This window comes from Ruditapes philippinarum, unplaced genomic scaffold, assembly GCF_026571515.1.
Source record: "Ruditapes philippinarum isolate M1 unplaced genomic scaffold, ASM2657151v2 ctg96_1_1_1_1, whole genome shotgun sequence".
Lineage (NCBI taxonomy): Eukaryota > Metazoa > Mollusca > Bivalvia > Venerida > Veneridae > Ruditapes > Ruditapes philippinarum.
Window position 1 is genome coordinate 2100 of NW_026861771.1, and position 144179 is coordinate 146278.

The 144179-nt window shown below is 32.8% G+C and overlaps 6 protein-coding genes and 1 pseudogene across 7 annotated transcripts; 3 read left to right on the top strand and 4 right to left on the bottom strand.

Moving 5' to 3' along the window:
• Positions 1-2430: 2430 nt before the first annotated feature.
• Positions 2431-7751, bottom strand: LOC132716769 (aldo-keto reductase family 1 member A1-like; annotated as a pseudogene).
• Positions 7752-8832: 1081 nt separating this feature from the next.
• Positions 8833-18656, top strand: LOC132716770 (elongation factor 1-alpha-like). The gene is made up of 12 exons (XM_060700105.1): positions 8833-8936; positions 9855-10105; positions 10604-10755; positions 11764-11913; positions 12107-12286; positions 13012-13179; positions 14105-14248; positions 15243-15378; positions 16546-16637; positions 17095-17163; positions 17608-17703; positions 18063-18656. The coding sequence occupies exons 2-12, from the start codon at positions 9871-9873 to the stop codon at positions 18558-18560; spliced, it is 1920 nt and encodes a 639-aa protein (XP_060556088.1). The 5' UTR covers positions 8833-8936; positions 9855-9870; the 3' UTR covers positions 18561-18656.
• A 5781-nt stretch (positions 18657-24437) lies between these two features.
• On the top strand, positions 24438-28960 carry LOC132716777 (leukocyte elastase inhibitor-like). 2 transcript variants are annotated; one of them, XM_060700111.1, is made up of 3 exons: positions 24438-24530; positions 26655-26768; positions 27424-28960. In XM_060700111.1, exons 2-3 carry the CDS (start codon positions 26681-26683, stop codon positions 28521-28523), a joined length of 1188 nt encoding a protein of 395 aa, XP_060556094.1. In that variant the 5' UTR covers positions 24438-24530; positions 26655-26680; the 3' UTR covers positions 28524-28960. The 2 variants fall into 2 exon arrangements, with proteins under 2 accessions (XP_060556094.1, XP_060556095.1); XM_060700112.1 differs by having other exon boundaries at positions 24439-24526.
• Positions 28961-34983: 6023 nt separating this feature from the next.
• Positions 34984-39674, bottom strand: LOC132716778 (uncharacterized). Its single transcript, XM_060700113.1, has 4 exons — positions 39197-39674; positions 36512-36566; positions 36273-36335; positions 34984-35726 (listed from the first exon to the last, which is right to left on the bottom strand). The coding sequence occupies exons 1-4, from the start codon at positions 39602-39604 to the stop codon at positions 35332-35334; spliced, it is 921 nt and encodes a 306-aa protein (XP_060556096.1). The 5' UTR covers positions 39605-39674; the 3' UTR covers positions 34984-35331.
• Positions 39675-43608: 3934 nt separating this feature from the next.
• LOC132716779 (uncharacterized) lies at positions 43609-48113 on the bottom strand. The gene is made up of 4 exons (XM_060700115.1): positions 47423-48113; positions 46278-46344; positions 45691-45738; positions 43609-45294 (listed from the first exon to the last, which is right to left on the bottom strand). Exons 1-4 carry the CDS (start codon positions 47981-47983, stop codon positions 44888-44890), a joined length of 1083 nt encoding a protein of 360 aa, XP_060556098.1. The 5' UTR covers positions 47984-48113; the 3' UTR covers positions 43609-44887.
• Positions 48114-59080: 10967 nt separating this feature from the next.
• Positions 59081-62366, bottom strand: LOC132716780 (uncharacterized). Its single transcript, XM_060700116.1, has 4 exons — positions 61978-62366; positions 61437-61488; positions 60953-61009; positions 59081-60310 (listed from the first exon to the last, which is right to left on the bottom strand). Exons 1-4 carry the CDS (start codon positions 62158-62160, stop codon positions 59919-59921), a joined length of 684 nt encoding a protein of 227 aa, XP_060556099.1. The 5' UTR covers positions 62161-62366; the 3' UTR covers positions 59081-59918.
• Positions 62367-62481: 115 nt separating this feature from the next.
• Positions 62482-109475, top strand: LOC132716771 (peroxisomal ATPase PEX1-like). Its single transcript, XM_060700106.1, has 21 exons — positions 62482-62692; positions 76367-76522; positions 81566-81649; positions 85630-85744; positions 86382-86600; positions 87082-88031; positions 89832-89955; positions 90590-90812; positions 91457-91689; positions 93064-93234; positions 93615-93769; positions 94580-94757; positions 96813-97033; positions 97513-97577; positions 98376-98435; positions 103440-103522; positions 104795-104898; positions 105300-105578; positions 106056-106163; positions 106700-106878; positions 108756-109475. Exons 1-21 carry the CDS (start codon positions 62600-62602, stop codon positions 108841-108843), a joined length of 3888 nt encoding a protein of 1295 aa, XP_060556089.1. The 5' UTR covers positions 62482-62599; the 3' UTR covers positions 108844-109475.
• The last annotated feature ends 34704 nt before the right edge of the window (positions 109476-144179 follow it).

The following is a 144179-nucleotide window of genomic DNA, read 5'->3' on the forward strand; positions in this document are numbered from 1 at the left end:
ATCCTACACTAAGTCAGAAATGAATTCCATTCCCATTACACTATATACTAATATATAGACAAGGGTAACAACTCCCGTAAGAAGGTGTCTATGCCCAATCAGGGTTTTTGCCTCCCAGTTAATTATACGATACACCATAAATAAAAAGGAATTATGCAATATGTAGTCGAATGATTTATCTATCGAACCAATGTAAAACTTTTCTTATCTCTCTTATACTTAATGAGTACTGGCGTAATAGATTCAGTAATGAACTTACACGAATTTAATATTCTATTTATCACTTACCAAAAATAAAGACCGTTTAAAGTGAAATAAGAGTCATTTTTCATTGACGCGCCTATATAGTATAACGCTAACATTTAGGGCGTCTTTACACTTTTGTATCATAGTTTGGGGACCTTTCTGTTGAAAATGTGTCAGAGTTAAATCGTATACATATACATGCACAGTGCGGTAACTGGAGTGCAGGTATCAGTTACCCGCACTCCAGATCATGCCCATTGATTGGTTCATTTTTGCTGGGGTTTACATATTGTGACGGCAGAGAAAAGGAAAGCGACAGAAATATCATATTCAGATGTTCGTTCATTGGTTCATTTTTGCCGGGGTTTGATATTGTGACAACAGGGAACGTGTTTTTATGTTTGACTATGATACAAAAGAGAAAGAACACCAAAACACTCGGCAATCTGATAAATACTCGGGGGCTACGCCCCCTCATACAAATCAGATAGCCTCGTGTTTCGGTGCTCTTTCTATTACTTGTATAACGCTAATGACATCACGTCAAAATATATGCACGACCGTGCAATACCATATTTACGGAGTCGCAAAATCGGTACGGATGTGGGATAAACATGTTTATTATATAATCTATAAATAGCTTTGAAATGCCTTTCCCTGATTGGCTAACAAGCAACTTTTTGTAAAAAATAACAGGTCAATATCAGAGTTTATTCACTGTTTCTTTTCCTAAAAATAGATTTTCAGAGTATACTGTATTCACCGGTTTTTCGGACTTTCTGGAAATCCCTAAAAGGCGCGAGACTTTGACGTGACGTCACACGTTGAGTTGGGTGTACATAAGAGTCAAATTAGTCTATTTTAGTTACCGTTTTTCATATTTAAGAAAAATAGGGATTACATGCCAATGGAAAGGGCCAAATTATGGAAACAGTAGACAAGCTGAAAAATAATGAGTTCCGTCGTATGCAATGGCAGATGTGATAAGCCATATAAAAGCTATTTATAAATTATATAATAAAACAGATATGTACTTTTTAGCTGTTGAATATGATGTGATATGTACTGAAAAATTAATATTGACCGAGGCGAAAGCCGAGGTCAATATTAATTTTTACAGTACATATCACATCATATTCAACAGCTAAAAAGTCCATATTTGTATAATATTATTGATACATTATGCAAAGAATAGTGCAAACATTTATTGAAAGCAAAATTGTTGTAGGTGTAACACCATCTAGAAATGTACACACGAAGCACAATTTTATAATAATAAAAAACAACAAATTTACTGTAACTACAATTGTTTGAGGATTGGACAATTGTCCTGTACAAATGCTGAATATTTCGTTTAAAAAGCGGTGCTTGGGCTTGTACGATAGCATGCACTTAACACTAGCGTTCATGAACAGGCTAAATCAAACTGACTCTGTGACATTTTTATTGTTTCTGGTTTTTGTAGGGTTTTTTGTGGCTTCTTAGGGAGTCGGTGTTCTCTATTTTATTTTATAACTTCACTTGACAAGACTTGATCTGGTATTTCCATTCATGTATGTCTTTCGTTTTTTAATCCGAGTGGAATTTCATTACCATTAATGATATAAACTTTGGTATGGAGTTATGTAAGGAAACAAACTATTGCTCTTGTTATTAAAACCTTTTTATTACATACACTGTTAAAATATAAATATCAAATATTTATTTTTCACAAAAAAAAATTTCCCAAAATGGTATTTTCATTCGTTGATCTAAAATTTTAAAAAGAAAAAAAGTAGGTCTTTTAAATACTTTCTTATTTTTAAAAAGATTTTTGAACTAGCAAGCCCAGGTAAAAAATTTTAAAATTACGACTAGAGCCTTATGAATTTTTGACTTCACCGACTAGTTCAATTAAAATAATTCAAATCTAAACATATCAATATGGTACATTATATACTATCTAAATACACAGCATTATTCAGGGTTTATTTCTTATAAAAACAAGAAGCTAAAAAGTACGAGGCCCGTCCCCGTAAAATAGTAACAATTAAAAAATGCAATGGCGGAAAATAGCTTACGCTTGTCAATTTTATAGTTGATATTATTCATTAGGGAACAAATAACAGATTGAAATCTACAAAGAAAAGACAATTAAATGACCCTACTCTAGGGAAAATTAACAGATTGAAATATAGGACTAGTTCAATTAAAATCATTAAAAAAATTAAAAAAAATTTGGGTACGTAACAAAATCTGTGCTGGCGTCCGTTCGTATTTGTCTGCAATATGTTTGCACTAACTCGTCTTCGAGAAGTTTTAAGTTATTATCTTCCTTAGACACATGCCAGTCCGGTTTACCAGGAGCTCCAAGAGGCGCATAAGCTGTACAGGATATTTCATTCTTGTCACAAAATGTTTTCAACCGATTCTGCTGGAAATATGCGTGACATTCAAACTGCATATTCTGCGGTTTGATTGTTGCAGACGATATTATCGTTTGTGCAAGTTTCTCGGTGAAGTTAGACAGGCCTATTGATTTAACTTTTCCCGTTTTAACGGCGTCCTCCATTGCTCCCCATGTTGCTTTTAAATCATAAGCAAAACAATCGAGGGTTCCATCTGCGGCAACAGGTTTCGTGTCTCCATCTCCGTGATTTTTCAAACCCCACGGTGAATGAATAAGTAAAAGATCAACGTATTTAGATTTTAAATCCTCAAGTGACTCCTCCAAGGAAAGTTTGACATCTATCGGGTATTGGTAAATTCTGTTGATTTTGGTAGTAATAAAAATCTGTTTCCTACTAATATTTCCTCGACCCTCTATAGACTGAATAGCCACGCCGACATCCTTTTCGTTTCCGTAGGAATGAGCGGTGTCTATATGACGATATCTAGAAAGAAAACCGACAAAATAGATAAAATTGATACTTTTAAAAAACGCCAAACTGTCAAGATTTAAAATATACAGGCTCCGTTTGATTGATAGATCCCTACTGTTAACTCTGACCTTTTATTTGAGTAACCATAGATTTATCCACAAACATTCACATATAATGTTTTTTTTAACAATTATATTGTGGTGATTGAACAAATATGTTGTGGTGAAATTCTTATTGTAATCCATTTATCTGATAACTAGAGACAGACAGGTTAGGGGTCTATTGGTTAAGCCTGTTCATGGGTCAATAACATATTTATTTTTGAAGAGAAAAAAAATCACAAACAATTTCAACAACTTGTTTGGGCAAATGTCTTGGTTGTACTATTCAGCTTCCATTCTACATTCTTATCACTGATAATAAAATACATTGTAACTTCTATTTTCAACTTTTTCGTGATCAGATCCGAGAAAAATGCTAAGAATTACATGTAAAGTCAGGTTACCCGATTTGAATAGCTCTCTCTACTATTTCTTTACAAGGTTCTCCTTTCAGCAAGAATGTTCCTATCCCAATACGAGGCATTTTCCTGCCATTGTTCAGTAACATTGGTTGTAAAAGTGACATGTATCGAGCCATTTTCTAAATCCCTGAATAAAAGAAACAAAGTTATTTTGTTTGTTTGTTTGTTTGTTTGTTTTGGGTTTTACGTCACACCGACACAGTATAGGTCATTTGGCGACGTTACAGCTTTACTGGTGGAGGAAGACCTTAAAATTATTTTGATTCAGCAACAGTGTAAACCTTAAGTAAATGCTGAAACTGTATGCGATGTTCATTCCTAAGAATAATGCTTACTGTCATAGTATAACCTTCAAAGCTATTGATGTAGTCTTAGTCAAACAGTTATGAATATTGTTATGCCTAAATTGTATACAGTAGGCACTGAAACGGGTAGCCTTAGAATATGGCACATCAATTTAACTTATTTCTATTCATATTTTCACAACTGTAAAGGAATACTGTATTAGTTTTATGGTCATGCAAATAAAAAATACATGTATATACATGTACAGTTTATACAGTCGGCATGTTTGTATGTTTTAGTTTACTGTTGACAAGTAAAGATTGTAGTAGGAATACCTGATAAAAGATCAATTTTGAGTACTGAAAATGTACATGTGTTAAATCTATTTGTGAAATGATTTGCATCTCGTTGAGATCAATGAACTTTTTAATATAATATATACAAAACAAAGTTAGAGCTCACTGCGGTATACCGTACCCCGGATATTGCTCGATATTATGAGGACTTTCATCCCATTTCGCGACTTTGAACGGGGAACGAAGGTAAGTTCAGCGACGATACTTTCCAAACTAATGGCTATTTCATTTATCTAAACGGGTTTTATATATCTAGAGGTATTTTTGTAGCTCTAAAAGACGTAAAGGTATTACAGGTATTTGTAAAATTGATTAAACTACCCCTAAACGATCCGCTGCTCACTAGAAAATACTGACCGCGATACTGTAGAATCGTTAGAAATTATTATATTACCAATATAAAAAAAAAATTGAATCGAGCAATTTTTTTATTCACAATCCTAGTATGCCTTGTCCAAATTTCAGGCAAAAAATGTGAAAGTACAAAAAGATACAGGCCAAAAAAGATACAAGACAGTGTACCGAGTATTGATTTTAAGTGTACTGAGTATTGCAAAATAGCCCAACTTTAGTGTACAGAGTATTGCAAAACAGAATAAGCACATTAGTATGGAAACTCGATATTTTTGTCTAATTTTCACGTCTGTTTATCGATTCAATTTCATTTTTCTGATAATGTACTGTTTATATGATATTTATTCAAATATTTCAGATTCAACAGTGCATTTTCAGTGTTATTACTGTTCTTTTCCTACGGGCAAATACAGAGATTTAATTTCCAATTTGGTTGAAAATCACACTATGGATGAAATTAAGTGTGTGCAGGGTCGGAAGCAGGGTAGAACCATCAAAATTGACGATAAAAAACTTTAAATACATGTCTCAAGACACTTTGATCAAGGAGACCCATCTCTGAAATGGACAAGAATAAAAAAAAATTATTTAGATGACATTGATAATAGGTTTTTACAGGGCAAGTTTGCCTTAAGAAAACATATCGACGCACTTAATAAAATATTGGCCTGAGGTCTTATGCCGTCCAAGCATGCCGGCATCGTCTTAACCTTTTACTGCATGAGCATAATGCGAAAAATGGCTGTTTTCATTGAATTATAATTAAGCCTCTTGTTACAAGTTCAAACTGCTATGAAACTATAAAAAATGCTTCAATACTGATCAAACAGGGCACACATGTTAGCTGGACCATAGCCTGTGGAATAGCATGCTCATTTTTAAAATTTCCAATTATCATGGCAACGGGGTGGGGGGGGGGGCGTCTCAAAATTGCCAAAAACCTCTATTTTGCGTTGTTTTTTCCCATCAAAACTGATTTCAAGGTGCACCAACTTCTCAATTGATTGAGATAAAGTCTTAGGTTTTATTACACGGTACCTTTAAATCGACCTGAGGCCATTTAGGCCCCCTAAAAGTACCAAGTCTTCTCGGCGATTAGAGGGGCTACTGCCCCACTTCAAACCCCCAAACAGAAGGGGGCACATCCCCCCCCCCTGCGTAACCCCCTTGATGTACCTTTTTAATGGGGGTGGCGCCGAAAAAAGTGATCACTTTTTTGAACAACATTTCTCAAACGAAAAAAACGGTTTGGGGCCTAAATAGCGCATGTTGTACACTTTGTACAAAGGGGTGGGGTGTAAAGCCTTCAAAACACGCCTTTATGAGGTAAAAGGTTATAATGAACATAACCTTTTTATTGCATCTGCAGCCCTTTATCATAATCTTATCAAAATCTATTATTCGGTTTTTTGAGCTGTACCCGCTCGGGCAGTCATACGGTAACTCATTGCTAATGGCGTAACAAATTTCACGTGCAGACGGTCTGCCGTTGCTAGAGTGCAGGTACAAAATGCCCGAAAGTTACCTTTATATGGATTTTTGGCATAGAAGGAAGTAGGTTGATATAAGATATTGGCACACTTGCTCAATACCGTCTAATATTGACAATATTGAGGCAGTATTAATGCACTTTGGATGCATTTTTTTTACTTTTTTAAGTAAGATATGCAATAATTATTAACAAATTCTGGAAAGGTTGATTCCTTCGATAGCAACGAGAACATTTTAAACACAGAAAATTGCTGAGTTCGTTTCGGCTGAGATTTTTCACGAGCAGGAATGTAAATCTGGGTTATTCGCAGATGTTTCCAGTAAAGTACCTCCGAATTCTGCATATTCTGCACATATAGTGTAAATAAGTATACACATTAAGAAATATTTAAAATTAAATGTGGTAAATACTTTGTGTTTACTACTTGCATTTACTCTTCATTGATAACCAATACTCGTTACACTAAAAGCAATACTCGTGACACCGGCGGGCAACTCCAACGCAATACTCGGTACACTGACATGTGTATTTATTCTCAAAATGCACTGTCATCTGAGGTCTATTGTTGATTGAACATTTACAACATAAACATTATCACCATTATCACATTTCACTCGATTCAAGTTTTTCTTTTAAGGAAGTATATGCACAAAAACATCAAATTTGACTGATCCGAGCTCATTTATCACGTGAGCAAAGAGACGAATTTTTTCTCCTAATTATATTTCAAAGCTATTTCTCAACATTTTTGGGGTTTCAGTAACTAGAGAAATTATCGTAGTATTTGTGTTTCTACAAAATTTATATCAAGCCAATTCAAAATGACTAAATATCGTCACTAAACATACCTTCTTTCCTCGTTCAAAGTCGCGAAATGGGATGAAAGTCCTCATAATATCGAGCAATATCCGGGGTACGGTATACCGCAGTGGAGCTAATATGTAAAAGATATAGGTCACTTACATATGTCAATCTATCTACTGCTGTGATCTACCAATATAAGACTAGGGCCGTGTCCTGTACTGTCCTGTCCTGTCTGTCCTGTGCTGTCCTGTTTGTCCTGTCCTATACTGTCTATAATGTACTGTAGGGCCTACCGTAGATATTATCACAGGAACTTGAAATTCTATCAATATTAATGATAATATCAAAAATATACCCCCTATACAGTATAAATTATACTCTATAGGCCTATAGGGGGTATATTTTGGATATTATCGTTAATATTGATAGAATTTCAAGTTCCTGTGGATATTATATATCAGAGAAATAAATACGTCCACTTAATTTAATTCAAATATATTTTAAGTTGTTTATTATATTTAAGATTTAACTTTATATTAAAACTGAAAATTTCTAGATCTACAAAAACGCATAACTAATTTGACAATAAACAAGGCCTAACGTTCCAACTCTCATTCCGTTTCAATGTCCTAATTTTCAATATAAAATATAAAATCCTTGCTAAATTTATATAAACCCTGACAAATCCATTGGTTACAGTTAATAATTCATGACATCGTAAAATATCAAAATTTACAAAATAAATGTTCAGTAAATCACAAAATCTATCATTTTTAATTACTGACCCAAACTCTACTCTTCAATACAAATGGAATTGTTGATAAAAGGGGAGTAACTCTTGATGAGTTATACGCGCTACAATCAGAGACAATTGGTACAGTTTATCAATGGAAACTTTTTGGCCCTTTCCGCCAGTCTTCGCAGCAACAGCAGGTGTCAAGTGCCGTGTGGCAGCTGTAAAAAGTTGCCCCCGTACCTTCATTGTAGTATATTTTTCTGGTACTTCGGGATCATTGATGCCAGCACTATTATGTGTTGAGAATTGAGTACCGCTCAAGCTGGTGCTATTGGGCATGAGGGATGTTGCACTTATTCAGTATCCCTCATGTACAGACTCAATCAAACCGAGTCTGCAATTTTCATGTAATTTTGTTGTGATTATTGCTTCCGAGGGGTCACTTTATTTCCAGATTTTTCGGATAAGGACCTCGAACACAATAGTATGAATACAAAGAACGGATGCGGTATATTCGGTTTAATTATAAGTTTTAACTCACATGGTATGAAGTTTAATTATGACTGCCTGACCTTGCTCTGTGCTGGGTAGTATGAAATACTAAAATTGTATGAAAAGCATAATAAAACACAGTAAGTTTTTGCATTACTAGCAATGATAACAAACTGCAAGCTTCGGCCACACATCGATGACTGTGGATTTAGGGTCTTGTCTAGAAATGCTACTTAGTATATAGTTTGTCTTCGGTTGAAATGCACAATTAACACTTTTCTAAACTAAAAGTAAGGTTAATCTGAAAAAAAAATTAAAACTGTGATGAAAGCATCTAACATTCTCTAAAACCATTATTTAAACATTTCACGTTTGCCCTTTCTGAAGAAGTAAAATATTATTTGTTTCTGAGCTAGTATGTGCCTTTTATGTTCTACAATTAATGTAATTATATATCATTTAATTAATTCAATTAATGTTAATACATTAAATGATTTATGACAACAAACACATTGAAATCGATACATTTGTGTGTTACTGAACTTACTTCAACTGTATGTGAACTGTTAGGTTACTGCACGGTTCCACTTTGTTAATCCCATGATTTAAAGCCTAGCGTTAATCCGTCTTTAATCCAAATAATTTGTACATGTTTGAAACTTTAATAAGAGACGGTTTGTATTTTAAATTTGTACCTTTACTAGTTATCATATTTATAAACGTGTGGCTATTATAAACGTTTTATTTAGATTTATTTAATACAAAACAGGACTTATCTTCTGACACCGTAAGTTCATAATTTTACAAAATCACCCGTTATTTATTTCAGTTTTCTTTTAAATACGCAGAATGATACGTATTATTTATATAGCTGTTAAATCTGAAACAAAGAATGTTTATGGACAGGGTATATCCAATCATCGCGGCCTATTTGACGTTGTCCCTGTTGAAAATCGCAGTGTCTATTCTTGGATTTGAAAAACAGGGGGGGGGGGGGGGGGGGGTAGAGAGAGAGAGATTTTTATCGAAAAGTGATAATTTATTACATTTACTGATTTTTTTCCATATTTTTCTATATAAAATTTGCACCCTGCCTCTGGAAAAAATAGGGGAAACTCTCAAAAATAGGAGTGAATCCCCCTATCCCCTTTCCTAGAACATACACTGAATCAGAAACATTGGAAGCTTAATAGAGCTTTTTGAGTTTAGCCCTTTAACATGCTTACGAAACTTAAACATTACTGTTATTTGGTAAAATATCGTAAGATTCAGTGTATTTTATTGCGGTTAAATAAACACTCAACTTCCAAAAAGAATGCATTGTGCAGCATATTTAGACAAAAAAAAAACATAACAAGATGAACCAATCAAGCTAGGTAGGTATTGATAAGTTTCTGAAATGATAGTATGGAAATGCTTATATGCATGCCCTGTATCTTATTTGTTCCAAAGTCATTGAATTCTTTCTGCATCGTATACATAATTTATTGACATTCCTTTCGTAGATTTACTCACTATAACTCACTACAACAATTGGTACATTTACCTTGTTTCTTCTATTTGCAACACCAAAAAACATAAAAATACAAAAACACCATAAATTACAATTTATAGTGCCTTATATATTTTAATTATGTTGTTAAGATATAAAATTTCAATTCCTGTGTCAAGCAACTATATAGATGCGCATTATGTCTTATTTCAGAAAATACACTTTTGTCATGGCTGAGTTCGCCTCTGCGCGGGCTTCTATAACTGGATCCGCAATCCCCATTGCTGGATATAGTTCAGGAGCCGAGCATACCTTTGATCCACAAGCAGGCGTAGCAGAGTCTGCGCCGGAAACGGAGGCTGGCCAAGAAGGGGGAGGTAACACAGTAACGTTTGGAGGTGTGGAGACATTCAGTAAGACTAACTCTTCAACTGCAGGATCAACCGTCGGTGCACTTACTGAGGGTGGGTTCTGTTTTCTATATGTCTAAAAGTTAAAGGGAGGAAAGGATAAAACTATTTATGTAATATAAGCGTCAAGATTTTACATAAATCCAAAAAAAAAGCACAATTATGATGCTTGAAATGTATGCATTTCTGAAGTCTGTGTTTTTCTTAATCCAGTTCAGTACTAAAAAGTTTTCGTTACGTTTACTATTGTCATGGTAGAAACACGTGCTTTGGGACATGTACATTTTCCGAATAAAGTGATATCCTAAATAGATGAGCTGATACAATTCCAGTTTTCATCATTATATCATTTTACTCACTTCAAAAAGTATTCTTTACTGATCTAGATAAACACAGTATATGTGTCAAGAGATTATTAAGACCAAACTAGAAATGTTTCGATTTATAAATTGTTTTAATTCGACGTTATGTATTTATTCATGTCTACTTTAAATTACCATGCGTGTAACCATAACGGCTGATGTCAATTGGTTTGGGTTGGTTTATTTATAGACACTGGTATGACTCCTATATCACAGAAGGTGACCAGCGAGCTAATTGCGGCCGGGGGTGCTGACAGTACTGTGCCACCCATGGAGACACCTGGACCAAATACTTTACAGGACAGCCAAACGAAAATGCATATTAATCCAGACGTTGTTGTGGTATATAAACGTGTTTCTTAAAAATCCTATTGGCCGAGTGGTTAAGGTCGCCGACTTGAGATCACAGTTCCCTCACCGCTGTAGGTTTGATCCACACTCGGGTCGAAATCTTTCATGTGAGTAAGCCATCCAGCTGGCTTACGGAAGGTCGGTGGTTCTACCCAGGTGCCCGCTCGTGCCTGAAATAATGCCCGGAGGGGCACCTGGGGTCTTTCTCCACCAATAAAAGCTGGGGAAAAAAACGACGAAAAAATCTCGGCGTGACGCTCTAGGATGGCCCAACTTGAGTTTACGGTCGCCCATATGGTCTTTCCGGCGGCGACCTTAAATAAACGCATTAAAAAAATCCTATTTAAATGTCTTATTGGACTCCACTTGGTTTTAATACGTGACTGGACTGGAAATATTTTTTCAAGATTAATGTTACATTTGATGTAGGTATAGACTAATAACTTATGTGCAACATTTCAGATCATTCACTCACTCCGTGTTTCCAAAATAATTATTTTAATTGTGAAAAATGACCAAAAATTGAAAAGCGTTGCAACGCTTTTCACTCAAATGGAGTTAAGAATAGCACAAAAATACGATTTTAAATTTATGTCTGAGTGTTTTTTCTCAATTATCTTTTGCATATCGTTCTGTTAAAACTACGATAGTTGATCTATATAAGAAATTTAAATTTTATGTAATGCGGCTTTTGGACCTCTGTGGAGTCCATGACGTTAGTATTACTATACATGCAGAGTTGTAAATATTTCAGTTTCAAAGTTTCCAATCCTACAAGGCTTGCTGAATGTGTTCATGGCGATTTCTTTTCATTGGCGCTGGATTTATATAACATACATATATATTAGTCGAAATAGATAAACATATATTATAATGATATAAACTTAGTTCTTACCGTAATAACATTTATACTTATCTCTTAAAATATGAATTCTTTAAAATGCAAATGTCATATCTGGATGTTTAATGTAAAATTATCAAATTTTATTTTAAATATAGGAAAGGAATTTAATCACAAAACCCTATTTAAATGCGGTAATCATCGGCCATCTTGCTTGCGGAAAATCAACTGTTTCCGGTAGACTGGTATACGAGTGTGACGGTATCGATGAAGAATTGATGACGAAATTTGAGCGGGAAGCAAATCTGGTAGGTAGTGTATGATAAATATTTTTATAAAAAAGATGAGAGATTTTAGAATATATCCATAAATTTATTGTAAAGATATTCAACAGCTTAAGACAAATGATATCTAATACTATACAAAAAATTGCTTTTTTTAGTGTTGTTGTTGTTGTTGTTTTCTTGTGTGTTTTTTTAAAACTTTTTGTTTCCATTTCAGGCTGGTAAGGCAGCCTCTAAGTATGCGTGGGTAATGGACAAATTACAGGCTGAAAGAGAAAAGGGTATCTCCATAGATACCAAACTTCGTCGCTTAGAAACTCGTAACTATTACGTCAATATCATTGACGCACCCGGTCACATTGATTACGTCCATAACATGATAACAGGCTCTTCCCAGGTAAATATGCTGATATATTTATAACACAATATTGTCAGAATGGTAGTAGTATACGTGTAGAATATTTAACTTATTGCTAACCATACGAGTAATTCGAAATTATCCTCCCAAAAGAAGAAGTCAACATTTGCAGCAGTTTGACCTTATATTTCGGTACTTTCACTATAAAATAACCACTTTTGAACAGCCACCTGTTTTGAGGTGTTACGATCCTGTTAAAGGCCCATTATGCCTTAGAAATGTTATCTTATATTTTATTTTTCAAAAGCTTTTTAATTTTGATGTACTTTTCAAGTGTCCAAAAATACTGATTTGCCAATTACCTGAACCATCTTTTTTATCTGTAGCCTTTTGGCAATAAGTATAGTTATAGTGAATTGGAATTTTGTATGTAAGTCAAAATACTAGTAATTTCTCATTTATCACTACTTTCTTCAGCTAGGTTACAATCAACATTCTCTAAAACCATTATTTTTATTGTCATAAAATTCACGTTTGCCTTTTCTACAGAAGTAAAAATTCATTTGTTTCTGAGGTATAATGTGCCTTTAATTTGCTCCGTATTACATAATATTTCTATACAAAGCTCTTGACACTGTTATTTAAATGTCCAAAGAACATTCGAGATATCTTTGTTGACATTCATCCATGTTCGTTTATGTTATACATGATGATATTATACCTTATATGGAATCTGAAATATTCTTTATATAAAATGAATGCAGGCCGATGTCGCAATTCTCGTTGTATCAGCTAAAGAAAAGGAATTTGAGGAAGGCGTGACACACGACGGACAGACACGCGAACACCTGCAGCTTGCCTACGCTATGGGAGTTAAACAGCTCATTGTCGTGGTTAATAAGATGGACGTGACGAAACCACCTTACAGTCAGGTACAATATAATGTTCTTTCTCAACTCTCTAAGATATGCATGTACCTTGTTCAATTGCGGAGGGAAAGACTGCTCCGGTAAATCATTTATAGACACATTCAGGCACCTGAATAAATCCTTAATATTCCACTAGGCACAGGCACTGTTCGTAAACTGACGGGAAAGCCAACTCGTAGCTCAAAGTTACCATTTTAAACCACCCGTACACATGACCGCCATAAGTAGACAATGTGCCGCGTGCTGTATAACGGAGTAGATTTCTCATATTTTCTTAATTACGTTTGGTTTATGTCCTATTAATAATTAACTTCTGCACGAATGATTGAGTTTGTAACAAACTGATTCACATAACCACAATAAGAAGACTTTGTACCATGTGCTAGACTCGGGTTACTAGGTCAAGGTCGGAACATGTGAGTTAACTTGTTTTTGTCATTATAAGTGGAGTTTGTGGTTCATAAGTTATGTTTGTATGAATGCATTCCACCAATTATATTTATTCGTCACTACTATGAAAAGACGACGCAAAACCATTGTATTATGTCAAAAGCAAAGTCACAGCTGGGGTTTGAATTTTTTTTATCAAATGTATTCTTGAATGTAATTTTTATTTTTCAGCATTTTTTCATTACTACATATAATTGTATTTTCAGTATTCAACAAGTTCATATTTGGTCAAAATTCAATAACTCTCGATAGCTTTGCTGTACATATATATATATACATACAATCATACTTATAAATACATGCATCATGAAAAAACCAGGAGGTTAGTATTTGACTTTTTTAAAATAATAATTTTGTAATATACATTTTTTCATTTTTTTAATTGGGGGTTTTCCCCGGATTTGTTGGGCCGTTATTTATCAAAAATACCCGTATTTGCTTTATATATGTACATTTATAGCTTCGTTTTTTTCTTCAGAAAAGGTACAACTTTATTGAGAAAAACGTGGACCTGCTTGTGAAAAAGGCCGGGTTCGACGCTGAGACTGTCATTTATATACCAATATCCGGTTGGATGGGGGACAACCTGGTCAAAAGAAGTGAAAGTCTGAACTGGTTTAAGGTATACAGTTTCCCTCTTTTTGACTTAAGTCAAATCTTTTTACCTAGGTTTAACGTTTACATGAGGGATTTTTATTACTCGTACTTTTCAATTAATATCATTTTCAGAGTGCTCAGATGAAATGCAAAAAGAAAATATTCAACCGGTGCTAGGGAGGCGTGATTGATGTTGCACATTTTCATTATCCCTCATGTACTGACTCGATCGAACCGAATCTGTAATTTTCATGTAATTTTGTTGTGATCAATGCTTCCGAGGGATAATCTTTTTCTAGATTTTTACATAACCTTTTTGCAAAACTGCATAATTGCCGAATCATCTGAGTATACGCAGATATTATATGCATGGTAAAATATGTGGCGAAAGAGTATTTATTTTAAATCCATACATTTCTATATACACCTCTCTCCTGATGATATTCGGACAGGGAATACATGTAGTTTTATTACAGACACGTGGTTTAACGTGGGATCTTTAATCTTAAGATAGACCATCCGCGTAGAAACGTAGAATTACGGCGGCACACTTCGGCAAACTTTTAACAAATCACTTATCTCCCTTTATATAATCGGAAAAGAAAATATCAACCTTAAGCCGTCCGGTTGCTCAATAGGTAGAGCGTTAGACTGTCAATCGGGCGACTCGGGTTCGATTCCCGGACGACGCAGGTCACTCTCGTTGTGATTGATCATGAAATCCTTTCTACGGTCATTCGCACTGTACCTCTGCTCTGGAATGTACAGAAGTTTCAGTTCCTTGCGAAAGTGAAGGCAACTAGAACTGGTAAACTGCTTGACAGCCTGCCCAGGAAGGATGCTGTGGTTGAACTGTGCTCTGGTGAATTTAAGTTGGCTTACTGTCGAGATCTACCAGCACCAAAAAGAAAATTTGACGTTAGACCATAATAATATGGTATAATTTAACTTACGAATTATAATATCTGTATACAAATTGTGATAAACAATAGATATTTATTTAGATATTGTCATTCTAGATGTGGAAAATTGAGAGAAAGTCCGGTGGTGCCAGTGGAAAGACTGTCGTAGATGCATTGGACGCTATGGAGCGACCGCCAAAGTTAGAAAGATACCCACTCCGCATGGCCGTCCACAGTGTTTATAAACTTGGCAGTAAGTTTAATATGAAACATATTAAAAAAGTTTCATTTACTTATAAAAAAATTATTAGTTTCAACTTCTGGCATCATATTACATATACCAAGTTTCCTAGACGAACAAAACTTAAAGCTTCGTGCCTCCAGATGAGCACAAATATTTCAAGGCAATGCTACTTAAGGAAAATGTGCTAATTTTTTAAAAAAAGTATTAAACAAAACAAGATTTAAGTTAAAATGTACATGCTTTGTACGATTTATGACTGATTTTATTGTATTAATCATCATATTTTTACTGCGTGACTAACGCAGTAACGACTATTTTTGCCTATTTTGGCCTCTTTTTTTGTTACTTAAGTGACTTGTAAGTGCTGTTTGCAATGTGTAAATTACCTTCTTTGTTTACTTCACAAATTTTAGTTTTAAATACATTTTCAAAATTCAATTCTATATTAACAAATACATACGATACGTTCGGAAGAATATCAATATTCGAGTTCGTGATCCCCTTTCAAAAATCTATTTTATTTAGTTCCGCCCGTTGTTTTCTTGTTTAGGGCACACGCATTTTTTTACTTAAGGGCCCTTAACCACTTCTATTTCTAACGTGTCACATTGAGGCATCCATGATGACCGCCGTATGAATACATTTGCGGATGTTTCTTAATTAAAAATTTCACCATTTTTAAGTGTAGAATCCTCCCAAGGCCGGTGGTACGGGTCGTGGACAGTAGCTTTCATTTATCACTTCTGTCCAAAACGGGCTTAATGCAAAAGTTTCAATTTTGCCATTTTGGGCATTTCTTTAAGGATTCCGTTTCTCTCAATTTTTAAAACATTTTCAGTGTATGCCTTAGTTCTAAAATATTCATAAAATCATAATTATTGTTTATATTACAACATGTATTATATTTTGTGCTCCTTTGCTGTGATTATTGTAAGACATTTGGAGACAACAGCCACTCATTAAGGCGGTGCTAGAGAGCATAAGAAATGTTCTTTGTTTATTATAATGAAACAGACTTAATCCAAAGACTGTGATTTTCATCTGAATATTTTCTCACTTTTTACATAATTTTCATTCCATTAATCTCTAGAATATTATTGAATATCATTTATAAATCTAGTTACATGTATTTATAAGTTTATTGTTAGAACCTCTTTCTTCTTTTCCGAATGACAGCGGTGGGCGTGGTTGCGGCTGGTAAGATACACTGCGGCTTCGTGAAGCCAGGAATGTCTGTCACATTTGGTCCACCAGACCTTAAAACAAAGGTAATTCTACAAGTGTCTTCATTTCCATCTAGAGTCACTGTGTTTCACACTTAAAGGAACACCAATCAGATCTAAAATCCAAGAAAATATGAAATTCTAACGAGCGCTGAAAACGGATAAATATGCAAATTATTAGAAAAAGTATATTAATTACTAAACTGAAAAATATTTTTATTTGATTTTTAGCTTGATTTGAAATAAGGCGTTTAAACGCTTTCCATGTGCGTGTCATTTATACAGTAGCAATCATTGTTCTAGGGGAAAAAACAGAGTAAGGTAATGAAATCTTGCACACAAGTGTTTGGTTCAAACCTTTATCAAACGGTTCAAATATTGAAAAAAAGTCAAGGCCCGTCCCGTTACATAGGAAATGTAGCTCACAAAAACCGAGAAATCTTACTTTTTTCACATTCCAGTTACAATCAGCAAACATAAAATAATGTGTTCGTTGTTACAGGTCCGGGCAGTTCAACTTCATCACGATGCTGTGACAGAGGGGTACCAGGGGGAAAACGTCGGTCTTCAGGTTGAAATAAAGTTATTATTATTGATTTAAAAGAAACCGTTGCCTTTGAATTTCCAATAACTTTGCCCACAATGCTTGTAATTAAGTTAAAGACACAGAGAAGGAAATGCTTCACCTTAATTTTATCTATTAGAATTGTTATAACTATGCACACGATTTTTATATTTACATTGTATACGATTAAATATTATCAAACTAAAGAATCTTTTTCAATTTTCAAAAGTGTATGAACGTTTATCTTTGAGTAAAGTTTATTCCGCATGGATACTACCAAAGGAATATTTTTACATGAAATTTCAAGGATTCTCAAAACTCTATAAGTATTAAATGAATATAGCATGCATTTTCAAATCCATAAGAAAAGCTCTATATAAAACTTTTATCAGGTGTACATTGTCAAAATCAGTTACAACGTTTGCTAAATTATTGCATTACTTTTATCAGATTGAGGGACTAGATGTGAAGGACATTAGGAAGGGATTTCTGTGCGGGGAGACAAGCAGAGATCCGCCAAAGAAAGTTCAGTTATTCACAGCACAGGCACGTATATATCTATGTGTATTCACCCCCTCTCCAATCTAACAGGTGTATCTCAGCGTCGTTATCCAATAAGTTTTTATTAAACAGTTTTTGAGGACGGTCGCTTGCATTTACCACTGTCATCCAAAAACCTATTTTTGTCATATTTGCGGCATTCAAAGTTTCTATTTTGACTGTTGTTGAAGTCTTGATAACAAAAACCCAAAGTTTTCTTTTTCGTGCATGTTTGTAATTAGTACTTGACTTTAACTACAAATTAACCCATGTTTGTATTCAAAATACATCTTCGTGGTTATAACAGATCGCATGTACGAACTTTTTGAACATACCTCGTACAGTTTTAACTTCGTATATTATAGATGGTGATCCTGCAGCATCCTGGGGTTATAAAGAAAGGTTACACACCCATGCTCCACTGTCACACCGCATGTGTACCAGTCAAGTTTTCCGAATTGAAAGAAAGGTGCGATCGAAAAACAGGTGGGCGAATGGAATACAGTCCGACGGTTTTAAAGGCGGGCGACGCTTGTGTTGTCGACATGGTACCATCTAAACCAATATGTGTTGAGTCATTTTTCGATTATCCGTCGCTAGGGAGATTCGTTGTTAGGGACATGAAGCAAACAATAGGTGTTGGTGTAATTGTGAACATTGCTGGACGCGATCCGCCACAAACGGACGACGATAAATGGGCCGTGGGCACCGTGCCTTTTGCCCGACGACCACAAACGACTGGCGGAAGAAGTGTAACATTTAGTATACCGCAGCCCGACGAGTTTGAAAAACCAAAGAATTTCTCTTTTCAGGATGAGGAAACTTTCAGAACCCAATCTGGTAAACTTGAAACCGAGTTGTAGACAAAAAGAAGATACAATTCCATGTTTTAGCGATAACATTCTATTTCTAATTTGGCTACCAGCTATTTTGATTTTCCTGTAAGGAAAAAAAACTTGTATTGTTTGTATTATATGTTTTTATATTATTTAGTTTGTGTTGTTCTTAATCAGCTCCAAGCAAAATGATACGTCATACCACATTACATATTACCGGATTACCTTAATCAAGTCAAGAATTATTTCACAGGTAAAGAAACAACAACAAAAAACGTTTAATCAAAGGAACTTGAAGTTTTAAACAAGCGAATTTGTTAATTTAGTCCATAATTTGATGTAAAAGTTAACTTTGCTGATAAGGTCTCATGACGACTTATCAGCTTTCCAGTTGGAAGAAACCCTACTGTGCCCATAAAGCACGAGCGGGCACCTGTTCAGAACCACCGGCCTTGTTATAATGATTATTGTTTCTGTTTATAAAACAATTTTCGTGATCAGCAACATGGAGACAAGAATAACTAAATATAGGCCAACCCATATCAGACTTCCTGCGTTCTTCCGTACACGTATCCAGCATGGCAGATCATTGTCCGTGCTGATTTTGTAAATCAATAAAAGGAAGCAAACACGTGTCAAATGTTACAAAATTATCATTCGTTTATCTGTAGCCAAAAGCACTTGGTTAAATTCAATGTTGTCAAAAATTATTTTTAGTGTTGAAGAGTGGACCAAATTGGAAATTTTAAATATAAAATGTTTGCAAACAGCAAAAATGAAATATTGCCGTAACTATGCAAAACAATTTTTTACGTATTATTGATTCCGAGAATAAGTGAGGTTTTTTTAAAAATCGTTTTTTTCCCAAAAAAAAATGTAACTTTTATCCTGCTGTGACGGTATTAAAAAGCCTTTACCACAAATATAGAGTCTAGTCCAACTACTCGTTGAGATATTGTACTATTTATAGTAGGGGTAATACCTCAGCTCTAATCTCTAGCGAGATTCTGAACCAGAACAAAGAAATATCTCAGAATCTACCTATGGCATATCAAACCATTTTAACTATGCATTAAAGCTCGACCAGATCTGACCAGGCTCAGTACAGTTGGCAGATATATACTTATTGTATATTGTCCTCCCCTTAAACTTTTAATGCACTGTCCATTATTCAAAGCTGGGCAAATTTCGTACATATATTTAGTAGGTTTAGAAATAATCACATGATAAAATAAATGTCAAATCACAAAAATGAGCGATATTCTTTTGTCAAAGGTCACGGTATATATCCATATCAGTACCCCCTCTGCGAAACGTTCTGAAGCGGTAACACATGCTCGGCAATGGACTTGCTTAGCGCGGAGGAAGGTAGTCTAGTACTGGTGTAACTCTCCAGGAACGATGGTTAGGAAACTACCCACCTATATGACTGAAATACTGTTGGGAAAAGGCGTAAAATGAAACAAACAAAACAAAACAAACAGCAAAGGAATTAATTAAAAGTAAACAGAATTAAATGAATCCCCTAAGAACGCCCGTAACGGTAGAATTGGAAATTTTTCCGGCTGGCTTTGATTGAGCCTTTTAAAGGGCAATAGTGTTATGTTCAAATGGTAATGGTCATTTTAATCTTAAATGGAATGTGGGTCGCTAACATAACTTTACATAGCAAGCCAAAAATGTCAGGGACGAAAACATGCTCGAATTTTCTCTGATACAATGGGAAAACATTAGATTTTTTTATTCGAACGAGTAAGTTTTACATATGCAGTAGATACATGAATTTGAATGATATTAAGAAAAAATAGCATATGTCTGAAGTAAAAATGTTCATTATCAAAGGCGATAGGGTTTAAATAACAATTTTAAACAAAATTCTGAGTTCAAAGGGGAGATAAATTCTTGTTAGAGTTAGAGTTAATAACCGGTCATAGAAGTAGTGGATAAATTTGAGATACAGTCATGTAAGTCAGGAGAAATCACGATGCAGACACAGAATAGACAGCCATCTGCGGCCATATACTTTTTATTAGTCGTGCAAAAAGTACTGCCGTTTTTCACAGTAAATGTATGTTTAAATATTAGTGAATTCATACATTTATCTAGTTGAATATGTGATAAATAGGATATTATATTCATTTGGATTCAATATTAATTAAATTTATTGAGCACACTCATTCAATAACTTGTATGTAGCAGTTCAATAATCATTTTCTTCTCTCTGAATAGCTTTACCGCCTTACGACCAAAAGTGCTAGTCGCATTGATTTGACCTAATATAATATAATATCAATATATAAAAAAATAGATTTTTTTGTTTTGTAATATTGTTATAGACCAATATAACAAAAATAAAAAGAAAAATTCTATTTATTTTTTTTACTTTTTTTAATATATTGATATTATATTACATGAATAACAGTTTCAGTTTTCAGTTTTTATTTGGCAAATCGGCATATTTAACATACCTTTGGCCAATTTAACAAATACAAATGACGAATATGACCAAGACATATAACATACATAGTTTACAAGATAAGCATATAAACATACAAACAAACGTGTACATTTTCAAAGTTTAAGAAGCAGCTTCCGTTTCTAGACATATCTTCCTTAACTGGAAAGCCTCATATATGTATTTTGCAGTTTTATACAGCTTACATTTACTACTACAAGACATAATATTAACAAATTTATGTACATTGGGCCATGGACAATTACCCAAATATTTAGCTCTCAAATCAACATATGCAGGACAAGTTAATAAAAAGTGATATTCTGATTCAATCATTTTTGTATTACACATTTTACAGATTCGCTCGTCTCTTTGTGAACCACTAAATCTTCCGAATTCAATTTCTAGCTTGTGAGAACACATTCTGAAACATGTTAAACATTTTCGTAATTTATCATTTCTTATAATGCTCAGATATCTTTCATAACCAAAACATATTTTATACTTTCTGTAGTAATCTTATTTAGACATATTCAATGTTGTCTCATTCCAAGATTGTATAAACTGATCTCTAATACGTTGTTTCATAGCAGGAAAATAATTTACATCTTGCATAAAATTCACTAGAAGATTACTGTAGCCTAAATTGTCAATCAGTTGTTTAATCTTATACGCCCAGCAATTCACATTATTTCCATTGCTATGATCTAAATATAATCTATACATAGGTGAATCCTGATTTTTCATTATTTTTAACCAATATTTAATAGCTCTTTCTTTACAAATAACAGAAAGTGGGTACCTACCCAGTTCACCAAGAACAGCTAAATTAGGAGTTTGTTGTTTAACACCCAAAACAAGTTTACAAAATTTTATATGTATTTTATCTACTTCAGGAAATTCATAATATAAATACCCCATACTTCAGAGCTATAGAGAATAATTGATACAACCAAAGAATCAAAAAGTGCAAGCTTCATTTTTATATCAAAATTTACTTTATCAAAAAGAGACAAAAGTGAATTATATGCTTTAAGAGCTTGATCTGACAATGCTTTAACAGACTTTTTCATGTTTCCTGTATAAGTAAAATTTACACCAAGATAAGTAAAATTATCTACTACCTCAATTTCTTCATCATTAATTTTCCACACAAAATTATTTACTTGTCTTCTTTTCTCAAAAATACATATCTTTGTTTTATTAACATTTATTTTAAGGCCCCATTTAATAGAATAGTTATTAACAACATCTAACTGAGCTTGCAAAGATTCAGGGTTAGTTGTGAATAAAGCAATATCATCAGCAAAAAGAAGCATATACATACTAGTATTTAACTGATTTAGCTCATTTTCAGTTAATAGGTTAAAATCAATATTTTCATTAATGTCATTAACGAAACGAATACATAATAATGGCGAGAGTGGTTCCCCTTGTTTTAAACCTATAGACACGTCAAAAAACTCTGAATAATTCATAGCAGACACTTGTACACAAGATTTAACATTTGCATACATGTATATAGACTTAACAATATTAACCATTTTACAGCTGACACCTTGTTTTAAAAGCTTTACCCATAAGGCATCTCTAACAACTGTATCGAACGCTTTTTCATAGTCAATGAATGCACAATACAATTTCGATTTATTAGTCAACACTTTTTGAATGATGGAATGAAGTAAAAATATACAGTCAGCGGTAGAATGACTATCTCTAAAACCAAATTGTGTTTCATTTAATACATGATTTTGCTCACACCATTTATTCAATTTATTTCTAAGCAATAAAGAAAATATTTTACCTATAACATTCACAAGGGTAATACCTCGGTAATTAGAAGGATTTGTTACATCGCCTTTTTTTTGTGAATTGGTACAATTATACCCTTACACCAAGCTTCTGGGTATAAACCAGAACCATAAATTTTATTAAAAATAGAAACAAGGTATGGGGAGATAAAACTATTAGAATCGATGAAAAATTCAGCTACATTCCTGTCATAGTCGCAACTTTTTCACCTATTCATAGATGCAATTGTTTTTGTAACCTCTTCAATATCAAAAGGACGATCAAGCTCATCAATGTTTACCTCCTCATACCTCACTTCATGTACATCGTCAAATGAAAAGTCATTTTGCATTGTATTAGAAATATTCTTAAAATGTTCTACGAAATCATTTGTACTCACATCTGATTATTTAGATTTTTTACTATTTTTAAACTTATTTATGTACTTCCAAAATTTCCTAGGACTTTTCTTACTTATATCATTTAATTTGGACCTCTCTTTAATTAATAATATGAACGTTTAACAGCCCGTTTAATAATTGAATATTCACTCCTACTTTTAAGAAAATTAACTTTGTTTATTTTAGTTTTATCAAAAGAAAAAATTATCTTATTGCGTTGAAAAATAGCCTTAGCACTTTTACACTGTTCATTAAACCATGGGGCTTTCTTCTTTTTAATATGTTTTCTTTTTTGACTTGTGTAGGTTCGACCATTCAACCTAAATGATATATCATATACTGTCTTTGAAAATTCATTTATACATACATTTAAATCAATTTCACCTGTGTTCAGTTTATGTGACAACTCATCAAAGGTATATCTATTTTCCTCTAATAAAGTTTGCAACTGTTCTGGGTCTGTATTTTCACATACAATTTTATCATACGTAAAAATATCAGTCATATAGAAAAAGTTATTTTCAATATTCATAGAAAAAGATACTGGGCAGTGATCGGAAAATTCAGTTAAACTATGCACATTCATACCCGATATACAAGGAAAATTAGTGTAACTCGTTATGAGATAATCTACAACACTAGCTGCATTTTTTTTGCTACTCAAATTATGACAGGTAAATTCACCTCTCTCAAGGCGACCATTTGCAATAATAATGTCATTTTCTTTACAAAGGGATAGCAGACGATTACCAAATCCATTTACATGATTATCTTGAGAAATGCGTGCATTGATATCAATTACGGACTGGTTATTCACGGGTAAATCGATATAACGGTCAAGATTAATATCTTGCACGAAGTCGGGTTTTTGAACTGTCCTTGAATTGAGGTCACCTGTCAAAAATACGTCACCAAGAAAACTATAGTGCCTTATGTCAGTATTTAACTGTTCGAAAAAAATCGAATTGATATAAGTTTGAACTAACATTTTTATACACATTAGATTCTTCAGGGGGTATATAGCATGTGCAAAAATAAAGGTCATTAAATGTCCCAAAATGTTCTTTCTTTAATTTAAACCAAACAATACCGTTTGAATTTAAGCTTATTAGATCAATTTTATTTCGATAGTCTTCCTTATAGTATATTATAACTCCTCCACTATATAACTAGATTAAACATAATTTAGGTCAAATCAATGCGACTAGCACCTTTGCTTAAATTACTGTTTCGGATGGAAAATATTTAGTGGCTTTTGGTCACAAACTATTTAGTGGCGTAAACCGGTGTGGACGTAAACAAAAGGCGTAAACAATTAAACTCCAGGAAGTGACAAATAATAAAGTGTTTGTATGTTTTATTGACATTATTTAACTGACAGCTAGTTTTTACCATTTATTCTTTCAGAATCGATAGTAAAATATGTCTAAGTATGTCTGAACATGGAACCTGATGTTTAAATTCTATCAATGTTCATTATATTCTGCTGTTTCGGACCAATGACAGTTCGACCCAAATATTCAATGCTTTTATACACTTTATTATATCAGGGTCTTTCAAATTTATTAAATGTGATATATAAGAGATTTATATTTCATAATTATATCAATCTAAATGTTACATCATTCTTGTAATAATATGAAGAATAATATCAATAGATATAAAATATATATACATATATAGATATGTATATAGATATATATGTAGACGGGCGCTAGTCCCATAATCAAATATTTTACATAACCGGTTATTATATGTGTATTAAGATATCTTATTATAGTATATAGCCCATATAAAACTTCAAAAAGTTTTTTTCAAGCACCTGTGTATATTTATATAATAAACCAGGATACATGTCTTCAGGGTAATTTTATACCCCTAAGCATATAATATAGTGAACATGTACGAGGATGCATCAATAAATTTGTAAGCTAATTCAATAGCGGGGAAATTATTTAATCAAGTACCTTAAATGATTACTCCTTCTCAAAGTAACGTCCCATGCACGATTTGCACTTGTCCCATCTCTCGACCCATGACTCGAACACGTGTTGTAGCCGTAACGTGACATCTCCTGCAGCTGTCTGTCCTTGGCACAGCTCAGTTCCTCTCTTGACTCAAATTTCGTACCACAAAGACTTTTTTTAAAGTTGGAAACAGCCGGAAGTCACAAATTGCTAGGTTCGGGCTATAGGGTGTGTGCGGTAACAGTAACATTTTAGGTCAAATCAATGCCACTAGCACCTTTGTTACTATTAACTTACTAACGTGTCACCCATAACTTAATATGCCATGCTCGGGTATGTTGAGTGATGCTCCATTGCACTTATATCTGAGAATAATATGTCATAGTTGTATTGTAATATATTTATATTTTAATATCTTGGATATTTGCGGATTTCATTTGTTGCGTCTGTGTCAGTCTATATTATATCTCAGCTACAAGTAAACTGCTGACTGGGTTACATTGACATTCACCCCAACAACACTATATGTAGAACCCATTCCACCATAGCAACGTCTAATTAAAAGTCAAACTTCAAATATCAGGCAATTATATGTCTGCTCTATAAATCCTTTACTCTGACATGTAATGTCAACCTCAACAAGGCATTGTGCAAAATTCATGCCACGGCTGTGCTGGTTCAAAGTCAAGGTCATCCTTCAAGGTCAAATACCAAACAATTGTGTGTTTGCTCTATATACTATACCATTTAATTATGACTGAAATGTTCACCTCAACAAGGCAATGTGCAGAACCCATGCAACCACTCTGTAGATTCAAGGCCACTTTTGAAGATCAAATATCAGACAATTTTATTTCTTCTCTTTGAATGCTATATCCTATTAGGTGTTTTCTTAAAACTTTGCTCAAATGTGCATCTCAAAAGGCATTATGCAAAACATATGCTTCTACTTTGCAGACACAAGGTTACTATCAAACGTCAAAATTTGAACATTCTGTGTCTGCACAATAAGCTCAAATGACTTTTTAAAAACTTATCTTAAATATTTTCTTTCAGAAATCATGATAAATTATAAAAATGTTAAAAAAATTCCTCATTTCATACATGTTTATTAAGTGTGTTTAAAATTTTTCTTGAATTCTTGATCATAAAATGAATGGTACAAAAAACAACAGATACCAAATAATTCCTTAACTGTCTTAAATAAATGTACGGTTATTAAAAAAAATCTCATTTAAAAGTAAACAAAGGTGATATTTTGCAGATATTGTATTTTGTCAGGGCCACATTTTAAATGTGGGCCTAAAAAACCTAGGCATTGTCGATATTCAAATGTCTCAGGTCAGTATTTCCTAATAATATTTTGCTGTATGGTATGGTTGGTGATACTAAGGGCACTATTTTAATATCCAACTGATTTCTATGAAAATAATTGATTTTTTGTATGGTAATATTGAATTAATATTGTTTTGCTGTTTTATCTGAAATTTTTCTTTTTAAATTACAGAGCAAATTGAGCAACATTGATTTGAAATGGCTACAAGTAGCAAGGATTTATCAGAGTGTGTGAATGGGTTCACCCTTGATTTGTATAAACATGTCACAAGTAAACAGCCCTCAGGTAATTTACTAGACATAATGTATAAAAGATTTCCTGAATCCTTACTCTGACATGCATTATGCTATTGGAAGTGATTCACCATGTAATTCACAGTATTTACAACTGTGCAACAATTATTTCTCTGAAATAAATTTTCAGCAGGCATGTTTGAAGAGAAATTCAATATCACTGTTGTTTAATGAAAATCAATGTTACAAACACTTAGTGCTATAAGTTCAAATAATTATGGTTCTACATAACACCTTAAACATATTTTTGAAAGAAATGTAAACATCACATGCATGTATATCTACAACATATATTGTATTCAATTCTAAATTTTTTATGTCAAGTACATGTACTGGTAAAATTAAAGTGAATAATTTGGTCAAGTGATTAATATCATCAAATCAAATCTCTTGTCTATGGATTAAATTTAGACTCTCAACAGGGACAACTTGCCTTAGTGCCTTATTCATATAGCTTGCAAAATATCAGTGGGTCTTGTTTGTAATAGGCTTTATAATACCTTAAATAATGCTTTTACTCCAATCAAGGGTGTTTCTTTATTAGTGAGAACTGGGAAATTGTCATGATGGATGATGTAACTTTGAATATTGTGACTGTCATTATTATTGCAAACACTTTAAAACCTTATGTTTTTTTTATAATCCAGAAAATGTGTTCATGTCTCCAAGCAGCATGATGGTTGTATTGACAATGCTACATACTGGTGCTCGTAACAATACACAAGACGAGATGGCAAAGGTTCTGAAGTTAGACAAACTGGAGAAAAAGTCTGTACTACAGCAAATGGAATCCTTTGTAAGCACTTTGAAGAAGGGAAGTAAATCTGTTACCTTGAATACTGCTAACCGATTATTTCCCCATACAGATAAGACAATACTTCAGGAATATATTTCCCTTGTCACGAAACATTTCAAAGCTGATGTTAAGTCGATGGATTACACGAAAAACCCTGAAGGGGCCAGATTGGAGATTAATAAATGGGTTGAAGGGGAGACAAATGAGAAAATCAAAGACTTACTTCCAGGGGGATCTTTGAACCCACTTACAGCTATGGTGGTAGTGAATGCCATATATTTCAAAGGAAACTGGGCAACACAGTTTGAGACTAAAGATACCAACAAGAAAGAATTCACAAAATTGAATGCAGATAAGGTTCAGATAGATATGATGTTTAGACGCATGAAGAAAGTAAAGTACGGTGAAGACTCAGCACTTAACTGTAAGACTTTGGAACTGCCATATGAAGGCCAGGAATTGGCTTTTGTAGTTGTCCTTCCAAACAAAAATGATGGGCTTCCTAATCTGGAGAAATCACTTACTCTTAAGGCATTGCAAAGTCTGGTGACAGAGTGTCACCCAGCCACAGTAGATGTAACTCTACCAAAATTCAAGCTTGAAACATCACTTGAATTGAAAACCGTTCTATCAAGTTTAGGAATGGTAGACATATTTAGCGATAATGCTGATTTGTCAGGAATGGGGAAAGAATTGTATGTATCAGAGGTATACCACAAAGCTTTTGTTGATGTAAATGAAGAAGGAACTGAAGCTGCAGCTGCCACTGCTGCTGTTGTGATGAGAAGATCTATTGTTAGAACATTTAACTTTGCAGCTGATCACCCGTTCCTCTTCATGATTTGGGATCACAGGCTTCATGTTCCATTGTTTATTGGAAGATTTGTGGAACCTCCAGTCAGTGGTAACAGAAATGAACAATTTGCTCAGCAAACAAAACAAGAATTATGAATAATGCACCTGTTTTTCTTTTTAGCTCACCTGTCAGAATGTGACAAGGTGAGCTTTTGTGATCGCTTTTCGTCCGTCGTCCGTTAACTTTTACTTTTAACGAAATCTCCTTAGAAACCGCTAAGTCAATTTCATCCAAACCTCACAGGAATGTTCCTTTGGTGGTCACCTTTGAAACTTATTCAAAGAATTTAATTCCATGCAGAACTCTGGTTGCCTGCCATGGCAACCAAAAGAAGAAAAAACACTTCTTTTTAAAAACCCAAAGAGTTAGTGCTTACATATTTGGCATGAAACATCTTTTAGTGAGTGTCTAAGTTTGTTCAAATAATCTAAGCCCTGCCTGGGGTCAAAATTGGCCCCGTCCCGAGGGGGATCATTAATTTTCCTTTTATGCATCTAGTAAAAAACTGAAAAAAACATCTCTTAAAAATCCAAAAGAGCTAGAGCTTAGATATTCATTAAATCATTATGAAACATCTTCTAGTGTCTACTAATTTTGTTCAAATAAAAGCCCTTAGGTCCAAATTTTCCCTGCCCCTGGGGGTCATTCAGTTTCTTATATGTATATAGTAAAAACTTAAAATCGTCTTTAAAAAAATGCGAGATCTAGAGCTTTGATATTTGCCATGAAACATCTTCTAGTGGGTGTCTACCAAGTTTGTTCAAATAAAAACCCTCGAGTCAAAATTGGCAAGCCCTGGGGGTCATTGATTTTTCTTATATGTCTATATTTAAAACTTAAAAAATCTTCTTTTAAAACACTCAAACAGCTAGAGCTTAGATATTTAGCATGAAACATCTTCTATTGGGTGTCTATCAAGTTTGTTCAAATAAAAGCCCTGGTGTCATAATTATTCTTGTTCATGGAGAGTTTTTTTATTCAGGTGAGCAATTTCAGGGCCATCATGGCTCTCTTTTCAAAATATCTGTGCATTCTGCTTGCTTTTGGTACAGTAACCATGTTAGTAATTTCCAATTTCCATAGCTACCATTGACTTTCCTTAGCAATCAGTGATTTTCATAAAAACCATTGACTTAACTTAGCAATTTGTGACGTTCGCAAGTGTTGCCTTTCCTAAGCAACCAGTGGATTCCATAGCGTGAAAAAAACAACAATTTTATAGAAACTTTCTATATCAAGAAGTTACTTCAATAGCAACCAGTGTATAGAAATTTGCTTTGATAACTTTGATTCTAGTTATGAATTTAATTAATAATTTGATGAGACGTGTTTATTGAGTCAATTAGGACCTTTAACTAAAAATGATCATGACTATTAAGGACATTTCTTGCCTGGATTGTGAGAAATTTCTTATGTATCTATGGATTTTATTCATTCTTGGACAAAACTGTATTGTTGAATTATTCACTGTTGACTTTAACCTCAAAGTGACATTGACTGTCATGATTAATCCTTTGATTTTTGCTTTCATTGCCCTAACTTTGTTATTATGGACTAACTTTGTACAGAAACAAAACAACACTTGTGACAACAGCTAGATGTCGAATAAGTTATGTATGACTTTATTTGTAAATGACCTTAGCTGGCAAGGTCAAATATGAAATTAAATCAAGTGGTGTGTAAAATATTAGATAAATCTTTTCTATAATGTTCTCCCTTTGTTGTGTTTAGAAGTAAGAAAAAAAAAAGAATTGCGGTCCGCTTGTATTAGCTCCTGCTTAATGTAAATATTTGTACCGAACACTTTTGCATTACACTTTAAAAAAGATAAACCATTATAAAATATTAATAAAACATAAAATTTGAAATCTTTATTTTTAACCCTGAAGGCCAAATCCTCCAAAAAACTCCAAAATATTCTTAATTCCGCAGAAAGTCTATTTCTAAGTAGTATTTTACAATAATTGCACAGATTATCCTAGATTTTAAAATGCTACTGTCCTTAATTACTTGCTATATTTACGAATGGAAAAAAAGAAACATTTTCAGGAACATTTTCATCTTTGGTGAGTACCAACAGGTCTCGAGTTTGTCTTCGTATTATATATAACAAATACCTTTTAAAAGTTTCATGAGCCACGTTGTTGTTTTTCTTAGTTCTGAAGTAACTGTATTGCTATTTAAACACCATACAAGATTTCAATAGATCTTAATTAAACAGGCAATCGTTGTATTACATATTTTATGACAATTGAACTCGTACAAAGAGTCTTCTCTGAACGCTGATTTTGAATTCGTGTGGGATTTTGGTCAAATTGATAATTTCTAGCTAGTTGTCCAGGAAAGTCGGTAACTGGACCGTCTGCCGAGATATGACAAGAAATGGCGTAAAAACTAAACAAGAGCAATCACTGAACACGTGTCGTCTGATGATACCCAGTTAAGCAGTTTGATGGTGACCAGTTTGTTCCCTATATGCCCGGCTACTTTATAGCATGTTACAGGTACAGTGTATACGTAGCAGCAGGAGATCCTAACATCATTAGCAGCCCAAAACGATATTTTTATCTAAGGGCCATAACTAAGCCAGAAATCATTTGAACCGAAAAACCTGTTAAATAAGCGCAAGTATTTAAAGTACCAATCAATCCTGTTAAGTTTCACTCAAATTGCAAAAGTAGTATAAACTCTGACAAAAAATCATTGAACTAAAATGCCGGCTATATCCTTATAGACTTATAATTTCTGTAAAGTTTGGATGATATTGCACGGTTGCACCAGTAGTTTTTGAGGAGAAGTTCGGACAAGTTTTGTCACGGGCAGACCGACAAATCACATTGATAAGATTTGTAACATGTACCAGCTTCAGTGAATCTGGCGACACAAAAATGTAGAAAAATGCCTTTTTTATTCAAGGGCCATAACTCAGCCAACAATCATTCAACTAGAAAGTCGTGTTATATGAGCAAGTTTTGGAGATACCGATAAATTCTGTGAAGTATCATTGAAATTACATTAGCAGTATAAGAATCTGGACAAACTTAAAAAATCATTAAAGGCCCATAACTCTGATAAAAATCTTTGAACCGGAAAATGCCAACGATATGCACAACTATGTTTAGTACTGATCATCCCTGAAAAGTTAAGATATTATTGCGTCAGTAGTTTTTGAGGTGTGATCATAAAAAACAAATAAGAAGGATGTCAAAATATTTCACAAAATGATAGTTGAGCGCCAATTTAGTAGGTATAGTTGCATGATCGAATAACCAACTACCTATACTAGCTGTTAGTGGGTTATTCGCAATACCCAACTGGTATAGTTGGTAATTCAGTCCACTATCACAAGCATGAAATGTTCGGACTCATCATACGTCTTTAAACCTAGAATAAAGAAGAGGACCTAGTTGGTTATTCACACTAATCCCTAACTACCTACCAGCAGGTAGTTGGTAATTCGAAATTTGCATGTTTTCGCCTCAAAACTGAAAGTACTTTTCCGGAACAAATGATACGGACATATAGCAAGATATTATTCAACATGGAAACACATTCTCTCCCTTTGTCCACCAGAGGATTCAGTTGGTTATTCTCGCAAAACCCCAACTACCTACTAAAAGGTCGTTGGTAATTCGGACATTGAATATATTCCTCTAAAAACAATAAGTATTTTTATGAAACAAATGTAACTGTTTGTATAAAGAGATATGCCTTTGCTTATAATATGGTTACATCCCCTTCACAATATATCGACCGGGGGACCCATTTGGTAATTATATAACTACCAACCAGAAGATAGTTGCTTATTGGAACATTTCTCTATAACATTCCACATACAAAGGTAAAAGAAAAATGCCATGAATTGAATTGTTTCTACTACTGTCACTCGGTCTAGAGACAAAAACATGTAGTCCAATTTTCTTGTGTGCGTGCGTGTTTGTTTGTTTTACAGAAGGATATATCTTGTTTTTTGGTGTTTTTTTTAGATATTCCCCTCTCTTGCATTAAATTGGTATTTCTGAGGAAAATTTCAATAGTGTGTCATGTTATAGAAGTGCTTTAAGTTTGACTATATATATAAACCCTATAACAAGTAGAGAAACTGATAGCGAACCGCATGGATCCTGATCAGACTGCGCGGATGCGCAGGCTGGTCTTGATCCATGCTGGTCGCAAGCCCATTTTGTTGGTTTTGTCATGTCGCGGCTCAAATAGTCCAATCAAACGGACTGTCAGATAGTGTCAGAATCTTAAAACATTGATATTGTTGACAGTCCAAACAAAATGCTTTTATCAAACAAGCAAACATTAATGAGCCAATCAGCAACCATTGTTTGGCTAATGAAAAACAATGTTATGTACAAACTTTAATCCTATAACGTATATAATATGATTAGTTTATATAAAGTTCTAAATATATAGTCCTAAACTTTGAACGCTGAACTGTGAACGTTTTCCGTTCGGTATATCTTTCCAGAATACATGTATAACAATGAACAAAGGAATTTGTGAAATACGTCATCAACTCATAAAATGATTGATCAAAAAGGATGTCCTATCATATTTGCGTGTCACAAGTCCTTCCAAATAAGGAAACTTAGTTATTTACATTATATAAAAATACTATCAAAGTGGAATTATTCATTTATATTACAAATGCGTATATATTTCATATATATCATTGTATATTTATAATCATAATTATATTATACATGTATATTGTCATCATTGTAAATACATACATGTACGCACTAAATATAGTATTTTTCAGTTCGATTATACTTTCTCTGTTCATCATCGATAAATTCCTATTTCGCAATAGTTGCTTGGTTTTTACCAAAATAGAAAAATATGTCATGCTATATTAACCATGTGAATCAAACGTGTATACAGGACTCCATATATATGTATATACATGTAAATGTATATATAAACTTAGCAAAACATTATCCGTTTTATGTACATGTATATACATATATATCTATAAGTGTTTGATGCCGTATCAATAAGTAAGGGTTTCCCAATATATCAATAGTGTCTTATGATCGAAATCATACTTTAATGATTAATAAAAATATTAGGTATTTTCCACTGACATGGATAAATAACCCAAATCTTATCAGTCAACAAGCCCAAATACACAAATGTGTAAGCAGTTGATTTTTTCTTTAAATATTAAAATAATTTTAGTTGATACATAGTTAATTTATTTTACCTTGAGTGCGATGCCTTAAATGGCTTGAACAAATGGCCCCTTCTTTGAGAGGCATATAATTTAATCATTTGAATAGAGACAAACGGAACCACAAAAGAATGCTCAAAAGGGCAAAAGTAAAAATGTTGCAGGCGCGGTTTGAATGAGCCTTTTCATGGACGGTTGTGGTAATTACAAGTTACCGTCCACGTCCCCTAGCACTTGCTTTTTGAAAACTGAGAAATATTGAAATTAAAAACACCTGAAGATGTGTTCACATGGCGGTTATCATAGAATCTTAAATGTGGCACGTACTTGGCGGTATGTTCCTAAAGTAATTGTTAGTTTTCTTGTTGTTTTTACGGCATTTTTAAGTTTTAAAGTGGAAGTCTAAAATTGTATTTTTTATCTACTCAAGAGATTGTGCTAGTAACGTTTTAGAATAAAAGCAATGCTAGTGTGTTTATGTATTATTCAAAATAAACTTAAATTAGTGCGTGAAGATGTCGCGTCTGTGATAGGTCAGTAGATGTATGACGTAAATGAGAGAGGTTATGGTACGGTCATTTACCAGCCTAAAATTAAATAGGCTAAATATTTTGTAAGTCCGGTTTAACTCTATTTCTAGCTTGGGAAATCCAAATGATGATATTATGTACATAACACATAAGTCTTTGTCATTAAACGAGGATTCCTTATAAACAAAATGTAGGAAATAAAGTGTTTTGGGTTTTTTGTGGGTGGGTGTTTTTTGTATGGATTTTTTAATGTTTATTTTGTGTGTGTGTGTCACACTAGAGTTAAAATGTAAACATATAACATAAACTTGCGTGCATATGATTTATAATACTGCTGAGGTATCCCAAGGATATGTTACGTTTTGAATATATTAATTTAAAGTTACACGTTGCTATTGAACTGTTCAGATCCACTTATGTAAATAAAACAAGTAAAATAACGTCGGAAAACGGTCAGTTATTAAATGTTTAAAGTCCGCTTAAATGCTGTTTTTTTTGTTTGTTTGTTTTTTTGTTGTTTTTTTTTTTTTTTTTTTTTTTTTTTTTTTTTTTTTTTTTTTTTTTGTTGTTTTTTTTTTTTTTTTTTTTTTTTTTTTTTTTTTTTGTTGTTTTTTTGTTTTTTTTTTTTTTTTTGGGGGGGGGGGGGGGTTACACTGTTGTTGTTATAACTGTACTCTATCAACTTCCTAACACATATGCAAAGATAAATAGGTCACCTAAAAAAATTTTACTTCACATATCTGTTTCAACGAAAAAAAAAACGCATGTTTTGTTTCCTTAACGAGGAAGCGTAAGCGTGATTTTTAATTGTTAAATAATAAGCATAAACGATTATTTATAAAACACATTTAATAATAAATAAAGCTGGATAGCTCATAAAAAGATACAAAATTAACATAATATCACAGATATCTTTTTAGCTGAACACAAAAATATGACAAAGATAAGTTAATGAAGTTGTGTGATGCTCTGTTGCATGAACAAATACTGCTCTGTTACATGAACACATACTGCTCTGTTACATGAACACATATACTATATAATGAGGTAGTCAGAGATTCTGCCATTATTGTAATAAATAAACATTTTTGATCCGAATTTCTAATCAACAAAGTCGCTAAATTTTTGTTTAGCAATTAAATCGAAAAAGCTTTAAATATACATTTGAGCTGGTAAGAATTTTTGGCACATTTAAACTTTAATAATTGTTACATCATTATCAATAGGAGATATATACAAAAGTTCTGGGCTCGAGACCCAGGTGCACACTTCATTGCCAGCTGATAATTCAAAAGACTGAATAAAAACACTAGGTTTTCTCATTTCTGAGTCATTTTTTATCTGATGTTCAACAATGCTGACATATTGTCTTTTCAAAACTTTTTTTACTTTTTCTCCCGCTTCATTCACAGATTTAATAGCGAGCTGGTGCGTTAAAATTGTTTCATTCTCGCCTGGTGGAATTCGGAACGTAAATCGGGAAAATACTAGATATTTCCCGTCCTCCGGTATCAATAGACACGGTTCATTTTCACTCGGAACAATTTTGCTGTTTGCATCTGCCATCCATCTGACGGACTTTTTTTCTGTAATAGATAAGAAAAACTTCATATTAACATCTTGAAACATGTCATAAATAAACATATGACATGAAAAACCCCTGACGTTCCACCGTTAAGGCACATAGTGATGATACTTCAATACTACAATTGCCGGGCTGGCCAACTAAAATTACTAATCAGTCTTTCGGATGAGACTTTAAATCGAGGTCCCGTGTATGGGTGCTTAAACACTTGGCACGCTAAAGAACCAGGAGAAGCTTCTGGAATTGGGGCATCTTTCTGTATCTGTAATTGCACTATCCTCCGAAAAATAAAATGACTAATACTCTTCTGGAGGGCTCGCCCATATGGGCAACCGGTGGCGAGTATAAATAAACGCAAATACAAACAAACACTACAATTGAATACGGTAATGAAATATTCTCGCTATGATAAAAGTCCGGAATGATATTTTCCCCGTACAAGTAAATAGAACCAAATACTAGTAGACATATATGATCTGACTGTTTAATTTAAAAGAAAACTCTACAATATATCTACGTAGGATAACATCATTAAAATATTTCTTACCGGAAAGAAAAAGTTGATCTAGTTTAAAGCTACCGGAAACATCGTCCGTTTCTTCTTCATATACTGAAAATAAAAACAAAATGGTTAAATTGCATAGATGTGTATAAAGTCGCTATATTTTCATAAAGAAAAATTTCAGCATTTGAACAACAGCGTTTTACCGGTAGACTCTACTTTATTGGGTAAAGGGCACCAAATTTAGTTTTACTGCCAAAATTATATTTATTAAGTGTAATTACCTTGTTTAGATTCCATTATGACTGTAGGAACATGGTGAACTTGACTTTGGTTCGTCTGAAATAAAATAAACAAACAACAATAAACACTCAATTTTAGTTTCGGTTTCGGTTTATAAATAGAATACATCTGAATATTTCGGTTTCAGTCTATAAATAGCATACATACAATGTAGGTCATCAATGAGCAGTTGTCTTTCTTGACTAGTTTCACTTTCGTATAAATGTACCCATGACCTAGCAAAATATGATTTTTGTTTATAAATAGTATACTAAATCAATATCCCCAGGATTTTCCGGTGCAATAACGTGGTGGCTGAATTCCGATTATTCGAGGTGGGGTTTTAAAAAAGGAATCATCATTACCACTGATTCACCAATATTGTTTTTAACACCATTAAAAATTGCTACGCCAGTACATTAAATGTTTTCATTTTTTACCAATTATTATAACAAAACTTGATATATATTTATGCATGTGACTAGTGATTTATACAATAAATAGAAGAAAAAACAACATAAAAACATGCAATGTAAAATTATTTGACTACTCTATTTATATATATTTATATAAATGAAATATTGAGAAATACTGATGAAATAAAATGCTTATTTTCACTACATATTTTCCGTATTGTCACTGGTGTCTTGCCGGACTACTTTCTTGTAAATTCAGCTTATACAGAAATTTTAAGAATTCTTCAAATTGCAATGTAAAAATAAGAGAAATATCATATGTATATTATATAATAAACAGAAAAGTCAATTTTTATTCTTTAAATACAGGATTTAATTTCATATGAACAACATCATATTTCACTCCTCATATATTACCGCTGCTCGTGAATTATTTATTTTCATGCCACTTAATAAGACATTAAGTGTAACAGATATCGTCACTTTTTTCAATATTATCCCTAGAAAACAATGTTGGTGATATAAATCCACTGACCCTAGCATCATTAGTAAAAAAAATATCATTTTCAACCTTTCTCTATGGGGCTGAACTATGGCATAACATTTCAAATACTAACATTGTAAAGATCCAACGATTTGAACGATTGGCAGCGAAACAAATACAACATCTCCCACAGTCAACTAGAACGGACATGGCTCTAAGCACACTGGGATGGTTTACTATTGAAGCAGACATAGACCAGAGAAAGCTAACTTTCCTACAAAAACTGTGTACTATACCAACACACTATCTGTCAAGAAAACTATTTAATTACAGACTTAACTTATTTGTTATGAAAGGTTATTGTAATCAACGCGGCTTTGTTCCCGAAATATGCAGACTATTGTACAAATACGGATTATTCCATTTCATTTCTGACTACATGAAACATGCACATTTTCCATGCAACTACTCGTGGAAAAATACTATTAAAAAGGCAATTACACATACACAAAACAACACGTGGCAACAAAGAATTAACAGTGACAGAGATTTTGACAGATTTATAGCAGTTCATCAATCAGTAACGCCTTTACATTTATGGCTGTTTTCAAATACAAACAGTGAGATTAAACATGCTATAAGTGCAACAAAAATAGTTCTATATCGACAGTTTTATACAAGTTATTCCTGTACAAAATGTCTACAAGAAACTAGTGATATAAACAGACATATCTTAGCTGATTGTGATACATATACACGTGAACGGACACGCTATACACATTCAATTGATCAGAAATTTAGCTCTGAAGTTTGCAGCTATTTTCTTAGAATTAACTCGGAAGCATTCTTGCGAGGACTCTTTGATTCCAATTTATTGGCTGTCTTTGGTATTAATCCAGAACTCCAAAAAGGCTTCACCAACCTATGTTGTAAATACGTTCACGACCTAACGATGGAATATAAAAAGTAATCTCTAGAACATTCTAATAACATTCTCCATGAGAGGATGTTTATCTTAGACTTCTAAGGTTAAATGCAATATAATAAATCCATACTAAATGTTCCTATACATGACACTTATATTTCGTGTTTTCGATAAGTTATATATGTAATCGGGAAAATATTTAGTAAAAGTGCATAAAAAATATTCAGTAAATACCATTATGTCGAACATTGACAATATAATTATCATGTGCTTATTAATAAGGTAACATTGTATATGCAGGTTGTTATATTTCTACATTATGTAACACTATATTTAATGTATGACATTGTGTATGACATGCTTTTCGTGTATATAATCAGTAATCGTATGTTATTATGTTATGTTCTCATGTAAATGTGTTAATTAATTGTTATATCAGTCACTGAAAAGTGGAATAAAAGCTTATATATATAAGTAAAAAAATGAAAATTTTAAAGCAGCAAGCCTCCAGATCCATGCTTATTTTCATGAAAATTTTGAAGTATATTGTGAAGCGAACAAGGAAAATAATTTTCGCATTGCAAAAAGCAGTTACATCCCATGTTAATTACCAAAAAGAGGTCGAAATATCCTAAAATAGCCCTTAATGCGTTAGTAAAATAGAAATATGTTGAAAAATACTGCAAAATTGGTCTTAAAATGCACAAACATAGAAATTTATACTTTAATCTTGAATCTTTAAACTTTTCTTAAAGTCTCAATATTTTTTTCTCAAGTTTGATTTTTTTTTTTAAATATTTTGGTTCGTCTGGAGGAATGCAGCTTTAAAGGCAAACAAAATAATAAACGTTATAAAGTTTACCTTATAAAACAGATATAAAACAAGTCCAAGTGTCAGAATCGTCACTAAGAAAGTGAATGCTTGCAATAAGTAACAACAAGTGTTTCCTTTATCTCGTCTTTTCTCATTCTTTAAATCGCTTTCTGTGGAACTGATCGTTGATGTCGACTTAAAATCGTCCCCATTCATTACAACTTTGACGGTGTCATTGATAAGTCGACATTCACTGGGTTGTCTCGAATAATCTGGCACTTTTAATTTTCCCGGTTGTGTTGACAAGTCATTTTCTTTTATTTCGTTTACACTGTTCTGTCTTCCATATACATCCATTTCAAGTTTCATTGAACTGTTTTTATTTGTATTTAAACCCACAGTATAAGCTGAACAATGTGGACTCACTTTGTTCGGATAACTTTCTGATTTAAGCATGTTTCTGTCCGATTGTCTGCAGTTACAATAAAAATTTAAACAATAATTCTCAGTATTTTATACACGAGTTCAAAACGGAAAGTACCTATTCTATTTTTAAAACAGAAACTTTATTGGCTATATATAGATACACGCGTAATAATTTTTTTCTAACTTTCGGATGTTACAGGCCGAATATTATGTAGTCTATTGTTTATCATTGGTTCACAGTGTTTTTGTTAATGTAAAATTTCTTTCTCAATTTTAATTATTTTGCATTCGCATAACATATAATATAAATCTGTCTGTATGTTAACTTTACCATTTTATCATAGGTTTTATCGTAAAGACCGGTTAATCATTTAACGGATATACTCTAGGTAATAGAAAGAGCACTGAAACACGAGGTTATCTGATTTGTACGAGGGGGCGTAGCCCCCGAGTATTAATCAGATTACCGAGTGTTTTGGTGTTCTTTCTCTTTTGTATCATAGTCAAACATAAAAACACGTTCCCTGTTGTCACAATATGAAACCCCGGCAAAAATGAACCAATGAACGAACATCTGAATATGATATTTCTGTCGCTTTCCCTTTCTCTGCCGTCACAATATGTAAACCCCAGCAAAAATGGGCCAATCAATGGGCATGCTCTGGAGTGCGGGTAACTAATACCCGCACTCCAGTTAACGCACTGTGCATGTATATGTATACGATTTAACCCTGACACATTTTCAACAGAAAGGTCTCCAAACTATGATACAATACTATATAGGAGTTGTCGAAAAGTATGGTGCAAATACGAAAATCGTGACTTTTTAAAAAAGAAATAGGTCTTTGCCTTTTTTTTTAATTTACAAAGTCGTGTCTTAATAGGTGTTTATAAAATGTGTAAGTTGAAAATTCTTGTTTGTTTAGTCACTGATCAGGAAATAAAATCAATCAACATAATCAATTCATGATAGATACAATATCTGCATATATAGTATCATCATGAGTTTATCATTAAACAATAACCCCCAAATCAAATTCAATATTGATTGGTTTAAAACCTCGTAATGTTTACCATATTTGTCTATCTTTATTTTCCGGCCATTTCTTCTAAAATGATATGATTCATGGAATAAGATATTGGATCTTATTTTCCCCGAAAGACACATTCTGTAACTTGATTTGTTGTTATTGTTGTTTTCTCGGGCCCAGCAGTTTTCTTATCATTGTGCAAATGGAACTGTGTAAGAGCTATCTAGTCCTTCGGATATTTTCGGTCGTATGACATTTATTTTTCTTTGACTTCCGATTTTTTCGTTGGTCTCTCCTCTTCTTGCTTGATGTGTTATGATGACCTTTGAACTTTACAGGTGATTGGTTTGGTTAAGTATGTTTCGCTTCCTAGATTAAAACACATACATTCCTGTTTAAAAAAAAAGAAAAGTGAGGGCGATATACTTTCTAAAAAGTTAATTCGCTAGACATGGGTCAATCATAGGGACTTATCATATGTATTAAACACGTACTTCAAATTTGATAGGATAAGTTATTTCAGAATACATGTAAACACAGTCAGATTATTATTAAATGAGCCGCGTCACGACAAAACCAACATAATGGGTTTGCGACCAGCATGGATCCAGACCAGCCTGCCATCCGTGCAGTCTGATCAGGATACATGCTGTTCGCTTACAAACCCTATTACAAGTAGAGAAACTAATAGCGAACAACATGGATCCTGATGTTGGTTTTGTCGTGACGCGGCTCATTTGTATACTAGTACTAGTATAGTTTTTATAACTAGCTTAATTACTGCTAAACCGGTTTAATCCGGCAAACCAGATGAAAGAGATTAAACACAGGTAGGAAAGCGGCCATTGGTCAGCAGATTTCATCAAAGTCCTGTTAAAGCTTCGAATCAATGTAGGTATAATTTTATGATTCTTTACGTCATAGCCTGACCAGCCAGGAAGTGCTACTGGATTACATAACTGTCACTTCCGCACGTTCGTTTTCTTTTTGTCACAATACATACATGTATAACTGTCGCTTCAAGAGTTTGCTAATAAAACAAACAAACAAAAACAACAATAAATACAAGCAAAAACAAAAAGAAACCCCCAAAACATAATATAATTGGACATATATTGTTAACACAAAAAAGTTAACTTACAGTTACTTACGATTGGTTCAGAAAACTCTTTTAGACCAATTATGAATCTTTACATTGACGGGTTCAGAAAATGTTTTTAGACCAATTATGAATCATTTCATACGCGCTTTCAACATATTGTGTTAAATAAAGCAACAAAACAATACAAGGGTCAACAAGATGAAAAGATTTAAGTCTGTAAACCATCTTTGTGATTAAAATAAATCAAACTCATCTCAGTTCTTAGAATTGGTGTGTCAGTAAATATCATAATGACATTTTTAAGAAGATTCCGGGAACTGAAGATAAAAGGAGTTTTTTTCTCATATGTACTTTTATGTGCATGTACTTTTTAACTGGTCAAAGTACTCGTATACACTGCGTGCAAAATTGTTAGTTTGCTTCATTTTGTACATTACATGTTAAAAAAAATAACAAAAAACTTCTTTACAGTTTTAGAGCTCCGTTGCCCGCCGTGACTTACAAAATTACAATTTCAGGCTTACTTCTAGTTTGAACTGTCAAATTGTCAATGTATGGTATGGTTGAGAAGACACAATTTGCTTATAAATAGTAAACACCATCGTTTATTACATCATAAAAATTCCATTGATTAAATGAGCCGCGTCACGACAAAACCAACATAGCGGGTTTGCGACCACCATGGATCCAGACCAGCCTGCGCCTGCTCGCTATCAGTTAAACTACTTGTAATAGGATTTGTAAGCGAACAGCATGGATACTGGATCCATGCTGGTCGCAAAACCATTATGTTGGTTTGGTCATGACGCGGCTCAAATGATATTTTATACGATTTGTGCGAATGAAATAATCAACGGAAGCTCAAATTTACCTAGGAATTTTTATTTTTCCCACTCCCCAAGTAACATCAAATATTCATTTTGTCACATTATGACTTGTTCTTATCCGAAGACTGACGGAATTGGCCGAAAAGTTGCGACCGAACAGGAAAAATATAGATATTTTTAAGGTTTATTTTTTTTTTTTTTTTTTTTTTTGTATGTACATGTATGTATATATTGGTCAACCAATGGAATTCCTTTAAAGTGGTCTTTAAATACACTATTAATAAAAAAAAGAATGGGTAATTAACTAATTGTTTGTCAATTTATATACATGTTACATAAACATGTATGAAGAAAACCAGGAAGATGGTGATCCCTCGGAACATTAACCACAACAAAATTACATGCAAATCGCAGACTCGGTTTTGTTAAGTCTGTGCATGAGATGATTATGACAAAATGCAACATCTCTCACGCCCCCTAGCTAGCACCTGTTAGAGCAGTACTCAATATTCAACACTTAAAAGGGCTGGAATCGATTATCCCGACGGACCAGAAAAATATGACACACTTTGGGACTGGTAGCACGTTAAAGATGATATATGTTTTATTGAATTTTCAGAATTTTCTCACAATAATATAATCCACGACCCGAGCATTGGTTATCTATGGATCTAAATCTAGATCACCATTTCAGACGAAATAAAAAGATATCCTGTAAAAGTACTCTATAGCTAGTGACGTTTCTGGATGGTTTTTAAAATATATGTCTAAAACTAGTACAACCGGTCAAATGACAGAAAACACTTTAAAACTAGAGGTCGCACTTTTAAAAGAATTGTCTACTTAATTTGTCATAGAACAAATTTAATGAGAAGTCATTTTGCCAGCGACTATCAGAAGAAAAACGAAAGTTCAAAGGACATTGTATCTTTAAGCAGTGACACGTCATATTTTGTTTTTTTAGAATAACGCACAGTATTCCGACTACGCTTAATATCCAACGATATAAATTTTTACTAACCCTTGATGTGCCCACATTAGTACGGAAATTTAAACAATAAAAGAGAAACTGTGTTCAGATTAAACAAACTTTATTATATATATATAAAGCACAATGAAACTACAGAAAAATGACCAACCTTATTTAAAGTAGGTAATTTTGGTTTTGAAAACTATCTATTTATAACTACATACGTAAAAATTAAATCTGTCATACCCTAGTACAATAAATTTGTATAATTATGTTTGGTGCCCTTCGCATTTAAATGGCGAAGTGGTCTAGCAGAAGCAGTGAAACTATATGGCTCTCGATATAATGATTTTCAAGTTATCTCGTATTTGACAACAGAAAATTATCTGCACAACACTGTTTGAAATAGATAAAAAATTTCTTCCATATTGAATTAAATCTTAAAGCACGCTTTTTTTCTTGTTTCTTTGATTTTAAGTCGCACTAACTCTGCAAAGTGCATATGACAACTTTCAAATATTACTTGTGGAGGAAGTCCGTGCATTATTTCAGGCACGAGCAGGCACGTGAGAAGAACCACCGACGTTCCGTTAGCCAGCCGGACAGATTCATCACATTGAAGAATCAAAAGTCCCTCAAGGGATTTGAACCCTAAGCGGCAATGGACATGTGATTTAAAGTGAAAGACTTTAATCCTTCGGTCATGGGTGCCTCCAAGAGTATGCTAGTATCGGTACCAGTGACAGTATTCTATGCAAATACACGCCGAGACAATTAATGTTCTACCACCATTTTCAAGTCGGTCTGTGATGAATGGTAACTTGCTTGTAGACAGAATAAATCGTTAACCTACTGATTTTGTGTACTGGACATGTCCAGCTTCCATTTTGGAACAGTTTGGGTCAGTTATATGTACATGTATTATAAAACGTTTGGGTGATCAGGATGAAAATTTTAGATTATTCAGCCAAAAGTATAGAGCCTGGTCAGACTACAAGGCCTGGATCTATAAGGGTGGTAATGGACAGCAGGTTTAAGCCTAAACACTATAAACGTTATAAAGCATTTATAAAGGCAATCTAATCTTAGACAAGGATTTACACACTCAAATTACACGTTACGTGAGGTAGTCATCGTTTTATTAATACAATTCTAGATTTCTGGAATGTTGTCAAAAATACATTTTTTTTTCAAATACGCAAATTTCATGCAAAACATACAATTTTAGATTTTCGAATGGTAATCAAAAATACATTTTTTCGAATACGCAAATTTCATGCAAAACATACAATTTTAGATAATCAAAAATGCATTTTTTAAATACGCAAAATCGTGAAAAAAAATCCCCAAAAACACACATACAGACACATACACAAAACTAGGCTATACTCGAATAATATTAATATCATTGTCCATAGTGGATTGATACAGAAGATTTGTGTTTGATACATTTGCGCACACCTGGTCATGAGCATCCAAGTTAAAGAACTCAATAAATACACTTGGCTTTCTTAATTCTCTGTTTGCCTTTACCTCGTCGTTTGTTCGTAATTTATTCTCTAAAACACTAACATATTTGCGTTTGAAGCCGCCATCTTTCAGTTTACCATCGCTTGTCTTTAACTGAAAAATGTGTGTTATGGAAAGTGTTTCAACACTCGGAAGAATGTTGAAAGTAAAGCGGGAAAAGACAAGGTATTTCCCGGCGTATGGAATTTGAAGACAGTCGTTTACGGTGCTTGGAACAATTTCGCTGTCTTCATCTTTGAGCCATAATACTCGATGGAAATCTGAAATAATATAAATAAACATTAAAAGAGATCCCGGTATTTCCTTTAAATAATAACTAAAGGGCATATTATCCCTTCACAGACGGATATTTTTTTTACTTCATCATACAGGCCAAGCCAGAGTTTTTAAATGTAGAAAGTAGAGGTAGCTAAATGTTAACAAAGTGGTTATTTCACTTCTATTTAAAATATATTTAAAAAAGCTATTGAGAAATATAAATAAGAGAATTATTCGGGCATAATGACCTTTAAATCATTCAAATACATTTTTTAACAGTTAGAAACTTATTTCGGGCCACGAATTACATTTTTGTTATATGTGCTTTCTTTTTTTGTTAGTAGAAATCTGATTTAATGTCGTAAGAAAATATAAAAAATGTAAGAATTTAAACTTACCACGTAGATGTGTTTGATTTATCTTGAAACTTCCAGCAACATTAACATCTGGGGGAAAAAAACACAAAGAATTTTCAGATTTGCTTTGATAATAATAGTGTTACTGTAAAACAGTTTCAAATATCTTCTAGATAGGTGGCGTCATAAATTACAATTTAAATAAATATTTGTTTGGTTTTTTAATGAAATTTGGAGGCGATAAATAACACACAAGAAATTAAATGGCCCAGTGCCTATAAGGGATGAGACATCATAATTGCAGCCATCGTTTAGACAGTGTGATCGTAAGAGGCGACTAAATGGGTTCGAATTTCTGGAGTCTATGCATCTCTTAGCTCCAGCAGCTGAGGTGGTTTTGGCCCCTGATGTTGCTTTAAGTTTGTAACACGCGAGGTTAGTCAAAATCATCTTTACTGTTTCGGTGACATATATGACCTTAATTGTGTTGGTGTGCCGTCAAACAAAACAAAACAAAAACAATTTCCGGTGACGATCATATGCTTGGTAACATGCTTGGTAACGCAGTTGGGACAGGGGTAACCTTTTCATACATAAATATCATATACTGTGTTGTTTAGGTAACTTACTGTGATGAGACATAATTGCCATGCTGCTCTCAAGTGCCTGTTCCTCCTCTATAATATCATTTGGCATCTGAAATAGACAAAAAGTACGCCCTTACACATGTACTATATTTACATGAACGTTGTTTGGTCCGACATTCAGAAATATAACGCCGTTTTCCTTCGCCTACCAAGATAAAATAGGCAACGATATTTAAAAAAACCATCAAGTTAGTGATATATTTTATCTTCTTTTTTTCCAAATATTTACTAGTATACGTAAAGTATGTCCGAATTCATCCGAGCTTTTGCCTGGTAGTGATTGGTCAATTATTGATCACTTTGTTTAATCAATAAGAAGTACATTTGTAGTACAATAGCACAAAAATATTAAGTGTTTCTTTTAAAACAGAAAGAAGATCATGTATATATCAAAATATCTAACTGTGACAGTCACGAGTTAGGTACACTGTTAACAAATCAATACTCGGCTAAAGAACAAATATAATATAATGTAAAAAAGTCGTAATTCTTATCGATAACAATCTTGCTGTTTAAGAATGAGAGAACTGTCTCAAATCAAGGTAGGGTCAACAATTGAAACACCGAAACTGAAACTGAAGTGTCTTTCCTAGAAGTCCATGAAAAAGGAAGTAAATTAGTAAACTGAATAAATAATATGTTGCAACCCGGTTTGATAGAGCCTTTTCATGGACGATTTTAACCGCAAGGCACCGTCAACCCAACTCCCCCTCCCCGAGTACCGTTAATTACTCAAGATATAAAGTCAACTCCCAGTTTTGAAATAAACTCCCGTAGACATGATATGAAATACAATGCATTGAGCTATACGCATCTAGTAAATTTAACTTAAGTAGACTGCATTCAAATGTTTTATCAGTCGCGACATTAAAATTTTTATCTGGAGACTTTCTGAAAACGGACAGTGTGTCAATGAGTGTTAGGAACGAAACTTTTAAGATACTTAACGAGGCGGCAATTAAATTATAATGCTGGGTCAATGACTAAAGTTCAGATCTACATTAGTTCCTTATGGGTAGCGTTAATTAGGAGCTGATTTTATTCAGATTGAATGCTGGGTCAGACTGACGGGAAAGATTTGCAGGTTTAGATTAATTAAATCAGCTAAGTAATAAAATAAAAAATACCTTCAAGAATACGAAAAGTAGCAGTCCAAGAGAACACAAAAACATCACTACACAGAGTATAGTCATTCTGTATAGGCATATTCTATGTCGGCTGTTCTGTCTTTCATATCCAGCTGGCTTCTCGGGGTACTCCTCATCCGTTACATCAGTCCCCTTACCAATAAAAACGGAATCTGTCATTTCGGTCTCCATTGTCAAATTTACTTCTTTGTTTAAAAGTTTTTGCGACGCTGAAGTCCCAAGATCTATTTCACTAACATGGTATGTTGATCCTACAAGACTGTCTTTAACTTTGTCTTCCGTTGCTTCTTCAGTAAATATGTCTACGATGTTTGATTTGAAATCCAGTTGATCTATGTTTTTTCTGTCTTTCAAAGTATTATAATCCTTTGAGTTATTTATACTGTTTTGTCTTTCGTAGGAATATTTTGTTTTATACAGATCGAATTTTGTGTTTGCATCAACCGAAATAGATCTCAGTGGACACTGCTTCACAGTTCCTTTGTTTTCATTCATCGTTTCACGATTTGTACTGTCCATTCCAACGTCACTTACATCCATGACTTTGGTTTCAAGCTGACTTATTAGCGAATTAAATGAATAGTTTATTACACTATTGTAACTGTTTCTATACCGGAATTTAAGAAATGAAATGTTTGCGGTTCACTGTGTTGCCTGCGAAATACGATTGGTCTCAAGCAGACGACACTCTATATGCAATGTGCGCTGGCGCTATTTTTAGATATGGGAAAATCCAGCTTTCCGATAATTCAATGATTTTTAGGCGAGACCTAGTTAATCTAGCGTTAAGTAAATTTACCTGTAAAAATTTAGGTTACAAATATTATATTACATTACACTTAATCTGATAATTTAAAAATACCGAGAAACAATCCATTTAATCATCTAACGATACATATGCTTGTCATCTCCATCTATCGTCTGCTCTTCGAATAATCTTTTAACATAACATATATTTTAACAGTACTAGTAAAGTTTTATTTCGTAAAGAAATATACGTAAAGACTGAATAAAAATATTGCATAAAGCTGTGCATGGAGGTAATCATACAAACGGAGGACAATGTACGTATTTAACGTATTGATCCTCGTGACTTGCCTCGTGTGCTTCTGCAGATATTAAAAGGTGCATAAATCCTCTACAATTATGTAATCTACTACAATGTACTTATAAACAAGTTCCAAAAAAATGTACATGTTTCATAACCAAAAGGGTCAAAACGTATCTTTAGCAAAATGTTTAAAGCTTCGTTATAGATTGTATAAGGAACGGTCAATCTATATAAAAGTGATGTTTTGTGTATGAAATGCCTAAAAATATTAGATATCGGATATCAAAGATTCATGTGATATTTGCCTTATATCAATGTTAAGGACAGGGTAACTAATACGGGAATTTTCCATTCCAGAAAGGGACCACTGATTCTTTTACGTTTAAGGGATAAAACTATTCCACAGGACCTCAGTGTTTAAAAGTCTTATCTGAAAGACTGTTAAAATCTAAAAGTTTTGATAGCGTGAGATCGAATTTTCTATCAAGCCAATCTTCTGGCGTAAACATGCCACGGAATATGATCATATCAATTACCTAATGCTTTAAAAGGGTAATTTTCAAAAACATATTGAATATAAGATAGTATACGAAATATGCTCCTAAATGATCTACAGTTTTAGAGTACGTAATGCGTTTCTCTATTTAAAGTCATTAATACTTTCATCGGGACATAATTTGTTGTACCAAGGTACAGCTTTTAAAGTTGACAATGATTTGTATATATCAATTTGTTTTCTTATATCGACCATGTTTCAACTCAACTGTGGCGAAATATGCAAGATAATTCAAATCACTCTCGAGTACCTTTGATGGTTTAACAATAAGGAAACACATTTACATGATGGCCATTATAAGGCTCGAGCAAAAAATCCCAGGGTTGCTATGTTAACAAAAAATGATGTAAAACTTTGGAATTACCCAAAATCTAGTTTTTTCATGTTAACATGTGGCCTTTCACCAAATTTTGGTGAAAAATTGTTGTTTTGTGTCATTTTTTATTTTTTAATTAACAAAAAATGATGAAAAACCTTAGAATTATCCAAAATCTAGTTTTTCAATGTTAACACGTGGTCTTTCACCAAATTTTGGTGAAAAATTGCTGTTTTGTGTATTTTTTATTTTTCAATTGAAGGATAGGCATGTAATCGATCACTAGGGTATACCGCTTCCCTTCAATATCTATGATAATCAAACTGAGTTGTCTTAAGATCATCACACCCGGAGCAGCAACAGATAAATAAATATACACATGCGACCAGTGCAGACCAAGATCAGCCGGCACTTCCGGGTTGGCCGACGATGGTCTCTGCTGATCGCTACCAGGCTACCGTCTACCGGTGTAACATCAGTACAATTCATATTGTTAGATTTTCTGAACTGCCCAGATTAAAAAAAAAGAACATGTCCATTTAAGACTTTTATTGTGGTAATGGTTAAGATTAGTGAATTGAGTGTTTATGTGTGTTTTAGTTGTTGTTGCTTTTTCTGTTGTTGTTGATTTTTTGTTGTTGATGGGTTTTTTTGTTGTTGTTGTTTTTTGTTTTTTTTTTGTTTTTGCTTTTATTGGGTATGGGTATTACAAAGTTTACCGATTATCCTAATTAAATGTATAATCATCTTTAAGAAATGGATCAAGCAATATAAAGTCATGTCATTATTATTCATTATTCATGTAAAGTACAATGTATACGACGATTTTAATATTTTACAGGTGGTACACATCACTAGATACAGGTAATTATACAATTCATAGCTTCACAAAAAGCTTAAAATAGATTTAGTTTTATTTTCGGTTTACGTTATTCGCGCTAGTATAATGATGCGTTTAACGTTCCGACTTGTCACAAGTATACACACATGACTGTACATGTATTCCTTAGTGATTTTGTATTTTACCGTGACAAAGTATGAGCGTAAAGAAATCAAATTTTATTACAGTATACATGTCATTGCACTGATGATATGTATCATATAGCTGTAAAAAACCAATTTATACTTTGTGGGATGATGGAATTATTGTTTATAAATAGATGTTTAAGTTAAGCTGTGGGTGACATTTTTAAGACCCATGACAATATGGTTGTGGGCAGAAAGTCTTATGAGATTTTAAAATTTCTTTGACTCGATTATATTTATACATACACAACTGTTCGCTGTCAAATAACATAAATACAAATTAACATTGCTTATCGGTGGAAAACATATTAAACTAAAATCACCGAGTATATCTAGAAATGCAGTGAAATGCAGTAATGTACAAATAACGCAAAAGGAACGCTGAATCTGCACAATGCTATGGCCAAAAAACGAGTAATGGTAATACGTACCAAAATATACGGCTGCTATGACACTGTTCTTTAACAGCATTAAATATTTTCCCTGGAATATGTAAAACTTACTTTTTCGTGAGTATCACGACCTGTCTATCATTTTGAAGGCGACTTGTGGTTCGTCGAAATTAATAACTAAGTACATTAACGCATTTAAAACTTTATTTTCTTCATACTCGGTATACCTTAGACATTTGCCAACTTATGGTCTGATTTTATTGACCTGTCAATTATGAATACATTATAGTACTCATTTAAATATTCGATCCCACTTCGGTTTTGTCCGTTTTTACGAGAATTAATATGGAGAATATCTCTAACGTTTGGAAAACTCCCACTAGCTTAATGTAGGTTTTCGTAACATCCGCAATAGCACAGTCCGTTAAGTGATTACCAAATGCATGAGAGGTCCAACTTTCGATCCTTTCTTTTGACATTCTTTTAGACTTATTCTTTATTTTTCTGCATATTTTAATGAAAATGGTCAAGCGCTTTCAAAATTGTCTACACGGATATGAAACAACTAAAACACTGAATTGTCACGTTTTGTATTGTATTTTACGGCACTGAAATGACATTTATTGGTTTTAATCCGAATTAAATTCAATTTTATTAATTATTAAACAATGCTATATACAAAAGTGTAGTATTTACAAAAAGTGCAAAACATATTAAAAACAGAAAAAACAACCATAACTTCAAAAATGTTGAAAATAGTTATGAATAAAAAAAATGGAAACACTCTGTCTAGATTTTACAACACGTAAGATATTTAGAAATTATACACCCGTACTTTACCGTATTGAGCTATAACAGTTCACATCTTACGGACTTGACCGAACATTTATCGAAATATTAATATATTCTGTGCATTGACCGTATAAGGAATTGACAGGTTATTAAAATCAAACAATTCTAGTGTCGTGTAACACGTAAAGTAAGATTCAGAGATAAGACTTTTAATTAGGTTAACACACATTTCCGAAAAGTCTCAGTCACATTTTATTTATTAATTTAAGTGTTATATGACATGAGTAGTTTGGCAAATGTCTCAGATACACCAAACATCTAAAGACAATAAAATAATGTATTCGCTACTGTATCTCAGATATCGACGAAACACGAAAGACGTCATTTTCACGAATAATCTTGAAAAATAAACAGTAATGAAAATATTTTGATGAGGTTTACAATATAATATCTCAGTAACTTATGCGCTTATTCGTTTCTTTCAATTTGATATACAATAAAAATACATTTACTTTCCATGGTACTCTTTTCGGCCTACCTATGCACAATTCCGACGTTATTTGCACACTCCTGCATGCGTTCCTGCATGCACACGGGGACAATTATTTCTCATTTAAGAGGGGAAAAAAAGATAACTACTTAATGCCTTTTTTAGCCTATATACTGAGTTAAAATAAAATCTATTCTCATTCATACGTAACACATGGAGCGGTGGTCGTGTGTTCGTAACCCACGTTCTAAATGCGTTTACGTCTTTGCGTTGCGAATATGAAGCCCTCGTAACATGGTAGCTCGGACACGGTCCTTGCTCAAAGGCTATGTATAGAAACCTAACTGTTTTCTGTAAAAAAAGAAAATAAAGAAAAGATAAGTTATTATTATTATTATTATTATTATTATTATTATTATTATTATTATTATTATTATTTTTATTATCATCTTCATCATCATCTCATCATCGTCATTATTATTACTATTATAATTATAACATGCACATTTGTCAGCTGTCACTATATAAAGGTATTTCGAGCAAAGTTCTTAGCGCCATTGACCTTAACCAAACCCCCCCCCCCCACCCCAAAAAGAAAGGAAAAACAGAGGTCAATCCAAGGCTGCACGAGTTAATGTTTTAAACGTATTTTTATCAATCTCCTAACCTTGACCGAAGTACCTTCTTCCACACACAACGACAAAAGGCCACCGAAGATATGTCATGACATGTCAGTGAATAATGTCAGTATAAGCAAAAGTATACTATAATCTATTTTTAATAACGGTTACCTTGACCTCCATCAAAGGTTAAAAGACCACTCCAGGTATCTACCAAAAATAAGAAACATCAGTCAATGAACATAACCTGTTCAATGAAAAGTGACCTTGATCGACCTTGACCCAAGTAACCCCTTACTATACCTAAAGTCAGAAGACCCTGAAGGGTGTGTCCGTACCAAAATTAAATGCCAAGACACAAGTCAATTTTAAGCAACATGAAAGGGAAATAATTACAAATATTCCAGGTAGAATTATGGCTTTTGTAATCATTACATATTATAACGGATGCTAATTATTTTTTAAATTTTATTCTTGATTTGTCTGTATAAATGTGTGAAGTTTAATTGAAATTATATCACTAACAGTTTAGAAGTTATACTCGGGGCAATCAATATTCTTATGTTTCATCAAGGGAGATTATTAAAAAAATATCCAGGTTTTCTCTCGTTGAGTTAAGTTTCAATCAAATTCCTACGGCCATAAAGGGAGATAATTCAAAAGTAATGTAGATTACTGCACTTCTTTTTTAGGGACAAGAGTGTGACGTACGGATGGAAGAACTGGTGAGATGGCGACTTAATGCCCTATATCACTATAAATGTATATCACCCTTCGGGCAGTACAAAAAGTTTTTCATCATTATTAATAATGACTTTGTTGAAGATTCTAGACGAATTTGTTTGTTTGTTTTGGTTTTAAGTCACACCGACACAGTATAGGTCATATGGCGACGTTCCAGCTTCACTGGTGGAGGAAGATCTCAGGTACCCTTCCGCGTATTATTTCAGGCACGAACGGGCACCTGAGTATAACCACTAACGTTCCGTAAGCTAGCTGGATAGCTTCTTCACATGAAAGAATCCAAAGTCCCTGTCACAGTTTTTATTCTAGGATTCGAAAAACAAGGGGGATTTTTATCGAAAATTTGTTGATCTTTTTCCTTCTTTGTCTATGTGAAATGTTACCCCTTCCTCTCAAAAAATAGGGGTGAATTCTCAAAAATATGGGTGAATTCCCCCATCGCCCCTCCTAGAATAAACACTGCTGTCGGGATTCGAACCCACAGCGGTTGGGGGCAAGTGGTTTGAAGTAAACGACCTTAACCACTCGGCCACGGACGAATTTGTATCTTTGTGTTAACAATTCGAGGCGTTCCTAAGACATACAACTCCACAACATTGAACGCCATATTATAGTCTGTGCCTTTAAACATACCCTTTGTGATCTTGTTCACAAAGCAAAGTTGTTTAATCAAACTAAGGTAACGTGATGTATTTTCTTTCGTGACAGGAACTCCACTATGTCAAAAAACTTAAGAATTTTAAGAAGTTACAAAGATCAATTAGAGCACACTTAAAATTGGGGAAAATATAATAAAGATAATAAAGTAAAGTTGTTGATATACTCAAGAATTAAATTGAAAATAGACTTTAATTCGATTCTCAGCCCTATTTGAATGACATTTCCATTTTAGTTCATTTCGCACAATAAAAATGGAAAAAACGATCTGAAATGAAGTTATTATAAAGCTCTTTATCAAAATAATGGTATAAATCTGTCAAACAAAAAACTATTTCCGAAACCATGATATAATTTCCTAAAAAAAACTATTCCCGAATCCATCATGTCAAAAAGCCGTAGGGGAGTCCCCTTGATATTATTTATTATTGTCTTCCTAACCTTATTTCTATTGATTTAACGTGTCCAATCCTTATTCTGTACATGTACATTGTATAATGTTGTACTTAATCGTAAACCTGTAAGTATTTCTCTCAAATAATTTATTTTAGGTCAATTTGTACATTGTACATACAATAATATAAGTTCTTAAAATCTATGTACAGATTAAAATCGTTCTTGAATACTATAATATTTACAGGATTTAGCGCATTTTCTGGCATGAACTCGCAAATCTTTTCATAAAGCATCCCGTATAGTAGTTTTATGGAGCCCATTATAATTTGAATAAATAAACATGCGTGGAAGTTTCAATGTTTGTACAAATCGTAAATATTTCACAATACTTTCATCTGAAATGATTTACCCCCGTCTCTTGGATTCGATTTAGTTTCGGTTTTGATTATACTTGTTTTAGAACCACCTCACATGACATAACAAGTTCTGTTTTTCAATTGTTACACAGAAATCTTAGAAATTTGATTTAGATGGGAATGTGTACGGCTGCTTTTCATAAATGATCAAACAAAAGCTTTGTTTGTTTTTGTTTGTTTGTTTCATTTTACGCCTTTTCCCAACAAAATTTCAGTCATATAGGCGGGTAGTTTCCTAACCATCGTTCCTGGAGAGTTACACCAGTACTAGACTACCTTCTTCCGCGCTAAACTACCAAAGCATCTCCCGGGGATCGAACCCACGCCAGAGAGGTAACTGGATTAAAAGTCATCGACTCTAACCCCTCGACCACGGAGGAGGTTCAAACAAAGCTAGATGGTAGTTGAATAGCTTGCTTTAAAGGGTATGAACAGTTTTACCCATAATGTAAGGTATACTTAGTGGTGGTGTAAGTGGTGGTGGCAGTTTTCACTCCGGACCACATTGAATTTACCAGAGCACAGTTCAGCCACCGCATCGTTCCTGGACAGGCTGTCAAGCAGTTTACTAGTACTAGTTGCTTTCACTTTCGCAAGGATATGATAACTTCTGTACATGCCTGAGCAGAGGTACATTGTGAATGACCATAGAGAGGATTCCATTATCACACCGTATAATTACCGGCGGCAGTGATGGCAGATCACTGCAGTGATGGCAGATATCTGAAAATTACCGATCGGTACAGGTAGGTTATAAATTTGGTTGGTTTAATTATATTACACAAAAACGGCCCATATCATTGCTATAAAACTATTGTCCATTGAATGGAGATACTGTAAGGTAATTTTGGACTCGTTTTTTCTTGTTTTAAGACTATTTTGAGCAGGTTAAAAGTGAAAGCCTTGGAAAAAATCCGTGAAAATGTCTGTTTTCTGTTCAAAATATCTCAAGTTTTAAGTAAATGGCAGGATTTCCTGTTATCAATATAGACGTTCATCCATTGGGGTCACGCAAGCCAAATATCTACCCCGTGAGTCTTTTCTTGAAAGTTTTACAGACGCTCAATCTTGTCCGGTCGAAGAAAAAATGCTGCCGTTGTAGGCAGATACATATTATAAATGCTGCCGTCGATGGCAGAAATACCACGAAAGTGGCTAACATTCTGACAGAAAATCAAGTTCAATCGATTATCAATTCCTCTTTTCTTTGCGTCCATTTAGTCGGAATTGAGACGTTAAACTATCATTTCTAATATTTTCTCAAGATAGAAAAGTTATTAATGCGGTGTGTGCATCGAAAACAGCTTTTTAGCAACATGCAGTTACAATACAAAAAGTGATGATTTAGTACCACAAAATTTCACTATAAATAGAGAAATGAACATGAAAAACTTCATTTTTCTATATTCATGCATGTGTGCTTGATCTGTTCATATGAATTGAAAGGTCAAAAATTGAAAAAGAATATAACAAATAAAAAAATTCTAGTTTTTTTCCTGTAAATACAGAATTTATTTTCATCTTGTGATATGAATCATCGAAAGGTTCATCTTTATAAGTTGTCATGGTTACAACTAAAATGAATGAAAAAATATATAGTTAAATGGGAGCACGTGATGTTAGAACTGTTGTTAATAGTTTAGCATAGTAAATGTAATTCAAAGGCAAACTACAACGCTATTACAAACATGAAAATTTAAAGAAATGAATCCACGTTGCCGTGTTTTTCAAGAACTTGATAATATAGGAAAATATTTGAACTGTCAATAATATTATCTTTCCATTTTACATTAACATACATGGTTTTATGATACACTGATGCCAGTTGCGAGGTTAATAGTCTGCCCTTTATTACATCAATTTAATAATTTATAATCTGCGCCGATTAAGTAAATTTCAGCCTTTATTTGTCATAAAGCGATGAACATTATTAACTCGAGAAAATAATGGCATATGCTAGCAAATGAATATCCACTTACAGAAGTTACTTGCTGTAATATGCAATCGGCGTTATGTCTTAAAAAGGGAGTGCGCTGCTAAACTTAAGATACATATAGTATTGTATGCATGTAACTGACAGACACAACAGATCAAGCACACATGCATGAATATAGAAAAATGAAGTTTTTCATGTTCATTTCTCTATTTATAGTGAAATTTTGTGGTACTAAATCATAACTTTTTGTATTGTAACTGCATGTTGCTAATAAGCTTTTTTTCGATGCACATACCGCATTAATGAAAAAAAATCAAAAAATCTACAAAACAGCAATTTTTCTTCAAAATTATATGTGAGGCCATGTTTTAACATGGAAAAACGCGTTTTTGGGTAATTTCGTTTTTTTTTCACCATTTTCTGTTAACCCATTACCAGATATATACGCCTTTCTACGCCTTTTTCACCCCCCCTCCTTTTTTGCTTTCTCAAATGGTGAAAAATGCCTTATTTAGGCCCCCAAACACTTGTTTTTGTTTGATAACTGTTGTTTAAAAAATTGACCACTTTTTCGGCGCGCCCCCCCACCCCATCCAAAAGATACATCAGGGGGTTGCCAGAAGGGGGATGTGCCCCCTTCTGTTTGGGGGGTTTGAAGGGGGGCTGAGTCCCCTCATCTCCAAGAAATCTTTGGACTTGCGAGAGGCTAAAAATAGCCCCAGGTCGACCTTAAGAGGTTACATGTAACAAACGCTGAAAAGCCTTTGACCTTATCTCAATCCATTGAGAAGTTGCAGCACTTTGGTGTCAGTTTTGATAAAAAAAAATCAACGCAAAATAGTGATTTTTGTCAATTTTGAGATGTCCACTCGTTGCCATGGTAACATGAAATTTAGGATTGAGTATGCGGTTACAAAGGCTATGGTCCAGTCAACATTTGTGCCAAGTTTGATTAGTATTGAAGCAGTTTTTATAGTTTTATAGCAACGGGAGACCTTTCAATGAAAACAGCCATTTTTCACAAGATGCTCATGGGGTAATGGGTTAATAACTTTTCTATCTTGAGAAAATATTAGAAATGATAGTTTAACGTCTCAATTCCGACTAAAAGGACGCAAAGAAAAGAGGAATTGATAAAAGATTGAACTTGATTTTCTGTCAGAATGTTAACCACTTTCATGGTATTTCTGCCATCGACGGCAGCATTTATAATATGTATCTGCCTACAACGGCAGCATTTTTGCTTCGACCGGACAAGATTGAGCGTCTGTAAAACTTTCAAGAAAAGACTCACGGGGTAGATATTTGGCTTGCGTGACCCCAATGGATGAACGTCTATATTGATAACAGGAAATCCTGTCATTTACTTAAAACTTGAGATATTTTGAACAGAAAACAGACATTTTCACGGATTTTTTCCAAGGCTTTCACTTTTAACCTGCTTAAAATAGTCTTAAAACAAGAAAAAACGAGTCCAAAATGACCTTACAGTATCTCCATTCAATGGACAATAGTTTTATAGCAATGAAATGGGCCGTATTTGTGTAATATAATTAAACCAACCAAATTTATAACCTACCTGTATCGATCGGTAATTTTCAGATATCTGCCATCACTGCAGTGATCTGCCATCACTGCCGCCGGTAATACGGTGTGATTATCAATCACAACGAAATTGTCCAAAATCGAACCCGGGTCGCCCGATTCAAGCTCCAACGCTCGACCTATTGAGCTAACCGGGCGGCTTATGTAATGTATATAACATCAGTTCTCTTTTAAATTAAAATATTAAGTATTTTCGACATACATACAGCGAGCACACACACGAGCGCACACGCACGCGCGCACACATGTACTCGTTTAAGTTAAGATGGAACAAATGTTTCACAGTTAACAAAAAATGTAAATAGTTAGTGTGTGCCCTATAGTTGTTTAACTTACATATCTTAATTTGCAGGTTACTTCACAATAACAACCATTCAAGCCTTTAAAACGCCACTAAAAATCAACCATGACAGAAACTCAACAAAAAACACCCTTTTTAATATAAATAACTACAAAATACATTCAAAATTTTGAGTCACTATAGATTTTATAAAGTACCAACAAATATCACCGTTACATTTTCCCTCCTCGTTTGTTTACGATTTGTCATATATACATATATCGCCATTGTTATTATCAATTGTTTTTGAAAAAACTTTATCATGGAAAATCAAGGAAGAAATTTTGTATTACGAAAGACAATGAAACTAATAAATCTGCTTTAAATTAATTTCCGGTCTTACTATGACGTCATAACTGTGTGAATTCCATGACCTAACACTGTGATCGCCTCGAATTTCGTAATACATTAGTAACCTAGTAACTGTTATTGTGATTAAATGTGTTTCCGGTATATACCCCTACTTCCTGTCTTATTTGATGTTTCAAATACTCGGCACAAAATATTTGAATGTATAAATAACAATAAGCACAAATCTTTACTTGCGTATTTTATTGTAAACAGCTATATATATAAAAACAAATTTTCACAAAGATAAAATTATAAATAAACACTTAGAAAAAAACACATAAATTTAGTGATATAGTTGATAACGAGGTAGACAAACATAAAAATGCAATGCTGATGCCATAAAACAAATTAAAACGTCGTGGTTCTCTATGTAAAGAGATATCAACATGTTATAATAAATAAGAAACTTCACATTATTATCACAGAAAAACAACACACATTTTGGCAAGTAATGTAACAATATATAACACAAAAATAAGCAATACTTTCAATGCATAATTATTGACTAGAATGAATTTGTTTGAACACAAAATTATGCACCCCTACCCCCCTGCCCCCCCCCTGCCCCCACCTTCATGACTGTCAGCGCGCTATGTAAAAAGTACAACTATATGAACAATACTTGTATATGTACGGCCATTCGTTTGCATAGATCTATATAATTCTTTTTTTTATAATATATTTTTTTATAAAACTTATAAACATTATAAAATTCTTTTTGAGATCATTGGAACACAAGGTAAAAAAATACTATTAAGCTAATTTCCGTTTCCCGTCATCATCGTCATTACACTTTGAATATATTGATGGTATTGTCCAGTGACGATATGAAAACATTTTCCTTATTCATCGTGTCCGGGCATATACTACCATTTGCTTTCAAAGAAGAAAATGATATTAACGTGCTCGGAATGATCTCGGGGTCGTTCCTGTTTTCCGAAACTGGCACGGCGAAAACTTTACGCTGGAAATGCTGTTCCCCTTCTTGATATTTATAAAGTCTGAGGAAGTGAGTAAGTCTCTTTACTGGATCGTTTCTTTCAACAGCAAATGTGAGAACGGAGAAGATCCCGTATGTTCCATTTTCCGGAACAATGACACACGGCTCGTTTGGGTCCGGGATAATTCCATTATTTGCGTGTGTAACTGGTATCCATCTTATGTTTTCTCTTTTTGTATCTAAAATTATAAGGTACAATGTACAAATCAATTGAAGAACATTTTCAATATGCTATGAAAATTAAATACATTTAAGAACTTATTTTTCAAACTTAAAATAACATGTAAAAAAAACAATGCAATATAAGCATAAACTGATTTGTTTTGGAAAGATCTCGCTCAAAACAAAAGTGAAAATTTTGAGACTGGGTCTTGGGAGTATACAAAGGGGATTTATGCATGATTTTCAAATAATTTTCCTTTGAAAGAGGAATTTTAAAGACTGTAACAAAAAAAAAAACCAATAACAATATCAAGCGCACTCGCGCATATCAGCCATCAAAACACACGATTTGATTTATATCTGGCACCATTACTGATGGATTCATTTTGTGAATTTTCAAGAGACACAAAATCCATGATTTTCATATTTTGATTCAACGGGGATTTTTTTCTTTTAAAAAGTAAGCGGGTCATACTTTTTTTCGCCAAATGAGAGTCCTGGGAGATGATAGGTCATTGTTCAAAAGAGAAACCTTAAGTGGATGGTATTGTTACATGTGGTCATAATTCAATTATTGTCTTTATCGATCAAAGGTTACCGATGATAAAACTGTTTTGTATATACATAGTTGTTTGAACTTGAAGTCTATATATGCTCACCATCAAAATATTTTTGGTTCAGCTTGAAACGCCCCCAAATCTTCCCACTTTGATGTCCTGGAAAAAAAATACCAATGAACATTTATGAGAATGCTAAGCAAGAAGTAATTGAAAGACAGATGATCATCTTTGATATACGTATATAGGATCATAGTTTTTTATACACCCATATATAGTTGTATGCAGAGACATATGTGATATACATATGTATTTTAACGTTTCTGTTGTACATGTATGTAAATGAAAATTAATACAGAATCTTAAAGTACCTGTATATTTCCCTTAAACTAAATACATAAAGAGACTTTGAAATAACCTAATATTAATTATATTAAGAAAAATGAATTGTAGTTTTCCAATCTATATTAAGATGTTATTGATTTGTAGGCGTGTCAGACACAATCACTTGCGTTAAGAATTGTCGGGTTTATTGATAATACAAAACTAACCCAATCTAAACAAAAAGTGCCAAAGAAAAGCTAACCTTTTAATTTTGACGGCTGTACTGGTACATTTTGTACATCCACCGGTTCAGGCTGAAACATAAAGAACACTAAAAATAGTTTCGCTCTTGATTTAATCAAAGTTTCGGTTTTGGTTTCCATACCTGTGTAAAATGAAACTTAGGTGGTATAAGCTGTCCCTAGGTAAGTTAAAATTAGGCCAATTTTGAATGGATCTAATATGTATTGCAGTTATAAAATTTATAAATAGATGCAAGTGTAGCGCACTTCAAGGTGTTTTTTTTTAAATATAATTTCAGTAGGCAATTGGGTCAAAATCACTTAATTCGTGCCAGGTTCCACGTGTTTGCGTGGTGATTCCCGATAATTTTCAAAAGTTTACCTATCTTTGCCATATATATCTTCACAAGCCAACATGTTTTAAATCTGCAAGAATTTTTGTAGTATGGTATATATATATATACAGTAAATTATATAGTATATATAAAGTTATAAATATACGATTTATATAATAAAAAATGTTCATTTAAAATACTTTAATTATTGATTACTTGAGCTCACCTGGTTTGTGTTTTCTCTCGAGAAGTAGATATAAGTTACGCCACCTATTGCTATCAAAGACAGTACAATCGCAACTTGTACATTACATAGTAAGCCACCCATTCTCGTTGGACACGCCTGATTTGATCCAGGTGTTGGTTTTTTAGATTCTGGAAACATTGTGACATCTTGTTGAGCGTCCATGGTATTTTCAGCTTGTTCGTTATATTGTTTATTCAAAATCTTGCTTTTATTTAGTAGTACCAGCTAGATTTGAATTAAAGTACGGTATAAATTTATCTAAGTAACTTCTCCAGTAAAGTATTTTATTGGTATTGAAGTATTTGTTGTTCTAAATTAAATATAAATGACTATAAATGTAAAATGTATAACTATATATACTATCAGGGAAATTGAATATTTAGTGGTTTCCATACAATAATCTAAAATTGGCTTTCCCCTCGCCCACTCATGCTGTTTCGTAAATGAATAATACTGGTAAATTTAGGTAACGCTGGCCTAATGCTGAAATCATGTCACATAGAATAAACGCTTCACTGAAATAACTTCCGGTCGAAACTACAACTAAATTTTTAGATTTTTGGGATGATCTGATCAAAATGCTTTAAAATACAGCATTGTCATGAGTTTCCACTTTGTTACCATTAAATTTGTCAATGACAGAAGTTGCTTCGTTGCATTATCTGCGAGTATTTGTCAAAATCATGGAAAAGAGGTAGAGCTACTTTCACTTTATAATTTATCAAACGAACTCCCTTACTGGTCGGGGACCATCAACCAGACACTTTTTGAACATTTTTCCATACAGATTTCATAATTCTAAAGCTGAAGATTTTAAAATTTGACACAGTACAACTAGGTTCTTCTCCTAACTAAAAAACTAGTTTGTTTATTTCTGACTATGTTGACACACAGGAACTTGAAATTCTATCAAATAACCAATAATATGAAATTAGGCAAAGCCTATGAACGGGGAAGTCGTTAAAAATTTCCTTTCATTCTTTCCGTTTTAAAGGTGTCATTCGGTATGCACCGCTTCCGTTTTCACTCGGAACACTCGACGATTAATTATTAATCCGAAAAGTTGAGATTTGTTCCGTTATCGGAATATCCCGCCTATTATCATTGAGTTACATTGTAAATGGCGGCGCCCGACTAGAATTGACACTGAAAATTTCATTGATAGGTATAGAATTCTATATATTTTTTAATTGTTTTTTATTTGATTTTCTTTTAAATATACACATGTAGTCTATAGCCGGGCAAGCCAAAGCCCGGACCCGCTTCGCGGGCCCGGGCTTTGACTTCCCCGTATTAATGATAATATCCAAATATACCCCCTATATACTATAAATAAATTTAAGGAATGAAACGCCTTTTCCCCACCCAAACATAATTTACGCCGAACAAATCAACAAAACAACGGATCAAAATAATCTATCTGGCCATTTCGATAAACAATACATAAAGGCATCAAATACCACGGAAACTTTTTTTAATTCAATTAAAAAAAGTTTCAGTGGTATTTGATGCAATTAAAAAAAGTTTCGGTGGTATTTGATGCCTTAATGTATTGTTTATCGAAATGGCCAGATAGATTATTTTGATCCGTTGTAATAATAATTGCGTAGCTATGTAGGAATAATTCAACATTTTCTGATTATTTCCCACGATCTGAGTTTGTCGCCGACTCCATTTTGTGACGTCACTGGATTTTGATCAAATTTTAGTTTTAATTATCATTAAAACTCTGATTAATTAAACATTAATTGAATGTTTGCAAACTTACCTGTCTTTGTAGTTTTACATCAAAGCTATGCACGTGCACTTAGATAAAGATCATTAAAATTTAACGTAAAAAAGACGTTATTTTATTAATATTTCGATATCAATCAAATGCATTATTAATTTTACATAAAAGAACTATTTAAAGACATTGATTTACAACATAATAGTGACGAATAGATCGAAAGTAGGGGACGAGTTGACCATATCAGGGACGAGTTGACTCTTTGAGGACGAGTTGACCAAAAGTAGGGGACGAGTTGACCAAAAAGGTGACGAGTTGACCAGGGGATGAGTTGACAAGGGGACGAGTTGACCGGATTGCAAATTTTCAACGTCAACGTTCCTGAAATAGACATTAAAATATAACTGTTTACGAAAGTTGAAATAAATTTAATTAGAAGAAACATGCATTTATTGTTGATGAAAAAGCAACTGATAGATCTACAACCTCTGAACAAAGAAAAAAAATAAATCAAGCATTTTCAGGGCCGTCCTGGTTTGGTGGTTGTCCGGTTTTTGTGGTACCCAACCAGTATGGCCTTAATTTTGGAAATTATAGTTGTCACTAATTAAGCCTCGTTACATAAGGTAAACTGCGGATAAGGACCAAACTAGGTTAGTCTTGCTTAGTAATTCATAGTTCTGACTTCCAAAACTTTAAAACCCGCTTTATTATATAACATTTTTTCTTTCGTCTGTAGTCCAATTGATAGATCCTTACTCTGACCTTTCATTTTAATAGCAATTACTTTACCCACATACATTGACATGTGCTCTTTTCTTAACAAATATGTTGTGGCAAAATTCTTATTGTGTCCACTAATCTGATAATTAGAATTTGGACAGGTCAGGGATCTATGCATATAATCAGTCTTTACGGGCTTGTTATAGTTTTGTCAGTCAAGACTGATTGCTTTGCCCAGAAGCAAAAATATTTCGAAGCTACGTCATATTTATAGGACTATTTCATCTGATGGGGTGTTAAAAGTTTCAGACCCTTTATGAAACCTAATTTCAATAAGACATGTTTGTGAAACCATGTTTTGATTTGCAAATGAGCCGCGTCACGACAGAACTAACATACATGTAGTGTGTTTGCAACCAGCATGGATCCAGATCAGCCTGCGCATTCACGCAGTCTGACCAGGATCCGTGCTGTTCGCTTACTAACTCTATTGCAAGTAGAGAAACTGATAGCGAACAGCATGGATCCTGATCAGACTGTGGGGATGCACAGGCTGGTCTGGAAATGTAATGATTCGCCACACTAATGATTCGCCACATAACATTTCAACACAGAGTAATAATGGTTCGCCACAGTTAAATAACGATTAGCCACGTGTTCAAATACGAACTTTTTCACACCTGTTTTCAAACAGTTGATGGAAAACTTTTTTCCATTTTATATTTCATTTGTTAATTACATAAATTAATTACAGTACAGATAACGAGGAATATGCAAAATCCTCCGAGGATCGAGGAATCCACTCGCAACTCCGCGAGAGTATTTGTCCATAAAAACGAGTGACTCCGAGTGAGAAACGTGAGATGAGAGCGACTCCGAGACAAAAATAACAGCGCGTGACTCCGAGCGAGAATTACCGCGTAACTCTGTGTCAGTGTCTAGCTGGTGTAAATAAATGCAAGTGCAATCTCATTTTATATTTTATTTAATTTTTTAGATTACCATTCAAAAATAAAGATGATTTTTACCGAAGTTGAAACAGTTGAAAGGTACATTTGATCAGAAAAAACACTACCGTAAGTGTCATCAGTTTATTTTTATCCCGATTAATTAGGTCAGTAGCAATAACCACAGGAACATGAAATTCTATCAAAAACAAAAAACGATTAAAAAAAATTCCATATAATAATGGCCCAACTTTTTTGTATACTTCTTTATGAAAAAAGAATAATTCAGATTATATAAACTTCATTAATCTTTAAATGTCTTTCTTGTCCTATTAAATCACTGCGAAGTTCCTCAAGAAAAAACCTACAACTTCCTTTTAAAATAATCTATGAATTTATGAATTAATAATTTATGAAATTTCTATATTTTTTGTATGTTTATTTATTATACACCATCATATTTTCTTAGATGTAAATGTTTCTAAATGTATCAAATACCGATACGTGCCAACGTTTATGTTGTAATTTATTTCAGTTTGAGTTTTTTTTTCAATTTCGAAAATGAGTTTCGATCTACATAATATTCTAATCATTGATAACAAGTGTAACATGCACGGTCTAGCTGTTATATATATAATTTTTCTTGTGGCTACTTTACCAGTTGATTAGTTACAAATGATTATGCAATAATTTGTTTAAACTTTGGAATCAAGTTTAATTAACTAATGTTATAACAGTAATGTGCTTGAAAGATAATAAGTGGTCCTTGAAATTGATATAAAATTGGGGTGACACTTTTAAGGCTACTTAATATATATAGAAAAACCACTTGGATATCGAGTTTTCAATACTTTAGTAATAACAAGTACACCTAACGCAATGTTAAATTGATGCAATTGAAATACTTCGTAAATAGTGCAAGAACCCAAGTAATTAAACTAAAATATTAATTAATTAATTCTGTGGTGTTGACACTTCGGCAGCTGGACAGAGACTGATTGTCCACAGCTTTGAGCTCTATTTATACCCAATAATTTAGTTATACTTAATGATCGTTTACTGAAATTGAAGAAATCAAGCATCCAAGAGATATTGATAATGGGTCGAATATTGGTACGAATGGCATTGAGTTCGAATGACTTTAAGGACGAATTGTTCTGATATTTTAGAAATCATAAAAATATGCCCGTTATATCAAATAATTGCTACGAATAAGTTGTTAAATCTAATCATTTAATTTTTATGTATTTTTTTTTACTTATTTATAAAAGATTAAACTATATATTTAAACACAAGATTACTGTTTAAATTTGACTTATAAGCAATTTAGGTATAAAACCACTAAATATCATTATAGAATCTAGGCAGAATAGAACAATCGTCACACAAGTGCATATCAAACAAATCTGTTTTGGCTAGTACATTGTTACAAGGGAACGTTATGTATATATCTCGTATTATCAACCAACAATTAAAAGGAGACGTACATGTACTTCACATGGAAAGCATTTTGGTATCATTTATGTAACTCGTATAAATTTATCTAAAAGCCTGACTTAAAAGTATAAAATTACCTTTTTCAGAAGTTTACTTTCCAAGGCAGATGTATTTCACTGAAGAAAACTTTGTAAACTGTCTTAAAGAAAATGTAATTTTGAATTCAATTCTGGTACAAAGTATAAATTCCCTTACGATAGTTATGTCAATGGAATGAATAGACCTAAGGCATGTGGTTGTTTTGCCATGTTTTTCAATTCTTTTTTTTTTTTGCTTACATAATGATTATTAATTTTTATAAACAATGCAAAAATGAAGCTCATCTATATTTTACTATTTTAGAATACTACATGTAAATTAAATAGGTTTTTGACACTGTGTGACACGGGAATTGCGGGAAATCATCGGTTACTATTCTTCCCTTTTGATATGAATGAATCAAGTGTGTCTACTTTCGTTTTCACTAGCTATACTTTACATCAACGAAGAATTTTCGACAACATTTTTACTTTGAATGAATAATACATGCGTTCAAGGATTTTAGTTTAGAGGTAGAGCATTATATAAATAAATAAATAAAGCATACCAGATCAGTCTTATTTACTCAGAGTCACTCTTTTTGACTCGGAGATTCACGGAGTCCCGGGGAGTTAATTGTCACTCGTTATCGACGCGGAGTCACTCTTTTGTGTACGAGAAATTTAAAATTCACTCGGAGTCACGCTTTTTGTAATTACTTGTTACTCGCAGCAATCTGCATATTCCTCGTTATCTGTACTGTATGCTAAATACAGCTTTTATTGAATAAAAAACACATGAAAAGCAAATATTTTATTACCAAAATTACATACATAACACATTTTAAATAAGTTAAACTTCGTTATTTATATAAACTAGAAAATTATACAAACAATTTGTTTTGAATGAAGACACATGAAAATAAATATATTTTATTGACTAATCATACCTGTGTTTCCACATTTTATATGTTTTACATGTTACAGCACGTGAATTACTCTAGATAAATCCGCGATGGGAGCCTTAATTTCATATTACTTGTATTAAATACATTATTAAATTATTGTCATTGTCAAATTATTAAAAAAGAAGAAAAAAGTTTATTGATTACTAAAAAATCATTGTTATAATCATACTGCGAATCGTTATTACTCTGTGGCGAATCGTTATGTGATGAATGGTTAGTGTGGCGAATCGTTACTTATTCGCTGGTCTGGATCCATGCTGGTCGCAAACGCACTATGTTGGTTTTGTCATGACGCGGCTCATTAATATCCTTTTCCTAATTAACTCTTGCACATTATCCGCTATCATTTCAATATCGTTCTGGACTATCTAATTTATTGAAATATTAATAGTGTTGGTAATATTGTGTAGATCTTTATCAATCTGAGAAACATCTATTAATTAAACCAGTCAATTAGACCATGACATTTGGGACTTATGCAAAAACTCATATGATGTTGATGCTGCCTATTTCAATATGTCAAATATGACAGACTTGTGAGCCAATTTTACAACGGGTCAAATCTACGGTGTCCTTATCGTGCCATTTAGAATGTCGTCCGTCGCGTCTAAGGGTAGACACACGACAATGCGAAGTGACATCGCGACAATGCGAAGCGACGCTCGACAACGCGAAGCGATATGCGACAATGCGAAGCGACGCTCGACAGTGTCAAACGATATGTCGCACTGTCGCCTAGAAATGTCGCGGTAAAAAAGGGCGACATTTAAGAAATGTCGCTTCGCGTTGTCGAGTGTCGCTTCGCATTGTCGAGCGTCGCTTCGCGTTGTCGCGATGTCACTTCGCGTTGTCGCGATGTCACTTCGCGTTGTCGCATTGTCACTTCGCATTGTCGAGTGTCGAGGTTGGTAGAAGTGCATACCACGACACTCGACAATGCGAAACGACAACGCGACAATGCGATACGACGCTCGACAATGCGAAGTGACACTCGACATCGCGAAGCGACATTTTTAAAATGTCGAGGAAATGTCGCGTTATTTTTATGATTTTTACACCGCGACGCTCAACATTGCGAAGCGACACTCGACAATGCGAAGCGACACTCGACAACGCGAAGCGATACTCGACAACGCGAAGCGACACTCGACAATGCGAAGCGACATTTGGAATAATATCGTATCGCATTGTCGTGCGTCTACCGGTGCTTGGTCAGAATTTACTAACTCACCGACAAACGGTGCGATCATGGAAGGGGTCGCACTAAACTGCTGACGAATTAGCTGACGATATAGAATATATAGGAAACTGCTGACCAGTTAAACAAAGAAGGATTATCGAAAACTGCTGACCAGTTACACAAAGAAGGGAAACATTGAAGGTGTCAAATTGCCGTTGGTGATATTACAGGCGAGGTCGAGAAATACTTGATAAAATGTTTTTTCAAGATGTCAATATTACAAATGATACATATTAATTATAAAAAATTCAATTGATATAATACTGTATATTTTCTCAATTTATTTTGATATAATATTTTATTTAAGTACCTTAATGAATTTTCTTCTATGTGTTATATATTGGTTAAATTTTAAAAATGTAGTCAAAAAATGATGTACGAAAAATCATAATTTGTTTCAAGTATGTATAAAACTATGCATCATAGGTTAAAATATATACATGTACATATACGTAATGTATATTTTAACAAAATATAATTATTATGTCGTATTTAGTGCAAATATGAAATAAAGTGATTTCTGTTTCCTTATTTGTTGTTCGTATAATTGTATAAGTAATATTGAACAAAATTAATAATGTGCTAATTGTTATAGTTAATAAGCTTTTATTACATTATAAACAACATGTTTCCACAGATATCCATTAAACTGATAATTTATCGAGATCGATATGCCCCAAGGTCATGTTAAAATCGATTTCACACGCGACGTGTCATTCTTGATTTAACTATGACAAAATACAATAAACAGTCAAAAATATGTTATAAAAATGCTGACCATATTGTAGAATCTGCTGAAAAGTTAGATATATAGAGAAAAATATATTTAAATGCTACGAAATTGTTACTCATTATGCAAATTTAATATATTTTATAAAATAATGTCGACATTTAATTAAGTAAAAACACTGCTGACCAATTTAATGTTAATTCAAATTGATTTAAGCCGTAAAACTCTCTTATTCTATATGGTCAGCAAATTTAACGCTCTTTACATTCAGGCGAGAAAATGCTGACCAGTTAAACATATAGTAGAATCTGCTGACCAGTTAGATATATAGGAAAACTGCTGACCAGTTAGATATATAGAGAAAAATATATTTTGCCGTGAAATTGTAATTCATTTTATAATGTATGCAAATTCAATATATTTTTTATAAAATTATGTCGACATTTAATTAAGTAAAAACACTGCTGACCAATTTAATATTATTTCAAATTGATTTAAGCCGTAAAAGTCTTCTTATTCTATATGGTCAGCAAATTTAACGCTCTTTACATTCAGGCGAGAAAATGCTGACCAGTTAAACATATAGTAGAATCTGCTGACCAGTAAGATATATAGGGAAAGTGCTGACCAGTTAGTTATATAGAAAAAAATATATTTTGCCGTGAAATTGTTACTCATTTTATAATGTATGCAAATTTTATATATTATATAAAATCATGTCGACATTTAATTAAGTAAAAACACTGCTGACCAATTTAATGTTAATTCAAATTGATTTAAGCCGTAAAACTCTTATTATTCTATATAGTCAGCAAATTTAACGCTCTTTACATTCAGGCGAGAAAATGCTGACCAGTTAAACATACAGTAGAATCTGCTGACCAGTTAGATATATAGGGAAACTGCTGAACAGTTAGTTATATAGAGAAAAATATATTTTGTCGTGAAATTTTAATTCATTTTATAATGTACGAAATTCAATATATTGTATAAAATTTTGTCGACATTTAATTAAGTAAAAACACTGCTGACCAATTTAATGTTAATTCAAATTGATTTAAGCCGTAAAACTCTCTTATTCTATATGGTCAGCAAATTTAACGCTCTTTACATTCAGGCGAGAAAATGCTGACCAGTTAAACATATATAGTAGAATCTGCTGACCAGTTAGATACGAGGGATGTCCGGAAAGTTCATATACATCTTCATTTTTTTATTGTAAAACAATACATACGCTGTACAAATTTTGTCAGCATAAAAATACATATCTAGCGAACACATTTATCAAAAATTACTGAACTGTGACTAACGTTTGTATTTTAAAAGTATTTACATACAACATATATACATAATCATGGAGCACTTTGACAACGTCAACGGCGTCAAATTAAATTCATGTTTACCAACTATTTAATTTCTTCCGATTTCAAAAGCCATCATGGTACATGTTATTGCTTCATACATTTCATATTTAAAATTATTATTTAAAAATAAAGATTTCACTGGTTCCCATACTGTGTGTAAGATGTCTGCCTTTTTCAAAAAATGTTGTAACGCAATCTACGATATTTCAGCCATGCTACTTTTGGTCACTTCTGGAGCGTTTCTTATACAATATCCTGTCATCACCGCTTCTTTATCTTGTTTGACATTTATTCATTTAAACACAAGTTGCCTTTAACATTTCATGGTTAATTTTGTTTTAAAGGTAAAGATTATAATCTCAGTTGGCGCCATATTAGCGTTGCTATGAAGTTAAATATCATTACGTTGCTCCGTCCGTTAATTTGACGTCATTTTTGCAACACAAAATGTACGTACCTTCATTGCCTATAATCGCCGTAAACAAGCTGTTTATTTACGTATGACATCATAATTTACACTGAATATCATGTTATACTATCCTATGATGTCACAAAATTAAAACGAGAGATTGCATTAAAATTACATCTTTTAGCAACTTTTTATTCGAGTAGCTATCATCATGAAATCAAAGTGCTCCGTGGTTCGTTGATCATGTTGCCATGGTGATCGGCGCTTTGCGAATATTACTTTTATCATGTTTTTTAATTTAGAAATATGTAGCAGATAAATACTTAAGTAAAGTATTAAATCATCATATTGATATGTCTGCTTAAAATAATTTTATAGCCTTGTCTACGAACTTTCCGGACAGCCCTCGTATATAGGGAAACTGCTGACCAGTTAGATATATAGAGAAAAATATATTTTGCCGTGAAATTGTAATTCATTTTTATTATGTATGCAAATTCAATTTATTTTATAAAATTATGTCGACATTTAATTAAGTAAAAACACTGCTGACCAATTTAATGTTATTTCAAATTGATTTAAGCCGTAAAACTCTTCTTATTCTATATGGTTAGCAAATTTAACGCTCTTTACATTCAGGCGAGAAAATGCTGACCAGTTAAACATATACACATGTAGTAGAATCTGCTGACCAGTTAGATATATAGGGAAACTGCTGACCAGTTAGAAATATAGAAAAAAATATATTTTGTCGTGAAATTTTAATTCATTTTATAATGTACGAAATTCAATATATTGTATAAAATTTTGTCGACATTTAATTAAGTTAAAACACTGCTGACTTATTTAATATTAATTCAAATTGCAATTATTGCTTTTGAAAATACATTTTTTTTCCGTTACAAGATTTTTCTATTGAAATATCACTAACAAGAGATTTTGATAAAACTCATAACATCATAATTCTTTATAAAACATTAATTCAAATTTTTGCATATCTTTAGAGGTATAAAAAGCTGTTTAATATATCCTTTTAAAATCACGGATTTATATTACATGTAGTAATGTAAATCCGTGTTAAAATATATGATATTATGGTACTTTAAATGTATATATTAATTTAGTTTATAAACATAGTCATATAAATGCAAAAATTAAAAATATAATTAAAAGAATAAAAGTAATTTCCCATCTTTTTATTACCCCCTACGGCGTGTTTATATAACTTCACACCTTCAATGTTTCCCTTCTTTGTGTAACTGGTCAGCATTTTCCGATAATCCTTCTTTATTTAACTGGTCAGCAGTTTCCTATATATCTATATCGTCAGCTAATTCGTCAGCAGTTTAGTGCGACCCCTTCCATGATCGCACCGTTTGTCGGTGAGTTAGTAAATTCTGACCAAGCACCGGTAGACGCACGACAATGCGATACGATATTATTCCAAATGTCGCTTCGCATTGTCGAGTGTCGCTTCGCGTTGTCGAGTATCGCTTCGCGTTGTCGAGTGTCGCTTCGCATTGTCGAGTGTCGCTTCGCAATGTTGAGCGTCGCGGTGTAAAAATCATAAAAATAACGCGACATTTACTCGACATTTTAAAAATGTCGCTTCGCGATGTCGAGTGTCACTTCGCATTGTCGAGCGTCGTATCGCATTGTCGCGTTGTCGTTTCGCATTGTCGAGTGTCGTGGTATGCACTTCTACCAACCTCGACACTCGACAATGCGAAGTGACAATGCGACAACGCGAAGTGACATCGCGACAACGCGAAGTGACATCGCGACAACGCGAAGCGACGCTCGACAATGCGAAGCGACACTCGACAACGCGAAGCGACATTTCTTAAATGTCGCCCTTTTTTACCGCGACATTTCTAGGCGACAGTGCGACATATCGTTTGACACTGTCGAGCGTCGCTTCGCATTGTCGCATATCGCTTCGCGTTGTCGAGCGTCGCTTCGCATTGTCGCGATGTCACTTCGCATTGTCGTGTGTCTACCCTTAGACGCGACGGACGACATTCTAAATGGCACGATAAGGACACCGTACAAATCAGTGTATTTGAGAATTTTCATGGGTCAAGACTTGAGATCTCCCGTCAAACAAGAACACCCTGATTACTATAATAAATCTATGTTACATATATATTTCTAAATTACATGCTCTTTGTCGAAGTATTTACTTATCAAGTTATCATGAAATCTGAGTGAACAAGTGTTAAAAGTCAGGGCTTTTTTTTCACAGGTTAGGGAAGCAGCCCTGCCCTTAATTTAGGGGGAAAATTACACGATAATTAAATTTGTAAATGGGGAAGAAAAAACTTGATTTAAATTCAATTTTTGGGGAAAACTGCATGATTTTAAAGAATTTTTCTTTGGGGAAGCACACGCTGCCCTATAACGGCCCCTGCTTATCAAGGAAAAAAAGCCCTGAAAGAACATAACTTGAATATAAAGGTGTTTTGGCCCTTAATGTTTTTGTGTTGCCTGCTTCACATTAACTGATGCATGCTACACAATATATTTTAAGCTTAACTTTTAAGATTTAAGTAAATGCACAGTAACTGTTGCCAATGATTACAAAATTTATAAAGTGAAACGTAAAACAAGTAAAAGGGACATCTTAAATGGAAGTTGTCTTACTTTGAAAAATCATCAATATGTATAATTTTATTTCAACGTTTACAAAATGGGTATTTTCTTTGCTACAAAAAATAATAAGTATGTCATTGTTATGCAAGCATTGCAACATTTGCATGTTAACCAGTATTACTTAGTCCAAGCCTTTACTATCTTCTTGAAGATATTTCTTGTTTCCAATTCAAGTGGAAAACATGATTTGAGCCGTGTCACGACAAAACCAACATAGTGGGTTTGCGACCAGCATGGATCCAGACCAGCCTGCGCATCCGCGCAGTCTGATCAGGATCCATGCTGTTCGCTATCAGTTTCTCCACTTGTAATATAATTGGTAAGCGAACAGCATGGATCCTGACCAGACTGCGCGGATGCGCAGGCTGGTCTGGATCCATGCTGGTCGCAAACCCACTATGTTGGTTTTGTCGTTACACGGCTCATTTCATTTTAAGGGAATATTTGGGATTTAAGGGGATAATAAAGCTATTTTAGGCAAGAGGAAACAAGCCTTAAATCATACGAAAAAAAATCACCGGCATCTTGACCTCAATTTATACTATTGAACAAATAATCTTAAAATTTTTAAGATAAAAGATAAATTTGAAAAAAAAAAAAATCTTAAATTGAATATTCCCAGGTTATTTTTTAAATGATAAAGAACAATATGAATTTACGTGGCAATATCTTCATTTAAATGCTATTTGAACACGACAGTTAATTGTATTGAACTTTAAGCTTTACAACACAGTTATATAATTACATGAAGTTTTAATAATTACCAATAGGCTAGCTTGGAGTAAATCCAATTTTTAACAAAATCTACAAAATAAAACAAAAAGCTTTTGCAAAACTCTAATTAAAAAAAATAGTTAGGAACTTCATAAATATCAAAGGGTACATAATTATATTTTTTATATGTTACATTAACTATAGTAAATTATCACCACTTTGTGCTTCAAAATTAAACCTTTAAGAGCATGGCCAGTGATATGTCTGGGGTCCATACTTAATAGTGAATTAGGTTAATATGCGGATGGACCCATAAGCATAGAATACATACATTACTGTACATAACATTATATTACCTACAATACCATATGATGTGATATCACATGATATGATACCATACAATACCACACAACCATACCACACCAACCTGTACCATACCATACCATACCATAAATTACTTGGTCATTTTATAACATACAAAAACTTTAATGAATTGAAAACAATGTTTTTTATACTGAGTTTTTGAATTACCATCAAAGCCAACAGATTTGAAAAGGCAGTGTAAAAAATACCATGCCATCTTTATTATCTGAGGAAATAATAGGGCAAATTTTAATAAAATTCTCTTGGCTTGCTTAGATTTTCCTTTATTGTCTTTGTAAGAAATTGCACTTCTCCCGAGAAATTTTTATAGCCAGATAGCAAAATGTACAATCAAGTTTTTATCTTCATTTATTGTGTCGCCTGGAAACAGGTAACATATAGGGGGTTACATTTGTTTGTTAGCGGGCGTTGGTTTCGGTCGCCCTGAAGGCTTGTTCGGAGCGTAACTCAGTTACTATAAGTCAGATTGGAAACTTGGTATGAGTGCTTCTTTCAATGACCCGAAGTGCAGTGCATAAGAATCGTTACTCTGCGCTTCTTAATTTTTGAGTTATTGCCCTTTGTTAATTTTCATACTTTATTTTTGTCCGTGCCATTTACCTAACTATAAATGCTATGGACTTGAAACTTCATAGGATGAAAGATCTAATTAAGAAGAAGTGCAGTGCACAATAACCAGCACTCTGCACTTCTTATGTGTTGAGTTATTGCCCTTTGTTAATGTGCATACTTTATTTTTGTCCTGGCCATTTCTCCTTAACAGTTAACTATAAAAGCTATGGACTTGAATCCTCATAGGATGATAGATCTCATTGATAAAAAGTGCAGTGCACAAAAACTGGTACTCTGTATTTCATGATTTTAGAGTTATTTTCCCTAAAATGCCTAAGTGACAGCTATACTGTTCACAATGTGACACATCCGACTTGCGGAGTTCTAGTTTCTTAATCAAGCTGAAATTGAATTTTTTAACTAATCAATATTCGTTTTTCAGGGAGATATTCAAGTATTTGAAGTTGAAGGTACAAGTGGTGACAAATTATTTGTGAGTTGGTCAGGAGAGACGGTCAGAGGGACAGCAGAAACAGATGGTGTGCTCCAAATCAATGGACTCTTTGGTGCAAAGGTCGGCCTCAAAGATGAAGACAAGGTAATATTCTCACTTTATGTAGTATAATATGAGCCGCGCCACGACAAAACCAACATAATAGGTTTGCGACAGTCCATCCGCGCAGTCTGATCAGGATCCATGCTGTTCGCTTACCAACCCTATTACAAGTAGAGAACTGATAACGAACAGCATTGATCCTGATCAGACTGCGCAGATGGCACGCTGGTCTGGATCCATGCTGGTCGCAAACGCACTATGTTGGTTTTGTTGTGACGCGGCTCATATGATGTTTTCGGTTCAGATCTACATGTTCAAGTTGCGTCTTCACTTCTTAGTGGGATTACATTAACTGACTGGGTTATGGTAACTTACATGGAATCATTTTCCCTCTCATGGAATCAATTCTCTTCATAAAGTAAAAACAAAAAAACAGCGTTTTATTACCATGAGGCCTTGTCACTGTAGTAAAGAATATCATCAATATAAATAAAATATCATTGAGGAATGCTAAAATCTCGGACATAATTATACAGTAATACTTAAATATCGAGGGCTAACCCATTAAGTTGTGAACAACAGTTTAAATACAAAATAATAAATAAACTTCTATATGAATTTCACTGATATTTGATATGCCATTGCTGAGTGTATGTGCAAATCATCAAATTTAATGTAGCAGAAAAAATTATAAGACTACCTGGTTACACAACGCGGACCAGACATTAGCGTCATAATAGCATTATGTCATGTTAAAGTCAATATTTCTCTTCTTCAAAATATTCACCTTCTATTGAAAATATACATGATTTATAAATAGATATTAGAAATTTATGATAGAAAAGTATGAAACAGTATTATGTTTTGGGTGCTACACTAAGAGCAATGTTCATTTCAAATTGTCCAGCACATACATATATAATTGAGATGCGTCATGACAAAACCAACATAGTGCGTTTGCGACCAGCATGTTGGTTTTGTCGTGCCACGGCTCCGTTATTTATTAGAAGCATCAAACATCAAGACCATAATAGTAGAAATCATGTGGGATTAATAATCTGTCACTTCCAGAGAAATTGGAAATTACTAGTTTGTTGTTCAGGAAAGCCAGCTAGGTGGACCAACCAATAATTATGACCGAAAATATGTTGAATTGACATAAACACCAAACATGATCAAAGTTCAAGATCTGTAACTCTTGGGTTAAAGTTACTGCATTGTTCCCCTTTGTTAACTTAGACTTTTCTTGTATGGCAGTTGTTGTTATATCAAGCAATGAGGATAGTCAAATGCACTGTCTAAACAGATCTTGTGTGCCATTGATTAATGATAGCATAAGTTTTTGTTTAAATCAGTAAAAAGGCATACATGACATTAAACATGTTCGCATTTTGGATTCATGGAAGATAAACAGTTATCAGTGTTTATTCTAGGAGGGTGGATGGGGGGATTCACTCCTATTTTTGAGAATTCCCCCCTATTTTTTCAGAGACAGGGGGAAAATTTTACATAGAGAAAGAAGGAAAAAAAATCAACAAATGTAATTAATTCTCACTTTTCAATAAAAATCCCCCCTTTTTTCAAATCCTAGAATAGACACTGCAGTTATGTGTGTTCAGTGAGTTTCTTGGAAACTAGAATCTTTATGCTGCATGTAGTGTACTGGGAAAGAAGAGGAAATTAAAAACAAAACACTAAAAAAACAGGGAATGGACTGGTGGTCACTTTGAATTGAAATAACTATTGGAATTGTAGTACTTAAAGGAGTGCAATTTTCCTGGAAAGCACTTACAAAAAGGAGAGTTTATTAACATGGGTACTTGTTTGGTTAATGTGTACTTAACCTAGAGACACAAATATGAACAGTAACTAATGCCTTGTATACATGTATATTAAGTTTCAGGTGTGTAATAATCTCCTATCAGTTTTCTTAGAAAACTTCGATTTTGATTCTCAGTATGTTTTATTTTTGTTATAAATAAATTATTAATGCATTTCATAACTCACACATTTTTTTCCCCTTATTATCTTTAAATAATGAATGGGTTTTAATCGTTTTTTTCTGCCAAAAATTCCCAAATTTTTAAAAAAAAATACTGAAATCAAAAAAGAAGTTTCTAGAAAAAGATGGGGAATTACCACCGAAACTTTAAACAAAATGTAACAACAGATCTGCACACAAAAAAGCCCATTTTGGTGTACATCGTTAGCGCCAGGACGACAAGATGAAAGTACAACAACACGCCATTTAGGGCCTTGTCCTGTTGTGGCTGGAGCCAACACGACACAAAAGCGCTCCAAATCAGCCACCATACCCACGCTGGAAAAAGCAAAAAGAGCCCATACAGTAGAAAGAAAATATTGGATAATACTGTAAAATCAATTTTAACAACATACAAGTGAGACATGTAAATTTTTACTTTTATCAATTTTAAAAGATAAAAATTTTCAAGTTTTTTTTAGCTCGACTATTTGGGAGAATACGAGCTAGCCGTACCCATTTGTGGGGGCGCGTCCCCGGGAAAGTGGATTCCCCTAACTACTGAAAAGGGGAAGGATTGAAACCCCCACGCTGTTCCCCGGATTACTAAGAATTTTGGAAAGCCCCTAACCTTATTGCTTTTTTGCACTGCACAAAGGCAGGTGAGCTTTTGGGGCCCGCCGCCCCCGCGCCGTCCCCTAAAACTTTTGCTTTAAATGAATCCCCAAAACCCCTGAGCCAATTTCATCCAAAACCCCAGGGAAGTTCCTTTGGGGGGTCACCTTTAAAAATTGTTCAAAGAATTTAATTCCATGCAGAACTCTGGTTGCCATGGCAACCGAAAGAAAAATCTTTAAATATCTTCTTTTAAACAACCCTAAGAGCTAGAGCTTAGATATTTGGCATGAAACATCTTCTAGTGAGTGTCTACCAAGTTTGTTCAAATAAATGCCCTGGGGTCAAAATTGGCCCTACCCCAGGGGGTCATTGATTTTCCCTATATGCATATAGTAAAAACTTAAAAAATCTTCTTTTAAAGAACCCAAAGAGCTAGAGCTAAGATACTAAGCATGAAACATCTTCTAGTGAGTGTCTACCAAGTTTGTTCAAATAAAAGCCCTGGGGTTAAAATTGGCTTCGCCCCGGGGGGTCATTGATTTTCCCTATATGCATATAGTAAAAACTTAAAAAATCTTCTTTTAAAGAACCGTAAGAGCTACGGCTTAGATATTAAGCATGAAACATCTTCTAGTGAATGTCTACTAAGTATGTTCAAATAAAAGCCCTGGGGTCAAAATTGGCCCCGCCCCAGGGGGTCATTGATTTTCCCTATATGCATATAGTAAAAACTTAAAAAATCTTCTTTTAAAGAACCCAAAGAGCTAGAGCTAAAAACTAAGCATGAAAAATTTCTAGTGAGTGTCTACCAAGTTTGTTCAAATTAAAGCCCTGTGGTCAAAATTGGCCCCAACCCGGTGGGTCATTGATTTTCCCTATACAGTGTATGCATATAGTAAAAACTTAAAAAATCTTCTTTTAAAGAACCATAAGAGCTAGAGCTTAGATATTTGGCATGAAACATCATCTAGTGAATGTCTACCAAGTTTGTTCAAATAAAAGCCCTGGGGTCAAAATTGACCCCGCCCCAGGGGGTCATAGATTTTCCCTATATGCATATAGTAAAAACTTAAAAAATCTTCTTTTAAAGAACCCAATGAGCTAGAGCTAAGATATTTAGCATGAAACATCTTCTAATGAGTGTCTACCAAGTTTGTTCAAATAAAAGCCCTGGGGTCAAAATTGGCCCCGCCCCAGGGGGTCATTGATTTTCCCTATATGCATATAGTAAAAACTTAAAAAATCTTCTTTTAAAGAACTCAAAGAGCTAGAGCTAAGATATTTAGCATGAAACATGTTCTAATGGGTGTCTACCAAGTATGTTCAAATAAAAGCCCTAGGGTCAAAACTGGCCCGGCCTGGGGGGGGGGTCATTGATTTTCCTTATATGTGTATAGCAAAAACTTAAAAATCGTCTTTGAAAAAACCCAAATAGCTAGAATTTAGATATTAAGCATGAAACATCTTTAAGTAAATATCTACAAAGTTTGTTCAAATAAAAGCCCGGGGTACAAAACTGGCCCTGCCCCAGGGGTGTCATTGTTTTTAACTATATGTGTATAGTTAAAACTTTAAAAATCTTCTTTAAAAAAACCCAATGAGCTAGAACTTAGATGTTGAGCATGAAACATCTTCTTATGGGTGTCTACCAAGTCTGTTCAAATAAACAAATAAAAGCCCTTGGGTAAAAATTGGCCCGGGGGTGGGGGGGGGCCTATATACAGGTGAGCGACCTTTATATAATTATGCCCCTTTTTCGACTTAGAAATTCTTTGTTAAAGTTTGCGTGTAAGCTGGTATCTCCATAACTACTGAAGGGAATAGATTGAAACTTCACACACTCATTCTTTGTGATTATCTAAGATGATTGGCACAAGTCCCATAACTCTGATTTGCTTTTTTACATAATTATGCCCCCTTTTTGACTTGGAAATTCTAGGTAAATTTTTGCTTGTTAGACGGTATCTCCACAACTACTGAAAGGTTTGTACGTTTTCGAACAATTTTATGCATTCATATAGGTAAGCATTATTATACTCAATGAAACAATTTGCAACTTTTCGAATAGTCGAGCGTTACTGTCCTCCGTCAGTTCTTGTTTAAAATATTTTTGCTCATCTATAAGCAAGCAACTTTAAAACTGTACTCAAAATAATAATAAGTAATTCAATAATTATTATTATTTTGTAACATTTTATGTTAAACATGAATTTTAAATAACAGAGACATTCATTTGTTATAACTTTTTGGAGAATCAACCAAAATATGATAGAAACAACCTCATTTTACTGTTTATAAATTTTACAAATATACTTCATTAGATATAGCTTTAAACACATTGATCTACAGCAAAAGAATATGTAATAGTTATGGCCCTTGTCTTTGGTGCCCAAAAAGTATTCATTTTAGTAATCTTATTACTATACATAAAGGTACAATGTATATTATGGAGGTATTTTTATTTATGTAATTATTCTTCATTTCAGGTTATTATTCGACCTGTGTCTAAAGTGCCTATATGTACAAGATGTTCTGTAGAGCCAGTTTCATTTGATGACTGGGAAATACTGGTAAATATATACATAATTATTTTACTCTTTTTAACATCTCCTCTCAGGGCACTGACATTTGGTCGGTTTTGGGGCCGAATTTGGGTACTGTTCCCCTCTCAAAATTACATGTATTTTTCCCCTATCTCGGAAAAAAATCCCCTCCAAATTCTAAAATAAATTAACTTAATGTAATTTGTTTGATTTGTTAGTCTAATACTAGCTATTGATTTCAATGGTAGGAAAATTACAAACTATTGAAACCAATGGTAGGAAATAGTGTAAAAAAAATTCACTAAATACATAATAACATTAAATTTCGAATTTTGCCTTAAATTGATGCAAAATTCCCCTTCCTTAGGTTATGGGCACCTGTCCCAAAAGGTGTCTAGTGCCCTGCCTCTCACATTTACAATAAAGTTGGCAAGCTCTTCAGTTTTTGTGGAAAAAACACATTATGACATATATAAAATTATGTATAATGGCCTACATTCTGTTATAAACAAGGTTCAGATATGGTTATGTGCATTAACATGAACTTGGTGAATTGAGCCCAATTTTGCACATGATACAAAATGTAAATATTTTTTATATTTCTTACTTTCAATTTGACTTTTTAGAGCATTTCACGGGTTGTTGATACATTTACAGCCATGCAGCATTATACATGAATGTTTTTTTGTGTGAGTGTTTTTTTTTGTTTTTTTTGATAAATTTTCATGAATAAGGATAGATATCATAGATACAATGTTTAAGCAAGTTTCATAACATTTTTGATTACCAATGAGTTGCCTCATATCTCAATGTTCAAGATATCAGTCATTTGAAAGTTACTTTCACTTTCTTACATGTACATAACGCTCTTCATTACCCAGAGTTCACTTGATTTTCTGATTCACTACCCAGAATTCAGTTTTGTTTTCTTCATTGTTTCTTTTTTTTAACTTTGTGTGTTTGATTTGTGGTCAACTGTCTTTTTAAACTCTCTCATCTGACCATTAAAAAAAGAGATAAACATTATCTCTGTGTAGTTTTATTTCCTGTATATTTATCATAATAAAAAAACTGTTTCAATATCAAGTCTATTTAATATAGAAACTGAAACTAATTTTACAATGTCGCTATTTCAAATATGGCAGCCATTGATAGAGTGTAAAGCATTAAAATAGTTTTAGAGTTTGCTGAAACTAAAAAAATAAAAAATATTGTTTTCACAATGTAATAGTAATAGCTAAAATTTTTTTTTTTTTTTTTTTTGTAATTTAAAAGGGGCTTTACTACTTCAGTTATTTAAATAAACCTGACAAAAATTGTTATTCTTATGCGGCAGTGTGTTTAGGTATTGTTTATAGTAACACAACTGAAACTTCTTGATTGTTAACTGATAGAACTGACAGGTTTAAATGGTAAAAGAATGAGAGATTATTATTTTTTGATAAAATCTCAAAACTTTTGACATACATGTGTATTAGGTTGCCAGATTTTCTTTACAAGGGGGGATTTGTTACTGAGTATGTCATGTAACTGAAACTAACATTTGAAGGGGAAAAAATGATAGCATTGTTATACATGTATTATTATTGCTTATAAATATGTTAACTTTGCAATCAGAAGAAAATTTCTTTTTCCTATTCCAGGTTATTCCTTGGTTCATTACAAATTATATGAGCCACGCCATGACAAAACCAACATAGTGCATTTGTGACCAGCATGGATCCAGACCAGCCTGCGCATCCTCGCAGTCTGATCTGAGGATCCATGCTGTTCGCTTACAAATCTTTGAACAAGTAGAGAAACTGATAGCGAACAGCATGGATATTGATCAGACTGCGAGGATCCATGCTGATCGCAAACTCATTATGTTGGTTTTGTCATGACACGGCTCAATAATGCATTTTGACCACCAACATAGGTAAATGACTCATTCAGTTTGTCATGACTGCTTTTCTTTATTGAAATACAAGTTGTCTTGTGAACCCCTTTGAAATATGTCCTTGCTTGTGCAGGTTTTTTTTGTGGCCATTTTGATGACCTATATTGGGTCATTCTTGTTCCAAATGCTGAAAAAAAGAGTGTTTTTATCCCCCAATTTCAAGAAGAATAATTCCAATTTAAAGAACAAAAAATAAAAAAAAATATTTTTTTTTTTCATTACTGCACTGTGCTTTAGAAAATTGTTATATTACTTGCAAAATTGTAATATTTGATTATGAGTCAGAGTGTTCAGGTTATGTTCCTTATGTGCTGCGAAAAAAAAAAAACACCCTGAACATTTGTTTTAATTAATGTGTATAAAATTCAACAATTCTGTTGATTTAATAGATATATGAAAGAATTTTTAGGGTTTTTTTAAGTAGAACATTTTGTCATTTTCCAGGAAAAATGTAACAGTGTCATACATTATGTTACCTTAGTGCAATAACTTGTTAACTCTTATTAAATTTAGAAGGACTTCGTGACTTCACTAAGTTACAATGTCATGACTTAAACCATTACTGCACTTAGTTGATAATTATTGCTCTGAAAGTGCTTCAAGGTAACAATTAAGTGAAATTACTAATTGCAGTAATGAATATTTAAGGAAAGAAAGTGTAAAAGAGGAAATAATTACCTATTACTGTTATGGTTTAATGTTAAAAAATATAGATTTCCAATTAATTAGCTTCCACATGAATTAAGCAAAAAGTTTAGGGACTTTCAGAATTTCTCGTGTAACATTGTAAAATGTCCTGCGGAATTCATATAATCATTGTGACCTGATGAATTTGAATTTTTTATTAAGAATTAATCTAGATCAGTTAAATTTGTATTATAAACTTGTTCTGCTGAATTCACAGTATTGAACTCGTGATGATGTAGAATTTATGTAATTGGCTTATTTGACTGAATTTATGTTAAAAGCTTGTCTGACTGATATTATGTATAAGGTTATCTAAACTGTTAATTTATCATTTTGTAATAGGCTTATCTGACTGAATTAACTAAATGAATTTATGTAAAATACCTATCTGACTGAATTTATGTAATAGGCTTAAGTAACTAAATTTATGTTATAGGTTTCATTCTGACTGAATTTATGTAATAGTCTTATCCAACTGAATTTATGTTATAGGCTTATCTGACTGAATATATATAATAGGCTTATCCAACTGAATTTATATAAAAGGCTTATCTAAACTGAATTTATGTGATAGGCTAATCTGACTGAATTTATGTAATAGGCTTTTCTAAACTGAATTTATGTGATAGGCTTATCCATCTGAATTTATGTGATAGGCTTATCCATCTGAATTTATGTAATAGGTTTATCTTTCTTAATTTATGTAATAGGCTTATCTGTCTGAATTTATATAATAGGCTTATCTGACTGACTTTATGTAATAGGCTTATCTGTATGAATTTATGTAATAGGCTTATTTGTCTGAATTTATATAATAGGCTTATCTGTCTGAATTTATGTTATAGGCTTATCCAACTGAAATTATGTAATAGGTTTTTCCAACTGAATTTTAATTTTATGTAATAGGCTTTTCTGACTGAATTTGTGTAATAGGCTTATCTGTCTGAATATATGTAATAGGTTTAAATGTCTGAATTCATGTTAATGACTTATCTGACTGAATTTATGTAATAGGCTAATTTCTGACTGAATTTATGTAAGAGGCTTATCTGTCTGAATTTATGTACTAGGCTTAATTGTCTGAAAAAGACTTACCCAACATAATCTATGTAATAGGCTTATCTAAACTGAATTAATATAATAGGCTTATCTGGCTGAATTTATGTAATAGTCTTATCCAATTGAATTTATGTAATTGGCTTATCTAACTTGAATTTATGTAATAGGCTTATCCAACTTAATGTATGTGTATGTAATAGGCTAATCAAAACAGAATTTATATAATAGGCTTATCTGTCTGAATTTATGTAATATGCTTATGTAAGTTAAGGGCTAATAATAGGAATAATAAAGCATTTCATTGATTTCATTCTGTTTTTAGGACAGACATACTGCATTTATAGAGTCTCATTTATTGGACATTGTAAGGGTTATACAGAAGGACAGGATTTATCCTATCTGGGTGGAGAAATCTGTCTGTGTATTTATTAAAATTGGTAAGTTAAATTGTTATCTTGGTAAGTTTAATCATTATCTTGATGAAATAGAAATATTGTAAAAATTTGTGACTTGCCATATCAGCCATTGACTTTCCATGGCAAACATTGACTTTCTATAGCAACCATTGCAACCATTTATCTCCATAGCAACTGCCAACTTTTCATGGCAACAAGTGACTTTCCATTCAAAAATTTTCAAATTTGATCTCGGTGAAGGTTTGTGGTTTTACTTGTATCTTGGTTTCTAAATTATTGCAGGGAGTTGTAACAGCAGCCTTTCTTCACCTGTATTAGTTAGAAAGTCACACCATGATAATATTACAGTCTCAGTTACTGTAACTTGTTATTTTCATGACTCTGCCCTTATAAGAAAGAACTACTTTTAACCTTATTATTTTGTTCTTTAAGCTTGTTACAATTTACATCTTTTATGTTACTTTTGTTTTTTATTACAAAGCAGTTTTGTCTCATAGTTTAATTTAATTTCATGGTTTATGCCATGAAGCTGTCAGATTTAAAAATTGAATCTTCATCAAACTTGCCTATCTAATTTTGTTTGCCTATCGTTTCATGAATATAAGAATTCAAACATTGGTGTACATATTTTGTATGGTAAATTATAATTTTTCAACAGGTGCTACTGATCCTGAAGCAGACTGTGTTTTATTGGTTAATGAAACTGAGGTTTTAGTGTCACCTAAAGTAAGGAATTCTGCGATTGGTCAACCTATAGAGCCACTAATCAAACGGTCCAGTTCAAAAACACAAGAAGTGCCATTTATGCCTAGCCAATATGAGGATGCCAATTTTGATACAAAATTTAAATCAACAGATTCTGATATAAGTGATAAAGGTAAGATTACCATCATGTAAAAGAGATATGAGCTGTGTCATGACAAAACCAACATAATGGGTTTGTGACCAGCATGGATCCAGACCAGCCTGCCCATCCGCGCAGTCTGATCAGGATCCATGCTGTTCGCTTTCAAAACCAATAACAAGTAGAGAAACTGATAGCGAACAGCATGGATCCTGATCAGACTGCACACATTAATTTTTATGTGAGCCTTTGGCCCTATGTGATTCAAGTCCAGATACATACCTTTCATTACTGTGGGTTTGAATCAGGACTGCAAGTGATTTCTGATTATGTTCCATGTAAGCTATAATATATACCTTGTTCTAACCTGGCTTTTTGTATGAAGTTTGATCAAATGATTTTGGAAAAATACCAACGTACCCCCTGCTGATTTTAGCATGTACATGTATTACTTTGGATATTATTTGAGTTTAGCCAAAAAAAAAAAAAGCAGCTTGTTTTTTCTTATTTTCAGATTATTTAGGTTTTAACAAAGGGGCAGATAGAAAAGTTAGAGAAAAGTCACCTTATGATAGTATTTCTAGTCAATGGAAAAATCTGTTCTCGTACCTCGGGTTTCGGTCACGTATCGAGAGTAGGGTCATCCCATCGGATGATGAAGATGATGACTACGAGGATGAAGCCGACTCGATCGAGCAAAAAGAAGTTCAGTTACAAATGGGGCTGAATTTAGTGCTACGTGTGCAATATTTGAAATACTCTATCAACAGTAGTGACGATAACTCTCCAGATTGGACCGGAGGTGGATTTCACCGACGCGGGAGTGGATCACCGCGTAAAAATGGTAGTTCATCACCTAGGAAACAAAGTCGCGAGTCACCGTCAAAGTCTAGCAGAAGTCAGTCACAGCCTAAATCCAATTTCAAGTTAAATTATTTTCCCCAACAGCCTAGCACTATTTACATGGACAAATCAGATGTTGAAAAGCAATTGAAATGTAATAGGTCAGAAATTCCGAATGTTTTTTATGCTAAATTGAGAAAGTTAGAATCACCAAAGGACATACAGCTTAATCAAGAGAAATTAGGTCAAAGTTCTGGCATAGGCAAACAGAGTATACGAAAACCAAACAAGAACGATAATGAGGTCAAGGACAAAGCGTCACCTCATTCAGAGACTCCGGAATCCCAACCTGTTGCCACAGAAACAAATAAGGAAAATGAATACCACTGTGTTGTTCGTGTTGTGGTGATTGATCGAAGACGTCAACTGTGTAACGATCACTTTTCTCCGATTGTAAAGAGAGTGTTATCGGAGCAACCTTTGGTAAAAGGTCACGTGATAGTACCAGATATGTTAAGACGATATTTGAAACTAGATTTCAGTAGTAGGGTATGGATACAGACACTACGAGTCAATCCGTCTCCTGCTGCAGCATTTTCCTTGTATCCACTCGGAAATGTGGTAAGAATTTGTATATGTATTTGACATAATAATTTCAAAAGGATAATATACATGTATTATACATATTGCATAATACCATAGACTTTTAACTTGTTATCAGTCATACTAAAAAAGGGGAGCGGTGACCTAGTGGTTAAGGTGTCTGCCTCTCAATCCAGGGATCATGGGTTCGAACCTGACTATGGTCACAACCATGTTTCTTCATAATTATGATGACACCAGTACTGGTTGGTTCCAGGAAGTGTACTCGAAAGTGATTAATATGAGTTGCAAGAGCTAGTTGCGCAATCGAGCTTTAATAAATATGTTAAAACTAATCTTATGGTAATTTTATGTACATATGGTATTTCAACATTACCATAAAGTTGAGCATTGTACTTATATAAAAGATTGATTGATACAGGATAGGCTAAAATCTAGCAAACTCCTCAATTTTCCATTATTATGTTTGATTCAAAAGTGCTTGACTTTTCATGAAGTTCATTTAGGAAATTAAATTATTGTTATAAGTTGAGCCCTGTTTCATCAGGAATAATGTTAATTCCAAAGAAAAAATTGTTAAGAGCCAAAACCAACTGACTTTAAAGATAACTTGTGTAAAAAAATGTTTGTTTGTTTTTCAACAAAACAAGGCAACAAGTGAAAGATAACTTGTGTAAAAAAAATGTTTGTTTGTTTTTCAACCAAACAAGGCAACAAGTGAAAGATAACTTGTTTTAAAAAAAAATTGTTTGTTTTACAACCAAACAAGGCAACAAGTGAAAGATAACTTGTGGAAAAAAAATGTGTTTGTTTTTCAACCAAACGAGGCAACAAGTGAAAGATGACTTGTGTAAAAAAATGTTTGATTGTTTTTCAACAAAACAAGGCAACAAGTGAAAGAGAACTTGTGTAAAAAAATGTTTGTTTGTTTTTCAACCAAGCAAGGCAACAAGTGAAAGATAACTTGTTTAAAAAAATGTTTGTTTGTTTTTCAACCAAACAAGGCAACAAGTGAAAGATAACTTGTTTAAAAAAAACATTGTTTGTTTTACAACCAAACAAGGCAACAAGTGAAAGATAACTTGTGGAAAAAAAATGTGTTTGTTTTTCAACCAAACGACAGGCAACAAGTGAAAGATGACTTGTGTAAAAAATGTTTGATTGTTTTTCAACAAAACAAGGCAACAAGTGAAAGAGAACTTGTGTGTAAAAAAATGTTTGTTTGTTTTTCAACCAAGCAAGGCAACAAGTGAAAGATAACTTGTTTAAAAAAATGTTTGTTTGTTTTTCAACCAAACAAGGCAACAAGTGAAAGATAACTTGTTTAAAAAAAACATTGTTTGTTTTACAACCAAACAAGGCAACAAGTGAAAGATAACTTGTGGAAAAAAAATGTGTTTGTTTTTCAACCAAACGAGGCAACAAGTGAAAGATGACTTGTGTAAAAAAATGTTTGATTGTTTTTCAACAAAACAAGGCAACAAGTGAAAGAGAACTTGTGTAAAAAAATGTTTGTTTGTTTTTCAACCAAGCAAGGCAACAAGTGAAAGATAACTTGTTTAAAAAAATGTTTGTTTGTTTTTCAACCAAACAAGGCAACAAGTGAAGATAACTTGTTTAAAAAAATGTTTGTTTGTTTTTCAACCAAACAAGGCAACAAGTGAAAAGATAACTTGTGTAAAAAATAAATAATGTTTTTCAACCAAACAAGGCAACAAGTGAAAGATAACTTGTGTAAAAATGTTTGTTTGTTTTTCAACCAAACTAGGCAACAAGTGAAAGATAACTTGTGTAAAAAAATGTTTGTTGTTTTTCCAGCCAAACAGGGCAACAAGTGACATGCTGAGCCTTGCGTTCAGGACTTGGTTAGGTCAGATAAGTGTAGAGGAATATCCTATGGTTGTGTTTCAGGGCATATTTCTCAGATTCAAGGTCTTCCAAGGTAAACATTTCATAGTTTGTACCATAACTTTTACAACTTGTACATATATTTTCTTTTTGGCCTGTGTGGTGCTGTCACTAATCAGAATTCTGCATTTGTTTATTTAGAGTATATGGCTAGATGTTAAAGCATGTGCCTGTTTAACTAGTTTTTGCGCCGTTAAAAAATCAGATTTTACCTTTCCTGTATTGAATTAATATGATGTATTTATCCTGCTTTAAAATTGGAGCTGAACGGCACATTATGCCCAGAAATATTTTTCTTTCTTTAAAAAATGACAGAAAAGGAGTGTTATGGTAAAACTGTTGTAATGGATGTTAAATGCTTATTACTTGAAGAAATTAGCACTGTATGTGAAATTATTTGTCATTAAAGTAGCAAAATGATATATGTCTATTGTTTTTATCAATATTTGAAATACTTTAAAAAAAAGTGTGATTATAATGTGGACCGATCCAATTTTAATTTTATACCATGTGGATAAGCAAATTGTATGAAATTTGTGTCTTACACCTGACTGTATTGAACTTCTGTCAATTATCAATTTATTGTTACAAATTGTCACAGTATTAAAAGTAAAAGTCGTATTTTATGAGATGTTTTGTGATATAGTATGTTTGATTTTATATTTTAGATATACATGTTGAATGTCAGCTTACATACAAAGATGCCGACCGTCTGAGTAAAGGTTGTTATACAATGCTGCATCCAGGAACGCTACGTAATTGTACGCTCACTGTCGTTAGTGGGTGTCGAGCCACTGACCTTACTCACCCAGTAGTTCAGCCAATGTTAGCATACAACAGTTTAGCCAGTTTTGACCCTCCAGTACCAAATACTGACCTCAGCTCTGTAGGGTAATGCTTTATTTTCATAATTATTTTATTATTGTTGTTTTGTGGATTTTTTAAAGGATATAAGAAATAAGATAAATTTAGAGAAAGAAATGTAACAGTCAATGAAATGCATTATAAAGGTATGATAATTTTAGGTAAGATACCTTGAACTCTCCTCATGGGGCTAATACCACCGGAATAGGTCCCGGCCAGACTACTTTTCAATACATGCTTAACTGTCTATATTGCTCAATTGTATTATTTGGATATTGCAATTTCTCTTTAATGTGAAGAATTTACCTAATTAGTTTTGCTTTAAGCTTGTAAGTCCATATATGATCAAAACAGACTTAATATGAAATTCCTACTATAAATGTATTACTAGAGCTAAAAAAAAGAGTAATGTTTATGATCTCCCTACTTTTTATCTAACTGCTGATCAAAGACTTGATAATGTTTTTTAGTCTTTTACAATCTTTTCTTAACAATACGATATTCAGTATATATATATATGTGTCATTATATATACAAAAATATATGAAAAAAAATGTCTTCCTACCTTGTTACTTATTTTTATTTTGGAGGGCCAAGACCAGAAACAGAACTTTTCTTGGCCTTACGTGGTTCCTTGAATGTTTTTTCTCATCAGTCCCATTTATTGGCAGGGGTATGTCAGAGCTTATAGAAACAGCCATCTCAAATATAGAAATATGCCTGTGTTCTCGGAGACTGTATAAAGACATCTTCCTGACCACCCCTGGTTTACTCAATGGCATGCTCTTACTTACTGGACCAAAGGGAAGTGGGAAGACAACTCTTGCAAAGGCTTTGTGCAAGAAAATGACAGAGTTACCCAACTTAGCGTACACCAATGCAATAGACTGCAAACCACTGAGAGGTAAATTATATACTTTTTGAAGCTTTTTGATAGTAAAGTCCTCAAAAAGTAACAATAAACCATAAAAATTTAAAATTTTCACAAATTGACTGTGATAAAGGTTAAGTTAAGGTCAGTACTTCCTTTTAAACCTTTAATTAAAAACTGTGATAAAGGTTAAGTTAAGGTCAGTACTTCCTTTTAAACCTTTAATTAAAAACTGTGATAAAGGTTAAGTTAAGGTCAGTACTTCCTTTTAAACCTTTAAATAAAAATTCTCTAAACTGTTTTATTTCAGTTTCAGTATTAATTGAAGTATAAAATTAGATTGCTTACATTTTTTTAAAGTCAAAAATATGTCTTAATTGGATATACCGTAAAATTCCTAATAAACGCCCCTCCCTAATAAAAGCCCCCCCCCCCCCCCCCCAGGGTTTTGATATGGAAAAAAATCTGCTCATGAGTGTGAACTCTTTTAATAAATCCGTAATTTTATTCAAATCCTTCAGAATCTACTTTATGTCATAGTAAACACAAAAATGTATCACATGAACTTTAAAATCTTAACACATTTTAATGTTATTACCAACCCATGTTACACTAAATGTATTTTCAATGATTTTTGGATTTAGGAAAAAAGTGTTGTAATAATAGCCCCACTTTTGGAAAATGTTTAGCCCCCGAGGGCGTTTAATAGGAATTTTACAGTAGAATGTTTGTATGTTAAATAGTTCTAAATGTACTATGTACTAATGATATTAAATGATTGATATAAAAATACAACACAATTATAATTGCTGTACATATTTATGAATTATAAGCTTATTTATTATTATAAAATACTTAATTAAATAAAGAACCACACAATGTTTTATAAGAGGAGACTTCCTATTATGCTTGTGATAAGTGCTCCGTTCAGTTATGTTGCCCATTGATTCCTTGAAATTATAATGTACTGACTGACATGTCTGGTAACCCTTAATAAGTTAAGCTGTCAGTGAATTATTTATCACATATCAAAAATTCAGAATGCATCTTTATCACATAACTGTGCCGCTTTTGCATCTCCGTAAAAATAGGTATTGCACCGCCGTACATATATTTTGATGTGATATCATTTGCGTTATAATAAAGTTATAGTGGAAAGACGGCGCTAAATGTTAGCATTACACTATAAGCGTGTCAATGAAAAATTATTCTTTTTTCATTTTAAACAGTCTTTATTTTGGGTATATGATAAGTATAATATTACATGTGCGTAGGTTCATAAATAAATACCTTAAAAAGTTGATTTCATATAAAAGAAATTAAACTTAATAATTCACACATAATTTTTATGTCAACTCCCTTACTTTTTTTCCCGGCATGGTTACATTTGTTTTCTACATGTGACAGGGAAGAAGGTAGAGACTATACAGAAGGTGTTTGAGTTGATATTTGACGAGGCTGCCTGGCGACAACCATCTCTTATATTCCTTGATGACCTTGACCACTTGTGTGGGGCTCCGTCAGGACCGGAGTTTGAAATGACAGGAGAGGCCTTGTACTCGGCCAGGGTTGCAGAGGGTAAGTTGCTTATCACTTGTATTTTAATGGACAGATTATTTGATTTAACTTGCTGAAAACAAGTCGAAGCATTTTTGTAACCGATGTCATGTCTATCTTAATTTATGTGTATGCTGTAGGTGGATATATTCTGTATAAATGCATGAATTTGTGAACAATTTCTATTTAGTATATTGTTAGTTTTCTTTTGAACATAAAGAAATAAAATTATTCATAAGAATTCACAATAATATACTGCTGGAGTTCCTTTCTTTGCATATTTGGCAATTGTTATGTGTTTGGTTCACTATCTTCAAGTATAAGGTTGTAGTTGGCACAATGGGAATATATTTAAAGTTGGTTTCTTTAACATACTTCATGTGTTTCATTATACTTTTTAGTGTTGAAGGATCTTTTAAGAAAAGACATCAGGAACATGAGTAATATAGCAGTGTTAGCAACCAGCCAATCACGTTCAACGTTACATCCTATCTTAGTGTCGTCAAGGGGAACGCATCTTGTACAGGAAGTTATGACAATCAAGCCTCCAAATAAGGTTTGTAGGAGAGTCCATTTTCCATTTTTTGTAGAATTTGTGTTGAGCTCAACATAGTTGTCAATATGGCTGTTTAGTTTGTGTGTGCTAAGTGCATCTAAACTTGTCCATGCCATAACTTCTTCCTGTCATGGACATGAACCAGGTCAGAGGTCAAGGTCACCTAAGATGATGCACTGTCAAGATTTTGCCATGGTTATAAAAAGGATGTGTTGGCCACATCTCACCTATGTATACATCTTCCTCCTTGATCTGAAGCTTATAGGTTCAAGTTTGAATTAAGACAAGCAGGCTCGACATTCTGCTCGTGGGCATGTTTTATTTTTATAAAACAGAGATCATCCTTTACCACTCTTGGAAATATTCTTTACAAAATCTGAAGAGAAATCCTTGAGTATTAAGCTTTTACAATTTATTTTAGATAAAAGATAAAAAAAACTTTTAAGCATGGTTTCTTTTGTATGGACTGGCAGTCTATGCATATGCTCTTAAATTTGTTGCGTGTTGCTTGATTATGTATGATATCACATATAAAATGTAATCTAGAAAAATAGATATTGAAAACATATCAGACAGTACATTTAATTTAAGTATAGTTTAAGTATAATTGTGGTCAACAGGGATTATTGGATTTTTTTAATTGTCTGTGAAGAGCCTATTCAAATAATGAGTTTGATATAATATATATTTTCAAATATTAAAATTAAGCATAATATATCTTTAATGAGATATAAAACAAGCAGCTATTGAATGAAAAAAAAAATAATTTTTTTTGCTTCTTTCTCACTTTAAAATTATTTGCCCTTACAGAATGAGAGAAAAGAAATCCTTCACACAATAATGAAAAGTAAATCCATGGTAACAGGGGAAGCTTTAGATAAACTAGACCTGGATAATCTTGGGCAGCGCACCGAGGGGTATGTGGCGCGAGACTTGGAACACATTATCAGCCGAGCTGTGCATGCGCACATACTCAAACAGGGAAGAGGTGAGAGTTTGACTTTATAATTAGAAACTGATACATTGAAGGCTATATACTTCATTTATATGAATAATACTAATATACTGACTATTATAATGTACAATATAGATTCAGTCTTTTTAGTCCCCTACCGGTTTACCGGAGGGGACTTTAGGTTTACCCTCCGTCCGTCTGTCCGTCCGTCTGTCCGAGCCAACATTTGATTATTATGAGCTTCATTCCGTAGTTAAATAAAGAACATAAACTCATAAAATTTAAAATTAAGAGTTTTTTTTTGTTTTTATGAGCTTATTTTGCTTATGGACGTTGGTCCAGGTGGTGTTTATGAGCTCATTTGCCTCATAAACATCAAATTTTGGTACGTCCGTCTGTCAGTCCGTCAGTCCGTCCGTCCACAAAACTGGATCCCGCGATAACTTGAAAAGTACTGAAAATATTTTTATGAAACTTGGTGTATGGATAGATGGCAGTATGGAGATTATGCACGTCTTTTTCTTTTCTTCCTATGTTGAAAATTCTGGTTGCTATGGCAACCAAATAGGCTGAAAAATATGGCAAATTTTACACATAAACTGGATCCCAGTGATAACGCAAAAAGTAATGGAAATATTTTTTATGAAACTTAACATATGGGTAGATGGCAGTCTTGAGATTATGCACGTCTTTTTCTTTTCTTCCTATGTTGAAAATTTCTGTTGCTTATGGCAACAAATAGGCTGAAAATATGGCAAATTTTTTACACATAAACTGGATCCAGTGATAACGCAAAAAGTACTGAAATATTTTTATGAAACTTAACATATGGGTAGATGGCAGTCTTGAGATTATGCACGTCTTTTCTTTTCTTCCTATTTTGAAAATTCTATTTTTCTATGGCAACACATAGACTGAAAATATGGCAAATTTTTACACATAAACTGAATCCCAGTGATAACTCAAAAGTACTGGAAATATTTTTTTATGAAACTTGACATATGGGTAGATGGCAGTCTCTGAGATTTATGCATTCTTATCTGTTCTTCCTATTTTGAAAAAATATCAGTTGCCTTTGGCAACAAATAGGCTTTAAAAACATGGCAAATATAACAATATTTGATTAGTCAAAAAGAGCTGAAAATTTTTATGAAATTGCATCTTTAATTCAAGAGTTATCTCCTGTTTAAGAATTTTGCTTTTAAAATGTTATTTTTTGGTAACAGGGATGTTTCAAATATTAAACTTTAGAGTGTCCCTTCAGTCCGTCTGTCTGTCTGTTCATAAAAAACTGTTTCCTGTGATCACTTTTAAGAACTTTCCAACAAATTTTACTTTAAAATAGAGAAAAATTGAAACATTAGTGAATGGTCCTTCAGAATGTTGATGGGGTTCTAACCGGTAGGGGACTTATGGATTGCTTGCAATACTATGATAATTGCTTGTTAATATTTAATCATATACTGAAGCTTTGATACTTTTACTGTCTAAGACAAAGATAAGTACATTTTCATTGGTGAACTTAAAGGGATACTAAGGCAAATAATGACAAAAATATTAAAATGAGATATGTCCTTAAATCACCCTAAAATGACATTTTTTAAAGTCCCAGCATGGATTTCTGTTCAAATTCTATACATATTGGGTTTTAAGCGTAAGTATATCTATGTTGAACAAAATTTAGACGCCGACAGAATCACCAAGTAGTTTAAAAACAAGTCATGTGACTTGGAAAAGAACCTGGAAGTTACAATAACAGAAATTGTGAATATTGTATGATTGAATCAAGTCTCAGACATTCATTTGACATGATCTTTAACGTTTCCAGAGTTCACTGTGACAACTTTTGTGAAATCTTAACGCTCTAACCTGACCCACGTGGGTCAAGTTAGGAAACCACCACTTTATTCTTTATAAGGAGAACAGTTTTCTCTGACTGTCTAGTGTTCATTTTTAGGACATCTACAAAAAATGAAAGAAAAATTCAAAACAAAGAAATAAAAATTTTGCCTGGGTCTCCCTTTAAATAAATGATAAACTTATGTTTTTTATGACTTACACTCACCTAAGAAAGATTTCTTCTCATAGCTGTCCAAGACGATTTAGAGCTTGACCTCACACAGCACGATTTTGAGGAGGCTTTGAGTGGGTTCACCCCAGCGTCAATCAGAAATGTTCCATTACATGAAGCGGGGGAGTTAGGATGGTCTGACATAGGAGGTCTGACTGATGTCAAAGAGACATTGATTGAGACACTTCAATGGCCAACAAAGGTAAGTCTTATTCTGATTTGGTTGGTCAGGAATGGAGTTAGTGGGGCATAAAATTTTCTTGCATATTAGACAAGATTTACATTTTATACTGGGTTAAAAAAATTCACTTAATCCATGTAGCACAATTTTTTGTTTGAGATCATTTTTTTTCATTTTTTAAAAATGAATTGTGTTTTTTAAAAATCATTTTGTTGATTTATAAAAAAAATTTTAAAAAAACAGGTTTTTTTTAGTATTGGGTATGTTAAGAAACATGTTGAATTTTTTTGTGTTTTTCAGTACCCACATTTTTTTAAACTGTCCTTTACGACGAGATCCGGGTTGTTATTCGGAGCCCCGGGGCCCGGGGTAAAACTTTCGGGGCAGGCGTTTTTTCAAGGATGGTCTAATTTTATTAGCTTTAAGGGGCCAAAAGTACTGAAAAATATGGGTTAGTAAAACGTTGAGGGAACTTTTTTGGGTAAGTTATATATATTTTAAAATATATTATGTATTTTGTTGTTTAATTATTACAGAAATTTTTTGACATTTTACATGTTGTAAATAGTGTTCATATGTTCCTTGTAACATATGAGTCTTTGTTACTTGTGACATATGAATAAGACTCAAGACCTTTCCATTTTGTTACAAAAGGGTTGTTGAGAGACTATTTTGCTTTTGGACATGTATTATGCTGGATTTAGGTAGGTTAGGATTACACTTGTAGCTGTGTGGGATCAGGCCTGTCAGTATCTACAAGGTTCTGAATTCTGAATCAAAATTTTTCTTACAATAACAGGTTTGTTAAATAATTCACATGAGCCATATGACTTCCGCTGAGTAGGCTGTTTATAAAAAACCCTACCAAAAAACAACAACAACAAAACCAACAAACTTTTACCATATACATATACATTTATATTTTCAACCATGAAGTATCAAAATTAGTTTAAGCAATATTCTATAGGAATATCAGTTTTATGTTAATGGGAATTTCTTTTTGTCTTGACATACTTGTTGCTGTATAATCAAATATCAATATTATCATTTTTCACTTGATGTCAAGAATTTCATTAAAAAAACATAAATTGTTCCAACATTTAATATTTATTTATTTATTAAATATTAAAAACGTGTTATCAGAAAAAATAACAGCATATAACGTATGTGAGATCATAAGTATCATAACATTACAATCTATCTTTGGCAGCAAAATAAAACATACAATTTATGCTGATTTGAGTTTTAGGCAGTGTAGGTGTAAAGACTGTTCCACACTGTTATAAAGATAATTGATCAGTAGATGTGGAACCAGTTATGAAAATAAAAATTCTGTAGGAGCGTATTGTATATAATTATCTTCTCTCTAAATATTAATGAGTTTTTTTTTATTTTTCAGAGCTCAGAGTGCTAAGCCATGTATCTTGTTTTTTGATGAGTTTGATTCTATAGCTCCAAGGTAAAATATGAATTTAATTATTACATTAACCCTGCTTTAATGATATAGCTTCCTTTATGCTGTGTAGGCTGTCAGGCCTACAGTTTTTTTACCAGGAAAGTAAAAAAACATTTAAATCATATATGAGCCTCATCATGACAAAACCAACATAATGGGTTTGCGACCAGCATGGATCCACACAGGCCTGCGCATCCACGCAGTCTAATCAGGATCCATGCTGTTCGCTATCAGTTTCTCTACTTGTTATAGTGTTTGTAAGCAAACAGCATGGATCTTGATCAGACTGCGCGGATGTGCAGGCTGGTCTGGATCCATGCTGGTTGCAAACCCATTATGTTGGTTTTGTCATGACGCGGCTCATATATTTTTTTGCCTTCAGTTTCTAAAAAGCCTCTGAATATATTTTAAGAAAACTGAATAAAACATTCCCTTATTAAATATTCAGCTGCAATTTGTAGTAGGTTTAGTAAATTTATTTATGAATGCCCTACCCAGTTTATCATAAATGATTTATTTATGATTACCTCATTCTTTCAATTTAGGGGATTTTGTATGATTTCTATCAAAATTCAAATTTTATCAGTGGTAGATAATATTTCAGTATAATGTATGGTTTATAAAGTAATAATTTAACTACATGTAGTATAGAATTTACTACAATACTATGATAAATATGTTTATGTGTGCTTGAGTGTAACTTCAATAGTGGGCAACTTGCCAACTAAAGGACACAATAAAAAAGGTATCACACCCAACTGTTTCATGTTAGATGGGGCACTATTGAATTTAGAAGAAAGAAAAAGATTTTTGATTTTTTCATATATTTCTATGCATAAGTTTATGATACCAGAACAGTTTACAATATTTTATAAGTACAAAGTTGTTTATTCATCTAGAATTTACACACATATTTATGGATTTATATTACTTGTCATGGTGGAGATTGGAATATTGGTAGAAAAATTAAAAAAAAAAATAAATAAATAAATAAAAAAATACAGAATATACTGGTTGGGGACCACCAAAACCGGACAACCACCAAACCCGGACGGCCCCGAAAATGCTTGATTTAGAATTTTCTTTGTTCATTGGTTGTCAGTCACTTTTTTATCAACAATAAATGCATGTTTCTTCTATAATTAATTAAATAAATTTATTTCAACCTTCGTAAATGGTAATATTTTAATGTCTATTTCAAGAATGTTGACGTTGAAATTTGGGGGTCAAGAAAGCAATGCCTGACCTCATATAACAGCAATAATTATTTGCAAAGTAACAATAGAATATTCAAAACTTCAGCATTTGCTGCTGAAATATTGTGTGTCATGTTAAAAATAAAAAAAAGAACACCAAAGCTTTTATCTGAATTAAATCAACGTTATTACATATCTGTCCGGACACATGGTACTGTAGTATGTACAATTTAGGTAATTTTGATACCCTCCTTGACGGGCCTCGGATATAAGTGTCAACAAAATCAGAACTAAACAAACTAGTTTGTTAGTTAGGAGAAGAACCTAGCTGTACTGTGTCAAATTTTCGTACCTCTAGCTTTAAAATTATGAAATTTGTATAGAAAAATGTTCAAAAAGTGTCCGGTTGATGGTCCCTGACCAGTATATTGTGTGGAAATCCAAAGTATTAAAAAAATCAATTTTCATAGGTCAGTTTAAATTCCCTAAAACATCCCATTAGCTTTGAATTAAAAATTCCTATGTACTTTCCAGGGCTTGAAATTACAGATATGGCCTAAGTGTTGACCTAAATCCTATAAATTAATGTATATTTATAGAAAATGATGAATAAAGTTCAGATAAAAATGATTTTAATTCAACTTCACACTGAAAATGTGACAACATAATACCATACAACATCAGGAAATCAAATAAAACATTTCATATTCCAGTACTGGGTATATCAGTAGCCTTACTGTAATGCTTTCCTGTCCAAAAATTGTTACATCGGCCAGTATCGTACAAAATCGGTTATTTCCAGAATGTCATTTTTTCAATCACTCCATCTTTATTGCTATGTACTAACTTCCGGTTATAAACAGCGAATAAGTATTGAATACTTTAGATTGTGAAGAAAATGACCAATTTATTACGATATGAAAGTTTTTGGAAAGCAATGTAGTAAGACTACCTTAAATAGACAGCCAGGTGACCTGTGAGTGGGACAGGTATATCCGTCCTGTAGGAAGTGAAATGGTTTATGCCAGTAGATGAATTTTATTATGAATGGATAATTAGTTTTTTTGCCTGCTTTGTAAAGCCTATCAAATTTTATTTTTATATTTTTAGCATACTGGGCAGGAACCAGTTTCCGGACAAGTATTATAACGGCTTAATTTTGGCTTTATCGATGACGATCGGTATTATATGTCATGAAGATGCTTGGTTTGATTGTTTGAGAAAATAAACTTCCTTCCAAGTTGATACATCATTAAAATTCCGTGAGGATATCTTACCTGTGTTTTAAAAACAGCCTTATATCCCTTTGGGGCATGTAAATTGTTCTGCGCATGCGCAATATTTTGTTTATTTCGGGATATAATTTGGGGTAGCAATTAATGCACAATGTACTTCATTCGAAAGTTCATTGGGTGTAATCCCCAGAGCTAAATCTGTAACATATCGGAAAACGGTGTTTAGCTAGGTTTACTCCACTTTCGCACTTCGTTGCTGCCGTAATCACAAAAATATCCGTTTCACTTTTCAGTCATTCCGAGACCCATCACGTGATTGTTATTTATCCTATCATAAACATTTTTCAGTAAATCAGCTTAATTATATAAGAAAGCTAATATGTGAGAAGAATTTTTTTGTTTTATTAGAATAATTATCAGTTAAAAACAGATATGAATAGCAGCTTAATATATGTCCGGAAACTGGTTCTGCAAGAGTGAACAATTTACACTTTTGATGACCTAATTTAACCCTTCAGTTTGTACATTGCTTACATCACCAGGCAGTATTAATTGTGTTATCGGAAGTAGTTAGAACTCAGGTTTTTGATATGATAGTTTTATTAATGCATGTTTATTATGAAAAAATAAGACAATTAAAAAAACTCGAATTCTGTCCGGAAACTGGTTCCTGCCCAGTATATTATACAATTTGAAAAAGTGTTTGTTGAGAACCTAATATTATTATTTTTTTAGGATCTGAGATAAATTTAGTTTTGTTACTATGCGTATTTTGAAATAGGACCACAAGTTTACAATAATGGTGTTAACTTCCTGATTTAACTATATGTAAATTTCACAGGTAAAAAGTAACACTCCTGTGTACAGGTCACATATTTTAAGGTATTTTTAAAGGTATTCCTGGTGTGAATTTGCAAAATATTTTTGGTAGACATGTCATAAAAATGTTTCTAAATCTATTTTAAAACTTGTCTATTTATAATAATCAGATGGGGAAAAAAAATTGATATCATAGCATCTTGTGGTTAGGATGTTTTTTCTATGGCCATGCTCTATATTCTATTTTTAGATGAAACAATTCTATTTAAAGACTTATTACAAAAAAAAAATACCATGATGTAATAATTTAAAATAAGAAAAAGTTCACAGGTGTGTAGGAATACAGCCTGGAACAAAATAATGAAGACATTAAAATTTTTATGTTGTTTCAAGTGATTATTCTATTTATAGACTTAAAAAAAATGCCATGATGTAATGATTTAAGAATATATACATTTTGACTTCATGTGATCACTTGAACTTTGGTTTGTAAACAACATAAAAAATTCCTTTTAAGTTTCCGTTACAGTTTTAATAGTTTTGACTGAATGTCCATATAGTAATACAAGTGATAAGAATCTGAATGATTTGAACAACTTGAACTTTACATAAATATTTAAGTTTAATGTATTTGAATATCCAAATGAGATCATAAAGGTTTGAAAGCTGTTCTTATCAAATTGATATTATCATGTTGATAATAAATCACGGTATTAAACAAATAGGATTAAATCCATGGATGATTTTAGTAAATATTCAAACCTGAAAAATATCTGAACTTTTATGTTATTTTGCGTTATATTTTATCAGGTGGTAGAAATCATGAGAAAGCAAAAATAATTAAAAAACGTTGCAGTTGCATGAATAACTGATAATTTGCTGTTTTAGTCTTTTATAAAAATAAATGTATATGATCCCCGGGAGATGCTTTGGTAGTTTAGCATGGAGGAAGGTAGTCTAGTACTGGTGTAACTCTTCAGGAACAATGGTTAGGAAACTACCTGCCTACGTGACTGAAATACTGTTGGGAAAAGGTGTATAATGAAACAAACAAACAAATCATACATGGTTGAAATTAGAATTACACACTTAAATGGTTGGAATTTGAGTTGCCACAAATTTGGGCCTAAAAGAAAATATTGTTTGTTTCCCCTCCCACTACCTACATACACCTACAAAAGTCACTGCTTTGACAATTTTATCGCCAAACATACTTTCTTTCCCACTAAATATTGAAGCTGAGTCACATATTTATATATCTATGTCTGTCTCATGTAAATATATTAAAACTTTAAAACTTTGGTTCTATATAAACTCTAAACTCATCAAAAGGTACATGTTACACAATTTTTGATATCCATATAAATAAAAAATAAATGTTCAACAAACAAAGATATTATGGAAAACGAAAAAAATTATTTCCCTACCTACCCTAACCCTACCCTAAGCTCCCCCCCCCCCAACACCCTACCCTACCCACCTACCTACCTACTCTACCCAAACTGGCATGGGTCGTGGGAGGGGAAACAAAAAATATTTCAAAGTTGGCCTTAGAAGCATTATGTGTCCACTGACCAGTCTTTATTATATTACCTGACCAACCTTCTGTCATCTATATATTCATAAGATTTATAATTCACTGTCTGAAAATTGAAGATCAGATTTTGTTGGGTATATATTTTTTATTTATTTATTGTTTTAAATTAACCACCACATACATGTAGATATAAAAATAACAGTGTTTATTATAACTACAGGAGAGGTCATGATAACACAGGTGTAACAGACAGGGTGGTTAACCAGTTACTCACACAGTTAGATGGTGTAGAAGGTCTGGATGGTAGGTCCAATATTCCTTATACTACACTATAATTATATCTTAAATGGACTTGTCCATTTTTTGCTCAAGGGGAAACAACTCATTTTTTATCCTTATACTACACTATATATCTTAAATGGACTTGTCCATTTTTTGCTCAAGGGGAAACAACTCATTTTTTATCCTTATACTACACTATATATCTTAAATGGACTTGTCCATTTTTTGCTCAAGGGGAAACAACTCATTTTTTATCCTTATACTACACTATATATCTTAAATGGACTTGTCCAGTTTTTGCTCAAGGGGAAACAACTCATTTTTTATCCTTATACTACACTATATATATCTTAAATGAACTTGTTCATTTTTTGCTCAAGGGGAAGCAACTCATTTTTTATCCTTATACTACACTATATATATCTTAAGTGGTCTTGTCCGTTTTTTTGCTCAAGGGGAAACAACTCATTTTTTATCCTTATACTACACTATATATCTTAAATGGACTTGTCCATTTTTCGCTCAAGGGGAAACAACTCATTTTTTATCCTTATACTACACTATATATCTTAAGTGGACTTGTCCGTTTTTTGCTCAAGGGGAAACAACTCATTTTTTATCCTTATACTACACTATATATCTTAAATGGACTTGTCCATTTTTTGCTCAAGGGGAAACAACTCATTTTTTATCCTTATACTACACTATATATCTTAAATGGACTTGTCCGTTTTTTGCTCAAGGGGAAACAACTCATTTTTTATCCTTATACTACACTATATATCTTAAGTGATCTTGTCCGTTTTTTGCTCAAGGGGAAACAACTCATTATTTTTAGCTTATACTTTTATTGCCAAATGTTAACTGGTAAAATAGTAAACAGTGCAGACCATGATCAGCTGATGTAGATGTAGATTCAGTTCCTACTTGAGGCTTAGAATTATAAATTTAAAGTTGTGTAACATTATAGAACCATACAAATCTGAAATCTGTGCAGTCTGACCAGGCTCTATACTTTTGGTAGTTTAATTCATGTATTTTGATATTGAAATCCCTTTTACATCGAATAGACTGTTCCAAATTCAAAACAAGACAAATCCATTTTAGGAATTTAGCAGGTCTAGGGTTAAGAGAGATTGTTTTTCTCAGATTAATGTAACAAACACCTCTTTAACATAAAATACAAAAAAAAAAAAAAAATGTTTATAGTATTGATATTTTAGTTTTAGTTTGATTTTAGAGAAAGTGAAGAATTATTTTGTTAGTGTAACTAATATTTGTTTATCATATCAGGTGTGTACGTGCTGGCAGCTACCAGTAGACCAGACCTGATTGATCCAGCTCTTCTTAGACCTGGTAGACTCGACAAATGTCTACATTGTCCACTTCCAAATCAGGTCAGACATTTAATATACATGTATATATCTGTATGTCTTTATCAAGGTTTATGTGTCTGCTTGCTTAGCTCAATAAAGGTTGATGTGTCAATAAGGAGAGTAGGGATAAGTAAACCATGGGTGGCTGGTGTGATCCTCGTACGAGGCGTAATTTTTCTGTGACATGTGATCTGACTCTGACATTGAGTCTTATTGTCACTTGTCTCAAAAATCATATGGGACAAGTAGTCTGTATTAGAAATTGGTCATAACTGGTTAGTTATCCAGGAAAGGTATAGAGTAAAATGTATATTAAATCGTATATATTTTCTAAACCAATAGAATGAGAGATTATTTATACTTAAATGTGTCGACCAATAGTAAAAGAGATTACATCACATTCTTTTTTTTTTAACCTATAGATTGAGAGGTTACATATCTTAAAGGCCCTATCCAACAAAATGAATCTAACTGACAACATAGACTTTGAATATTTTGCCGAGAAATGTGAGGATTTTACTGGTGCTGATTTCAAGGCGTTATTGTATAATGGTCAGCTTGAAGCGATACACGAGTTTACGTCTGCTGTGGCCGATGGTTCCGACACTGACACTGGAAAATTTGGAATGATGCCAAAAAGAGGTCTGGCCTCGAAACTAAAGAGTGGATCAAAAACCACGCAATTGAAACTAGAGACAAAGGTTGGTTTTGAAATATTGAATGTGTAGTTTTAAATTCATTTTTATTAATGCTTAATGAATTTCAAGTGAAGATTAAAATAACATATAGAGTTACTTTTATTTCTTAAATGGTAAGTTTAAACCATAAAATGAGTTACTATTCTAAAATGATATTTAGTTATCATGGTGCACTAATGGGCAAATTAGCCTGTATTTTCACAGATTCCAAAGAAACTCTTAACTGTTCATAGCATAATTTTAGAATTTTAGATCAATTTCCCTGAAACTAATTACGTTTATGGAGAAGGTGATCAAGGTCAAATAATTAAATTAAGTAGAATTTTTCTTAATACATGTACATGTATATGCTCTACACAAAGCGGCAGAATTTTTTCCATTTAACAAAATGTTATTGGGTTAATCACATAGATAAATCTTTTTTTTCTGAGATTGAACAAAGTTAATGAAAAAAAGTTAATGATAAATGCATACTTTCAGAGAGAAAGAAGGAAGTCATTTTCATCAGGGACGTTAGCCTACATACCTAGTTTAGAGGAAGGTGTGAGCCAGGTGACCCAGGAGGTAGAGGAAAGGTTAAGTAATCAGGTGAGATAAAAAATAATTTGCAACATGTTTGGGCTAATGGTTTCAACGAGAACTTGAATATTGCTAATAAATTCATTTAGTTCATGTTTTCTGACAGAAAATGTTTTTATTAGCGTCAGGAATAAATAAGGATTTTGATGTTTGAATACATGTATTTCTTTTTCAAATTCACTGGGCTCTACAAAGAAGGTAGGGAAAACGAGAATGGTATGCAAGTATGCTTGAGCCCCTAACATATTGAGTGACACCTTGAAAGGCAGGCCCTTTATTGACATAACAGCTCTTTTCCTATTGTCTCAGGTTACTCATTGGCCACTGTACAGTGACCTACCATTTGGCTCAAATTAATTTCTGGCCAATTTTCCATTGAAATTGCATGGAGGTAAATTATCACCACTTCAAAATTAATCCTTTTAGGGCATGACTGGTGACATATCCTACAGGAAAAGCTGCACTTAGTGCCTGAATGGGCAAATGGACCCCGATGATGCATAGACTTCATCATCATCAATAATCATAAATCTTCTTTGTTCTAGGTGTCACATATTAGGTTAAGAGAAAGGAGGGCTTCAGATCATTTTGTGGTAGATAACCAACCTGAGTCACCATTCCAAATGAAGAATGTTGTCAAGGTAACACAAGAACATATGATGGCAGCTGTTGAGAAAATGAGGCCGTCAGTGACTGGGGAAGAACGCGCAAAGTATCAGAGAATGTACGTATAATGAATTGTACAACTTGGGTGTATACACTTGATTGTTCTTGTTCATTAAGCCCTTTAAATAATAAGTGTCTTGTGTGTTTTTATCATTCTAAAATTTTTCCAGTTCAATATAATTGCCATTTTGTTTTTCTTCCTTACAGTCCTTCATTTTGTCACACTTGGTGACAGTTTCTTTTATTCTCACTAACCAGATAGAAAAATCCTTAAATGTTACTAAAAATAGCGGTGTTGGAAAATCTTATCTCACATGGGCTTATCTCACACTCAACGTGCAGCACTTCTAAATAATACGCGATTCACTCCTATTTTAACAAAAATTAAACGTCAAAAGGTCAAAATGTATTAAAAATTTGTAAGCTAATCTATTAAATTGTCTACGGAATCAAAATAGATTGATATTAACTTTCACACTGCATTGAGTCCTACTCTACCTAGGTCCGCCCTTTCCAATAACGATCTGTTACTAAAAATAGCACACTTTAAAATATCGAAACGTTCTTCGTAAAATCGGATATTATGACACTTTGCCTGAAAAACATTCATGTTTTTTGTTAAGATAACGATGTTTTTTGATGACGAATCTCATTTTGATATATTTTAATTGAATATTCGGCCAAAATAACCGAAAAATTAGAAAAATCTTTGCAAACGGTAAACGCTTTTTTGTCAACCATAATTTTTTGAAGTATGGACTGAATTCCTTATTTAACACTTATATTATGGCACTTTCCGTTTTTAATATCGATGTGCTTCATCATGATAACCTTGCTTTTTCATGAGGGGTCTCATATGAATTTATTTTCATTAAATTTTTCACACATAAACTTGGTCAGAAGAATTTTTTGCGGACGTACATAATGCTTTTTAATCATAGAAAGTCAGGCGCCTAAGCCCCGCCCCCTTTTCAAAACTAGGTACGTTGTAATGGGCGTAGCAAGTAGATTCACTGATATTTGTGTGTTCAGGTGAGTGAGAAAAATAATCAACCATTGGGTTTAGAAAGAGGATAGGAAATCCCAACCCTCGGGCAATCGGTTCCATCGGGAACTCGCCAAGGCTCGTTCCCGATGGAACCGATCACCCTCGGGTTGGGATTTCCCTATCCTCTATCTAACCCAATGATAGATTCTATTAGTACCTTCACCAAGTGACTGATATCTATAATGGGATTTGTTTTTAAATTTCATAAGCATCCTTTGTTCTGGATTCGAATCAAACAGTCTTGGTTTAAGTCACTAAGGAATCAAAAATATATTCTCATACCATTCTTTTAGAAAGATCAGGATTTTGTATTGAATTCTGCTTGCTTAGCTCATAAAGGAGAGCATCAGTTAACTAATCCAAGGTTGCTAGTTTGATTATTGGGAGAGGCGTAATTTCTTGATTCTTGGGTGAGGCATAATTTCTTGATTCTTGGCAAGGCGATATTTCTTGATTCTTGGTCGAAGCTTAATTTTTGTAACAATTGATTTAGAACATTGAGTGACAGTCTAATGGTAATTTGCCCTAGTGATCAGAAATCATGTTGGATAAATTGTTTTGTCATTTGTGGAATACAGCTGAGATATTACCATTGCTTGGCATTAATGCACCATTAATTGGCCTTTAAGGCATAAGCCTGTCACTGTGATGGCTGAAATGATTATTAAACTTTGATTTCATTATCATAAATGATGTTAAATACTTGTATAACAAAGGTTCAGGAGAGAGTTTTATATAAGCTTTCAAGCTTTCTACTCAATTCTGGTTGTAATAAATGCATTGTTTAGAAAATATTGAAAAGGAAATAAATATTGTTGAGGTTAAAAAGCTTTTCCATTTACAATGTATCATTAAATCTTGTATTCAAGTTTCCCTCTTATTTTCAGATATGACAATTTTGTGTCTGCAAGAGGCGGCCATTTTAACACTGGTTATATGGAAGCTATGGACAAGATGAAAGCCACTTTAGCCTGATAGTAGTACAATAATCCTAAAATATACACAAATGTTGTATGTGCAGTACCGTTATGTAAATGATTAATGCTTTTTTGCATTGAAAATTATATAGATGTGTTTTTAGATCCATACAAACTGTAAAATGTAGTCAAAATGATTAAAATCTTGTAGGTAAATAACAACACTAGATTTTAACTAGTGATCTGTAATTGAAATCACACATGGCATGTTGTATTATTTTTCATCACTGTATTAAAGCAGCCTTCAGTTTATTATATCTAAAGGTTACATAATGTTATTTTAAGATAAATCATTTCATATAATTGTAAAATCAAAAGAAATACATGTAAGGTGGAAAATGAAATTTGCTGAGGAAAAAATAAAATAACAATAGGGAAACCAGTCAATACCTCTAATCTATCAGTCCGCGTTCTATATTTGAAATGAGTAAATTAAACATTTCGTTTTCAGATCTTCTATTTTTAGAAATGAACGTCACTGATGTGTTATAAATAGATCTCAGGCGCAGTTTTGTAGAAGGATTAACAGTGATATCATGCACTTTTTCAATATAAAATTACTGAAATACTTAGTTTGAAACAACAGAATTGTTATTTCAACAGAAAATAAAAGCTGAAGGCCGCTTTAAATGAAAAGAATTTTAGTTCAAAGAAGATTTTCAGATTAGAATAAGATTTTAGCAGGAATTGTTAATTTGCTAAGTTTACATGTACCTCATTAGAGATTAAGAGTCATCATAATACTCTTTGTTGAAAATTTGAAGTTGTATAATTCACTGTCGTCATCACTAGAACTTCTGGAGGTAGGGGGGAATTAGGAAATCTCTATGTGAATTTAAAAATATTGATGTCATTTCAAAGCCAACACAACGTCATTTGCTTGTTTAAAATGCTCATAAAGTTTGTGGCTTGAATATTTGTGATAGTAAATTTAATTTTTAGTAACATCAGCAAATTATGATTTGTTTACAATTGCACTACCCACTTCTTTTTCAGTGGGTTGGTAGATAGGAAGTTTTTTGTAACAACAAAGGATATATGTGTAGATTTCTTCATTTGCTTTACACTGTCTGTGACCAACCATTTGGTTATTTACACTTCAATATTTCAAATGTAACATTGTGACTTTGTAGAGTCCATATAAGGTATAAAAAGGACATTGTGTTACAAGTTTAATACATGTACTGGTATAGGAAATTTGTGAAAAAAAAATGTAAAATACTTCAATAGCAATAAAAAGGATTTTAATTAAAACAGAAAGGTGAAATTGTAAGATTGAGTAACATATAGTGGAAGTACAGACTTGGGTACTCTTTATATGAAATAGAGGATATTTAATGGAAATAAAAAATCATGCGGAAGCTCTGGACATCTTTCATAAAAGATTGATGATTTTCTGCATAAAAGTTTTTAAAAACCATTATGGTTCTGTTGTTGAATAATGCAGCTTTGAATATATAGGAAATGGCCATATATTGTTAGTTTATATATTGTATTTATATATATTTGTAGAATTTGTATGAATTTTGTTATAATCAGTGTATATTTAGGTGTATGCATATTTGCCATTGTTTTTAGTAAATTATAGTTTTTGTATCCTATCCATGGTATCCTGTTAAAAATATCAATCCAAAATTTGTTATCTTTAATTTTTGTATCATTTTACCGTTATATTTGTATAATAATAATCAGATATTTTAAATTATTGTAAAAAAATGTGCCAGAACCACTGTGATAAATAAACACTGCTTCATAATGAATAGTCTGCTTCTTTTTCCTTCCTTTTCATTATTTAAGGTAGTGCACCTCGAATGGACATCATTTTAAAGATCCTATAACTCAATTTTTAATGATTTTATATCACAAATATAATGTTCAAATGAAGATTTATCAGTATTGTAAGTTCCAAAAAGAATTATTTGTAAAGATATTACCTAATTTACATTTCATGTTAATAAAGGGAGGTAATTAGAAATTTATTTTGTATAAAGTTTAAGTCAAAATTTTCAATAAGAAATGAAAGCTTATATTTTAATGATTACATATAATTGGGACAAATATTTGCAGTACATATTTTAAATATTCTTCTATGTTTGAAAATGGTTTTAGAAGCATAATTATATACATATATAAAATTTCACTTAAGTATGGTAACAACCGTAATTACAACATACAGCATCTTTAAACCTTTATTTCACAATCTGTGTAATATCATGAAACTTTTATTTAAATTTTAAGTGCAGCTTTCCATATAAATAAAAAAATCATGACTTCCCCCATTTTCTTTACCCGTATGGTAAGCTAATGTTCCTAACTTACTTCTATATGCTATTAAAAGAATAAAACAAACAGAGGAGTGGTTTCTGAAACTTCTGTCTCCCCACATCATTGATCTGCATGCACATTTATCTAGATACAAGAACAATGTACATTCCAAATCTGAACATACATACAAAGCTTGGAAAAAACAACAAAAAAAAACAATACAGTCCTGATGTAGTGGTTTATATTTGTTTACAAGGGAGACAAAATGTGTTGATATTGTGACTCTCATTATATGAGTTGTCTCCCTTTTAACATTGGTTAGCACCGCAGTTCTAGTTACATCATATGACCAATACATTTAACTTAGTTGGATTTTGTTAACAAGAGCATTAGACAGCAATGTTTAAGGCACATTATGCCTTAGAAACAAATTAGTGTCTCTTCTTTTAGAAAGGGCAGACTTGAGTTTTATGTTTAGAGATTCATTCTGGATGAAAGAAGTGCTGAATATAAATCTTAGTTGCCATAAAAGTAACAAAACGTAAAAAAGTACATTTAATATATTGACTTCCATACAAAATACTTAATCAAGAAAAGTTTAGTAATTGCTAAGGGCAAAAACACAGAAGATGGTTAAGATAATTGGCTTGTACATATTTTTATTAGTCCCCTACCGGTTTACCAGAGGGGACTTTAGGTTTACCCTCCGACCGTCCGTCATTCCGTCTGTCCGTCTGTCAATTCGTCAGTCCGTCTGTCCCCAAAACTGGATAACGCAAAAAGAACTGAAAATATTTTTATGAAACTTGATATATGGATAGATGGCAGTATGGAGATTATGCACATCTTTTTCTTTTCTTCCTATGTTGAAAATTCTGGTTGCTATGGCAACAAATAGACTGAAAATATCGCAAATTTTACACATAACCTGGATCCAGTGATAACGCAAAAAGTACTGAAAATATTTTTATGAAACTTAAAATATGGGTAGATGGCAGTCTGGAGATTATGCACATCCTTTTCCTTTCTTCCTATGTTGAAAATTCTGGTTACTATGGCAACAAATAGACTGAATTTCAAGATTTCTGATTCTAGTTTTTACGTTTTTTTCACTATAAGTTCTTTATTTCTTAAGGTATTTTCATCAAACTTTAAATATAAGTTTCTAGTCATCAACCACATCATGTGACAAGGTTTACAACTCTAGCACAAAATTTATCAGAATTTCATCCCTTGAACTTAAAATTTGCATGAAAAAAAATATTGTTTTTATTTTTTAATAACTTCTTTTTTCTGAATGTATCTACTTCAGACTTCATATATATGTTTCTTATTATCACTCAACATTTGTGGAAAGTTCAATACTTTAGCAAGACTATTTCCAGAATTATGCCCCTTTTGAACTTAGACCTTTTTCGAGAAATTGGTAATTTTTACTCCAACTGCTTCAATCATTATAGGATTTTCCTCAAACTCTCATATCATAATAATATGACAAGGTTTATAAATCTATCATCCATATTTCCAGAATTATCTCCTCCTTAAACTTTTAATTTTTCTTATTCGTTCTTTTAACTTTCTTTTACTTCAAATTCAAAATAAACATTCATTATCAATACCTTCATTACTAATTGTTCTTTGTTACACTCACATCATGTATGACGTCTTGCATCTTTATTTCAAGAGTTATCTCCTTTTTAAGAATTTTGCTTTTAAAAATGTTATATTTTGATAACAGGGATGTTTAAAAATATAACTTTAGAGTGTCCTTCAGTCCGTCTGTCTGTCTGTACATAAAAACTGTTTCCTGTGATCACTTTTAAAGAATTTTTTCAACAAATTTTCTTAAAATAGAAACAAAAGTGAATGGCCAATGGCCCTTCAGAATGTTGCTGGGGTTCTAACCGGTAAGGGACTTATGGATTGCTTGCAATACTATGATAATTGCTTGTTGGAAACTATAACGGGCCACTAACTAAGATTTTGAGAAATGTTAAATGATGATCAAATTTATAAGATAGATAGATAGATTTATTTCATTATTCAGCAATAACATGGTAAAACATATCCAATACATGATAAAACAAAAAAAAAAAAAACAAGTATCAATAAGAAATGAAACATCAAAAACATCATACTAAGGATAACACAAAAAAGAGAACTTAATCTCTTATTTCCATTTTGGTCCTTAGATACCGATGGTTTTGACAAAGAGAGGCATGAAAATTAATGTCACAGTTTTAATTGACGAAAGACAATAGTATCCATAAAACATTCAAATTAAAAAAGATAAATCAAAATAATATATGTTATTGTGATTGAAGTACATGTAATGAAATGATCTGTTTGGATTAAAACCTTCCATAGTTCCATGATTGGTTCTGTGATAGATTACTGTATAGAACTCATCTCAATATTAAAAAAGAGATAAATTGTTCCATCACAATTTACTGATATATCTGTATTTCTACCATTTCTACTTAAAATGAAAGTGGCGACATGGCCGAGTGATTAACGCGTCGGGCTAGTAATTTTTATGATCGCTAGCCGCATGGGTTCAAACCCCGTCAAGGGCAAGTCGTTGTTTCCTTGGGCAAGAAACTTCACACTCATTGCTCAGTATTGGTTGGTTCCAGGAAAGGATTCGAAAGTGTGTCTATAAGCTTATAGCTTCCTACACAATCGTACTAAAATAATTTCTGTATAAACCGCAAATGATAGATAAAATTAAATAAACAGTGAGGATTTACATGGACTGTTTTATTACTCTGTGTAAAAATACATTTTCAAAGTGATCAATCAATCAATCAATCAATCAATCAATCAATCAAATAAAAAATAAAATAAAAAAATCCGAAAAAGATGTTTGGCAGAGAGGAGTGGCCCAGTCAGGCGTCTGCATCTCAACCAAGGGATCATGGGTTTGAGTCTCACTTCAGCCATGTCATATTTCCCTCATACTGTTTAGTCTCAGAAATGTTTACATAAGTTGCAATACGTAAAAGAACCTGTTTCAAAATCCAGCTTAAATTTATTTATTAATATATGTTAAAAAGGAGTAATGAATCAATTAAAATATAAATAATTATATCATAATTAATAAGAATATTTCAAATTTAAAGTATGATTATTATCAGCCAAGAATTAGAAGGAAAAAAAACAGCACAGAAATTATACAAAAGTGACATTGAGTTGTACAAATTTATTACCGGAACGAACAACAAGGGCAACACTTTGTGACAACAAAAGTGATATTCCATGTTAAAGGAAAGTCAAATTGTCAATTTCGAACTACTTCAAATGACATCAGTATAATCTACCAAACGATACGGCTACAAGGTTATTAAATGCACAAAAGTGCATCTCTTTTTGTATTAATAAGCAAGTTTCATTTACATTTGGGTTATATACATGTACATGGATTTTTCTATTAAGAAGTCTAGATTGAAAAAAAATAACCCCATCCATCTCACCAGAGTCCAATAACAAATCAATTTATGGGTTTAAATATGTCACTGATGAAAATATAAATCTCGGCTATTGCCTCGCCCCTTTTTATCGAACAGCTCGCCCTTGGTAACAAACCCAATTATAATGTACATTCTCAAATTCAGCAAATTCTTCTACTGCATTACAAATATTTGACTTAAATTCTGCTGATATTAGGATTTAAGTTTAAGTTACATCAGAAGTTTTGACAGATTTATACTGAGTGCAAATACGTTATACATTTTTATTACATATTATATACTTATAGATGAAATATTGAGAAACATTGATAAAATATAATGCACATTTTCATGTTTCGAACATTGACGAATCAAACATTTTTTGCTGTAACTGCTCTTGACAATGTACATATTTTTCAATTAAAGAAAAAAAAAAACACCGGAAAAATAGAAATGGTCTTATAAAACTCACACATCAAAAATGAATCATTTTGGAAACTTTTTTCCCCCGTCGTAAATATATATGAAGTAATTCATATCGTGTTGTTAACCCACATCAAACAGCAGGACTAATTTGCCATCGGCTCGATTTGGCTTATTCGTATTTTCACTGTAAAAATTATTTTTCACTGCAGTGAAACATTTTTCTTCTCCGTCATTTTACTGGTGACTTGCCAGACTACTTTCTACTTAATTCAGTCAATACACAAGATTAAAGAGGAAGTCTTTATAATTGTAAGGCCAAAAAAAGTATATAATAAACAGATAATTCAAGTTTTTTTTCTATTAATACGTGATTTATTTTCATTTCTCGGTATGAAAATTAGCATATTTATTTTCATACCACTCGATGAAAATAGATCATGCATTTATAGAAAAAAAAACTTGAATATCTTCCATATTTGTATTATTTCAGGTTAAAGTGACATTATATCATGTATGGTTAAACAGGTGAAAGTCAAAATAAATTTACATTTTGCCATAATATTATCAGTTTTATAATTTACTTCGCATGAACGACAAAATACCCATCGGAATTTACATGTAACGTTCAATTTATAAAAAAAAGAGCGGGGCAGTCTTTTTATATCTTATTCCAAACATATTCCAATATAAACTTTTGGTCAATCGCCTTTATTACAGTCATTTAAAATATATTGTCAATTCAGCTCAACTTGACACTGTAAAAATAAGCATTATCAGAGATAAGAAAAGTAATGAAAAAATACAAATTAAAAGTCTGATGCTCTTTGAAAAATTAAAAAAGATAGAAATCACCCCTAGTTTAATCATGTACCACCGCAGTAACTTTTACATCTATTTTATTAGTCGCCGGTAGAAACCGGCGACTATATTTGTAATAGTTTAATATTATACATATGGTAGGAGAAGCCCTTAAAATCTGAAAATAAAAGCATATCAATCATTGAACAATTAAAGACAACAATTATTTTTCAGTAATCACAAAAAAATCAAACATATGATAACTTTGCTCAGTGGAATGAAATATGCACATATTGACGTCGTAAAAAGCAACATTACAATTTTCATAAAATGAATCAATAACGTATCCCCAAGGATCAGTCATTGAATATTAGAGATACTATTACTTTTTTCTATGTGTCAAACATTGCTATTTTATAATAAATAAATCATGAATGATATTTGAAATGACTCTTTAGAATTATTTGGTTGTTTATTTTTATGAGACCTTTTATATTACATTATTTTATCTAATTATAAACAAATGCTCCCTGGTCTTTCGTACGAATCACGTGACCACATGTTTATATATGTTGTATATCGTTATAAAATCTATTAATAGTAACAGATTGCTGATAAGACAGGTAATTTGTTAATGGTGGTAACTGATAAGATGTAAATCATTGTAATTTTGTACAGATAATTACATAAGTTATTTTTCATTAATCGGGTTCATACTTTATATCATAAGAGAAACCTGCTTACTTTAAAAATACATTTTCAAAACCTTTTCCTTTCTTCTTGGTAAAGGGTTTAACTTGGCCCTTTCTGTCAAACATTCGACAAGAAATTTCAATTGTTTAGTTTAGGTTGAACATCCCAAAATAATGTTATGCTTCAGAGGCACATTATTGAAATATATAATGGTAATCGTTGATTTCGGTATATTCCGTCGGTTTCCGTCACGCAGGTTTCCAAAACGGTATGACGTCAGGGGTCCGGAATCGTATAAGATACATAAAAAAAACTATCTTTGTGTTTATCGCACTGAAAGGCAATTAAACGTTAATTTTATATATCGTATGTAACGATTGGAATACGTGTATTGATTTCAACTAAATTATATATTTTTTCTATAGCACATAATAATGATGTACAACACTTTTACAGTAAAATTGTATTGTTTCATGTAATAATTTAACATATATATTTTCATAGTCACTTTGCAAATATTCGATGATCGGTAATTATTTGTCGGTAATTATCTGAATCTGAACAAGTAACCTTTACGGATTTCAATGTATGGTAAAACAGTATATGTATAAAGTATAATTACAAGAAGAATTATCAGCATAGCACTTGCCTTACAAGCCTTAGTGGCAAACATTAGTCAACTCATTGTTCCTCTTATTTTTATACTTGAACCATTAAACTTACATTTTCTTATATTTATGATAATACAATCATTTTTCTATCCGGCGACTTGATGCTTTAGCATCAAAATCTCTACTTGTTGAATGTTTTGCTGCGTTATGTTTCAACAAATACAAATTTAAGTTTTGCCATGCCACTAACTGCGTATGTTGGATTTACTGCCTCGTTAACTTAATATATGAATGGCAGCTTTCGTGAATAAAATCTTCATCGAGAAAATTTCCATTGTGACGTAAACGCTTTGTTAAGAAAACGTCTGTCTGTCTGTCTGTATAATAAGTTTACCAGGATAAATATACGAATTTACTTTAGTTCGATTGTTTTGGAAGCTATAGACTTATTGAAACATTACATTACTCAAGGAAACAACGGCTTGTCCCTTACGGGGTTTGAACACACGCGGCCAGCAATCCTTAGATTACTAGTCCGACGCGTTTACCACAATTCTGACTTTCTGACAGATTATAAATATAGGATAAATAAACGGAATATATACGTGTCTTTAGTGTATCGACTACATTTAAATTGGCTCATTATAAGCCTTTTTATTTTGATATTTGTTACCACAAATTTTGACAGGACTGGAAATAAGTCAACAGATATTAGCATTGGGTTCAACAAGTCATACTTCTAGCCATCCCTTGTAGTAATTGTTCGCATAAAAAACTCTAATAAGTTATATTAACAATTGATTCATTGATCTTTGATAGAATGATTAATTACAATCAACATGCAAACGTAGCTTACAAAACGTTGAAATTATTCATGAAATGCCTAAGTAAATATTACGGAACAAGCCTCATTGATACGTTATTCACCGCTTTTCCATTTGTCATATAATTCAAACACACAAGTATTCTAAATAAACACAATCTGCGAGCTTGTAGCAAGCGTTTTGATGAATTGTGTTTCTTATGTCATAAATTATGCTAGAGAATTTAAAGAATATAATTACTTCTCCCCTCATTTCGGACCCGCTGTCAATAGAAGTCAAAAGATCTTGAATATAAAACACTCCCCGCATATCATAAGAGAAGCTATATTTGCTTAAAGCTAGCAGAATACAGTGTAAAATTCAATCGCGCAAGAATATGTTTTGTCATTCCAAACAAACGAGGACTTTTTTATTTAACAAAGCCGCTTTACAAACGCGGAAGATTAAAAATTTGTTCAATTATCCCCGATTTGTGTATGATGAAACACGATTTAAAAGGAATGCTGATTAGAAAACTTGTTCTTTTCTTAGATGACAGTTCCTTCCCGAGAAATTGACATTTTATGACATCGGTGATATTCTGTCTTGTCTTCCCGTGTTTGCATCGCATTGTTTACACGCCCAAAACAAACAAATCACCGCGTAGTAATCAGTAATCTGTTGCCGGAAATAAAGGCCTATTCAGCGTCCAAAGAAATAATCCATAGAAACAGTTGTCAGCAGAAGTATAACAAATGTCTAAGAATCTCTTTGAGGTCTCGCATCAAAAAGGAAAGAAAATGAGAGCTGTTTGTTCACTTCTGTGCAACTTGTTTGACTGCTTTTCAAAATCAGTCTGCTGAGAATAACAATTTATTTCGGCTGCGTTTTAAGAAAAGATATCTAAAACAAAATGAAGATCGTAGATTCTGAATTCAAAAGTTGAGTTTGCATGGTAACAACATCATTTTGTAGGAAGTTTAAGGATATAAAAATAGATCAGTACAAAGAAAATTATCCAAATCCAATCAAATTAAGAAGACTGTGAAAATAAAGACTGGTTTGCAAATAATAGTTTTGCGCCATTGATATAATTGAAGGAATTATTTCACCAGTCTGTCTTAATGAAAGACTGTTGTACATTTTAAGATGAAAAATATTTGAAATTAACATCCGTTGATTTATTTGAAATGATCCGTTAAAGTTGTGACTTCCGAAAGTTTAATACTACTTGTAACACCATTAAATTTGCATCATTCGTGCAATTAACTTGCTTGAAATAAAATGTCATCATCTATTAAGGTCTTTTTGTCAACTCATTTAACTGTTTTTTGTCAACCGTTCAATTAACCTTTTCGCGGCCCATTATTTCTGAGAGAATATCAATCCGCGCAGCGTTCCCAAGGGCGGCAACTCGCCGGAAATGAGAATGTCGTTTGGTCAAATGTAATTGAAGATGAATAACAGGGCATTTTTTCTTTCAATTAAAGATATTTCTAAGAGCACATCTAGCCACAAGGAACATCATTGTACAAATTGTTTAGGATTAATGAACATAGTAAAAGGAACTCTTATTTCCTCGAAAGCCCGGCTAGTAATTGATATTGCCGCACAAAAAGACGTTCAGCGTCTGGTTTTTAAGATAATTGTAACAAATGTAGACGGTGTTTTAATTAGCGAGCATCTTTCCGTCGGCAATTCTGATGTGACAGATGATTTAGAGAACCAATGCAATGATTATTATACGGGTATTTTTCAGATGTTTATTTTCCTATATTTTGTCTTATTTTACAATAAAATTAACATTTGTATAACTTTTCTTTGGGATTTGTATTAAGGAGCAGTCAGACAATTTTATTTTATTTTTCAAAAGTTTTTAATTTTTGGTGTTTGCAATTGTTTCCAAAAATTTATTCATCGGCCATTTTACCTGTAAGCACGCGTAGGCACAAATAAAATGTTTTCAAGGCTTGTAAGAGTAATGTATACAGTTTCACTCATCTTACCGTTTTTACATAAACAATGTATGTACTTAACTTACTTAAGTAAATTGACACATAATTTGTTGACTAATGCCAATTTTAATTCATATGTTTATACTTGTATACCAAAAATGTGACTATGAGCTATATAATAGCTTTGCCATTTAGCTATTTGTGAAAGAATAAAGCTTTTACTTTTTTCTTCCTGGGCAATCTTTTGCATCTTTTGGGTTTTTTTGTAATTGGTACACTTATAGTGAGTTTAGTATTTTGTATTGAAGTCAAGATACTTCTTTGTTTACGTTTTGCTAGGTTTATATCAGAAACATTCACAATCACCCATTTCTTTCGGGTGATAATCATCACAATTGTCATAAATTCATTATAACAGAATTGTAAATTACGTGAGGTAAACATATTTATTTCTAAGGCTCGATTTGTCTTAAAGACAATTTTGAGATCATATGTTTTGTTGATTTACATGATTGATTGGTGTCTCGATTTAAATCTACTGTAGGGGTATTATTTACCTCATGCTGTCGTTTATATATTGTGCATTGTAACACCGCAAAACGTCCGTACCGCAAAACGTACTCGTGCGGACGTTTTACGTCGCATATCGTACACATGTGGACGTTTTGCGGTGCATATCGTACTTGGTACGTTTTGCGGCGAGAGTGTGTATTTGCGATGCATATCGTCCATATTTTCTGTATCAAAATATATTCATTATAAAAGTTACTTTTATTGGTTCTGTCACTTTCATATTGTATCAGGTAAAGATATGACGAAATAAACATTAAAGTGCAATCATTTTGTGATCCTATATAAATCTGACTTTTTTTTATTAAAAAAAAAGAAATATGCTTAAGCCGAGGATGTTTTTGGAATATATTTTTTTAAAGAATGGAGCAGCAGCAGAGATATAAAAACGATGATATTGAAATAAATGTAATCTTATAGAAATACAGAAAAGGACGGCTATACGGACGGACGAACCGGGGATTGGACTTAGTGAATGACAAAAAATATCAAAATTAAGCTTTGCTTTTGACAAAAGCTTTTCATATAATTGCATCAAGAAGTGGGAATGATTTTTTGTGTTCTTGTTGACTATGGAGGTTTGGTTCTACCGTTCATTTTTACGGGGGATGGATGGGGGCTTTTGACAGCGTAGTCATATTTGAGCGAGAGAGCTATATTGTCATGGAGATGGGGCCTTTAAGTCGCCTAGTCATAATTGAGCAATAAAGCTTTTCTCGCAGGGGCGGGGGGATGGTGGTGCTTTTAGCCGCCTAGTTATATTTGAGAGAGAGAGAGAGAGAGAGAGAGAGAGAGAGAGAGCTTTTGTCGAGGGAGGGAGATTGTCATATCTGAGTGAGAGAGCTATTGTGTTGATGGGGGGGGGGGGCTTTAGCCGCCTAAACATATTCATGCAAGAGATCTTTTGTCGGGTTGTGGGCTTTTAGCCGCGTAGTCATATTTGAGCGAGAGAGCTATTGTTGTGATGAAGGGTGTCTTTAGCCGCCTAATCGTTTTTGAGCAAGAGTGCTTTTATCGGGGATGGGGGCGGGGGTGTGTGGGGGCTGTTTGACATATTCAGTCGTTTTAGCTCATAAATGAACTTGATCGAGACCTTATTGTTATACATATTCTGTATAAAAAATTTAAGAATGGAGAAGAAACGAAAGCACTAACCAGGTGAAATAAAGTGCGTTCTTTGTTGTTGTTTTTTGTTAGATTTAGCCTATAATCTAACTTTGTTGAGATTTTATGGTCATAGATATTCTGTTGAAAATTGTCAAGATTGAAGAAGAAATGAAAGCGTAGGAGTGGTAACAATGTGAAACATAACAGATATTATAATTCAAGGGCAGATAACTCTGGAATATTGCTTAGGGTATGTGGATACTAGAGTGGTAACAAGCTAAATTTGGACGGACAGACAGACAGGTGCATACTCAGGTGAGCTAAAATTAACACACAATAACACCTGATAATAACTGGTCAAAATTAACGAAAATTATATAAACTTTAAAATATGGACGTTATGCGGCAGGACCATGCCTTTTTGCCGCAAAATGTACGTCAGAAAAATGTGGACGATATGCGCCGCAAAACGTCCATATACGTACGTTTTGCGGTACGGACGTTTTGCGGTGTTACAGTGCATGTCTCGAGAGAAATATGTAATTGTTATCATCGAAGCAGCAAGAAGAACCTCATTACATCATTTATGGCAGTGATAATTACAAGTTTGTGAAAAAAAATCCTTATTTGCCGTCACAATAACGTCTGAAAAACACACATTTTCGTGCATTTCGACCATTTAAATAATAATATATGCATTTTCAAGTTCAAGACAGTGAATCAAAGTCATATCGGCGTAAAACAACAGTATATACTTATACTCAAATACTTATATTTTCCAAAAAAAGTACAGAAAATAACGTTACAAAATTTACAATTTTTTTGCGATAATTTAAGAAATTAAAGCATGGTTACGATCATGTATTTTTGTAAATATTGGTTATATACATCTTTCAGGTGTTTCATGCTTAATAAATGCTGTTGTTGTTTCAAACATTTTAGTTCAATAATATTTTTTTTGTATTAACAATTTGCTACCAGAAAAAAACTCACCTAACTTTGATATGTAGCAGTTATTATAACATTTTGTTATATAATGCCCGATTTGTACGATATCAGATATTCATTGGTTAATTTCATGTCGGGAGGAAAAACAATTGGGGGAGGTGAAACACATGAGGGGAGTGGGAATAAGGTTATCTTCAGTACCATGTACAGTTTTCAGCAAAACGGCAACAGATGACAGAATTTTCACCTTTTCTTTGAATCACTTGATTATAAAAAGAACCTAATAAATTAAAATGGCGCAAAAAGTCCACCGTAGTTTTAAGATACGACGCACAAGTTAATGAAATCACAGTGCACACAAGTTGGGATATTTCATGTCTGATGTTATTGAAAATCATCTATGTTGTAACCGTGTGCAAACTGATATCTCCACTCTGAATATAGATTAAATAATTTTTGTATCGATATTTCAATTAGATATATATTGATTTTGGTCTGCCAGTGAATAAATGCTTTTCTCTGCTATATAATATAATCCCTTTACATATGAAATACATTAAAAGTGCATCATTAATAATCTTATGAATGTAAGCAATTCGCGTGACATGTTCGCATTTTGTTGTGACGCGTTTCTATGATGTTCATATAGTTGTTTATGTACGATTATTAAAATATCTATGTATTTTAATCTTAATTGTCAAATGCAATTATATATGTAACTTGATCAAGTGGAATTATGTAACATGATTTGAACAGTGGATTAGAATCAGACAATCAGGATTGGAAGAAAAAAAATGTTGTTTGTGTTCCTGCGTTTGAATCACAGAAGCGGCTATGTTGCTTTCTATGGTGTTTTTTCTTTCTTCAAACGTGAAATGAAATTGATTTTTTTCGAAGGATTGTTGTAATTAATTATATAACAAGAAGGAATCATACTTTAACATAGACATTCTGATATAGTTATCTCAATAAAAAAGATTCTCCTTGGTGTAAAATAACTTGACATTTTTAGTTGAAAAAAAGAGAAGTAAACACAAAATGACATCTTCATGCAATAATGTAAACATAGAATTTGTTTACAACATTAAATTAACGGGAAAATCTTTAAAATTATGAACACATTGAATACATTTTCTGCGAATTTCTACGGATTTAGATAATAAAATATTAAATAACAACTTTTGTTGGTTGTGAGCTCTTTCTGAAGATGGGCTGTCTATATAAAATATTTAAAGCTGTGATAATCATTCTAATCCTTGTTAACATTGGGACTGGATACACCAAATTTTACCAACTACTTAAAGATATATTAGATAGAATCGGCGGAGTAAAAGATATCAGATCTGTTGAAGACTTGATATGGATACCATTCCTCATTGTTCAGGTTTCATCGACGATATTTCAGTTTATTCAACTCTACTGTCTTTTCCGGGAATTGTGTGACAATAATTTCATGTACAGACACTGCTTTAAATGTTGTTTTACCCTCACTTTATTAATATATATCATATCTGTGCTTCCTAAATCCATACTGACAATTATCTATTATAACTACAGTTGTTCCTCTGTTACAAAATGGCGGAAATACGTCGCAGATTTCTTTGATAGTTTACTGTCAGGACTTACTGCCCTTGGATTTCAAATTATTCTGTTTATTCCTGTAATATTGAGAACGTGCCGCTCAGCAGGGATGTGTAAGAGAAAAATACGACCAATGCAAAACAAATTTGACAATATTGACAATGATTTAGACATTGAAAAGGAGAATGCGGATGAATCTAGTTGTTGCCTTCTTGCTTGTTGTATGTCCACAAAGAAGAACCCGAAAGAAAATGATAATTCTGAAGCTACTGTAAAAGAAAAGAATACCTCTCATTCAAGGGTGAGAAACATGAAAAGTAAAGTGAAACAGACGGTGACCAAAGGAATAAAAATGAAATCGACAATGGAAAACAAAAGGAAACAAATGGAAGCAAAAGTTATGCACATAAAAGTGAAACAAATGGAGAAATTTGAACAGAAAGTTGATAGCGGTAAAAGGCGCATTAAGTCTAAAGTCGTGAAACAACCAAATAAACTTGAAGAGGATGTAAATGACGACGTTCTTGGTGATGAATACAAGGCTATACAATTGGAGGAAAATGACGAGAAAAAAACATGGTGCCGTCATGATATGTTTGTCATCGTGTAAAAGTAAAGTTTGTTTGTGTCTTGAAAACAGAACTCGGTGCTTTATTATATCAATGGCGTTAGCAAATTTTCATCTGTTAGTTTATGTTGTTGAAGTTGTTTTTATTCTTTGTTTTATTTGTTGAATAGATTCAATCAATATTTCACAATGCCAGTACACACAGGCTTGTCTATGAGGCAACATACGGTGTCTGTATTCTTCTTATGCAATGATATACCGTAAATTATACGGCTATTGACTAGTTTATCTGTTTGATATAAACGTGAATGAGTGAGACTAAAAAAAGAATTGGAGCACCACACTAAATACCGTTTTCCGGTATATACCGGACAAGGCGCTTGAATTTAAAAGGCTAAAATCTTGCTTTTTTACCCAACGGAATGAACTTTAAAAGGTCTAATTCATCTTTTCACACCGATTTTTGTATGTAAATGCATGTAAAATGTAATAATTGGCGGGGAAAAAAAACGATATTTGTCTATTTTGTGATCATCAATTTTGCAAGCGTCTAGAGGCACTGTAATGTGTTAAAACCAACGTAAATTAACATGGTGCAGGTTATTAAGATTAAGATATGTTTTCGTGCATTTGCATAATATTTCCCTCAAAGACATTTTCTATTAACATGTATAGGCACAGAAGGAAACTTAAATCCAGTAAACATTATTTTCTTAAACTTTTCACGATTAAAGTAATTTCATAATTGAATTTTTTTATTAAATAAATGAATATCACGGTTTTTATTTTTTGAGTTATCTGCCCCTGACAATGAGTTTTTGCTTGTTTTGTGCCATATGTTTTAAAGCAGAAACATAAAACTTTTGCAAGCAACAAAGCAACACCTAATGTGATTTCAAATTCGTGTTTATTCTATGACATAAGTTTTCGATATTTCGCCTTCATGCCCTTCCAACAAAAATGTTGAAGAAATTTTAGATATCTTAGTAGGTAGTATGAAAAAACCAAGTAAACAAACAAACGCAACTAATTTTTGTTGTTGTTTTTGTCTGTATGTACATGTAAATTATATTCGAGTTAGGTTATATATGGTGGCTGATTTGTGCCATTCGTGTTTTCGCTCTGCGACCCCGCCAAGCGAAAAATCGAGAATTAACAAGTAAAAATGGCAAGAGCGCAGAGCGAAAACACACTAATTAGAGGGGCGCGGGGAGAAGTTAAATAAATAACTTTCGCCCCGCGTGGGCACTTGGCGTGATTTAAGAAATAAAACGGCACTGCGACCCCGCCAAGCGAAAAGTTTTATATTTTAAATTGAAACCTCATTGTACAGGTAAGTGGTGTGGCGGCATTGCCGAGTGGTTAACGTGTCGGACTAGTCATCTAATGATCGCCGTCAGGGGCAAGTCGTAGTTTCCTCGATCAAGAAACTTTACATTCATTACTTAGTACCGGATGGTTCGCGAAAGGATTCGAACGTGTGTCTCTACTAGTTTATAGCTTCCTAGGCTAAATAAACTTAAATAAATTCTGTATAAACCAATGTATAGGTAAGTTGGTGGATTATACAACAGCTTTAATAATAATAATAATAATAATAATAATAATAATAATAATAATAATAATAATAATAATAATTGATAATAATTAATAATAATAATAATAATAATAATGATAATAATAATAAAGGTTTTATTTAAAGAGAAAATTCATTTAAACAAACATATCAATCTTCATTGAGGCCCTCAACAAGGAACAATATAAATTTAACATATTAAAATACATACATGTAAATACAAAATTAATATGTATACATCGATGTGTGATTATACTTCAAGTATAAGGTTTTGGTTTTAAAATGGTTCACAGATGTAGCAGACTTGATATAATCAGGAATGCCGTTCCAAATACAAGATCCAGAATAAATAAAAGACTTACGGAATTGTTCAGTATTTGGTCTAGGGTGTAAAGTTGAAAATCAGATGATGAACACAAAATGCGAGTATGAACATCTGACGATAAAATGAAATTATTCAATAAACAGGAATTAGGCGCTTGGTTTTTCATTATTTTAAACATCATAATGGCTTTTTTGAAAAACAACCCACTGTGAAGGAATATCTTGAAATGTATTTAAAAGAAATTATTAACACGTCACACAGTAATAGAGACCATAGCTAGAGAGAGGCGCTACTTTGCTTGTTTTTTTTTTGTAATTATCTCCCTTTATAGTACTTGATTATGCTTGCTACAATTGAGTTTATAATAAAAGCCTATGACTTTTATATTTGGTACAAACATACCTCGGATGGTCTTCTAATTTTGGTCATTTGGTACTGATGATAGATTTTTACACTTTTGCTCTTACAGTTTTTGTCTATTTACTAAGCCTTTCATAATTATTAAGTATGTGGAAACTTTAGGTGGTCGTCAGTTTTTTTATTGTGAAGTAATCGGACAGTCTGATACTAAGGTCAAGGTCACTGGTGCTAAAATGGAATATTATACATTTGCCTATACAGCTTTTATTTATTGACTAGTGTCTTTCTTGTTCAGTAGGTGAATATATTGGTTAGTACTATAACTTTGGATGAAGGAGAAGTGGTTACTTGGTTCAAGGTCAAGGGTACCAAACAAAGATTTTTACAATTATGCACATGCAGCCTTTATTTATTGACTGATGTCTGTCATATTTGGTTGGTAGATACCTTAGATTTTGTCCTCAAACTTTGGGTGAAGTAAGGTAGTACTGGGGTCAAGGTCACTGATGCAATATTATATATAATTGAACATTTTTGCTCTTAAAGTATTTATTGACTTAATACATGTGCATTGAATACATTAACAAATGTGCGTGTTCGGGGAGCAATATTCGTGTCCTACTCAGGAAACAAAGCTTAAATTACGTGTTTTGAGAACCTCTTTTAGACGTTTAATAACAAGAAAAAATGTAAAATATTACCTTGATAATATTTCTTTTAAGAAAAGAAACACTGTTAAAATGTTTTAGTTGCAAACGAGCAATATCAAATTTTAAATTCAGTAACACTTCTTAGCAGCAGTAAGAAAGTAGATTTTAAGTATGTTTGAAACAAATTAGTGCTTCATATATAATCTTTTTTTAAAGTGGTCACCTTTATTTAACAGCTGCTTACATAAAAAGCATCATTTATGGTCGACTTAGCGTTCGTTCTTTTAAACAGACAAACATTAGTGTGGCTCACAGAATATGTATAAAGTTTCCGTCACAAATACAGTAATATATGCGAGTGCAAGGAAGACACTGATAAAGAAGCATGGCATAACACCTTCGCAACATTTCTGACCAGCCTCGTCCTCTTCCGGGATATAACTACAACACCAAAACATCACGGCGATCAGTTTTCCAAATCGACGCAGCCTCGAGTAAAGTTCTGTTAAATGAAGCAAAATTTGCAACAAAATAACGCTTGCTCCTCCCAGTAAACCCTTTGCGACATCCCTTGCGTTACGCCTCCAAAGAGCCAATGAGAACGTCCCATTGCAAACGCACGAATCTCGATATAGGATTTCCAATATGGCGGAGGGAAATGCCGACAGCATGTAAATTAACACTATAAGTATAAATGTTCTTCCAAAACACTCTTGACGAAGATGGTTGTCTTGTTTTATCTCTTGACCGATGAATACGATTTCAACCACTGCCAGAATGGTGCCAATACTTTCAAACGTTACATACAAGTACCAGTAAATGTTCGGATTTTCGCAAGATGAAAATTGTGGTGATTTTAATTGTGTTGAATTGTGATCATAGTATTCCGAAATCTCTTTATACATCTGAGAAAATTTAAACCACCCGACGGCGACGTCAACCAATGTCAAAATTATGGTCACCACCTTACAACATTCCTTCCAACAAGACGCCATAGTGTCCCCTATCTCCCTTTTTTTATAGATCTAGTCCATGTCATTCATTTACAGACAACAACGTTAGTTCAAAAAAGAATCATTCCTAATATTCTAATATCCGTCAAAATCTCGCCATGATTACATCAACAATGCAATATATACACATTCAAAGAACAAACATCAATATTGTGTCACATCAACACGACCAAATGTTTCTTTTAAATGTCGTAAGTTAAGTATTCGAAAACCTGTTGCAAATCTCAGTCAGATTAATATAATGTTATTTATATATCACCAGGGTGAAGGTATAGTTAACATCAAATATCCATATCTAATGAAGGTGTGATTCAATAATTTACATTAGCTCGGGAAGACGATGGCGGTTACGTAATTTAAGGTGATTTACATCTGACTATATGCGTAGTTTTACTGTACGTATCGATGCGTAAATAATTTTGAAACGCATATTTTTTATTATAATCCGACCTTTACACACTTAGGGCGGGCGACCTTAACACACTTAGGGCGGGGGCAGATATGGATAAGTTGGAGGGGAGGGTGATCATGACATTGTTTTTAAGTACGTTTTTGGGAGAACTCATATAGACATTTAGACAGAATTAAACTTGTTCAATAGAATATTTTTAAACTTTGTCTGTTGATAGAAAATATTAACAGAAATATCTAAATCGAAAAATGTTGGGTGTCAACGATCTCATTTTTGAGTTATCTGCCCTTGAAACAGAATGAGATATCTGTTTGGGGTCATTTCAAGGGCAGATAAATTATATATACATCTCTTTAATCTTGTTTTTACGTCTGGATTATGTTTTTATTTTTATTGTTGATCACAATACATAATAACATGCAATTAAATATACTATTTCAGTTACATTTTTCAGTGAATAAAGGGACTTAAATTCTTTAAAAAAAAGAGCATTTTTAAGAGCAAAAGGCACAAATTTAGAGCAGAAGTGAAAGGGCGAATTTTCTCTTTATTCATCCTTGCAAATTGTTCACATTGACTCAAACGAAAGTAAGCTGCATTAAAATATAAAAAGGTATTGTTTAACGTCATTGGGAATAATCTGCCCTTGAATTAAGTAAAAAAGTTCAATTCAGGGGCAGATAATACAAGAACGAGGACGGTGACCACAAAATTTGTTCCGCTTAAAATGTTTCTGTTATCATATTCAAACAAATGCCAAGTTTAAAGAAATTCTGTTGAACAGTTTTAATTTTGCCCGTGTGTCTATATTAAAACCCCCGAAAACGTCCTTAAAGACTAATGAAGACTTTCTTACTTTTATCAAGGAGTTATAAAGGTCTATAGGGACTTTAGGGTGGGTGATATGGTTTTTATCTTTTATGCTTTTTTTTATGGACAACTATGATATTGGATTTCTAAATACAGTTTATATCTGTCAGACTTGAACACAAAACCTCTTGAATAAGAGCTTCATTTTAAAGTGTCAAACTATTACCATGGCCAAGTAATGAATCCGACCGTCAAATTAATACTTGTAATGATGTGGACACACATTTTTAAAGTCAGAAGTTGTTTTGGTTGCTTTTTTTGGTTATAAAGGAGGGTTATTTGTATGGAAACGCAACACTTAAATGCTTATCAGGTAAGTTTTGAAGAAGAAAAAAAATATCGCTGTATAATTCAGTGACAACTGATATATTCCTTAAATCAATTATATAATTGTCTATACATGTATCGATTGATCTTGTTGCACACGTGTTACAATCGTAACAATAAATGCTACATATATAGTTACATAAATATTATATCATTTCGGTCTCAGGCTTACGTTAAAGAAATTCAGAAGAGCGATTTACATCTGTGGATGAGATCCAAAAATCTACGATGGTTAGAACAACTTTATGAATTTATTATTCCAATCGTTCAAAATAAATCCCAGGAACAGAACGAATGGATATATCATTTTAAAAACGGGTAAAACAGGTACTGTGGTAAGGAAATCGTTCCGCATTTCATTGACAAGGCATACTCAGATGAACATATTGCCCATGCTAATCTCATTTGATTGTTGCTATAGGAAAGTCCCAAAACATGGTGAAGTCAATGTTTAAATGCGTGAACAAAGTATTTAGCAATTGTTTCGTCCGAACCGTCCGTATAAAACATGCCAATAGCCCCCACCTCCATTTTTGGATTAATTTAGGGAGGTATTTCCCATTTCAGTATATTTTCAATATAAACAAATAGGTCGAACGAACTTTTCATAAATTTTCATCTGAACGGCATTTTTATAACATCAGTTGTTTCTTGTATAATTCATATAAAATCGTTATTCTGAATATTCTCCTAATATCATAGATATTATTTAGAGCCCCTCCCCTACCACCCCACCGTATTGCGTGTGATATTAGGCAATTTTACTACGGCTGTATGTTTTCTGATGATATAGGCATCAAAGAAATGTGGGGCAATATTTCTACAACATCACATACTTGCATTAATGCTTACAAAATGACATGTGTTCTGCTCTTATTTGACTCTGTGAAATACCATTTTGCAATGTGCAGTTTTTCGAATGCATGGACGAAAAGGGGTTGAAAACATGAAAAGTATTAAATGTTTTCCGCACAGCCACTGTTCATAGCATAAATCGATGCATGTATACAATGTACATTGTGTATTTCTTTCTTTTTCCAGGTTTGGAGTAATTGGTTCAGCATGTCACATTCTTCCCTCCTGCTCAACCCCTGCATACTGAATTCCTTAACTTTGTCATGCTATTTTTTATACCTTCTCCTTAAACATTTCTCTTCCTTCTTTCAAAATAAATTCAAAATAAAATCAAAATATGCAATATACATTTTAAATATGTATTTTCTTCCGTGTCATTAAGACTCACTGGTATGCATAATTCGGTGATAAATTTACTGGTGTAGGATAAATTTATGCGAGTTTTCTGCTCAACTGTTTTATTGAAAGTGATAAGATAGCGCAGTCGTCTTAAGAGGGAAACCGTTACCGTAGTTTTAGAATGAAGTGGTTATTTTAAGTATAAGTTAAATTTGTCTTCGTATTAAACCGAAGGTCTTAGATTTAAACTCTATTATGTACATGATTATAAAACATTTGAGCCGCGTCACGACAAAATCAACATAATGGGTTTGCGACCAGCATGGATCCAGACCAGCCTGCGCATCCGTACAAACCCTGTTACAAGTAGAGAAACTGATAGCGAACAGCATGGATCCTGATCAGACTGCGTGGATACCTACTTAAATACCTCCTTTCAAGTTGGCTGTGAAACAGCATTTCATTCTATTTTTCTTTCTTTCCCATTCTTTCTTTCTTTTTTTTCTTTCCCATTCTTTCTTTCTTTCTTACTTTTCTAAACAGAACTTTATAAAATTTTCTTTTTCTTTGCAAACAGTACTAAGAAATATTCTGCAAAGTTTTTGTGCAATTGTTGTCCTAATTGTTATGTATATTTTTTCAAAAAGTCGGTTCTCTGTTATTGATAGAATTGTTTAAAGAGAAAGTTTACAAAGGTTAAGAATCTAGGCAATATAAGTAAATCTGGCGCCTACTTTTCTGTGCTGTGTTTTTATTTTATAATCTTTGTACTTTATATATCAGTCTTTATACTTACATTTATTTGAACTTATTTCTATAAATCAATCTATGTGATATTTATAATCAAAGTAAATACGTACTTAATTCCATGATATATACATTTTGGCATTTTCGTTTTTAATATCTCTGATTTTAATAAATGCTTAACCAAATACACCTTAAAGAAGCGCAGATAAGTTCGTGTAAGCTGACTTTAATTTCCGAGATTACAAAAAAATCAGTAATAGTCTTAAAGATCCGCAGAAATTAATTACAGCCTGCCTTTATACGGATCTTTTGTACGACTTCCGTAAGGCGGCTTTACGACAATCGAAGTGGATTTACGACAATTGGATCTCGGAAACACAAAATATTCCATTGTATTTCAAACAAACTTACATTGAAACGGAAAACATTGATAATATTAGGATGTCGAAAAAGACTTATAAAAACGAAATAATAGGAGATAACGTATTTTATTCTAATTACATTCACATTGCCAATGCGCTTTATTTTGTACTTGGGTTGTATTAATGAAAGATTTCTAAAAGCCAGGGCATAACATAAAGACACAAAGAGCATTCGTGGCTCCCTGAAACGAATTTGTCCTATGATATTTTAGTGACTTTATTTCTTCATTATTACATGCTGGCATACCGTGCATTTTCATATTGCAGTTTCTGTAAAAAAATATTTTTTGTTTACATATTTTATGTAACAACACGTAAGTAAAGTGCCAATATTACATATGTATTTTTTCTACTCAAAGTTAAGTTAGATCTAGTAACTTAAAGAAAATGTCAAACAATCTAAATATCTGAAAAGTTTATTACAAATGTCGACTTTGGCACTGACGAATATAATGGACAATTTAAAAAGAAAAAGAAACAAGTAAAAAAAAGAAAATATTTGTTTATAAGTTTTAAGACAATGTAGTAAAAACCGTAAATTTTGAACTTCACTTGTTTTTTTTTCTAGAATTTTTTGTTTTGTCAAATTTTAAAGCAAACGAGCAAAGTCATGTTATTCATTTCAGAAACACAAATCAATTAGAATATCTTAATGAAAATTCTGACATTGCTCGATACATTAATATTGAAATGTTAAGTCTGTTATTGTCAAAACAGAATTAGATGGAGAAGATTGTGGGATAAGTCCATAACCTACGGAATTTTAATTACTTAAACATAAAGTTTCATTTTTAAATGTAATGCCAAATTTCAGAAACTGTTTAAACAGGATTAAAACATGTAGAAATTGGAACCTGTGCCTTCCGTCGGTGTCGGTGTAGTTGTGGGAGCAAGAAGGTTTGATAATGTACACTAAATCTTGTATTATCATGAAAAATCATGGAGGACAAATCTAATTTTAAATGTCTATTATTTTTCAACAAGCATTGCTTCCCTTTAAATAACTCGTCACATTGCAATGCGTTCATTAAGTACATATTTGACGAAGACATGCTTAGATAATATATAGCTGAGAGAAATGGAGGCATCACATTAAAGTTATTCCTCCTTTAATCACATATCAGAAATTTCATATTGGTAAGCTGAGTTATTGCAATTTTTGATGATATCGGCATTATTTCATCTTCTGCTTATAGGGACTCCACTGAGTTTTTTAAATAATGGGACTGAAAATATTTTTCGAAATTTATGTTCCATTTGATGTAGGTCTAGATCAATAACTTGTGCGCTAAATTTAAGAATATACACTCACTCCATTTTTTCCAGAATGATTTAACTAATTTTGAAAAATGATCCAAAGTTGAAAAGCGTTTAATCAAAAATAGCACAAAACTACGGTTTTCAATTTATTCCGAGTATATTTCTTGAATGTTTTGCATATGCTTCTATTTTGAGTGCCCCAGTTGATTTTTATAAGAAATTTGAATTTTAGGTTTTTAGGCATTTGAACCTCGCTGTGTGGAGATCCTTTAACAAAAAAACTAAAATTCTTGAGTATCCTTAATATTGTTCCAGTTGATATAATGCTGGACACTCGTTGATTGGACACACTCACACACAATAATCAGCTGTAAAATTAATAGTTTTGTGAGTCGTCACTCTTCTCGTTATTGCATGTTCACATTCCAAATATATCGGATTTCTTAGTTATATCTTCCTCGGTAACTTCCATGTGACAATTAGTTGGTGGTTATAAAAAAGATTTTCTTCCCAGTAGAAATCTGTCGTATGAATTTAAGAACTAAAATATTCGACACTTTTGTGGGAAGGTTTATGAACATTGTAAATAATGATGACAATTTGGAAAATCTTTTACCCTTTAAATGAGCTGCGTCTCGACAAAACCAACATAATTGGTTTGCGACCAGCATTGATCCAGACCAGCCTGCGCATCCGTGCAGTCTGGTCAGGATCCATGCTGTTCGCCATCAGTTTCTCTACTTGTAATAGAGTTAGTAAGCGAACAGCATGGATCCTGATCAGACTGCGCGGATGCACAGGCTGGTCTGGATCCATGCTGGTCGCAAATGCACTATGTTGGTTTTGTCGTGACACAGCTCAAATGAGATATGATATCCCGTGCTAATAATGTGCCTTTGTCGAGCAACTTTATGCAGCCTAACAGATAACGCTCTACCCTGTTTGCTTCTTGAATCCTGCTCTTGGTATAAAACGCCAGGCTGAACCAGAATTAAAGCAGCATGCCTCCAGATTCATGCTTACTTTCGTGAAAAGTTTGGAAATGTATTTTAAAGTAAAATATTGAAAAGTGAACAAAACAATTACACATTGCAATCCTCACTTACAATTCACAAAAATATCAAAAAGAGGTCAAAGTATGTAAAAAAAGTGCTTACTGCGTAAGTCACACAGTAGAAATATAGTGATATATATAAATGCTATAAAATCAGTCAAAAATCACGCATGTAAATTATGCTTGAATATTGAATCTTTTTACTTTTCTCACGTATTAGTATGTTTTTTTTTTCTCAAGTTTGATTTTCTTGAAATAACTTAGCCCACCTGGAGGCATCCAGATTTAAGGCAAGGAAAAGTCAATTGTACAGATCAAACATGAACTTCAAGGCTCTAACGGTCAAAGAGAATATTAAATAAATGCAAGGAAGAAAAACGTATTCAAAGTTCACAAGTGGCAGACATGTTAGCATGTCGATATTTAACACTTTTCACTCTCAGGTGTTTATCAACGTTATGTAACTAAATGATTTGATAAATCACATTTTTTTTTATATTTTAAAATTGGTTAATGAATTAATCATATATTTTAATCAAGTTGTGTACCGGGACGGTGTTACCTTAGGTGCAATTATCTTAATATTTTATGTAACGCTAATTTTCACATTTTACGCTTGATTTGGCAAGCTTAAAGCCTTTTTATACAGCTCTTTTAGTTAAGTCATTTTGAAATAGGGAATACCCGTTTGAACAATATCCTCCATGATAAAATTACGCATAAAACATATTAAAAAATGTTCAATTAAACACCGGCTACATAAAATAGACAGGTGTGAACATTTTCCGACGTTCGAACTTTTATCTCATACAAGTTTTCCCATAAAATATTCATGATTTTATTGTCTCAATAAAGCGTATTTGAAAAAGAGATATAACCATCTTTTGTCGCTATTTCCCGGTCCAGTGACGCGTTAAATTGAAAGAAAAAGTTTTGTACTATTCTAGATACAAACCACATAGCCATTTCTTTTATAGCCTTTAAAAGCGTAGCTTTTGTTGACAAGTAATGGTATTCTTTCATTTGAATAACCTTAACAGCTTCGTCTTTTGATAGTTAACAAAACATTTATTATTATAATATTTTTCTGTATCGTATTTTGGCAGAAAGATGGTGAAGACGATTGGCTGTTTATTGAGACTTTTATGACCCTAGTCGGTAATTTACGTTTCAAACGAATAATTGTTGCCTTTTGATGATTCGTGTTTATTAGTTATTTTATAAAACATGATAATAAATCCAGCCAAGAATGAAATTTAAGATACTTCGGTAAATGAAAATTATGTGGTAAATTTTCATTCTTGTTGTAAAGACATCTTCTTTATCCTTCATCGTACATAATAATTGCTCGTATCATGTACATTGTCGTAATACCTATATATATATACAAATGTGCACTTAAATAAAGATGTTTTCATCAAGTGTATCCCTAGTATCAATTATCAAAATTGAACATATTAGTGACATCACATGCATTTATTTTCTTGTATTAAAATGACAAATGCATTTTGTCAAATTACAACTGCATTTTTTCACGCATATAATTGAACGTAATTGTAATATCTAAACATATCTTAGGTACCCAATTATCAAATTATCCTTATGTATTCCTTCTTTTATAGCTTGGTATGTTTCTCAATTATGTATTTATATAATGCTAAAATATAACCTACAACGTCAGCACGAGATCGTCATATCGGAAATGACGTCAAATATGACATGACGTTAAATATGACATGACGTCAAACATGACATACTGTACCGGCAATTCAATTAAAATGCTCTATATAACGGATTACCAACATACATATTCCTATAAAACATTACACCAATTGCTGTTTATGTCTGAACTATTTTCTGATCTAAAAATTTAAAAAATGACAGCATATCAAGATATGTAGAACTATTGCAAGTTATGTCAAAGAAAAAAACACACTATTTTTTTATTAAAATACAAAATTTTAATTAAACTTAACTTGAAGTCGTCTAGATTTCTCAGAGCTATATATCTGCCATAGTATATGCCCTTATATATGCCCTAGTATCAAATGGTTTCATGACAAAATAATTTTGATGTTTAAATCATAATGCAAATCCATGTGTGACATCACAGTTGGTCCAAATTAACTTTGAGCCTATAAATAATATTTATAACATAAAACATCTAAATGATTTATCTCAAATTCTAAAATTAGTCTTTAGTAAAATGCAGATAGTCTCTTCAGTGACGTTTCAGGTGTATATTTTGTGTCTGCAGTGAATTATGGCGTTCGCAGTGAGAAGTCGTTGCAATGTTGATTGTGTAATGACACTGCAATTCTCCAATTCTATCCATAAGAATCCTTATCTATTCAGGAGTATCTATGAAACAAAAGACAGGAGTTTGTTAATAGTTAATGCATGGTAAGACATTGTTTAACAATTATAACAGTTGACAAACCTTCTATTTCAAAAATAGCTTAAATACATAATTCCTTTTTACCATGATAATTTGTATGACGAATGGCAATCTGATTTGGTGTGCTGCTAGAAAGTGACGGCAGTTTTAAGAGCAAAATGCGGCGTTCTAAACTTTTCACTATATTTGACTCCCGAGTTCATTATCCCCATTCAAAGACGTGCATGTTTTCCACGTGGTCAGACAAAAAATAGTTCTAGCGTAATGATCTAGTGTTATACGGTCTATTCTTTAGGCACTAAGGAATCAATGTTTTCAATTACTGTGAATGGTCGGGACAATTTGTGAAAATATTTCATTGCATTGCCTCATTTCTTTCTTGGTTCACGCCTTTGACAGCCTGAATGGTGTCACACGCTTCATCAATACCTCTAACTTGGAATTTCCAGTATTATTTTATTGGAATTACTTTGGTTTGGTGAGTTTTGCAAATCCTCGTCGATCTTTCAATGATTAAAGATTATGAACACTCCGTGCTTTAAGATCTCTTTCTTGTAGAATTGAATATTATAAACCCTTAACCTGCAGGGACCGAAGGCGATTAGTATAGTGCCGGCCAAGCCTGCACATCCGGGTAGTCTGACCAGGCTCTACACTGTTGGAGGCTCAATTTTGAAATTGAAATGTCTTAAACTTTGGCTTTCGCTAAAGGCAAATATATAAATTGTATAACTCTCCATTTGTATTTCTTAAAATATGTATTGTATATTATGATGTTATCGATGGTATATATTTCTATTTATACTTCTCATCTGTTATTGTCCAACAATATTGACCTGACACTCTTGCATTTGACCCTGTAGTCGGTATATTCCGTAAACGTTACGATTTACTTGTAAATCGATATGAATGTAAATATCCAATTGTTAAAATCGTGTAAATGAAAATTCCCTCTTAGTGCAGTTGGTAAAGAGTTTTCACTTGCAAACGTAGACTGGGAGGTTCTAATCCTATTTCAGCTATTTATTTTTTATTTTAATTTTGAAATTGCCATTCTCTTTAAACTATTGAAAACCTTTTTATTGTATTTTATTATATCTATGCACATTTTTTAATAACTACATTTAAAGCATGTATGCGCTTAAGCATATACGATTGCATAATGTAACAAAAAGAACCGTTAAAAGATACTATAATGAAATGAAAGACAAAAATAAAAGACAATTGTGCAGAAAAACACCACTTAAAAGATATTCTAAAACCAGGTGTAATAAAACGATTTCAAATTAATTCTTGCAATTTAATTTAAAAAAAATTATAACGTGGTGTTGGTTAAGTATCGATCCAGAGACCTTCAGATCGGTAGTTCGACATCTATTCCAATACACCAAACCTCAATGACGAGTGAAGTTAGCAAAAATATTGATATATTCGATAGGTAATAGTCATTGTTTATTCATATGACCTTTCCGAAAATAAATGAAGTGCCAGGTCAATATTGTTGGACAATATATATACATAACTTACTTTGTAAATATGTTTTGCTCTTCAGTATCAGGGGATAATAAATAAATAATACTGATTTCTCCGTGTCATATGGACGCTTATAAGATCTTTTAAAATGAAGTATTACGAACATATTTACGAGTTGAGATGACAATATCCTTGTCATAACAAGGCTACGATCATCCCTGTTCCTTATTTTATTTCTATTTGCTTGCTTGCTTGATTGATTGATTGATTGATTTATTTATTTATTTATTTATTTATTTATTTATTTATTTATTTATTTGATTATTTATTTATTTATTTATTTAATTTGATAATTAAATTTATTCAATTAATGGATTAAATTTGTTAATTAAATTTATCTGTTTATATATTTTTATTGATAATTAAATTTATTCATTTCATTAATTGATTGATTGGTTGGTTGGTTGATTCCTTCCTTCATTTTTTTCTTTATTTCTTTCTCTTTTCTTTCTTTCTTTCTTTCTTTCTTTCTTTCTTTCTTTCTTTCTTTCTTCCTTCTTTCCTTCCGTCCTTCCTTTCTTCCTTCATTCATTCATTACCTTCCTTTCGTCCTTCTTTTTTCTTTCTTTCTTCCTTCCTTCCTTTCTTTCTTCTTCCATTCATTCATTCATTCATTCATTCATTCATACATTAATTCATTTATTATTTATTCAATTATTTTTTGTAGTTTCCGATTTTCTAAACCTCCCATTGCGACAGTTCATTACACATTTCTCACAGATATATTAATGTTGATAGGCAGTACAATTAATGATGAAAACGGCCTGACGTTTTAAAAATGATTTTAAAGATTACACAATTCAAATTAATATTTCACAGTTTATTTACAGATCTCAATTTTCGTGGCATAAAGCGGCAACTTTTTTGTAAATTATTAATGCATATTTTATAATAATAGTAACGCTGCAGGTGCGGCCAACTAAAATATATAATTTATTCAATGAAGCATTTTATGATCATTAATATTTAAACCCGTAGTGCTAACAAGAGTTCACTTAAACCCCTTATGTGGTACGGCCCCATATCACCCACACAAACACTTTTTTATGTTACATACTAAACTTTAGTAATAATTAAACAACTATTCAGCTTCTTTACATTTGATCTCTTTTCGATTCAGATTAAATACAAAATCTAAAACGATTTAAAGCCTTAGGATCATTTTCAGTTCGTTTCTAATAAGTCGAACTAACATCACAAGTTTTCTGTTGTTGTTATTTTTCGATTCCCGGGCTGGCCAACTAAAATTACTAATCAGTCTTTCGGATGTGACTTTAAATCGAGGTCCCGTGTATGAGTGCATAAGCACTTGGCACGTTAAAGAACCAGTAGAAGCTTCTGGAATTGGGGTATCTTTCTGTATCTGTCTCCAAAATCTAAAACGACTAATACTCTTCTAGAGGACTCGCCCATATGGGCAACCTATGGCAAGAATGAATAAACTCACAACTTAGATTCGTCCAAATTACATGATTAAATATTAATGGCGGGATTCGAACCCGTAAATGTTGAGGACAATTTTACAGCCGGTCATTTTTATCATTGTTTCTAAAAACAGTTGGAATTTCTATACACCTACTTATATTTTCAGCTGTCGGTATATAGGAATAAACAACAAATACTACTTTGCAATTTAGCCCTTCAATTCATTTCTATTTCATTAAATACTATTTTGCCTTTTAAACATTGTTACTATTTCTAAATGTGTTACATTTTACCTATAAAAACCGTCTGCCAATTCAACTTTTAACTAACGTGAACCACATTTCAAAGGCGGATCGAATTACATGCTATGAATAACAAAAATAACATTTATATTTATTTTCAACAAAATAAATCAACTCCAGGCTCCGATGTCTCGGGCGGTATAATATCAATTATACGGAGAACAATGCAACTTTATAAAGGGAGCCTTAGAATATACTAAACTCCGCACAATAAACCTGTCACATTCAGATTCTGTAACCGAATATGCGTATTATACCTTTTCACATTAAATGTAAATTTCTTTTGTTGCTATTATGTCGGAATGGCCATCACGGATGCCTCAAGACAGCTGTTAATGTTCGCTGGAGGATTGAGCTTATTGTTCACTTAACAATAGATCCCATCAGGAATCTGACCCGGGTTGCCCGTACTTTTGTTAGTGTGTTATCTCAAAAGTGCGTCAAAAGAGATAAACTTTCAATCTCACACGGGTTAATTCGGAGCTTGTGAAATATGAGTAGAGAAAAAACGACACGATATCTGAAGCTGTGTACTGGCGTTTTATTTATGTTTTATGTGGACATTTTTTTTATGTGAGGCCTATTGAATGTCGTCCATGGTGAGACAATGTCGATACAGGTAAATTGTAGTTTATAATTAATACAATAACAATCCTTTAAATAGCATTGGTACACACATGAATGAATTATATCAATGTTTAGTATTGTCAAAGAGAGTACTGTTTCAAATGTCAATGATACGTATATATTACTTTTTATTTTGCTTTGTTAGATGAAAAACATGTGTATTTTTTTCTCTCTTCTCTTTTGAAAATAAATTCACATTGTTTTTGTTAAGATATACTTGATTTATTTAGTTTATACAGTTATTATTTATGTATTCAATGACATGCTGGAGTCATAACAACCAGCTGAGCTCAAGCCAACCAGTTGGCATCAATATGGTTGCCACAACCATGAATGTAATTTATTGACAAAGTTTATGCACTAAATGTAACTCACAGAAGAATAGAAGGATACCAATCGCATCTTCTCGGCCCGTTCCGTCATACATGTTATTATGAACAATAGCCGAGGTGTGCCGATTGACACTATACATTACCCACTAAGTACTATTGATACTGAAGAAAACATTACCCACTATGCATTACAGATAACCCAGATAACATAACCAACACATAACCCACTGGATACTTTGATATTGCAGTATAAATTACCCACTTAAAACCACTGATACCGCAGTAAACATTCACCACTGGGCAGCGGTGATACCGCAGTATACATAAACTACTGGGCAATACCGATACTGCAGTATTAATTACCCACTTAACACCTCTGATCAATACCACAGTAAACATTCACCACTGGGTAGAGGTGATACCGCAGTAAGCATAACCCACTGGGTACTATTGATACTGCAGTATTAATTACCCACTTAACACCACTGATACCGCAGTAAACATTCACCACTGGGCAGCGGTGATACCGCAGTATACATAAACTACTGGGCAATACTGATACTGCAGTATTATTTACCCACTTAACACCACTGATCAATACCGTAGTAAACATCCACCACTGGACAGCGGTGATACCGCAGTAAACATAACCCACTGGGCAATACTGATACTGCAGTATTAATTACCCTCTTAACACCACTGATCAATACCGTAGTAAACATTCACCACTGGGCAGCGGTGATACCGCCGTAAACATAACCCACTGGGCAATACTGATGCTGCAGTATTAATTACCCACTTAAAACCACTGATCAATACCGTAGTAAACATTCTTGATAGCGCAGTATACATAAACCTCTGGGCAATACTGATACTGCAGTATTAATTACCCACTTAACACTATTGATACCACAGTAAACATTTATCACTGGGCAAAACTGTTACTGCAGTATATATTACCCACTGGGCCATATTGATACTCTAAATATTCATGATTGCCGACAGAGCACCAATGATACTACAGTATACCTCACCCACGGAGCGCCACTGACAACTTATTATTAATTGCCCCTAGAGCAGCACTTATACCACTGATAACGCAGTATACATTACCTACTCAGCAGTGCTGAACCCGCAGTATACATAACTCAATGCGCACCATTGATACCGCAGTATTATTTACGCACTGAACACTACTGATAACGCACTCAACATTCATCGCCGGGCAAAATTGATACTGCAGTGTTATGATATTGATAATACACTAAACATTGCCGATAGAGGACATATGATACTAAAGTATACAGTACATTACCCACAAAGTTCCATTGATATCGCACAGTAAACATGGCAATCTGAGTCCACAAATACCACTGATTATTACAATTCTCATCGAGACTAACGATTCCGCTGTATATATAACCTACTTAGCAACAATTATGATACAAAAATTTATATAACCAACTAATACTACCGATGAAAAATCATGTGCCACTGTTCACCGAACTTAAAGGTCTTTATTTGAAGGTCTCGAGAGACCATAGGAGACCGGCCATAAAATGGTAATGTTTACACGGGCAAGGTTTGGACGCTAACAGTTGTTTGGCTCTAATAGATGTACTGCGGATGCCCAGTTCCGGTGAGGTTCGACTAGTGTTAATTCGTGACAGATTAAAAAGCCGATTTACGAAAGAAATAAGTTGTGTTATGTGTCATCAGTTATTCATAGAAAAAAAGCGAACTTTCGAGTTCTATTGGAATAAAATTAACGGAATCTAGCTTTGCAACGCTTTTTATTTTGGATCATTTACTTAATAAAAAAATTATCAAAAGGTTTTCACGTCCAGACCTACATCAAATAGTACACAGACCTTGTCAAAAAAATTCCAGTACCGTCATGTCAAAAGAACCTGAGTTGAGTTGGCAGTACTCAGAGATAGGTAGATAGAGTCCCTTTAACAACTCAAGTGACTCCCTCTTCAGACCTATTATATTTATGGTTTTTTTTTCTATAATTTCTTCAAGGACGACAGAAGAAATACTTTGGCATTGTTCCGTATTGAGTTATAATACACATGTATTAGTTTTATATCCCACATAAAATACTTTTTTCTTTGATCTATGTAGGTGTACATTGTCGTAAACCAATTTTTGTTATAACAGATTTAAATTTGGTAATTCTTGTAAATCCCGACCTGCATTTACATTCTCGTTAAATAAAAATATTCGACCTGATTCAATTGATCTTTTTTATTTATTTATGTCAGCACTAATTTTGCATGCGTGATGGTATTTAGCAAACAGGAAAAACTTCAAATCAAAAGGTATTACAGACATGTCTTCACACAGAAATATGAAATTGTAGCTTAAAAATTTGTTCGTGAAAAGCTATTATAAGCAACTTGAGATGTTAAATAACACGAAATATGAAATCAATTAATTCTAGAAGGTATCTAATTTACATGTTTTCATAGATAGTAATGTGATCACTGATTTCTTAAATTTGTGGACTTTCTTTTTTTCAAAACCCTTACCACTTGATTCATCGCCGCTTTGGATTCGATTTTTAAAAGTTCTAATACTCCATTCAGAAACAAAAACGTCATAAACAATAACAGCTGTTCCATTCGTCATTTATGATTTTACCCTTTAACAAACTTACTTTGTTTGTTTTGACAAACGCTCATTTGAACAGATATTAAATACTATTCATACAATTTTCATTTACAAATA

Coding starts and splice junctions, on each gene's coding strand:
- LOC132716770 (XM_060700105.1), top strand. CDS start 9,871: ATGGCTGAGTTCGCCTCTGCGCGGGCTTCTATAACTGGATCCGCAATC. Junction 10,106..10,603: donor CGTCGGTGCACTTACTGAGG/GTGGGTTCTGTT, acceptor GTTTATTTATAG/ACACTGGTATGACTCCTATA. Junction 17,164..17,607: donor GGGAAAACGTCGGTCTTCAG/GTTGAAATAAAG, acceptor TACTTTTATCAG/ATTGAGGGACTAGATGTGAA.
- LOC132716777 (XM_060700111.1), top strand. CDS start 26,681: ATGGCTACAAGTAGCAAGGATTTATCAGAGTGTGTGAATGGGTTCACC. Junction 26,769..27,423: donor CACAAGTAAACAGCCCTCAG/GTAATTTACTAG, acceptor TTTATAATCCAG/AAAATGTGTTCATGTCTCCA.
- LOC132716778 (XM_060700113.1), bottom strand. CDS start 39,604: ATGCTTAAATCAGAAAGTTATCCGAACAAAGTGAGTCCACATTGTTCA. Junction 36,336..36,511: donor CATAATGGAATCTAAACAAG/GTAATTACACTT, acceptor TTTTATTTTCAG/TATATGAAGAAGAAACGGAC. Junction 35,727..36,272: donor AGATCAACTTTTTCTTTCCG/GTAAGAAATATT, acceptor TATCTATTACAG/AAAAAAAGTCCGTCAGATGG.
- LOC132716779 (XM_060700115.1), bottom strand. CDS start 47,983: ATGGATGTAAGTGACGTTGGAATGGACAGTACAAATCGTGAAACGATG. Junction 45,739..46,277: donor GGCAATTATGTCTCATCACA/GTAAGTTACCTA, acceptor TTTTTCCCCCAG/ATGTTAATGTTGCTGGAAGT. Junction 45,295..45,690: donor AAATCAAACACATCTACGTG/GTAAGTTTAAAT, acceptor ATATTATTTCAG/ATTTCCATCGAGTATTATGG.
- LOC132716780 (XM_060700116.1), bottom strand. CDS start 62,160: ATGGACGCTCAACAAGATGTCACAATGTTTCCAGAATCTAAAAAACCA. Junction 61,489..61,977: donor CGAGAGAAAACACAAACCAG/GTGAGCTCAAGT, acceptor TTTATGTTTCAG/CCTGAACCGGTGGATGTACA. Junction 60,311..60,952: donor GAACCAAAAATATTTTGATG/GTGAGCATATAT, acceptor TTATAATTTTAG/ATACAAAAAGAGAAAACATA.
- LOC132716771 (XM_060700106.1), top strand. CDS start 62,600: ATGAGTTTCCACTTTGTTACCATTAAATTTGTCAATGACAGAAGTTGC. Junction 85,745..86,381: donor CTGTGTATTTATTAAAATTG/GTAAGTTAAATT, acceptor ATTTTTCAACAG/GTGCTACTGATCCTGAAGCA. Junction 90,813..91,456: donor ACTGACCTCAGCTCTGTAGG/GTAATGCTTTAT, acceptor ATTTATTGGCAG/GGGTATGTCAGAGCTTATAG.